This window comes from Chamaea fasciata, unplaced genomic scaffold, assembly GCF_029207755.1.
Source record: "Chamaea fasciata isolate MVZ Bird 193981 ecotype frontalis unplaced genomic scaffold, bChaFas1.0.hap1 SCAF_5, whole genome shotgun sequence".
NCBI classification, from domain to species: Eukaryota; Metazoa; Chordata; class Aves; order Passeriformes; family Sylviidae; genus Chamaea; species Chamaea fasciata.
Genome location: NW_027094090.1, coordinates 41,240,880 through 41,385,058, shown reverse-complemented (window position 1 = coordinate 41,385,058; position 144,179 = coordinate 41,240,880). Strand labels below are relative to the sequence as shown.

The 144,179-nt window shown below is 35.3% G+C and overlaps 2 protein-coding genes across 14 annotated transcripts in view; both read right to left on the bottom strand.

Annotated features, from left to right (window-relative positions):
* The window catches only part of ALX1 (ALX homeobox 1), an 18,003-nt gene extending 3,213 nt beyond the window's left edge, over positions 1 to 14,790 (bottom strand). The window contains exons 1-3 of the mRNA XM_066184595.1: positions 14,535 to 14,790; positions 12,029 to 12,333; positions 8,335 to 8,463 (exon numbers count right to left, since the gene is read on the bottom strand). Of these exons, the coding sequence (XP_066040692.1) occupies positions 8,335 to 8,463; positions 12,029 to 12,333; positions 14,535 to 14,769 (669 nt within the window). The 5' untranslated portion in view covers positions 14,770 to 14,790. The remainder of the gene's footprint in view (positions 1 to 8,334; positions 8,464 to 12,028; positions 12,334 to 14,534) is intronic.
* An 11,760-nt stretch (positions 14,791 to 26,550) lies between these two features.
* LRRIQ1 (leucine rich repeats and IQ motif containing 1) lies at positions 26,551 to 132,798 on the bottom strand. 13 transcript variants are annotated; one of them, XM_066183327.1, is made up of 27 exons: positions 132,615 to 132,798; positions 131,587 to 131,743; positions 129,506 to 129,617; positions 128,470 to 128,540; positions 127,188 to 127,290; positions 126,238 to 126,443; positions 124,292 to 124,366; positions 122,909 to 124,114; positions 122,007 to 122,159; positions 120,679 to 120,829; positions 116,636 to 116,829; positions 115,599 to 115,726; positions 109,447 to 109,520; positions 109,056 to 109,149; positions 106,161 to 106,331; positions 98,285 to 98,761; positions 96,140 to 96,278; positions 93,630 to 93,749; positions 78,323 to 78,412; positions 77,493 to 77,614; positions 76,787 to 76,882; positions 76,356 to 76,441; positions 67,057 to 67,158; positions 46,794 to 46,917; positions 45,206 to 45,266; positions 40,268 to 40,388; positions 26,551 to 28,476 (listed from the first exon to the last, which is right to left on the bottom strand). In XM_066183327.1, the coding sequence occupies exons 2-27, from the start codon at positions 131,707 to 131,709 to the stop codon at positions 28,337 to 28,339; spliced, it is 4,539 nt and encodes a 1,512-aa protein (XP_066039424.1). In that variant the 5' UTR covers positions 131,710 to 131,743; positions 132,615 to 132,798; the 3' UTR covers positions 26,551 to 28,336. The 13 variants fall into 13 exon arrangements, with proteins under 13 accessions (XP_066039424.1, XP_066039423.1, XP_066039427.1 ...); XM_066183326.1 differs by having other exon boundaries at positions 132,624 to 132,798; XM_066183330.1 differs by having other exon boundaries at positions 96,140 to 96,269; positions 132,624 to 132,798.
* Between the last annotated feature and the right edge of the window lie 11,381 nt (positions 132,799 to 144,179).

Here is a 144,179-nt window from a genome sequence, read left to right as displayed (position 1 = left end):
GAAAGAGCCCAATAACCACTGTGGTCTGGAGAAGTCACAAAATCACTCTTTCTTTCCATATTTTGAGTAGTTTAGTTTGGAGTATACTAAGTCTAGTACCGCCAGTTTTACTGATATGTTTATCCTAGACAAATCCCTTTCAATTTAGGATCAGTGAGATTGCACAGGTGTAAATAAGAACAGAATTTAGCTGCAAATCCTAAAATATGCCAATGTCTTTTTTAAGAATACATGAATAAGCTATTAATTTCTAAAAGTTTTAAAGGAATGCCCTAGGTTTCTTCCTTAGAGAAAGGAATGCAAATTATTAAACTTAACGTCAGGAATGCCACTAGGAAAGCTTTGCATCATCTCTAAAGAGGCAGTTAGGCTTTCCAAAACAAGGTTTCAGTCATATCAATTTTCTATTCATTTTAGTTGGCTGAGTGACTTCACATTTTGTATTAAATTTTTGTTTCCTTACAAGGATTTACAACAGAAATATCTTGTAGTGAAATTTAGGTGCAGAAGGTATTCCTGTATTAAAAATAAATACAGTAATGTTTCACAATAAGTCAAAATGATCAGACCTTCTTCTGGTATGTTAGAAGGAAAAGCGACATTATGTACATGAATTTAAAGAAAATATTTTTCTTCTTAAAATCTTGTGTGATCCATGAACTTTATAAAAGGCAATTCAGAGACTCTGAATGAGGCCATACATACAACACATCTCTGGTTTCTGTTAACATCACAAACAACTTGAGCTTTGCTCTTGTGGTTACCGTGAAATTACCAGAGCCCTTCAATATATTTACCTACTGTATGCTTAATACACACATACACATGCACATGCACCCTTCCTGATAGAAAAAGAAATAGGATTTCATAGCTGTGACAAGAACATAACAGGAGAGTTATGGTTGTTAACATGGTTTTGATATCATTTCCTAGGCACCTTCTGTTAGACACCGCAGAGGCAAATGAGCTGAGGTAATTGGACATCCTGCTTGGTGTCATTGCTTTTTTCTGTTAAACTTTCAAGCTCCTTGAGCTTCAGCCTTTCTATGCAACCCCTGGAGAAATCACACAAATATCAAATTTTTCTGAGAGTTTTACTATCACTTCCCTGGCTTTGTTCTCCCATCATCAAACTTTAGACTCATGTTATTTCAGTCACCTGCCTGTTCAGACTAGAGACCGTCTTCAGCAGACATCCCTGTGAGCACACACAGCTTCTATTTGAGTGCACCTGTTTTAGTGCTTCACAGGGGAAACAAAATACTAATCTCTTAAGATCTCTAGATATCAAGAGATGTTATTATTATATTACATAACAAATGCTGTATGTGCTGAATGTTGTTATAATTAATCTAGTAAGTAATTAGAAATGACACATTTACTCTGTGGAAAACAAGAGTGGCACTAAATGAAGAGTTAAGAATTTATGTAATTATGGAAAACATGTGAATGTCAGACTGATTTGTTAAATTTTTGTTACTCCTCCCCTTGCACTGCCAGAAAATATCAAATCTGTGCTAGCACAAGGAGCTACTTTTGGGAGATTAAATGCGATAGCTGTTAAACTGCTCAAAACTACTAGTTCACAACTTGCATGCGTTCATCATTCCTAGTCCATCAGCACAATTAATTTGGTCTGTAACTTTCCCCAGTTTTTTTTTTTCTTGGTGCCTCTTCAGAACATTCAAAAAACAGGTAAAAATTTGCCTGTACTTCCTATGCTTGTAGATTCTCAGAAAAATTTAAACTGAAAAGAGCCTCTGGGATTATTTTTCTAAACCCTTGCTTGCAGCTACTCTTGAATTTAGATAAGGTTACTCAAGGCCCATCCAGCTGTGTTCTGAGTCCCTCCAGCTGGAAGGATTAGTTAATTTCTATGGGCAACTTGTCCCAATACTTCACCACTCTCATTGTATTTTTACATTTATATCTAGACACAATTTTCAGATATAAATAAAATGCTAATTAGGAGAGGTTTAATTATACAGTTTTAAAATATGTGATAGACCTCTTCAGTCCACATTTGGCTTACACATGGTGTACAAAAGAAAAATGTGACCATTAGATTTCACACTTAAACAAGTTTGCTGAGCTTCAAAATAGGGTATGATTTGAAAAGTCATCAAGCTTTCATTCTTGTATGGGATGTTTTGTAAACTGTAAATTCTCCCTGCTGCAAGCTTGAGGCCAGTTGCAATATGGATTAATTATATTTCAACTCTATGATTCAGTTAAAGACAATATTTCATAATTTGAAAAATATTATTAAGAATTTTGTGTATCTTGGAAAATAAAAAAATATGCTGTTTAATTAAGCCCCAGTAAAGTCACTCACACTTAAAGAAATACATGTTTCACAAAAAACCCCCACAGAGCAACAAACTGAATGTTGAGACTATGAAAAGGACCACATACAGTGGTGGTTTATTACCAAGAAAAAATAAAAATGCAGTGCATAAGCTACTTTGTGTGGAACAGACACCACCCAGAAAGATTAGAAGTGTCACTCCTCTCTTGTAGGAAGATCAGCCACAGCAAGACAAGTGAGCACACATGCAGCAAGACACAAACCATACAGGTGATGGCTCAGCCTGAGTTCCATGCTGTCACAGTTAGACAGCATGAGTGTGTGATAAAACTTCTTTGAAGCTAGCTCAGATATGTCTGCCACATCTACTCCTGCTAAATCAGTGTACCAATAGCCTTAATGAACTATTGTGATTAACTGTCATTTATATGTCTACTGCAGTTAAAAGTAATTTTATGTCATATAACATGTGGTGTCTAATACATTCCATATGAGCATTTAATTTGAGCATGTAACTTTGATTATTGCTAACGAGGATTAGCCTTATGTACTAAGGCTAGAGCAAACTATGATGATCCAAGGACTTGGTACTTAAGACATGTATGCTGATACCACTTTGACACTCTTTGACTGCCAACACATCATGTGATGCCATGCTATTCAACATATTAATTTGATTTATCATTCTGGCGGATGGAATGCAAACTTCAGCCTCTTCCTTCTGTTTCTGAGATTTCAACATTTTCCTTTCTTTCTACACCTTCTATATCACAGGTTCCCATACTTTTGAAAAGCTACTGTTGTCTTAGGATTCTCACCTGCACTAGATTGAGTTTTTTCACCTGAAACAAAAAATTAAATTCTATCATATCCAAGTCTTGCCTGCATTTTCAAGAAAATTAAAAAAAAAACAAACATTTTACATGTGATATTAAGAGGGAAAGTAGAGGGGTGTGACAAAATTAATCCTTTTAAAGGAACTTAGAAGAAAAATTACAACAAATGAACATGATTCAAAGAACAAGTAAGAAGGAGGGAAGAGGCAAAGAAATTAATGAGCCTAGGTAGGAGAAAAACGTTGACCTTTTTTATCCTCTTTTCAATGATACAATTTAATGTTCGTTTATATACTGGTGCACTTATTTATAAAAATAACAGCTTTATCAATTTGATTCACACAGGGAAAACTGGAAGTCTGTGTGATTATAGTATAGGTTCTTGTGTGCATATATAAGGAAGGGGTAATATGAAATTTTGTCTCAAGTTTTCTTGTTAGTTCTCATAGGCAATCATTAAATCTGATGAGGTCAAGTACCCTTTGTAACAGGAGCCTTCCAGGGCTAACACTGGGTGGCAGGAGGAGTCAAATAAATACCAATAAGACAAGGGAAGAACAAAGCTAAACAGGCTTTTAATTGTTCCTCTTCAAACATACCATTTATACATCTGTGTAAGATAACTACAGATGACTGCTGCTGAACCAGGTATCAGAATTAAAAAAAAACTGTTTAGAGATCATCTTACCTTATTTATACTTTATGTTTTAGGAATAAAAAATTTAATTGATCAAATTTTTGACAGCTGTAAAGGGAACCCATGTCTGGCATAAAAGTCCCTTTGGTTAAACTTCCTAAACACAAATGTCTAGTACATATCTGGCCACAGTTGCCTAAAATGAAGGATGGATCCTTCTTTTAAATTCTGTTCATCAACACTTCAACAGCGTCTCAGATATCCTGAGACATATTTAACAACACTCCACACTGTATTTAAGTGACCAAATCAAGTATAGCTTGTTTACTAACATTCACTCTAGTGAAACGAAGTAAACTTCCCCATAAAGCAAAACTGCATTCATTTCCCCACTGATGTTAAGATGGGCCATCTTCACGTTCACATCATTGGTAGGATATTGCTAGTTAAGCTAAAACTGTCTAGGATATGTGTTTTCCTGAGTGCACTTAAGATGACTTAGACCACAATGTGTTGCATCTGCAAGAGAACCTTGAAGTTCAAACACTGAAACTAATGAAACTGAAAACTTTTACCAAAATGAATGAAAATCACTGCACATAAAATATTCCTAGAAAAATCTGATTTTCAGCACAATGTTGTTAAAGCCTTGAAAAAAAACATTTGAATAACAGATGATTGCTCTAGAATATTGTACAAACTGCCCTCCTCTGTAATCCAGGTTTCGACAGTATAATTAATGGAAGATATATGCATGCAGGATGTGGCCAGTTTAGGAGACATTCAATTTCTTGGCAGATAGATGAGCAATTAAAAAACAAAGAAAACAAAACAAATTTCAACATCTAAAGTCAATATACTGCAGAAATAATTAAGGTTAGACTGAAAGAGCAAAGCAAATAATTATGGTCTACCAAAGAATCTAAATTGTTATTATTGTGAAGATAAAGATGCGGAATTTAAAAACAAAAATAGACTGGATTATATAGATAGGTGTTGGACAAGACCACCTTCAGAGTTCACTTCCAGTCTCAACCTTTTTCACATTCAGAACCAACCTTCTGTCTGAAATGAGTCGAAAGATTCATTTTCTCACAGGAAAAAAACTCTCAGGTTTATGAAGTCACAAAATGCATAGCAACATTATGTTGTTGATTTGTATTTGATGAAGATAATTGGGGAAGAAGTCTCCACGACACCCTCTGTTGACTGCAAGAAACTGATGCTTCTGCTGGAATGCAGCTAAGATGTGTTTTCTCAACATATCCATGGTTGGACTCAAAACAGAAAATCTGCTGGCTGCAAATCCTCATAATGCACACCAGAAATTCATATTTGTTCCAGCTCTTTTTGCCATAAAGCTGTAAACTTCTCAGCTTGATTTCATCCTTTTTCAACATTCAACCTACCTTTTTTTTCAGCAACAGGTAGTCTGTTTTTCTCTGTGTAATTCTTAAGTAAGATCTAGTGACCTATGTTCCACAATCCACAAGAAAAATTATTTATTTAAAAGTATGGGAAAGCTTGTCTCGTATTTGGCTATTTCATTGTCACAAGAGAAGTGCCTGTGGTACAGTGGTATGGCAATAAAAGTAAAGGAAAAAAGGATATTTGTTTTCTTTCCTTACATTAACTACACTGAAATAAAGGAATTTTGGGGAAATCAATTTAAAACATTAAAATGAAAAAATTTTAAATGCCTTTTCTGCCTGAGATGTGGGATAGATTGATGAATTTATAACGTCAGGTGCTGTATATTTGTTTTCCGTAAGTGGAGCACACAATAATGATAATCTAGTTCAAAAGATCTGAATGCAGTGATGTTAGTACTCACTGTGGTTTTAAAACAGATTTTCATTGTCTCAGGCATCTCACTGGAAATGTTATATATACGATAGAGATGTGGTTTTACTGAAGGAGAGGATTTGAGAATATGACAACTATGAATAATTACTACCAGGTTGGCAAGGATATGATTTTTTATTAAATTTTCTGTTATAATTACCTGGATACCCACATATATATGGAAAAGTAGCCAACTTTTTCTTAGAGGAGTGGGCTACCTCTTTTTTTATCATGTAGCCAAGCTATTTGTGCAAGCACTCAGCTGAAACAGGCAATGTAAAGTGCACTCACACCTTCATTTAGCCTCTCGTTCCTGTTCTTGAGGTACAGAGCACAAGGCAGCATTCTCATGCAGGTGAGCAGACTCAATTACACATTTGTGCCTCTCTGTTTCCCTGCAGTCTGTCAGTCTGTGGTTGTAGGTGAGCACGTCCCATTAGTGTTTGTGAATGAGTACACTTTTGGTATTTCTACACATTTTAGAGGTGCTTGATCTAAGATTATGGGACCAGTATTTGCACTTTAATCTCCTTTTTTTAAGAATCTATTAATTAGTGATGGAAATATTTGTCAGGCTGGAGCTTAGTTGTGTCATCTGTCTAGCCAATATTTTTTGACAAAAATACAAACAGAAATGCAGCAAATCAATCTTTTTAACAATCTGAAAGTACAGAATTGATACTTTATTGGGTTAGAATTTTATAAATCATATTATAATATAGCTTAAAAATGTGGGATTTTTGAAAAACATTAATTTTAGGACAATAATTTTAAGTGCTTACCAATGACTTATATTATTCCATTATCTTATACTAATGAAACTTTGGTCATTTAGGAAAATACGTAGATGGAATCCCACTAAAAATACAAGATAAGCCAGCAGACACAAATTTAGTCTAGAAATCCCAAAGCTTCAGCACTGATCCCTGTATCACGTGTTGTGGTGCTATAGGTAAGTCAGAAAGACCCTCAAAGGAGAGTTGAATGCCTTGAATGGGATCTGTGAGTGAACACATATCTATGTCTTTGTGAATCTACCTGGGCCTACCTAAGATCATGTCCACCCACCTAAACAAAGAGTCATGCAGCAGTTGCTAATGCAATTTGGGTTATTACCCTGCTACATTTTAAAATAAAACCAGACAGACTTACAAGGGCCAGCACAGCTGAAATGGTTGTGTCCATGTTCTGAGCTGCTGGTACACAAGCCAGCTCTGACCCAGGCACCAAACCTAGTAATATGCAACCTCTTTGGAGGTAAAGCACGTTAAACTGAGTGGATGACACATGAGCTGAAGACCCCTGGTTCATAGTTAATCATATTCATAGAATCATAGAATCACTGAGGTTGGGAAAGACCTTCAAGATCATCAGACCCAACATTTGACCAAACATTATCATGTCAACTAAAGCATAGCACTAACTGCCATTTCCAGTCTATTCCTGAACACTTCCAGGGATGGTGAATCCACCACTCCAATGTTTAACCACCATTTCAGTGAAAAAATTCTTCCTGTTGTCTGACCTGAACCTTCCCTGGCTCAGCTTGAGGTTATGCCCTCTTGACCTGTCACTCGTTCCCTGGGAGAAGAGACCAGGGCCCATCTTGCTACAATCTCATTTCATGCAGTTGCAGAGAGTGATAAGGTCTCCCCTGTACCTCCTTTTCTCCTGGCAAAAATGCCCAGCTCCTTCAGCTGCTCCTCATAGTACTTGTGCTCCAGACCCTTAACCAGCTCTGTTGTCCTTCTCTGAATATGCCCCAGCCCCTCAACGTCCTTCTCCTAGTGAGGGGCCCAGAACCGGACACAGGATTTGAGGTGTGGCCTCACCAGTGCCAAGCACAGGGGGACAATCCCTTCCCTGCTCCTGCACCACAGGCCAGGATGTCATTGGCCTTCTTGGCCACCTGGCAAGCACTGGCTCATGTTCAGCTGCTGACTACCAGCGCCCTTCTCTGCTGGGTCAGTTTCCAGCCACTCTTCCCTGACCTTAAGGAACTCTTCATTCAGCCAATTTAGAGCATGACCAAAGCCAGCTCACACTGAATATGAACATATTCTTAAGGTTGGCAGAGATCTCCCACCTAATGACACTGAAGGGCACCAGAGCACCAGTAGTGGAACCGAACCATGCAAGTTTTTTTGCTTTGCATGTGGTTTTTGTTGTTGTTGTTGTTGTTTTGGTTTTGGGGGTTTTTTTGTTTTTAATTAATTGTGTGGTAAAGGCAATGTGAAGCCAGAGACATGAAAAAAATGGCTCCAGAATAAAAATATTCAATGTACTAAAACAAAGTCAGGTAAAGCAGTAAACCAGAGGACTGGAGAACAGACACAGAAGATTATGACCTTGTTACACAGTACACTACACCTTACTATTTATTAACAGGAAACTAAAAAAGAAAAAAAAAAACAAATTAAACCAACTACAACTGAGAGAGCTGTCCTGCCCCTCTGCCACTCTCCTCCAGCAGTATCCATTCAGCTCTGATTTTTCATGGATATATTATGGTTTCATGCTAGTAGGAGACTTGTTCTATTTAATGGTCTGTTGAGGTCCATAAAGAAATGGTGCACGTTTAACACATCAAAAGGAAGCTGTCTAGAGATCAGAGAGTTTACACTTCATCTTAGCAAAGTATACAGAACCAGAGCTGTTAAGACGGCTGCCAAATGTAGAACCAAAGTACTGCTTGGTCTTTACCATACCTGAGGGTAGCTGTCAGTCCTTGGAAGAACAGATATATCATAGGTGGCAGCAAAGTGGCTCTTAGCTTGCTGGATCTGACCATACCGTTCTCTTTTTCTCCATTTTGCTCTTCGATTCTGGAACCAAACCTACAGTACACAGGGATCGAGTCATCAGGGTAAACAAAATTATATGTCGTGCAAAGGGGTTTAGGAAAATAATAGATTTTGGACCGTGGCTTTGAAAATTTCTGTTTATCTACAAAAGAGAAGTTCTCCACCTGAAAATTAATTTTTTACTGTTTCCATCTTGCAAATTGACTTAACTTATTGCTGGCTATTTTAAATGTACATATTGTTTAATTTATTTTATCTCAAAAGAAACCCATCCAAAAAAAACAAACAAAAAAAAGGCCTGAGAAAGATCAGTCAGTAGCAAGTAAAGAAACATTCTCTTAAATTCCCATGCCCACTGACTTGCTATGACTACCCATAATCTGTTTCCTAGAGGTGTCCATAATCTTTATCAAGTGCAGTAATAAAAAGGCAGGAAAAACTGGCACAAGAACAGTAGTCTGCACAGTAGGAAAGGTTGCTATGAGGAAGGCTGAAAGGCCAGGAAGATAATAAAAAGTCACCATGTCACAGACAGTTTTTGAACTATTGGGATTTTTTTTTTTTTCACACTGGTGTCAAGTGATATCTGCTTCTTATAATGGAGGACAAAAAAACTGCACTTTGGACGATGGAATAATTTAGATTTTATGCTTAAATTTCTTTGTACTCCTTGGTCTGTTCTGTAATATTTGAGTGTCAAGTGTTATACCAAAAAACCCTTTTATGCTCATTTCTTTCTGTTGCTTATGACTGTCATTGTCCTATGGTCTTAATAATTCACTTTTGTCTTTCAGACAGTTTAATTTGGACTGGTTAGGAATTATCCTGATGAATAAAGGGGATTGCTAAGAAAAGTAACACTGTATAAGAGTAATATCCAACCAGTCATTATTGTTCTGGTGTAAGCAAGCTCACTGAGACTTTTTTAAGAAGACACACTTTTAACTGAACCATTTATTTTTTTTAAAGGAAACAATGCCCTTGGTTAATCATCCTGCTAAATTGATCATTAATTCATTTTGATATATACATACATGAATGGTGGTTTTTTATAGGTATTTCCTGTATTTTGAGGGATTCCACATTGTGGGATTTTTAAAATAGCACTGTTTTGTTTATAATTCCATTCTTGCACTGATCTTTGGAGAACTCAACTGTCTTTTGATACTGCTTACCAATGAGGACATAATTTTACTTATTTTGATTCCCAAGGACTTGTGGGAGGTGTAGTATGTGCAATCTTTTAAAAGATTCCGCAATTAAAGCAAGGCTCATGCATTTAAGTCCTGAGTATACATTGTTAGGAAACTTGGTGGTAAATTTGTGTTATTTATGATGCCTGAGGTTCAGCAAAAAGAAAAGGGAAGGAAAAAAAATAAATCTCCTGTCTTCACAGGAGGCATCAAGGACACAATAAGGAAATTCAGTCATGAAACTCTTTCCTTGGAAAAAGACCTTGACAATTTTCTTAAAATGGGTACCAACTACTGGACTGACATGCAGCAGGAAAGAGAACAACTTAGATAAATTTGGTTCAGGTTGGCTCTCTCTGCATGTGTGCAGGACAAATATTAAATTGGATGTTGATGAAATGGTGGTGAAGGGAAATGTGGGTAAGATATCCAGCTGATCACTCTGCTACATTAATTCAAACAATTTGCTTGAATTCATAGAAGTAAATGAGAAAAAGCACATCGTTTTTTCCTTTGACAATCCCTCAAAATGTTTCTGTTTACACCACTTTACTAGAAACTTACTCTTGGCAGAGATAAAGTAACCATTTGCCTCCACAAAGCAATGTAGAAATCTGCTGCTTGTTATCCTTGAATTGCCAGATGCTTGCCTTTAATGACGTAAGGCCTTGCAAATTGCTTAATCTTGTGATGGAATACTCTTGCTACTCTGGATAGAAATGATCAACATGTCCTTTCATATTTAGCATATGAGAAATGCAAAGATCAGTTATCCTTTAAGAAAGGTAAGAACATGCTTAAATAAAATGGAAATAGATACTCTGTGAAAGTCTGACATCTACATATGTTTTTCACTTACTGTCTTCTTTTTCATACTCTTACTATGCAAACTCTCTAAATCTTAGGAAAAAAAAAGTGATAAAAAGTGAGATGACACACTTTAGTCCAATTTTGCCCTCCCTGTTCTCACTATTAATTTGTTCTTGAAGTACTTCTCCATATTTCAGAATTAGGATTTGTTAGAAAAGTGTTTTAACATTGTGCTGCCTTCCTTTTTTAAAGTCAAGATTAAATCCCAATGAATGGAAGTCATACTTGGAAAGCTGTACCAAATTAAGGAGAGGGATTGTACAGAGCCTAAAGAGTTAAAAGCCACTGAAACAAATCCCATCACCATTGTTGATATCACATCAACATAACTGAACACACAATTTTGGACTCTGTTTTCTGATGACAACAGCAAATGTGATGCCTGCTTGAGTAGACATGAAAGGAACACTTCTTTATAAAATTAATTAGCTGGCTTTCCTTCTGAAAGTTGTTTCTTATTTAATTTCAGTTTGTATGCATGTGCACTGACGTCTATTTCTCTATATGCATGTGTGAGTATGTGTTTAATTACAAGTTGTGAAGTTGTTATCATATTCAAGTCACTAAATTAAAAAAATTAATCCCAGTCTGTAAGAATCAACAGCACTGTTATTCTCTAAATTGAAATAATGATTATTACCAGAACAGGGAAGATATCTAAAATTAGGATAAACTTGCAAAATGTGGCTCACACCTTTTTCTAACAGAAGACCTCTTAACAAGGGAAAGGCTGCATTTCCTGGATATTTAGCTTCTTTTTTCACCATTGCACATCAAAAGCCATAAATATTATTGAGATTTCTATATAAGCATATACTGAATGAATCACATTTGTACGTAGTTACGATACTCAAAAAATACGCTGTGTGGTCATCAGTATGCTTCGTTCCAAAAACTAGAATAACATTATTCATCAGTTACGAAAGTTTAAAAACCAGAAATTGTACTTCCTAATTTTGGGATTTCTAGGATCATTCACTATAGAAAAGATAAAAGGATTATGTCCTCGTTTTATAGAGGGACAAAACACACAAACACACATATCTGTGTAAATAAAGGTATACAGATATATAGATATTTATAGACATTTATGTATGTGCAGTTTCATTGCACATTCTTTGGATAGAAACAAGGAATTTTTAGACTGCAATTTTCATGCCATAACACACAGAGAATTCTCTGCATCTGAGTTGTGCATTGTCATCAGTCTGAACTGCAAGTCTTTAGTGGGAGATTTACATGTAACAATTTATGTTTTCACTGCCTGGAATTCTACAAGAGATCAAGACAGCTTTACTATTGATGTTGTTTTCTCATCCTCTAAGCAAGTGTTCAGAACTGTAACACAAGCCATTTTAAAAAATAACAAGTTATTTTAGCACTACATGAGCATAACAGCTCATGTCCATAAAGAAATGAGGCAAAACGAGCTGTTTACTTTAGCTTTATGGGCTTTTGTACAATCCCCAAGAGTATAATTTACTCATTCCTGCAATGCACAATTTGTCATAGAAATGCTGAAATCTGGTTCCTACCTGGACTCTGGCCTCAGTGAGCTCTGTTCTCAGAGCTAGCTGTTCTCTTACATAGACATCGGGGTAGTGAGTTTTCTGGAATACTTTCTCCAGTTCCTCCAGCTGCAAACTGGTGAAAGTTGTTCTGTGTCTCCTCTTCTTACTGCTGGAGACATTGCTGTCACACTTATCACCAAGTTCATCCAGGTCCCCCTTCTCCTGCAGCCCTTTCACTGGAGACATCCTGAGGTTGTTGCAATTATCCATGGGCCTGCTCAGCTCTGTGTGAAGAGGCTGTCCTTCCACTTTAGTAATCCCATAGTTCACTGCATACAAGGTGGGTTAACAGCTGGTTAATAAATGACCAAGGGGGAAGGAGAGGTGTTTAGATTCAGGAGTTCATATAAAGCAGTTTCACGAGGAACAAGATTCCACCGTGGCGGTGTTATTTCTATATGAGATCACAGAACAGGAATTTGTTATATCAGCTACAGATAGAATAAAAGTGCTAAATCGCATTGAATTTTAACTGAGAATTGTGTCTGAAAATATCATCTGAAAATTTGTAGAGTAAGGAGACTGCGCAAGAGACTTGGATATTTTCACTCTGCCGCTACTGCCGTTAAAGTAGTTAACAATCCATGAAATCAGCATCAGCTAGAGTTGTATAGATAAGGAATCTTAGCCCAAAACAGATTTTCATAGAAGAGGCACAAAGCTATTGACAAACGTGCCTTTAAACTTGGAAGCAAATGTAAAAACCTCTATTTCTATGAAATACAAATTAACAGTGAAGTAAACTTAATAGCTGTAAACTGACAAATCAAGAAGCAAATGGAATCAAAAATTAAATTCACTTTTAAAATTCAATAAATCCTGTATACCTTTTTTTGAATTTGTGAAGTGGAATTGTTTCCAATGAGGTTTGTTACAGTTACAAAATACAGGGCATTTCTGCAAAATACTAACTTATTAAGAGATTGTATCATATACTTTGTAAAGGGATTGTAAGAACTATTTGTCTTAGGTAAAACTTGAGTGGTAGAGATAAAAAATATTCTGTAGTAGCTTCTTAATAAAAAATTAAAACATGTCCTACTTTTCAATATTTTTTACTTATCGTACATCACTGGAGAAGTAATGAGATAAGTTAAAGAATTCAAAAAAACCTTTTTTTCTTTTCTAAGAAAAAGGTGGAAAAAAAGATTAAAGCTCTATAGAAATTAAAACTTACAAATATGATAAGTAACATAATAAGCTTGCTTTGAGATTTTCTCACATTCTCAGTAATTTCTTTCCTTTCACTTCGAGCTGATTGTAATGAAACAATTTTTAGATACTTACCGTCAACACATACATAGAGAGGAAATGCCCTAAAGCCCTCCAGGAACACAATAAATTAGCTAATTAAGAAAAACTCCAATGTATAAATCAATTTTCTATGGATTTTTCTTTTCTAAATTACACTTGAAGAAATCTATCAATATTTCTTACTCTTTTTTCATACAAATAAAAGAACATTCTAAAAAATACATATACTTCAATGACTATATTAAGTCAAAAAACATATGATATTGTTAGTCCTCTTATTGCAGCTGATCTTAACCGTGGTTTCCAATTTTTCTAGGAATTTGTTTTTGATTTTTTTTTTCTATACCGATTTTCATTATGTTGGAATAATGAGAAAGATTTAAAATGTTTTAAAAAGAAAACATTCCACATTCTCCTTGCCTCTAAGCTAGAAAATTTTAATACTTGATAAAATGTTTTACACTACTCTTTGGATGACCGACGTGGTTTTCGGAAGATTCACCTTTACGCATCATTTGGAACACGGCAGAGAACGCCGCTACCGTCGCTGGACGGTATTTGAAGGAAGCAAAGACCACCAAGCGACCTTCGGTTCCCTCTCTGGATCGGCACCGCAGAGCCGGCCGTGTCCGGGCTCCCTCCGACACCGACATCCGGCGATGCTTTTTCCAGGGAGTTTGCTGGGCGCAAACGCCGAGGCTCGTAGCGGGGCCGGGGGTGGCCGGGAATCGGCCGGAGGGGGACCAGGGGCCGCTCAGGGGGTGCCGGGGGTGGGCAGGGTGTGCCGAGAGGTACCGGGAGGCGGCCGTGTCCTGCAGCACCCTCCGGGACCCGCCGGGCCGTGGTTTCCCCGGGCGGGCTGCCCCGGGGGCGGGCGGGCTGCGCCGGCGTGCCCGGAGCTGCGCTCTCGGCCAGCCGGGAGACCCGGGCCGGGGCCGGTGGGGAAGGCAGGAGCTGACGGGCTGCACTGAAAGGAAAAGACCTCTTCAAAGTAGGCGTTTGCCTTCTCCCGGCATTTTTTTTTTTTTAAAGTAGTGGTAGTAGTGTTATAACAGTAGTATTGTTACTATTATTGTTATTTTGCTACGACCTGACAGCCCCTCGCATGCCCAGATCCGAAGGCTGCACAGCTGCCTTTGGTCTCTCCGGACGGGAGAATCCCTGCCCTCCCCCGTACATCTCCAGGAGGGAGAATAACCCTGGGATGAGGACTCACCGCTGTTGTCCTGGCAGGGTGATGTCCTCTCCAGCCTCACATGATGCTCGGCTCTCTGCAGAGGGTTGAAGGCCTGTTGTACACATTTGCTGCCTGACGTTTTGCTATAAAAGGACTCATTGTCCAAAGTTTCCATAACGTGCTCCAAACTGCCTCCTGCTCCCATATAAAAGTCACTGTTCTTGCTCGGCTGGCTCTTCAGGGCAAACTTCTCGCTCAGAAAATCCATAATCATCTAAGGCTGTTTGAGAGCCTCTTCCCTAGACAGAGGCTGGACTGCGAGGAAGGGAGGGAGAGTGAGTGGATGGGAGGAAAGGCTAGAGAGAGGAAGAGGCGTTCAGTGCTTAGGGAGCTGTTTTGCCTCTGAGCCTTTGATTTTTCTTGTCTTGAAAGGCGAACCCGAAGTTGCTCTTATATCTTGAAGCTCAGCAGGACTTCTTGTGCAACCTCCCATTTCTAATGAATATGAAAATAAGCAAGCAGCCTAACTCCACCCCAGGTCCCCCAAGACCTAATCCCAACACAGGAGGGAGTTCCAGGCCCGTTTTCGACAGACAAATCTGTTTCAGACAGACACAAGCATTCGGGGAGGGTGAGGGGAGAATGGGAGGGAGGGGAGGGAGGACAAATAAAGAGGACATTTCCCCTCTGCAACCTATTCTCATTTCTCCAGGCGTCCTGGAAAGAGTAATCCCTCTCTTCCCTCCCTCTCCCCCCGGCTCCCCGAGAGGCTTAGAGCGGGGTAATTTCAGGGGCACATACCCTCAAGTAAAGGATCTTCTTTAATCGATTTGACTGATACGTCGGTAGCTGCAGTCCTGTTCTCTGAAGCTGTAAAATTAAGAACCGGTGTTCCTTCTTTATTAGCCAGTTCAGAAGTGTTGTCCTAGAGTTAAACAGAGAAAGAAATATTATAGACTGTTGTTTGTGTAGAGGGAATGGAAAACAGAGAAACTTAAAACTAGAATTCTCACATCAAAAACTGGCCTAAAAGAGAATTTGTCTGCTATGAAACAGATCTCAAACAGTCTGCCTCTGTGTGTATTTGGGGTTGGCAATGTGTGTGCCTGCAAAGTGGTTGGTTAAAACGGACCTTTATTTTAAATCTCCTGAAATATTATAATTAGAAAACAAAACTGTTTCTAAAACATTTTTTAAGTCTTAGGTAATAAAAAGAAAAATAAATGAACCATAAACGCATTCCTATGGATATTGGGGAAAGTGGGCGGTTTACACCCGAAGTGTGAGCTTTGAAGTGTTGAATTCCTTGGTCCATGGACACATTGATAAGATTTAAAAAACAGGCGAGAGAGATAGTGGACTATTTCGAAAAGGCACGAATTACAGAAAAGATCTTCTGTGCTTCCTCGTAAAAGGGGTACTCGATGAAGTAAAGCAAACTGGAGATTGCAATCACTTCAGATGAAGATTTCAGCATCATGGGCCCGCGCTTGTCTTTTCTACTGAGGCTATTTTAGAACCCAATTCGGTGGGCCCTTCCCCCACTGGGGCGGGGAGGGGAGAAGAAGCGAGGCTTGAATGAGTGGCTGGAGCACCGGTGCAACGCTGGATTGCCGGGGCTGTGGACAGGTTTAGAGACCTTTCCTGTGAACCCAAGTCAAAGGTGAAGGAAAGGCCAGTTCGGGTCCGGCATATTTCCCGGCAGGCAGCTTCCCTTCCTTCTTCAGCCGGTCTCCAGTTTGATATTCTCCCGGAGAAAGGGGTAGAGGGAGGTGGGGTTTTTTTTCAGGTACCACTGTCGAGTAGCTGTGGCCACCATCCGCCACACGTACAGTCTGCCTTTCCCTGTCATCTGTCAGAGCGGGCCGCCGCCCGTACATCTCCGTCCCAATTCCCAGCATTACCTGCCGCCGTCACCGAGCCGGGGCTGCTGTCACCCGTTGTGACAGAGGGCAGAGGTGGTGCTCGGGGAGTTGGGGTGGCACGGTTGTTTTTGTGGTGTGCGAGCGCCGCTTTGCCAGGGCGGAGAGGTGGAAACGGTTTTCGTAAGACCCCGGGTGAAGAGGAATTGAAGTGCCCGCGATGAGTGGCCAGGTGCGGCGGAGGCCAGCTCGCTGCCTGCCCCGGGAGAGAGGCTGGAGCCTGCCCCAGGGGCAGCTCCAAGGGCAGTTCCCGTCCCGGGATTTCTCATGAAAAACGACACGTTTCCTCCTCGCACCTTCTGGAACAACTGTTGCTCCGGACCCGGGGAAATAGATCCTCTCCCTGCCCCCGCAACTCCGTGTGCTGGCGCTTCGGCAGCGTTTTTATAACTGTCCCTTAAAAGCACTAAACGCCTTGGGGAAGGGGGAAAAAATAGAGGGGGGGGGGGCAGGGAAGGAAGAGAGACAGGGAGAGGGAGAGAGAGAGGGAAAAAATGGAACTCTGGATGTCTTTTAAATGAAAGACACATGCAAAGTTTTTGCAGCCTGAAATCCACTTTTATCCCAATAAATGTCCCTCTTTAAAGACAACTATTAAACTCCAGGAAAGCCGAGGATAAGGAGCATCTCCTATGACCGTAAACCCCCCAGGAGCTGCCAGCAGCACCAGGGCTCTTTCTAGGGTGGCTGGAGGGAGCGCAGTTGCCTCCGCGGCGCTGCGCGCGTCCCGCTAGCGGAGGAGCCGCCCCGGCGGCGGCAGTCCTCGCTCCCCACAGAGCTGCTCCGCACCCCGGCAGCCCCTGCACTCCTTCCCCCTCGGGAGGATCGGGACACCCCGGCGGCGGCGGCTGACCCGCGGAGCCTTGGAAGCGCCGGCCTCGTCTGGGAACCGAGCTGGGGGACGAGCTGCGGCGTCTTCTGTGCTCCTCACCCCCGCTCCTCTGAGAAAACACGGCCCTCCTGCAGCATCTTCCCCCCAGCGGAGACTCCTCTCCCTTATCGCCCCGTCTTTGCGAAGCTCTCTCCGCCGAGATTAGCGCCGACATTTACATATATGAATATATATATTTACAATATCTGAGTATTAAATATAGAGCGCGATACCAACTCTAACCGGGTCTTAAAGTCCGTCCTTCCTCAACAGGAAATGCTAAATAAATAAATAAAAATCAGAGTGATTCCACATCACTGTTAGCTCCAGGGACCAAATTCTACTCTCATTTACCTCTCTGCAACCCAGCGAACTTCAAAGGGAAGGAGAGATGTAACCTAGGGGAGAATTGGCGCCACGTATGGGATTCGTTCTCCTCAAAAGCTTTAAAACAGAAAGCTGACTTCAGCGGGCTAAAACCATTTGAGAGGGATTGGACAGATCCCGGGGGAGATGCCGGCAATGGGAAAAAAATCCTGTACTGAGGTGAGACAGCTTTGAAAAGCATCTTTCTTCAGGGACCTACTCCCTCCTCCAGGCAGCCCCGTTATTAAGAGCTGCATGCAGATGTGCCGCTGTGTTTCCAGAGATGGAGTATCTCCCAAACCTTCTGTGGAAGGGTGTTATGTGTGACGGAGAGACGTTTCGTGACCAGAGGCGGTGTGAAGGAGCTCGCCCCTGCAGCGCATAGGAGCTCCTTGGGGGAAGTCTGTCCACCGGGACGAGCCGGGCGCGCACACCGCGGGACTCTCGGCGGGACTGCCGGGCTCTCCTGCGGGGACGGCAGGCTGCCTTATCCCCGCCGTCCTGGCATTCCTTCCCTTCCTTACATCAGAAGTTACAGACCAAGCGTAGGAACGGGGATCCTGCATAAATTTCAAACGTCTCGCTGCCGAACAGTCAAAGAATTTGTGAAGAGAAGTGTGCGACTGCTGTTGGGACCTCCGTTTCTGGGTCTGCCGCCACTGCTGCTCGTGATGGCAGGTTCCAGCCGAAACAGGGCTGCTGCTTGTTGAAGGCTTCTCCTCTCACCCTTGCGTTTGTTTAAATAAAGTGAGAACGGCAGCAATATGGGCCATGATCTCCCTTTCAAATGTCCAGGAATCCCTATCCTCTCCCGTCCCTCCTCCCCATTTCTAATACCGATTTTTAACTATGGATGGTAGCACAGAAAGATTTTTTTTTTTTTACACCAACACTTCCCTTCCCTCCAGAGGAGTTAAAGCACGAAATTTACTTAAGGATTGAATGGGAGGAAATTCGCGCTACAGTGGCACTCGGCTAAACGAATTTTGGGGGTATTATTCAATTCCTTCCACATAGGCACACTGCAGTGGTCTGGGAAAATGGAAGGTGAAGCTATGAAGATAAGGGCTGGGTGTTTCCGCTTGAGGCTGGCCCTGCAGTGAGGGGCGGCTGAGGAGTGGTTATAGGGGAAGAAGGGAAGCGTATGTGTTTTTTGAATGGGATCAAGCACCCCAATAGCCGCCGGGGGGCGGGGGGGGGCGGGGCAGGGGGGTAGGTGGGGGGAAAGGGAGAGAGGGTGTGTGAAACACGAAGAGAATTGTCTGTCTTGAAAAACAGGTGCTCAAATGGTTCAGTATTTCCACAAGCTTTCTTCTTTCTTTGCTGAGGCTTTATCTAGGAGCTCATTTCATGTCCATGTTCAGACACGGAGTTTTTATTGCACGAGATGGGCGTAGACTCTGGAGAGATCCTCTGAGGAATTAGCCTCTCGGTCTCTGCCACTCGGTCCTGGGAACCGACCTGATATGTGGAAGCAAAAAAAAAAAGATGTAAAAAGACACTCTTCGGCTCGCTCCATATCTCTCTCCCAGTGGAATGTGGCGAATTGCAAGTTACAATCCAAAACCTAGCTTGGCTGAGCAATAATTTTGCAGACATCCTGTTTGTGAGAAGAATCATGTGAAATATTCTCATTGCCAGCAAAAAGAACTGCATTGCCTCCCAAAGAACGCTGAAAGAAGTTGAGTTTTGAGGACTGTTGGATTTCCTCTTTTTTTTTTTTTTTCTTTTTTTGGGGAGGGGGGTCATTATTATTATTTTTTTGAGGGAGGGAGGGTTGGGGTATGTGTAGCATCACTATTTTAATCCCTGAAAATAAAGATTGTGTTTCGGATTTCCGCAGCTAGGCTGCAAAAAGTCCCAGTCCAAGCCCCCTTTAACGAACTTTCTTCCTAACAGGCAGGTTTTGTTCACCTGAGAAAACATAAATCAGTTCTGGTGTACGTGGACAGCTTTAAGATTTTCCGCTCGGAGAGGAAATGTTTAATTGACACTATTTAGAGTGACTTTACCAGAAACCTGGGATCTGTAGATTCAGAGATCAGTGACAGTGTAGGAGCAAATCGACTACACTTCTACTCGGTAACTTAATGTTAATTCTGCGTGGGCAGCGGACGGGTATATTGAGCCCCACTCACCTCGCACAGGGAAAGTGGCGTCAACTCTCATTAGGTTGGGCCCGAGCTTGGAGCCTTTCCCACTTTCCCAGCCAGGCTCGAGGTTCAGACATTTCCAGGTCTAGTCCACAAAACAGCCCGAACGTAACGACAGCAACCATTTCGCGGTTCCTGCAGTTTGGCGCTCTAATAGTAGAACCTCAGCTGTTCAGGAGATACCCTGAATGACACCTGCACAGATAAAATGAAGATACCATGTGCCTCAAAGGCATATTCGGGAGTCAGGCATGAAATATGGCGAACGGGAAAGTCACCCCGTTAGAAAAGAAGGATGGCTGTCAGGGCTGGACAAACCTCGAAAATTTTCTACTTGCAACAGGTAGTGACGCTTCTTAAACTTTTTTTTTTTTTTTTAACACAAAATAGAATGGGATAATATTTAGTGTATTGACTTAATCTCGCCCTCATAGGAAATCTCCGTAGAGATGCTCTATAAAAGCATTAATCTCTTATCTTGATCTAGTTCAAATTATAATGAATCCTACTTACATATGTGTTATAAAAACAAATCCTACACGAATTTAATCTATGCTTCATCGGACTGCTATTGCAGCCCTTTATCAAGTTTAGAAAGGATTTCAAAGTTGGGTCGTGGGACTCAAAGCCCCGTGCAGTGTGGCACCACCAGAAAGGTTTTCTCCTAAAGATGCTTCTCAGGTCCGAGAGATATATTTATTCCCCTCCACTCCCCCTCCGCCGCCGCCGCACTTCGACTAAGAGTAGGATCTGACTTCTGCTCGGGCTGTTAGGTAAGGCAGGCATGGAGTAGCTCTGTCTGCAGCACCGGAGGAGGCGGCTGTCCCCCCCCCCCCCGCCCTTACCGGGGGACAAAGCTTCTGGCGGCTTCGGCCGAGCCGGGCTCCAGCAGCCGGAGAGGCTCTTCAGAAGACAAATCCCCGCCCTCTCCCCCTCCGCCAAGCTTTCCAACAAATTATAGACATATTCGCAAGGCAAAAGATAATCCGTTCTTCATATCACAGATGCCTTAGAAGAAAAATCTAGATGTGAATAAACAGACTATTAGGTTTTTACGGGTGAACATTTGCTTCTTTTCCCGCCCTTACCCCTGGAATTTATTTCCAAGGAGGGGGACATCCCCTAAAGGAGCTGACAGCGAGTTTTTAGTGAACAATTCTGTCTAAATCACCCCTTTCGCTCTCCCACCGCTGGGCTGTCAGGCACTGAGCATTAGCGTATATATGCACGGGAGCAAATTAAAAGCAAAGCCTTCCTTTGCAAGTTACCCAGCCTTCCCTAATGGCAGTTTAATTGGTACTGGGACAATTCCGAAAATATAAGGGCTACATTACCGGAGGGACCCGAGAGGCTCTGAACGTATTGAGAGGCCTGGAGAGTATGTGCGGGGCTGCCTTGTCATCTCAGATGAATTGATTTCTTCTAAGGCATGAAATATGGGTCGACATTGTGGTTTCTAAGCACGAAGGTAAAGGAAGGTGTGAGACAGAAGGGACAGGGTCTAAGAAATAGATCCCTGTTCAAGTTGGAGGTACGAACAAATGGATGCATTGAGCTGCTTTGACAAGGACTGTCGGTTTTCAGGGCTACCTCATTTGAAAGAACCCTTGCTTTTTTTGCATTCCCCCCCCCCCTCCCAATGTGATGTGTGCTAGATGCGATTAAAAATGTGTAATTCAGAGATTGAAAGCCACAGAGCAATTTTATTCTGGTCTTTCAGCACCATCTCTGTACAGCCTCAGCCTTATTTTGTCATTTACTGAGAGCTGCCAGTACCTTTTGAAACGCTAGCCTGCATTAAGGAGCATCTATCCCCGAGCCTTTAGACTCTCTGCCCTTCTTAGCAGAAACGGCTAGATGGATACAAAAAAGAACTTAGTGGTTAACCGATATGCTGCTAATATTTCATCCACGGGCCTCCTTCTCCTCCTCCCCCCACTTTTAAAACTTCGGCTCTTGGAAAAAAACCCCATATTTTAAGCTCTCCACACAAATATTGATATTGGCAAATAAAGCCAGCCCCCAGCCTTTGGTTCGAGACAGTCTTCTTTTTGTATCTACCCTGGGCAATCCAAATTAATCCACTGTATTACAAATTGCCTCAAAATATTTCACTTTTCCTGACAAATCCCATACCCGGCATATGTCACCACAAGAGACATTTTTTCCTAGTCCGTTTGTGTGCTGGCTCTTTCTAGAGTGTATCAGGCCACGATGGGCAGTGAGGAGGTGACATGACCCAGCAGGAAATTCTCTTATTTCTGTTTGCATTTGTGTTGTGGTAAGGCACAAAATGTTTCACGTTATCCAGTAATCAGGTAGAGTAGGACAAGCTTGAATCTTTTCCTCGCCTCCTGTTGGCAGGGCAAGAGGTGCCCACCAGGTGAAAGCAGGTCCCCCACTTCGACCATTTGCCACCACAGCCAGCGCATCTCTCCTGAGCAGGGACAAGTCGCTCCCACACCGCCCTGGCCGAGGCTCTGAGCCTAATCCGGCACACGGTCAGACTGCACATTACATGAAAGGCAAAAAACCTCCCGAGTCATTACTTGAAATTAAATGCGAATGTAAACGGCACAAACGTGAAGGGGCTGTGCAAAATGCATCTTCTTGCTGTTTGTTTCTGGTGGGTTTTTGTTTGTTTGTTTGTTTGCTTGTTTGTTTTGTTTGGTTTGTTTTGTTTGTTTTGTTTGTTTGATGCTTTTTAAAAATTTATTTTCGGTCAAACGTCGCATAGAAATCCATGGGGCTGGACCCGCACTGGAGAATGAAGCTGTCGCTGGTGGAATGGAAGCCAGGATCTGTGCCGGTTTCCCGCACACAGCCCCTCGGTGTCGCCCCGGAGCGGGACGCACGCGTCCGCTCCGAGCTGGCACCGGCCGCAGCCGCACCTCTCACAGAACATGCAAATCAAAAAGTAAACTCCGAGGCTAGAGAAAAAGCCACCAGAATCTGTCACTTCTTGAGACTGCGAGGCCGATATTTTTACTCTCTAAACGCCTAGCCGCGTTTTTCTAATCCCGCAACAATCCTTTTCCCCTGTACAGGACACCATCGTTTAAAGAAAAACTGCTGGAGAACTGCATTCAATCACACGAATAGCAACGTGTTAGACAAACGAGCCAAGCTTATGGCTGACCTGTGTTCTTGCAATGAATAAACTCTCGAACCTCCCCTCCCCGGTAATGGTGACAAAACCCACACCATTTGGACAGGACAGCTCTCATGATCGGAATGTAGCAGGAATACACAGCCCATTTTATTTGTGGACGCTTTTTTTTTTTTTTTTTTTTTTTTTTTTCCAGATCACGGCTCACAAGCACAGAAAACTGTGCCGATTTGAAACAGAGGCATTCACCCTTTATTAGAATTTAACTAGTTATAGCACTCTCTCCTAAAAAGCTGTCTTCCATCTCAGGATATATGTGGAACACCTTGGCTGTGACTCAGCTACTTGGTGGTGCTTATTTGCATTCAGAATTGAAGTAGTGCTTCGCAAAAAAAATTTGCTAACCTCTGTTTCTTGTATAAGCGTAATTTAACAAATGAATAAGTTAGGAATAAAGAAAACTCGACCCTTAGCTATTAAAAAACGTGTTTTTTATCATTTCTTAACTTAGTGAAATTGGCATTTGTTGTTACCCACATAACATGCTCTTACCTGCTTTATTGTTAAAGAGCTATCAATTGCATCTCAGTCAGAAATATTTTTATATCTTCCTAGGTATTTGGCTTATTTAATGCTTAAAAAAAAAAGCGCTTTTTAAGTAGCAATCAATTAATCAACTAAGAAAAGGTTACTAAGTCCAAACAAATCTATTTAACATTCGAATGAAGACCAGGGGAGGAATAAACGCCAGTCCTTGGCAGCTAGTTAGGTACTAACCTGTTGTGTCAGCATCTGTCACCAAAATGACTGGAGGAAGTGCTCATAAAGGACAATCCACTTTTCTACATGACGTGTAAATAACAGTGTAGCTCACAGTGTCAATAATGTCAAGCTCCAGTCTTCATAAAGGTGGTCAGTCTGAGGAAGTTAGACAATGTTTCCACTAAAAATCTCTTTTGAAATCCAGTCCCTGTTCATTTGGCATCATGGAACTTCATGAACATCTCTCCAATAGGTATTTTATTGCTAACAAACACTCAGCACAACTTGGCACCAGAAGGCACCAGAACGTGGCCAAGGACATGTGGTCAGCATTTTTCTGTCCATCATCTACCTCGAAAACCAGGAGGGCATTTCTCCACAAGATCCAACCTTACTTTACTGTATGTATACTGCTACTTGCAGGCCATACCTGTCTCCTTCCCCACTTGGCATATTTTTCAGACTTTGTGAAAGAAAAGAGGTGTCTCATTCCTATTGAACCACACCAACATCCATGACCAGTTGACATCCCAATCTCATATCTATGTAGATATGGATATACGAAAGTATATACAAAATCATGCATGAAAGTGTATATGAATGTATAGATACACATTTCTCACACAGGCTCTAAAAACTGCAGCGACTGACACAGATTGACATTCAAACACAATTATTTCACTACTGCTATAATAGTTAATTCGTTTTTCACTTATGACTATTGAAAGAAATAAATAAAACAATTAAACCCCATGTTGCTGGGGGTTGGTTTGTTTGTTTGGTTTTTTTTGCTCCAGCTCGTACAGCTAAGTACAAACTACTTGGAACTCAGATGTAACATCAGGCAATTCAATCTTTTATAATTTAATTATGAGTTGCATTCCTGCTTCTTTGGGGCCATGTGGTAATAGCTACTTTTCATGTGTGTTTTTCTGACAAAAGAAAGGCATATTAAGATCGCACAGTATCCCAGAATATTAGTCTGGCTTCCATGAATGCTAATAGAAGGAATTGCAGTATGTATCAAGGAAAGACTGTACTTTCATAAACATACATTGCCGTTATCATGAGAATCTAAAATTAAAATGAAAGAGATTAATCCCTTATATTCCTTATTGTGTTTTTAACAATTGTAATGGAAGACCAAGACAAAGTTTTGTAGCCGTGTGTCTGAGGCCAGATTTGGATGCCACCTGTGGCAAGCTTTTTAAAAATGTGAACACTATGTACAGTGGACACACCTTTAATGAATTCATGTTCAAATAATAGGATTATTAATAATTAAAGATAATGATTTTCTAAGTCAAAATGTAACACCAACTCACCCTGCATCAAAGCAATGTCTATGCTATACATTGGCTATTTACACATCTACTAAAACACAAAATGTCTTTGAGCAACTATCTCTTGGGTCAGCCTGGGTACTGTGTCTGAAGAAGGTAAATCTGCCCTTTATCTGCAAGAAACATTTTCTCACAGACTTTTGTCATTCAGGTGTGGTGGTGACCTGACATTAGCACCTCGTTAACATTCAGACTATGCCTTTTGGGGAGCTTTTTTTTTTTTTTTTTTTTTTTTTTTTTTTTTTTTTTTTTTTTTTTTTTTCCTGTAGCTGCAGGTGTTTTTCCTGATGCCCCGGTTGAAACAGCGGGTTTAAAGAACCACCGAGCACACCTCCAGGTAAGTTGCACAGAAAAAGACAGTCCAGGAGAGCTCGTAGAAAGCTCTTCAATTTGCTTTGGCGAGTAACACTCAGAAACGGTTCAACACAAAAAAGGCACCTTGCTGTTTTCTTCTTTGTTTCAGGTGAATGCTTTTTACATTCTTGAGTCTCAAGCTTCACACATACAAGGGAGATTTTTTAAAAAGAGTTCATTCATACGAAGTCCTTCCTCCTTCAGGTTAAAAGGATCTTCAGGGAACAGAAAAAAAGGTCGAGGAGATGATGTTAGCAAGCCTGGAAGAAGTCTGAAGCACTGCAAAGGCAGCAGCACATCCAGGAATGCAGTTTCAGGTTTCTGTGATGTAAATTATGCCGGGTTGTCACTGACTCACAACCACTCCAACATCAGAACAGATTAACAAAGAAACTTACTTTTAAGAATATGTTCTTGTCCTAAATGGGAATTACAGCATCAGGGGTTAGGTATGGAAGGGACAAAGAAAAGTGGAAAAAAAAACCCCAAAACAACGAAATGAAAGAGATAACTAAAATAAAATCCCCAAAAGACCCATAAAACTGCTTGCAGAGTAGGGCTTGAAAAATTAATGTCATAAATATCCACCACGTGTATCATCTGTTACCTCTGGCTTTATGTACCCTAAGATATGACTATGAACACCAAGGCATGTTGGCTGCTTGACCTTATCCCTGAATGCAATAAAAGTCTTCTAGTTTGAACAGAAGTTGTACCCTGCACACTTTTCTGTATTTGGTCAGACATACGGTACTTTGAACACTGTGGTTCTGAGAAAAATGTGTTGGATACAATAAGACCTCATCTTATTACATATTGCAATGCTATATAATCAAAACAGCAACATGTTTTGGCATATTTTATACCTTAATTTATGTTGGGTATATTACTTAACTTATGCAGACTAAGTATGGTATGAACGTAAAAGACTTGTCAGTGAATATTGTCACTCCAATTACTAATTTAGTCAACTGAATATTAAAAAGCTACCATTTATCTTTGCAAAGTAAAAGGCCTTAAAAAATGTTCCCAAACCATTTTATTTAGGCTTAGAGGTATTTCTCATTCAGAAACACCCTGAAAACAAAGAGATTAGGTATGATAATTTTTATACAGCAGATATTTTTTTCGATACAGGTGGAGATACAGATATAGATGATACAGAAATAGAAAGAAGCAAAAAATCTGAAATCTCCCTTATTTACAGCTTTGGTGATGTGCAGTATATTACAGATACTCTAGACAAATAGAAATAACACAGTCTGAAAGAAGTGCTAAGCTATGAACCTCCTGATTTTGTATTTTGATTTCTAGTTAATACCTGTAACTGTGGTACACACTCTGCCAGGTGTAGTGGCAGACATTTTGAAATAACTAAGTTTTTCCTACAAATTATAACCTTGGTGTTAAAAGCAAAATCACAAAAGCTCCAGGATCTGTTGGTGACATGTAAAAGTCATTATACTGCAGATCGTGAAATCAAGCTGACCACTAGCTTTGTACATTTGGAAACTAACTAGATAAGATAAATATCTACTGGCATTTTATGCCCTGTTGACAACCACAGCATTTCTATAGTTAGGTTAAGCAATCTGGCCATAATTTCCCAGAAAGACAAAGAAAGCTTTTCTCAAATAGGGTGCACTGACTTTTCAAAAGCAAAGTGACAATAAGAACAGGACAGTGGTTCAAACAAGCAAAATTATTTACTGGAGGTTTTCCATGAGATCAGCCATCTTTTTATCTGAAAATGAAAGCAGTATTCAAAAAAATGGAGATAAATGCTTTTAACTCATAGTTAGATATGTATGTTAGCATAAAAAACACTTTACAAAATAACATCACATGTTAATTTAAGTACATTTTAAAAACAGCCACAATGCAAGAATTTATGTTCTTTACTGACTGAATTTTCAAGCCCCATTTCCACCTCTTTCTCCATCTACAGGGGGTTGTGTCTTCCAAAAGCAGATAAGGAAATACCAAAGACAGCCTTTTTTTAGATCCAATTAGCAACTTATGCCCTCAAAGTGGAAAGTATTAAAATAATGTTAGACTTTGAAATCAAGGAACATTTTCTGTCCTGTATGCTGATGGACAAAGCATTGACTAGAAGTAATGAGTTAACCCATGAACAGTTGAAACAGTATTTCTTTTTCTCTAGATTTCCTTGAAACACAAAACATTTACACACGAGTCTGCAGGAGCCTGTCTATGTGAATAAAAAAGTTGGATTAACAGTGACATATAGATCCAATTTTACATTATCCCAGAACAAAATGAGAACCATTTTTTTTTTTTTTTTTTTTTTTAATCCTCTAGGAAACAGAAGTATTTGAAAGTATAAAACCATAACAGGTTGTTTTATCACACTATGACAATAATTTATGATGAAAGATCTAGAGGACTACTCATACTCCTAATAAAAGAAAAGAGCATGCTCATCATTTGTGTACTGGTTCAGTAAAATATTCTAAACAGACTTCTCTAAGAATGGCATTGTCGACTGTTATAGCTCACAACACAGTTTGCAAGCATGTATTTTATTTTGTGAGAAAATGAGAATTCAGTATTTCAATATGTGACATACATCACATGAACATGAACCCTTATTACATTTGGACTTCTCATCCAGTTCTTATAAGCAAGCCTAAACTTAGTCACTGTACAACAAACCTTGTAGAGTTACTCAGTTCTACATTCAATACCACATGAACATATAAGCAATTGAAAACACAAACTGTGATAACTTACTGACAGGTATAAAATACTTTGACCAAAAAATCCCACAAAACCCAAACCACTGTAACCATGTATAATAAAATAAGTCAAAAGTAGTTAACTGAAACTGGTTTATTGGCAATAAATGAAAATCCAACAATTGATATTCAGAGGCTTAAAAATAAACAGCTTTTCACATGCTCTCCATGTTTGATTAAATCAACTAGTTATCTCCAATATTCAGCTAACATTTTTAAGCTTTCGTCTTTTTTTGCCTGCTCCCCATCCTCTGCTTAGCTGCACTGCATGGTCTCGAAATGATATCCGTTCTCTATGAGATGGACCCAAACATGATTTTTCTGGAGTAGAAATATTCTTTTCTAAACAACAAAGCAGACATGAAATTAAAAACCAACCAACCAAAACTCTAAATTTCACTGTAGCATATTCTTTTCAAGATAATAATATTTCTTTGTCTAATTTGACAGCACACAATTTTTATAGTTACGTATGACTCACCGTTTAAAAGTAACACAAGTATTTTCACAAGGTAGTACTTTAAAAAAAATAAACTCATTATCCAAAAAGACAGTAAAATTACTAAACAAAATGATCATATTTTTAGAAGTGCCATTATCTGTCCATTTTGAACTTAAGCACTTACAGAGATACTCAATGTGTTTGACACAGAAACTCATCCTTCAAGTGGATGAAGAGCTAGTTCAGAAGATATATCTGATTAACAAGTTTTTGTGGTTATATTAGACCAAAAAAAGAGAGATTTCTTTTGTTCAAAGCTCAGGAATACTTAAACTTAGATACTGGATGGTGCCACAGAAAAATTTAAGAACACATAGGAATATGTGAAACAATCACTTTCATTGTCATGCATATAGATGCTTGAGTAACTTACACAATAGTTTCTAAAAACTTCTTCAGAAGGTTATTTAAATAAAATAACCAGTAGGCGTGACCAAAGATATATTTACTTAACATAAATGAACACTTTACGCCTGATAATATCTTTCTTTAAAATCTGTAAGAAAGAAAACATCTGTGGAAGACAACCCAAAATCTGCAAGAGAATGATATGATGTTCACAATACAGCTTTTCATGTCTGTGAGTAAATATATATATATATATCTATATATATATATAGATAGATATAGATATATATAGATATATATAGATATATATAGATAAAACAAGATAGCTTACCAAAAAATATTTCATGAATGACTTTTTGCCATTTACCAAAGGAAAATATTATTACCTACATAGTTTCAGTATTTTTGATATTTTTAGTACTTCTCAATAGAAAAACTAAATTTCTAACAATACATAGTGACACAAAAGTAGAATGGTACATAGAATGATGTACCAATATATAAAACATAGCTGTAAATTTCAAAGACTAAGAGTTTTTTGTTTTCTCATGGATGCTTTCCTGTTGCCTGCTAGATCTAAATGTCAGGAGGTTTTCCCAGCCTACAGTTCCCCTTATGAATTCTTAAATTATTGCAAATGTATCTTACTAAACAGCACTCGCTTTTGGCAACCAAGAGCTTTCAAGTCTTCTTAACATTATCTCCATTCATCTTCTTATGGCGCTACAGATGTAGTCAATTGTTTTTTTCTTAAAATATCTAATTTACTATAGATGTATCTCCTAAAGATTTAAAATTCTTGTGTTTTGCCTTTACATTATTCCCAGTTTCCTTGCCTTTGGATTATTTTATTTAACACCTCAAATGGTAGCAGAGCTCTATAGTACGGAAAGGCTTTTGTTAAAGAGCAAAGAAAATATTTAATCAAGTGGTAAACTTTCCATTAATTATTTTGCCTGGGAACCGTAACAAATTCACTGAAGACTGAAACCCTCAAATTAGTAAATTAAGTGGTTAATTAGTGAAACTTCAAAATAAATCTAACATGGTAATAACTTTTTAAATTGCATGCCTTTAATTTAAAGAAATATTTTATGAAATTCAAAACATTGTTAAACAAAAATAAGACTGGATTTTTTTTTGTTAAAATAAAAATGAAAAGGAAATAGCTATTGCATATTTAAAGTGGAAAACAAAACTGGGGTTAACATGCTTCTTCTGCACACTCATCTTCCACATGGTATCCACAATATAGGTAAACAAGATATACCATTTTTTTAATGTATTTTGACAAAAAATTCATTTTATTACATTATTTTTAAAACAGAATAAAAACAGCTGCTAGAAAGAGCCTATCAATAATGAATTTGAAAACTAGTTTAGTAGTGATAGAGTCAATATAGGAAGAGAGTCAATCTAATCCTAACTGCCTGATCTGGATTATTTCTGGACTAACAACCTCACCTGTTTATGAACCTGTGTGCACTGTGAAATAGTATTTTCATGACCGATTTAAGTAATCTGTTCATATAGGGTTTTTTCCTCTCCACTTGTAATTATATACAATGCATTGAAAGGAATATATTGTCCTTACACGAGTATGAAATATGCATTATTATTCCATTAACAAATCCCAAAGACTTGCTGTACACAGGTTTAACAAATCAGAGGCTGTCCTAAAGTCTGGCAGTCATGGGTCTCTTTTTTTTATCTAGTCTTGTTAGACTTTGTAGCATCTGCTTTAAACTTTATTATACAATTGTGACCTAGTCAAACAGAACTGAAGCACAGACTAACTCTGTATTCTTTCCTTCCACCCTTTACACAGTTCTCAGCACTATTCAGCCAAAGAAAATAAATCCATTGTAGAGATCGATAGATATTTAGAATGAAATATCTACAGAGGGGTTTGTTGTAAATCATTCCCTTTGTATGTCCCATGTTTCCATCTTTGAAATGGGCAGAATTGTGTTTGCACTTCTGATAAAGCACTTTTGATATCTACTAAATAGTACTAGGAGATGGGTATTAACATCAATGCTGCTGCCCCAGTTAACAGTCTAACTGCAATGATGAAAGACAGAGCTGGCATGGAGAACCAACAGCCTATTCCCTGAAGAAGAATTCTCAAGGACAGATAAATCACATCAGCATAGTAAAGTTTGCTTACTCCTATTCATATTTCAGCTATTTCTCAGATGTTACACTAGTGGCCATTGTAAGTGCTAGTGGCTTAAATATTATTTATGATTGAAAAATTGTGTTCGAAAGCAAAGAAGCCTCATTTATAATGAAGGTATTAGTCAAATATGAGGAAGTGTTTTCCTGCAGTTCTTTCTGCTAGAGTTTAATGCAGGACCAAACAGAAAGATTAATGAAAAAATAAGAATAGAATCATAGATTCATGAAGGTTGGAAAGTACCTCTTGAGATCATGGAGTGCAATCATTAATTCAGCACTGCCAAGTCCACCACTAAACTATGCCTCTAAGCATCACATCCACATGTTTTTTGAACATTTTCAGGGATGGTGATTCCACCACTTCTATGGTCAGCCTATTGTAATGCTTGACAACCTCTTCAGTGAAAAAAAAATTTCCTAATATCCAATCCAAAAATGATAATCCAATAATGAATAGAATGTGTTGCAAATATAGGACTTACCTGATGGATCATACATATGCCCAGAAATTACTATGCTTCCTTTTACTTCAAGTCTTTTGCTATTCCAGTGAAAGTCTATGTATGAGTATTTCACATGTGATCAAGTAAGAGCAGTTTTGCACTTACATGTAAAGTAAGCATCTAGGTAGAATCTTGCATGAAGTTAAATAAAAAAAAACAAAACCCAAAAAAACCCACCAAAAAACCGAACTGCATATAAACCAAAAAAACTCAGTGACTTGTTGTCAATACCTTTGTTTACAGATTTTCAGATTCTGATTTTCAAACAGGCAATTTTTTTTCTTCAGAATATCCAATAAAGACACCTCCATTAGGAAATGGTTAGAATTTTGTCAAGATCAAGGGAATGAGAGAAGACAAGAGTGTGGTAAGGGATGACAATGGCATTTTGAATTTATAGACTGAACCTAGAAATGTTCCTTAAAAACATAATCTTGTTAAAAAAAAAACCCCAAAAACCAGAAAACAAACTCAACTTTCTGAAAATCCCAAAAACATATCAAAATGAATTCTTATTATATTTTAAAAATTATATTTATTGATTTGCTTTTTTTTTTTTTTTTGAGGGACCTTATATATTTCTCTTACAGCATTAATAATGATGTGAACAGTTTTTACGGCATGCTCAGATTTGCAATCTCTCCATTTTCCCCTAAACTGCAATGTGTTCTGCAAATGAATGGTTCACATACTAGGATATGAGTGAATCAAATTACTATCAAATTACTACTATCATAATTTCCTAATTGGTAAAATAAACGTGACATTTACAGTCATATTTTGCCATAAAGAGGCAAATATTTCATTAATATGCATGCATAAACACACAGGTATCCACATGTGCATTTATGATTTAGGAATAATTGTAAGCATAATCACTATACTTTTATTTCATATTATGTTCTTTAAGTGCATTTGTAGTGGGCCTTGCCCAAAGGCAACAACAGAGAGATTTAAGATACTATCTTTAGTATCTTTACTAAATAGAATTAGGCATATATTAAATGTAAATGAACATGTTTACTAAACATAAATTAGAAAATTACATTTGGTTTACGATATACAGTACTGATATTTTTGACAACAGCTATTATTATTATTACCGTTACTTGTACTAAAATTAAATAGAACCTGGCAAGTATATTAAGTATAATTTAATATGGTACATGGTTATTCTAATACCCACTGATGTGGGAACAAATCCTAGCCAAGAAAAGCAATTTAATTGCTCCTATACTAAAGCAGGCTTTGGAAGACAGGCTCTAACACTTATTTACTGTACATTCATTTACTGGTAACAATTTAATGTATGAAGCTCCAGTACAGTCTGAGGGACTTTCAGATGTCTGTATATTTCAAAAAACTTTTTTGAGTACGTGCTGAAAGCTTGTCTTGGGGTAATGTCACATGCTTCTCTTTCTAAGCAGTCACTTTTTGGTTGTTTAATCTGTTTTCTGCTATCGATTTGTTCTGGTCTTTTCTTTGTTAAAGCCTGGGTCTTTTAACAAATGTCAAGGTTTATATATCCACTGTTTTGATAAGTAATGCAATATGTAAAATGCTTTGAATGAAATTCTTGGTGTCCAAGAAGAAAAGCTTTGTTAAAAAGGTTAGGATAGAAATTTTGTGATGTATAGTAGACGTCATAGGACATTTATCGATCCACCTAACGTTGTGTGTCTGGAGATATAATTTAGTCCAAAGTCCTTACCATATTGTATTACTTAAAGGCAAATACAGCATAAGAAGGCATGGAGAAAAAAACCTCAACATTTTAATGAAAGTGACCAGAACGAATCCTTAGCAGCAAAGGATTTACATCAATTTAAGTTCTGAAAAGAAGGTAGGTTCAGCAGGTCTGTGAAAAAGGTAAATGTTACAATACCAGAAAACTTAAATTTCTAAAAATGCTACTTACGGCTGTCTTGAAGTTGGATTTTTCTTTAGATGCATTGTTAGCATAAAAATACTTAATCTGCTGCTTTTACATTACATTTTTTAATTTCTAAATTATTTCTAAATATCATTGAAAAATCTGGGGATCAATTTATATGAAATACTGCACAATATGTGAAGATATATCTCCTTTTTCTATGGATATTTAAAGAAAGGATATACTCATGATTAATTTTTTTTAAAGGAAATAGTGATTTTTTGTTTCTAAATAGTGAATTTGTAAATCTGCATGACTTCATGTTGGTAGGACTAGAGACTAGTTCTAAAATTTTATAGAAACAACGAACTTCAATTTCTTTGTTTATCAAACATTGCTGCTCTTCTAACTAGATCATACTGACAACTACACACTTGAATAATCTGAACTCTAAAATGTGACTCAGTCACATGGAGTTGAAAAAGGGAACCATTTATATGAATATATTTATTAAGTACCATTCCACACAGTTAAAATAAACATAATAACCCTAGTGCTCCAAATACATTCCTGTAAAATACAACTCTTTTATAACTACAAAAAAAGACTTTCAGTAATCCTGTGTATTAAAGCTCAATATTTATTTTGTGTTTCAGCTCCTTATCTATTTCCACAATTCTGACCTTTTAGGATGAAATCGAGTGTCTGCCTGAAATTTTCCAAAACGTTGGTAATTTCTAAGAAAATATGTAAAATATCATATCTACGTTGCCCTTTGCAGAGGAGACCTGAAATCCACCAAATAACAGAGCCTTTCATGATATGTCCAAAATTGGAACAAGTATATACAAATTGAAGTTTTTCCATGATCAGAGAAGGAATTCTTGACCTTTTGGGCTATATTCACTAAAATACCAGTCAGTATGGAAACATGTTTTACCATGAAATTACATGAAGCTAAGCAAGGCTATTCCTAAAGATAATGTTGAAGATCACGCTATGTCAAAGAACTTAAAAGCCTGCTTGTTTCATGCTGTCTTTGGCAGATGGAGAATAGCTACAAGAACCATGAAGAGGGTAAGAATTGAAACTCCTACAAGAAGACCAAGAGAAGAGGCAAAGGGCTGCAACTAAAATCCAAGAGAGAAATGAGACTGACTCAGAATCAGGGTGAGAGAAACTAAAGAGAAAAAATGCCCTGGCACAGCCGGCACAAGAGACTAGAATGACTTGACAAAAAGACTGACACACAGCAGGGGAAGAAGAAAATTGTGAATTGGCAAAGGGGAACTGTGTAAGAATAAAGAAGATGGATTATGGGACACTAGATGGTTCGTAATGCTCAGAATTAACATAATAAAAAGAAGTAAAAATACAGGTAATAATAAGGAAGAACACAAAGAATAAGTCAATTAAGAAACTGGACTGGACTGCCTAAACAGTATACAAAACCAGGCCATATCTGGAGGAGGTCTAAACTAGATGATGAATCTGAGGAGTACTGTCAGGAATAATCTGGATTCAAAAAGAAACAGAGACTGAGAAGAAAGAAGTAATCAGACCAGGATCTGTAGAAACAAACAGAAGACTCAATGGCGTATGAGGGAAGGAAGAGTGGATGGGAGAGGAAGCTTATGCTGCAATAAGTTGGAGGGAAGAAACAAGAACCATTCATAGTAAAAGAAAGGATAATGGAACACAGGCGTGGAAAAACCAGCAATGAAAGAGACAAATTAGAAGGAAAAAAACAAGGAAAGAAAGAGTGCCTTGGGAAAGAAGATCTTATAGATATATTTTTATCATCCAGTGCAACAATCTGAAGTAGCTCAACATAAATTACTGGACCTTTCAGTGCACTGACTTGAGAAATATTTTTGAATGTATTTAGCAAACATTCCACAGCAGAAGAAACATAAAACTGTTATTATTTACTTAAATCATTAGACAGAAATCCTTATTGTTGGTCTAATAGTTCCATGGCTCTAAGTGGATATCTAAGTGAACTAAAGGCCAATATCTTGAAATGGAATTTTTTTTGAAGCTGGTTTCTCTTAAAAAAAACCCCACACTGAAGAACTCCCAAACCCTGGTAGAAGAGCATGAGGCTGCAAAATCAAGCCCTTAAAATTCAGAATATGTCTCTGTGTATCTGTTCTTGAATTAGTTTCATAATTGGAAACACAGATGATGAAATTACATGAGATCATGTATCATTTTTTTTCCCTAGCCTGTTAAATTCAATGAAAGCAAGTTCTACATGCCTTTTAAAATCTGCATTTAGGTATTTTTTTAATATGCAACCTCAAAGTGAATTAAGCAGCATCTTTCTGTAGTCTGTTCAAAAAGATTAGGTATATGTTGTTTGATAGTTAACCAATACATAGAAAAATATGTATGTATGAAAGAAATATGCACAAGAAACCCCTCAGTAAAATATGAGCAAATTCACAGAAAGCTTAAAAATGAGATGCTTATTACACAGAGTTTACATATCCTAAATGAAAGACAGCAGTCCTTGAACTAGAATACATAGACAATAGTGATGCTAAGAAGAAAGAAACAGGAAAGCAGGAATTTTTTTAAGTGAAGCTGTACCATACACTGCTTATAATGGAGTTGAAGGGTTTGTAACAAATCTCATTATAAAAGAAAGGGAGGCAAAAAAAATCATGGTGGGGGTTCTGTCAAAAGCAAAAAGAATTGAGTAAGATTTTAAAAAGAAAGTGAAATAAAATTTACTGTGTTTTTTTCTGAGTTGGAAGACTTTTTGCTGCAAAAAAGGCTTTATTTATTTATTTATTTATTTATTTATTTATGTCTAGCAGAATATAAAGTTTTAATTTACTGAAGAATTAGAACTGATAATTTTTTTTAGTGGAGATAGACATGGGTCCATTTTTTTTAAGGGTAATATTTTAACTTTTAAGGGCCCATTTAAGGGTAATAAAAAGTTCAGGTTCTAATTTTTGTTTCCCTGGAAAGCAGTTTTACTGATATCAGACGCTTCCTGAAAAGTTAAAATTGAAGGAGGAGAAGAATTAAAAATTCTGGGCAGTATTTTAAATAACAGTTAGAGCACAGCTCCCATTGCATTTCACTTACAAATTTTGGTCAGGAAATTGCATTTCCCAAGGAAAATATAAAGAAAATAAAGTTTAAATTTGCAGAGAAAAGAAAACCACAAATTTGTGATGACAGTTAGACAATGTAAATATGTAGGAGACTCTTCTGTATGTCCAACATTGGTTGGCCAGAAACAGATTAGGAGGTTGATCAACAGAAGGTAGTTGGTTGTCATAGCCTACTCGCAAATTGGATATTAGGATATACAAAAAACCCCACACATTCTAGCTAGGTATAAAAAATTCTGAACTTCTAATTCTTGGAAAATATTTCTATGCCCATCTTGCAACTTAATGCTGACTACTGTACTAGTGTTCAGGAAAGTATTAAACAAAAAATACAACCAGAAATTCATACCAATGTTTATGGAGTCAATAAAAATCATAAAGAATGTTCAGACTCCCCTGCACCCCAACCAGCCCCACCCAAAAAAAAACCCCTCAAGAAATAGAAAAGAAAAAATAGTTACTAGAGAGCAAAAAGCTATAACTATGAAGGAATATTTTATTCCTTCTAGAACATAATATAAGTATGTTCTTAGACCATAACATACTGGCCATTATAAGAAGCAAAGTCCTAATTTAGACAGATAACTATTTACTTCTACTGAACAATGGCTAGTCTTTCTTAAGGTTATACACTTTTTTTAAACATTTGGTCAGTTTAATGAACAGTTAGTTTTCCCTTTGAACATGTAACAGGGAAGCAAATCAAATACTTATAAGTAAACAAATGCTTTCCTTAAACTGAGAAATACGATGTTAAAAGCATTCCTTTTATTACTTAATTAATTTAGCTTTGTCAAGGAACAGAATTAAGTTAGTTTTGGATTAATCTATCCCATCCAAATTTTTCAGAAAAAATAGGAAATTTGACTTTTAAAAAAAACCTTAAAATTGTTTAATCCAGAATTCAAAGAACCTGCCTTTGGAAAAAAAATCTATAGAAAGAACATAAAAGTTCAGAAATTCACAAAAATATTTCTTAAAATCTTGACTTAGGCTTTCTAAAATCACCTGTAAATTACAAGAGAATAACTTTGAAGTGTTGTATGTCTTGCCTTAATAAAGACATGATAATTCATACATTTCCCAATATATATAAAATGTATTTTATTTCAGTATCACATTAATTTGAGAGGAGTTTTTTAGTAAATATATTCAAGAATCCATTATTTCCTATTTCTACTTTACTTTTTAGTCTGTAAGATCTAAACAATTGATTGGTACAATTTCTAAATTACAAGTTGTATATAAGGAACATGCATGATACTCCCAAATAATAGCTCTTGATTCCTAACAAAAATTGAATTCTAAGAAACAACCACAACTATGGCTGTTGGAAAGCGACAGTTAATAAAATGTCAGTAAAATTTTATTAATTAAAGCCTGTCAAATCATTGAGGTTGAGATCTCCTGAAAAAATGGCACAAGAACTTGATTTAAGAATTTATTGAAATGACTGCACCTCTAAGGTCACAGTATCTTCATAATAACCTGTAATACAACTGCAGGTTAACTCAAAGGGAATACACCTATTAAATCACTGAAAGAGTTCCTAGGAATCTTCATTTAATATTTCAGAAGGCAAACCCAAGAAAGACTATAGAACAAGAAAGCATTTGATAACAAATACATTCTCAGTAAAAGCAAATTTATAATGTTTTCAGATTAAGGATATCATGGGGCTAATGATTTATTCTGATCATTGAAAAGCAACAGTCTTTGCCAAACAGAAATAATGTAATAAACATGTTTCTATACCGCACATAAAATGTTCAACGGTGACAGTAATGTTTGGTTTCATATGTCATAAGTGATACAATTGAATGTATCATCACTGTTTAATTTCCTAAATCCATGATGATAAAACTTATATAGACATATATGCAGAAATGTACTTCAGAAGACATAAGACCTGGGCTTTTTTTTTCCTTAGTTCCTGGACTAGTAAGAATGAATATGAAGGTATGGTATAGTAGATGTGCATTTTTTGAAAGTATACATATATTAGCAGACATTGTCAACTCTCTCTCTCTCTCTACCCCCACCCTGCACATTTATGACTCTGTCAGTTGGTTGCTCTTTTCTGCTCCTTTCCTACTCTCTCCTTCTTGAAGGTATAATGCCATGAAACTTTTTTCTTTTCCAAAATCCACACAGGGAAGTTCGACATGTCAAAAGAGTTCATATTAATTTATTTTTGAATGGAGTTACAATATATGTTACAGTCTAAACAAGTTATACACTAATATGAATGCCGAGTATATAATTTAACTCAATTATTCAAGATATAGACACATTCTATTTTGCATATCTGAATATAATGATAATTTTGTCATTGACATCAGTAGTCTGGAGTTATTTCATCTAAATTCAGGATCTTATCAGTTAGAAATCTCATCTAATTTAAATGGTGTGGCTTCATCAGTAGCCAATGGAGAAAAACCAAGAGAACTAAGGACACAATTCGTTCTTTTCTAAGACGGCAGGCACAAAGACAGAATTATGTTCTTTCTCCATTGGTACAATTAGCTTAGACTATGATGATAAATTTTATGTAATCTGATTTTATGAATGTAAATCAAATGAATAAGCACAAGCATGTTGAGTCATTATTATTTTTTGCTTGTGGTGAAGTAATGTAAATAAATCTTTTTTCTAAAGCCTTCATAAAGTATGTCAGAAAAACAGAGATTTCAAGTATTTTTACATGTTTTTCTTGAATTTTAATTTTTTTTATTGAAAGTGGAAATTCAGCATATATGAAAACATAATCAAAAAGTAAATCCAGCAATTTATATATATAAATTATGTTAAATACCTGATTCCTATTTTGACAACATTTCAAGAAATTTCACTACTTAAAAAGTTTTTGGAATTTTGATAATTTTGCCAAAGTTATTTAATACATCTTCTATTTTCTGTAACGTGCTTTTGGGGGGCATATGTTTTTATTTATTTGAAAAAAAAATGTACCCAAATAGAAAAATATAGTATGTCATATCAGAATTATATTAATATTTCTTCAGTTTTATTACATAAAATAAGATGTGAAACTTTAAATTTTATAATTTTATGACATTCAAGATTCTTTTTCTATATATAGATTCTTTTGTTACCTTCTATGGTATTAGAGTGATAAAAATATAAGGCTTTAAAAGGATCCTCTACTACTGAGCTATAATAAGTTCAGTGGGATCATAAACTACAGCATAAGTAGTGATTAACATGACAGAAATCTGTGCCTTGATTTATGATACGCGTTCAAGTGCTCAGGTAACAAAACATGCATTTTTCAAAGCTCTTTTGGAAAAAAAAAAAAGGAATATTTAAAAAATCTTTTTCATAGTTTAGGGAAAAGAAAATTTTATCAAGACTCAGACATGAAAAGACCTACAATACATCACAGGGAACTTCCCATTAAAATCACAAGAGGAAACTCTATTGATATAAAGTTTTTTAAACAGAACTGTAGTAAATGTATGAAAAGGCTTTAGATAAAAAAGAAGCAGAAAGAGAAGCAGCATGTGTTATTAAAGACTCCAAGCATGCTCAGTTCTACCTAGCATTTTAAATGATATTTAGAAGAACCATAACTTACTTGAGGATGTTGCTGAGTGTCTGTGTGGCAGCAGATTTTTTTCTCTGTTCTCAGTCAAAGCATTTCCATCAGCCATGGAAACAAGGTCTAAATCCATGTCTTCTCTGCTTACAGGGCTTTCCTGGAAGCAGTGGGAGAGAATGTACACAATCATGAAACAAAATATAACATTTTCTGAATGTAGCTCACATTACTCCAAATAAACAAACAGGGTCTGTCAAACAACCTTCTTCAAAATGATACCACAATCCTTTTTTGTTGCCTAGGCTGAACAAATGCACTATGTCAAAGCATTTTTGTAAATAAGAGCCGATCTTAAAATTGTGGTTTGTGATCTGAGTCAATGCAACAACAAAAGAAAACATTTTAGTACAGTAATTTTGAAGAAAATCAATCTTGCAGAGGGCTGATGAAACCTTAAACAGCTTAAGATCATTTACTGACCAGTCTATAATTTAAGTTATAGTTGAATGTCAGAGATGTCATATTGGATTATTTCCTGCAATATTTATGCTTTATCCAGGACACATATCACTTCAATCAGCCATGGGCCCAGTGAGTAATTTAATCTTTTAGGTTTTTGCTAATTAACCATAACCATCAGACAGCATTTTAATTATACTTTAGGCAAGAGTATTATATTAATTATAAACTTCTAACATCCAGTGGTGGTATGTTTTGGCATGAGGCATGTTACCTGCACACAAGTATGACAAAAGAAAAACGAAAATCATATTTCATTTTAGCAGTGCTGTTTTGGGAACATGTAGGGCAAAGTTTAAAAACCGACCTGGAAGATACCACCCACTGTAAATTGAAAATTGTTATTTTTGCAGAAACAGCTTCACATTTACTGAAGAATGTAATGAAAAGCTATTCAGCACCAAAAGCAGCCTCTAACAATAACTAGATACTGAGGACCAGTAACAATGATGGAGAAAAATCGACACTGCTGATGAAGAGTCTACAAAATCCCCAGTGTAGAGTCAGTCAGCTGGAAGCACTGAACATAAGGATACACTTTCCCAGTCTCTGGACCGTCAGAAGTGAAGTCCAGAAAAGCAGATTAAGTCTTTCCTCTCTCTGGGTTTAAGAGCTAGGTGTCTTTCAGAAATGAGGTGTCTAACTGGGTATTTATTTTTCAACATAAAAACAAACAAACTACAGAAAAGGAAAGATTCTGCCAGTGCTAATGTCTCAAAATTTTTGACTAACATTGTAGTAGCAAGACTGCTCAACCAGGTATCAAGAGACTGGGTCTCTCAACTCCTTCCTCAGGGGGCTAAAGCCCACAGCTCCCTTTTTTCTCAGGAAAATGCTGTTACTATGAAGTTGTAGGCCATTCTGGAGGAGACGATTTCCAGACTTCCTGTTCAAACTACCTCATGGTACCAAAAGCAGCACTGCACCAATGCAGACAGGCTTTGTAGTCCAGTCTAACTCAGAGAACTCAGATGAAATGGAGACCTGTTTCATTTCCTTGTCTCTACTCAGTCACTGTTTAATGTAAAATTCATTAAAAAGTCCATGCATTTTCAAACCAAAAGCTCCAAAGATACAGAGATTTTACACTCTTCCTTAGTGATTGCATACCCTTTGTGTCCGCACAGAAAGTTTATCCCGTTTTCTGAGCCTTACCTTTTATATGTTCAAAGATGAGGAATTTAAAGTTTTGCTTTGCACAGCTAGTATTTATTATTGCTGTTAACATCAATATTTTATTTTCTCTTCCAAAGCAGTGCCAAGAAACTTTGAAAAAAAATGCTTTACCCTGCCAATTATTTCTAATTTTTTGGCCTTAATATTTACAGTTGCTTTAAGCTTGTCAGAGCTTCCCATGTTCAAAATCTTTAAACTGAAAGCTTTTAGTCTTTCATCAGTAGAAATAATGCAATGATTGTGATGCTCAAAGACATTCAAACTAATGGAAGTGATTGTTCTTATTTCTATCTAACCTGTTTCAACACACAACAAAAGTTTTTTAATGTCTCAACTCCCAAAGACGCAGGAGGCCACAGTATTTTATACAGATAGCTTTTCCATGGTATTATTATCCAATCCTTACCATCATAGAAACTAAGGCCTCATCATCTTGGAGACAACAATATTCAGGGTTATATGACAGATTTTAACAGGGCTGTCTTGATCTCTGATGTAAAATATTTATTACTTTATTTCAAATAAAGATAAGTGTTTTCACCCAATTACAGTCAGCATAATATTCAAAGTTGTCTTGGAGCAAACTGGAGCAAACTTAATTTTGGCTTTTTAAAGAAGCTAACTGAAAGTCCTCTGAAGCTAATTAAAACCTTCCCTTTTTTGTTTATGACTTAGAACCAAAATTTGGAAGAAATTTAAGATACTGGCACAGTTTTTCACAGACTGTAGTATTGGACTTCTATCTGTGGTGATCACCATAGCTAACTCTTCAGACTTTCTGCCATTTCTTTTATCACCACAAAGCTTTCTTATTAATTAATTGAAAATTAATATCAATCAGGAAGAATCTTTGCCTTGAACACAGCTTTGCATCTGTATATTTGTCTATTTCTAGGTAAAATTACCATGATGTTCTGTAACCTTCAGAGAAAAAAGGTGCTTTCAAATTCAAGTTACATCTAAATGATTAGAGATACTGATCAGCAGTGAAGGGGTTAACCCTGTAGGTAACCTAAACTTCATACAAAAAGAAACAGGAAATCTATCCTACCTGCTATCCACAACATCATATTAATTTAAAATAGTTTAAACAGTAAGTCAGTATGCTTTCCTAAGCACTTCCACGGTATTACTAATGGGAAAAAATCATCAAAGGGACCAGGATTAACATAGTAAGGCTTTAGATTAACTGCAGGTTACTACAAAACAATAATCCCCAGTGAGAAGACTTTATTGTTTATATGCAACCACTGAAATGCAATTTTGTATCCATGAAAATAAAAAGGCTTAAATTACTGGAATGTGCACAAATATCATTTAGAAAACTACATGAAACTTTTAGAATGCAGGCTTATGGAATACATAAAAAGAAGGGATTGCCTAGCACATCAGAAAACTTCACGATTTAGCATATGGCATAGGAATAAACTACTGGAAATGCCCAGGAATGCTTCCCTCTTCTAATGCTTGCTCTCTCTATTTGCTTTTAACATACATTTTCCACTTTCTTTCAGTTTACAAGAATATTTTGATAATGATTGCAGCTGTTAACTTGATTTTTATCATGATTTCATAGCTTTTAAGTAAGCTACAGTGCCAAAGCAGTAGGAGCATGTTCACATTTCAACCTTTAAGAGAGAACTCATAAATTTTAAAACCAAAATTCTCCAGCCATCTCTGTGTACAAACCACATCATTATTTCACTGCCTGTATAGTACTGCTTTCTGTATTAGAGATACATTTTATTCCATTTTCTATTTTTTGAACCCTCTATTGCATTTTTCTCTGTATTTCATTCATGTGGAACAGCTATGTTATTATGTGGCACAGGCTGTGACAATTCCATAGCTTTGCCAGTTATGTGGGCACACCACATAATACTATTGTGGGATTGCAGCAGTACTTTGTGGACAAAACTGCTTAGTGTAAATAACATACAATCTACCTATGCGCACATATACTTACCAATAATTACATAATATGTAACTTAGATAACACTATTAAATTATGATTTGCTCAAATTACTGTTTTAGACTCCACCTAACAAATAACTATTGGTGCTGCTGCAATCAAACCCTACAATGGTCATTGGGTTCATGATTTCAGCCCTTTACATTTTAGAAGAACCTAAGAATTGGACACACTTGTCAGTGAAAAGTATTGTCAGACAAAATCTGTCTTAAAGTAAACAGTAATAGTAACACGTAATGCTTAAAAGCATTTTTTTCAAAGGTGAATTTTATGAGAATTTATGGAATCATTTCCAACACATGCAAATTGAGTAGGTTGTGAAGCTAAAGAAGGAAGAGGCTAGAAAGGGGCAAGGTTACTCAGAGAACAAAATAAGGCATCTAATACATCATCTAACTAGGAAATACTTTTTATGCAATATTTTACATCATGTATATGAGTTTAAAGTACTAATTCTGCCTAGCTTCTAAATTTTTGCCTCATTTTTTTAAACTGTACAAAATTTTATCAATAAGAAAATTGCTAACATGGCATTAAAATGTGAAGTATATATAGAAATGGAGTGAGTATACACTGGCCTGTAGGCATCACAACTGCTTGCTGTTGAAGGAACTTCTAGATATCTCTGACACAGTCTTTCAATTTTGTAAATCATCAAATTGTTAAATTGCTCACATTTCCCCTCCTGCCAACTTAAATGACTACCTGTTTCAAAAAATCCAATTTATTTTTAAATGCTTCAAAAAGAGTGAATCATGAAAAGAGTAGAGGGCATTTTAAGATCTAAAAAAAATATAAAAAAGAAATTGTAGGAATAAGTCTGAGTTCATGCAATGTTTTCAATAATGTCACCACTTTAATATACAATTCCAACTTACTGTATTTCAACAAATGAAATTGAAGGCACATTAGAATGATTTAGGTATGTTATATAAAGAATTTGAGCATATTTAAAGTTGTTCAATTGACATGAATATACATTTTCAGTAAATAATGTAGTTGGTACTGAACCATATTTAATTTTTTTCAACTTTTTTTGAAGATGCAGATTTAGAAGCTTTAAAAAACACACAATAGCACTTGATGTCTTAAAAACAAACTCAGTGTCAGACCATCAAGCTAGAACCCAAGCTATCGGGTCTTGTGCTAAAATATTTTCTTCCAATCTCTATCAGGGGATGACTTGATTGTCAAACAGAGACAACACTACAGAATTATATTAATCAAAAAATTCTCCTGTTTTTACACCAGGTACAGATTGGAAACACCAGAATTCTGCAAAATCCCACAATGAAACAAGTTCTTACCACAAGCTGTACTTGTCTATTGTCGCATATCGCAGGATCTAACTCGGGCAAAAAATGACAGCTGGGAAAAATGTAGAATAGAGATTTCAGTAACTCCCACTGTACTGGGCTCACTAAAATACCTGCACAGAATCTTTTCAGGAAACAATCCTGCTAAATTATTTAAAATAATTCCATGATTACGATGTATCAGAGAAATTAATATTAACTGAAAAAGTGAAGTATCAGAGCATTCATTATTATTTTTTGTACTTAATTTGAAAAATAATTACCATTGTTTATTCAAATGATAGAATATTAAGTTAAACTATTCTAACCAGCATGACTTTTTGTATGTGTTGACATAAATTGTAGAAAAGCCAGTTTTCATATTACTTTTTGTGGAAATAAAATTATTTTCAGTTGAATAAACATATCACTTGTTCTAAATTGTCTACCAATGAAATTTGAATGAAGTGCAGTTAGACTTTTGACACATCAAAAAATGATGTCACGATCCTTGAAAAAGTCAGTACAAATACTAGAGCATAGCATACACCTGCAGAGGTAGCACAATAATATTTAAGAAAATCCTTTTATAAATTCCTGTGTCTTCTTACTTTCAAACATCATTACATGCTATATTCCAGGATTTTCATTCAAATAAAGTCATGAAAGTTATCTTAAACAAATACTTTGAGTATTTCTCTATTATGGATCATGACTGAAAGATAAATATTTCTGCAAAGCCAAATAAATATTTTCTAAAGAACATGTTGTTATACAGTTTCTACAGTCATTGATACAAGCAGGATATGTGGCAGCTCATTTAATTATAAATAGATTTTTAATAAAAATAATGATAAAATTATTATACTAAACCTATTGCTTGCCTACTGACACTTTGTTTGGTTTTCTTAGAGATGCTTGGCACTGTGTTTATTAATGACTTCATTAAGATACTAATGCCTTATATTGAATTAATGAGCAAAACATACTTACTATGTCTTCATGTTAGTTTAAGCAATATGAACCCTTCCCTTAATTGTACTGACATTTTACCTGTTTAATAACCAAAACTGAACATAGAAGGAACATGTTTACAACATTTTAGTACAATGTAGTGTAAAGATGTAAATGCTGGCTTTATGTTTTGAAGACAAAATATAAATACACACCATTTAATTTAAAAAAGGGGTTTTTTTTAGTTCCTTAATCAAACCTAACAATATAGCTAATGTTACAGTTGATTTAATTACATAAAACCATAATATATATCAATTACCTTATAAAATATATGATGAATAAGCACTTTTTTCTACATTGTTTACAGTCTAAAACCCACTGCATTGCTAAAGTAAAACCAAGCAGTTATTTATGATAAGATTCTGAACATTTTATAATTTCAATTTCAATGTGGAAGAAGCATCTATACAATGACTACTAAGCCAGTTCTAAAGGGTGTTATATTTGGGACTCGGAAATACGATGTACTGTCTGCTAGCTGCAAAGCCATGTTTGTTTTAGAACCATTAACTTAGGTTTCACTTTACAAGACAAATTTAAATTTTTTTTTTTCAAAAATCTAATTTAAAGGCGATGACCTCACCACTTTGTATCTCTGGAACTGGCTGCTTCATAATCCAAAAGCTCTGCACGAAGCCATTGATATGTGAAGTCTTTTCTCGGTAATTTCTCATCTAAAGTAGTATCCAGATGAGAATTTTTTTTACCTGGGGAGGAAGAAAGATACTCCTGTCTTTCATCATTATTTTAAAATACATTTTCTTTAAGATTTCCTAGATAAATTTGGAACCTATTGCTTCTTCGAAAAGGAAAAAGGCAATTACTTCATTTTCATGCAGAGTCCAACTATTTAAAATTTCTTCAGATATATTTAAGAAATACTTTTATATTAGTTTTAATTTTATGGTTTGTTTTCTCTTCTGAGATGAAATACTAGCCTTCCGAATAAATTTATTTTATTGGGAAATAAATCTATCCTTTCTTATGAAATTCATATAGAAGTATATATCAAACAGAAATTGCTTGTCACAGCTGCCATGAATGTTGCTTATTGTGCTATCTCCATAATTAAAAATGTGCAATCATTTACACTTACAATTCCATTTAGCAATCTATAAGGTTAAAAAACCAAATCACAGTTATATGCAAGAGTCGACACATGGCAATCTTATTACTCTTCTCTGACTTTTACTGATATGATCTGTTAAAACATTTAAGACATTTTACGGGCAATTTCTAATTTGGATTCCAAAGCAATTGCATCTGTGATATTATTTTTCAGAAATTACTACCTACTTTTGGATTGCAAAAGACATCTAAAGATAGAGAATAAAACAGTGACATTTTTGGGGAAAAAAAAAATACAATTCTGGAGATCCTTCAGTTTTTGGACCATTCTGCTGAATAACAGACATGGTTAGAAGCATCAGGAAGATGAGGCCAGACTTGGAAAAGTGTGAAGAGGAGCCGTCACTGTTGCACGGCAACATTCATGGGTTAGAATAACTTTTTATTTTCTACCCTCATACATCAACTTTATAGGTTATATCTTTTTAGCACCTTCAACTCAGGGCTTTTACGAGACATTTGAAACTTTTTTCTTTTGGGTTTTTTTGGTACAAATGTTTTTGTTTTTCTCTTAGATGTCATTTCAGATAACACTAAGTTATCATCCCTGTTGCTAATTATTTCCTTTTTTTTTTCTTTCAAAGTTTCTGCTTTCCTCACTGATAGGTGAATATGGCAGCTACTATAAGGTGTTTAGTAAACTGCAGGAACACTTGAACCAGCAAAGACCACTTAACATCAAGTCCATTTGCTCACTATGGATGATTTAACTTTCAGCAACTGCAAAGAGATGGCAGGGGGTGGGGATGGAGATATCAGAAGTGCCATAGTTTTCATTTGTGTTTTGACATTATAAACTGAAGTTATGCGCTATTCACCGTTCAAGGAGCTTGGTACCTTACCTGTAGTATTTTTTTAACTTAAAATCTACTTTGCATAACTGTAAAACATAGCTCCTCACTGGCCTTTTACCTAGTTTTATCGTGAGTTCACTGCTTTCAAATTTTAGCTCTAAATTAAAGTATCAAAGCTACTTATTTCATAGCCTGAAATACAAATGTTTTTTATTTGTCTTAGTATAGGGAATCTCAATTCAAACCAAATCCCTTCCTTAGGCTGAATGTGTTCAAGGCAAGGTCCTGGTCCAGAATATAAAGTCATACGTGTCTTGCTAGTCATTCACGGACTAGAACTTAGGCAGAAAAATTTATCCTTAGTTGATGTAAAGAACTCTCATTTAGTTCCTTAGGAAAAGAGAAAATTAAAATCTTGGATGAACAATCACTGTGTCTAGCAAATGAGGGTGCAAGGGCTGACTAAAAAAGTCAAGCAGTGAATTACTTAATCAGTGCCAAATATTAAAAGATTGATAATTACGCTCTTCATCAGTTTCCTTTATTAAAGTGGGAACTATACTTTTTTTCCCTAAATTTATATGTCCTTTCTGGTTCAGGAGTACAGTTATCTAACCTTTACATCTTGAAAATTTATGGGTTCCAAGTCCACAACTACACTGGTATCCTTACGGCTCTTCATTCGAAGACAGATGCTGATTTTTAACAGGAGTAAGACACTTGCGAGTGACCTCCTAAGAGCACGTTATCTGGAGATTAAGACTTCTGCATATGTTCTCCAATGAGGAATAATCTCCCAAGAAAACAGCTTTTTCTTATCTGTATTTACAGAAAAGTTGGCTCAGTGTTACTATCTTTCTAAGGACAAATATGTCTTGCAATTAAAATGATTTGTATTATTTATGCATTCACTAGAGTGTTTTTATCTTTTTCTCTATTAAAAGGGAAATCAGTATAGGGGATAAACCAGTATTAGAAGTTCATGTCTGAGTCTGTCTGTCAGCAATGGTTGAAAGACAATAAACATACAATAAGCTGTAATAAAGCTTACAAAAAATATGAATACCTTTAACTTGGCAATTTATTTTCCAAAATTATTCTTAATAATTTTCCTTAGCTGCAGTTTCAATTTTTGATTTAGTTATGTTTGAAACACAACTGGTTTCATTTAATAAACTTTTATTTTATTTGTATTTTTTCATGTTGATTATTGAAACATGACCGAAATAAAAATATCACCAAGATAAAAGTGCAAACAATAGGGTTTTCTTCCTTAAAAATATATATGCTATTAGACAGAATATTCTTGTTCATGTTAGTGGTAATAGTGGCTTTCTTTCTCAAATGGGCAGATGATCTTCAATAATTTGTTTATAAAGTTGCAGAAAACTGTATTCTGTTTTCGTATTTGTAACATACTCATCGCCTTGCTCTTTAAAAGTTATATCTAGCTTTTTAATTCTTACAACAAAAACCCCATGTTATGAATTAAAACACTGCATTATCACTTTTCTATTCCACTTATGATCATCATGCATTCAAGAATCTGGTGTACCAGTATCATTAACATGAATTTGCTTAGTGGCTTTCTTAAATTAGGGCAATGTGTTTTTTTAAAAACCTGGACCTGATTTTGTAGAAGTATTAACACTCATAGAAGTTCCAAAGAGCTGTAAAGCTTTCTGCATCTTTGAAATGGATCAGACCCATAATCTTTAATTGTTAAATGTGGACAACTCTAAGACTATCAAAGAAAATAGAAATACATCAAAGAAGACATCAAAACCCAAATTAATTTCAGAGGTATTTAAAGTATCATACCCTCATTAGATTATTGCTCTAAGACTTCAATCTTTTTGACCTTTTTTTTTTTTTTTACGTGACACATATGTTAATAATTTAAGATTGGAATTGTCTTACACTTGGCATTAATATAGTAATGATCTTTACGTGTTGCCAAATAATCATCCACACAGATACTGTGCACTTAAGCCAGACACAAGGCAGCAGTCAGGGCCACCTACTGGCAATTTCCTACAAAATTTGAGCATCTAAATAGGGAGAACTTAGAAAAACCCTGGCATCTGAAAAATCTTTGGAACTGCATATTATAGGAAGGTAACAAATTCTTTTCTGGGTCACCAAATCCACTTGCAAACCTGTAAGAACCTGAACTTTGGTATCCAGAAAAATGCCATCCTTTATCAGTCAAATCTGTTTGCTGAGTGTGCTCTGAGACAGTACAACTCACATTCAGTTTAAAAAATGGGTGCTATAATGTAGTTTAAATTAGACTATCTCTGCATAATCCCTTAAGTGAGCTAAAGGAGAAGTGCAAAGAATCTGTAAACTACTTCAGGTGAAGTGCCCTAATTTCTACATGAAGTCAGTTTTCTTTCTTTCCCTCAAGATATATAGATCTTACGCCCACAGCTGTAGCTGTCACTGCTAAAAGAGGACTGAAACACAGCCAGGGGAATAGCTTGGCATGTGGAGGCTGGAGATTCAAATCTCATCAGGATAAGGGGTACTTGAAACCCATGTTCCCCAGTGTTGGGACCAGTCTTAACAATCCAGCATACAAAAGGAAGGAGGATGGTTTCACAGTGTCTGCATTCAGGGTGAACTCAAGTTCTGTGCCGGAAAACACTAATCCTGGTTGTCCTAAATGACCGTTATTCCACTCTTCATCAATTCATATGCAAGAGGATGCTAAAGAACCTGATTCAACACAGTATTTTTTTTTTCCAAATCTATTTGTTCATGATGTGAAGATAAAAGGCCTACCTTTAATATGTCATGCTACTTAATAAATATATAGAGAAGCTTGCACTGTATTGAGCTTTCAAATCTTGTGTTTAGAAGGTGATTTAAATTACTTCAAACCTTGCATCATAGGGAGTACAATACAAATAAAAGACTAAGAAACCTAAGACCTACAATGCAAAAGAAAGGCTTGGAAATTCTTTAGCATTCTAAGTTTTCCCCCCTTAATAAAAAAATCTGTGACCAGACTTAATTTTCTCAATATGTATTCTGGAATTGCTGTTCTTAATACAGGAATTAAGTAGCTGAACTTGGGTATAAATTTACTGTCTATACAATTAATATATAACACTTTTCTTCTCTGTCAGTATTGTGGCATAAATTACTGGCAAGAAAGATATGAGGGCATATGTAAGTATGTGTATAAATCCACAAAATCTAAAAGAACATATTCTTATTGAAAATAAAAAGTATGTACCCTGTGAGGCTTTATAATTTCTACTGTCTTCTATACAGTTATATAATGTTTTTATTACACATTTATAAATTACTTTGACATCCCAAATCTAAAATCCAACTTTTTAGTCTCATTTTTTCCATGTTACAACAACAACAAAGCCTTATTTCTGACACAGAGTGTATAACAGAAAGAATGACATGACTTGTTTTTGCTACAAAGGCAAAAAGTGAAGTGTATGGAAACAGGCGGGAGAATAACAATAATTTAAAAATTACAAACCCCACTGCCCTTCAACCCCCAAACCCACCCATGTACTAGAATGTATGAGAAATTAGAGGAATCTCTTTTTTTCCACAGAGAACTTAAAACATTTGTCAGGAGTGTATTTGACAGGAGTCACTAAATACTGTCATACATTACATAGCAATCACAACAATTGTTTTGGAAAAAGAATGGTATTTAGAGTGGTCTTTAGCATGCTTACAGGTATTCTGTGAATACATTATAGTAGAAATAAATATGTGACTTCCAGCCAGTTGGCAGCATCACATAGCAGAAATTGGTACAGAACTGTTGCTGAAGCTTATAGCATCCCCAGATTATGTTTATAACTCAGGTCTGGAATTTTCAGATAATGGGGTATACATATTTCTACCTTAAAAACATTTTCTTTTAACATATTAGTTAATTTTAGAAGTGACTTCTGACAATATTGACTTCCATCTCTAGGACTAGAATGAATGAAATGAATATATTTATAGTAGTGTCCGAGTGAGTTCACAGCTGAATAAAAGATGAAAAAGAATTTCATCACAAGAATACTACCTTAGGTTATGACCTACATAATTTATGATGCTTAAAAATGCTTTATCAAATACTTTATCAATTATCAATCAATAAGGAGTTTTGAACATGGGAGTGCTGATCAATGTACTAGAGAATGTCTTTTAAAAATTATAAAAGTAGCTACGGAAAGGAAAAAAAGTTTAAAAGAGGGTTTTTTCCTGAAACTTGAGCCCTTTTTCTCTTTTTACCAGGTATTTTGTATTTTTTTTAACTATGAATAAAGTCTACTACATTGTTATTTGATCTGCAAATCTTCTTTTCTTCTCTAATGTCTTCACCAACTAGTTAATTCTATTTCAGCAGTTATATTTCAGACTGTGCTTTCTGTGTTCACTCTTTGATGTCTTATTATTAGATTATGCAAAAGCTGAATCCTTTCACTGAGATTCCTAAACCACTGAAAAAGTACAAATTTCAGCTTTTGAATTCAAGAAAAACAAGATTTCATACTTGTACCTTCCCATTATTTTCTATTTTGCTACTTGTTCCTGCCCCTGCAGAATACACCACTACTATTTATCTGTCCCCAGCTCACTGTTTAAACTCAACGTTTTCTTTTTCCCACATTGAGGCAAATCTAAGTCTTATTTCATCCTCAATGGTGTACTTTTAAAACACATAATTTAAAGGTATATCTCTCTATTCATATTCCAGTAGTATCAAAGAACTTCTTCCAGTATGTCCAGGTTACTTAACTTCTTCTTTTGCAACCCTCTGATGATACAAATACATTGAAAACTACCACTCTACATTAAAATGTTCACGTCTTCTACTCTTGTAACATAGCACATTTCCACTTGAATTGTTTCATAAGGTTCATTTTCCTAGCACTGACATCAAGCCATCATTAAGCACTGTTCCATCCAATTTGACCAACTGTTGCAACTTTTATGGGTTCACTTATAGGTACACTTCCTGTACTCCTCCATTTACATTAAATACAATTTCTTATTTATCTTCTATAATTTTCTTCATAACAAGCAGCATATTGAGATATTTCCTAAGACATATGACACTTTTGTGCACTGATGTATAAACCTTAAAAACTATTTCACCTGGTATGTACATGAAGCTGCCTCAACTTTTCAACAATTGAAATGATGCAACTGTCCATTTAAATTTTCTTTTAGCTAGTTTATGGATATGTAATTGCTTTATGTTTGAAAAAATAAGTTGGTTCTTAAGAAAAAACCCAAAAAACATCCCTGCCAAAACCACAAATGAAGAAGCTACAGAGGTGATACTCTATCCACATGGAGGGAAAGAGAAGAGCTCCTGATGTAAACTATTTCCACCTGCAATCAGCATGCTTCAGGATCCACTCAGGTGTTTACAAATTCAAAAAGAACATAAAAGACTTTACAGTGCTATACCATACTTTCACATTGTTCTTTTGTGTACTCTCCAGTGAACACAGTGTTCTGTAGTCTATACAGCACTCGCTTCGGCCACTCTGTACAGGAAAATCTCATCAAAAGCACTGCTGAGAAGTGGATCCGGAGTACAGCCAAGAGTTACCAAGAGTTTTTCAGATAGTCAAGGTTCTTGAAGAACCAAAGAAATCAAGAAGAGCCAAAAAATATTTTGAAATAGTATGTTCAACATTTCAATGCTTAGTTATCCATTAGTAAATGTAAGGTGTAAATAAGATGGAGGTAGATTGAGCCTATTTTGTTTATCCTTAATGCCTACACTCTCACATAGTTTCTTGTCTCTAATTTCAAATCTGCCTAGTACACACTCTCTCTCTAGTTTTTCTCATAAACTTTGGGAATTAATGAACCCCCTAATGATGGATGTTCTCTACTGAATAGAGGATTTTTTACTGTTGAGGAGAAAAATAAGAGATGCATAACATAACCACCCCTTTTTTAACAGAATACTTTGATAGATTTTATTTCTCTCCATTCCCACTTCTTAAAATTAAATGACAGAAGCAATCAAGAACTTCAACACAAGTGTTTAGTTCCTCATGATGAAAAGGCATTTCCAAGCAAGAAGAGATATCACTTTATATGTAGTCCAAACCAGACAAATATCTTTCTCTAAATTCAATAAACCAAGTAAAATTATTTAAGACATAAGATCATCCAACTGAATTCTCAAAATAACAAGCACAAAGGAACATTTTATAAGAGTGCATGAGGTCTAATTACTATGTTGCTCACTATAAAGGGGGCAAAATCTACACAATGCAATCACTTTTATTGAGTGTGACAACCATTAAGGTAGGTTTTGTTTGTAGTGAAGAACCTAAAAGTACAAGAAAGGGACTGAAAAATTCAAATCCAACAAAATTTTTGTTCAAAATAAAAATTGGAGGCCTCTATATGACAAGAAGATACATATACAAAGTATTAAAAGAATCAAAAAAAATCATTACTTGGGAGCAGAATAAATGTATTCAGTAAAGCTGACTTACATCACATTGACACACACTATCTATGAATAATTAAAACATTTGATTTTGTGTAACAGCTTCAGCTATTTCATTTTAAAAAAGTCTTTATTATGTTTACTCTTCAGAATACACATTTTTTCTAGAAAGTTATCTGAATAATAGAAGAACTTGTTTTATGAACTCATTCTTATCAACACATACGATGTGCCCACATACCATGCATGATTGGCACTTAATGCAGAGTAACATTGAAAGTGAAATAATAAAATTATCATACTAATGTCATTATGTAGTTTCATTATGAATGACTCTGGACTGATAATCCATTTTATCTATATCATTTACTTAATATATATATATGTGATAGATCCAAATATTATATATTTTTCAATTTAAAAGGTATTTTTTTGTTTGAGCAGAACTATTTCTGGTTTAATTTCTGATGTTGACTTGAAATAGCTATTGGTATTTGATGAACATACTGTGACAACAATTCACAGCTCTGTCAGCACAGTAATGTGTAACAGCAGAATTATTCTCCATTGACAAATACACACACAAAGCCTACACTGAGTGCAAAGCTGCTGTTTAACTTCATAGCAAAACCAAGAGGTAACACTGAAGATCAGGCCTATCATAATGCCAAATATTGTATAAACAAGACTTGATTTAATGTTCATTGAATTAAATGGGAAAAAAAGTTTCAGTCTTTTCTTTTTCTTAAGACTCTATATCTAAAATTAGTTAATCTCCAATTGTGTGAAATTCTTATATATTTATATACAGCTTAAAAGCAACCATAAACACTAAATTTATGGGTGTCTATAAATAAATACAGACATAAAAGTACTAATTCTTTTTATTGAGTTATATTTAATTGGTTGATACATCATGGAAGACAATAAACAATATGAAATTCCAGTGTCTTGTAGAGCTATTAAAAAACCCAGCCTTCCATTTGTAAAGAAGGTCAGGCCAAAAAAAGCAAAAGAAAACCACAATTTTCCTACAAGTTGCCCCAGATTAATTCTCAATACATATGTCTCAAAGAGCTTAGTATTCATATAGATCTCTTCATTAATTAAACTGTGATTTTCAGCTGGTAAACACATGAAAACAAACAAGAATCGAAACACTGTATATAATTATAGAGAAACCAACACATATTCAAGTGTATCCCCAGGTACGGAACTGACTAAATTATATTGACTTTGGGTCACTAATAGTTACAATGGCACAGGTTTTCTCTATCCATGCAGAGAAGGTTTGAATGATTTACCTACTCAATGAAGAAATCAGTTGAAAAAGGAATAAATTAGCCCTGACTAATTTATTGACTCCTCCTGTTCTTTCACAGAATTTTGTTTAGAACTTTATTCAAATTCTTTTTTAGTGGGAAGATGAACACAACCCCCCCAGTTTTATTTTGTGTATCTAATTTAACTGTCGCTTATCTTGAATTTAAACAGTTTATGCTTATTGTAGGTGTATTTAAATTAGTTTCCTTTTACAAAACTTTTCATTTAAACTTGTGACCAAACTCTCCTACTCACTAACTTTACATGTGTATTTCTATATACATACATATAAAACTTGTTTGAAAAGGAGGGAACAACCTAAATACCATGATATTTCCAAATAGTTGCCTCAGATGCATTCTGTTTATATTTGCAATAGCTTTCAAGACAGCCATATCTAATTAATTTAAAAGTGTAATTTGTTTTACCAGTTGTCTAACAACAGGTTTAAACAGTTGTTCACTTGTAACTTTGCTTGTTTGCAGCTGATGATCTAATCTCCTACCAATAGAACAGGAATTTACAGAGCATTAAGATCTGATCCAGAGAGGAGTGAACTCCCATAAATTTTAATTAGGTAGGCAACCTCTCACTTAAGATTAAGGAAATTCAGTAGCTAATCATACACTATTTAGTCCAGAAGAAGAAAACAGATGATTATATTATGACTTTTAAAACCTTAGAGACTGAATTGAGTTATTAAAATTGCATAATCTTACATGAGAATTTTTCAACCAAAAAAACAAGCATAAAACAAAACAAAACAAACCCCTGGCCAAACTGAGATTTTACTTGATTTTACTTCACTGTGAACAGTCACTGTCATGAAGAAGAAGGAATAGAATTTCATTGCCAAGTTTGAGTGTAACAAGAAAATACCAACTTTCTGCCATATATACAACTTGTTTTATAGGAAAGATCCTAATATAGTTTTCATACAAAATAAAAAATTTTAATAAAATTAATCTGATTGAAAAGGGTAACAGAATTCTTTAAAGCATTTGAAGAAATAAACAAGTATTAAATGGTAATATTTACAGAAAAATTTTAATGCAACTATAAAAGTATGCCCAAAGAATTATTTTGTTCAGCAAGATTTTTCTGCTCTTCTGAAATGATACATTTTTAGAAGCACCAAGTTACTGGTACTGATACAGAGGTTAGAAAAATGGGTACAATATCTGCAATGAGAATACAGAAAATGCACGTAAGGAAATACAGAAACTTGTCTGTAACTTGTACCACAGTTCTTGAAACTTTCTTTTAATCTTTAAACTTCTCCACATTCTGGTTCAGTGACTGCATCAAGGAGTACTAAAATTGGAGAAATATCTGAATAGCATCATCACCCTCAAGGCATCCAGGTCTCAGAATAGACTCTTCTTCAGCATTCTGGCTAGAAGAGGAGGAAAACAAGAGAAAAGAATGCAATGATGTAGCAAAATTTTCACTAAACCCAAGATAATTTATTTTCAATGGTATTTAAAATGTCTTAATTCTACTCACCCTCTCCTGGATTCCAAACAGATTCCAAACAGATGGGTCCTGGGTCACTACACCTTACAGTGCTCTCTTGTTGTGTGACTGTACTAATTATACAATGAGAAAAAGGGATTTTCCCCAAATATTTCTAAAATTAACAAATATACTGTATGGGAAGTCATAAAAATAAACAACACTCTAATAGGGGAAATAAAATTTGGAAGCAAGAAAACAGTATGATGCATGGATAACATACATGCTTAGTAATTTAGTGAAAGCATAGTAACTATCTGTGCAAAGGTATAAAACCCAAAAATCCCAAGCAGCCATAAATGTGAAAGAAACAACTTCCAAAATTTATTCCAAGAAAGATTTTATAAACATTTGCATTTGCAAGAAATTAAAGATGTTTGAAAGAGAATTTCAAATACAGTGCACACAACTCACATAGTACGATGACAGCCTATGCAGTGTTTTAGCATATGTAGACCAGACTACAAGTAGAGTCTGACAAAACCTAAGAAGGCAGACCTGGCTAAGAGTCAGGAGTCACGCTTATTAAATTGAACTCTCAGGGGTATCATGCAATCAGAGGTCACAATCGAGGCAACAGAAGCAATGTCACGATATCAGAGAAAGGGCCAATTCAGACCTGCTCCCCGACAGGCAGTGAGGTCACGGCTTGCGGCAAATAACTGTATTAAAAGGGAATATTCTCTGCACACTTTTAGAACTGTCATCTGAACAAACAAAGCCAGGTCATTGGTAGGTTAAATCAGAACTTTCTGGTTTACTGGCACATAGCTTCTTTTCTTTTTACATTCACTGCTAATTTCTCAATTACAAAATATACATCAGGTACTTAAACAAATACTCAGTAAATTTAACTTAAAAATACACAGTAGAGTTTTAATTCCTCTTTTTTAAAAGTCACATTCTATCTTTCACAAGAGATATCACTGGTCTTCATGTGAAAACTGCTGAGCTTGCTTCTTATCGAAAACAAAAGTATGTATATGTTTTAGAGAAATGCCTTTCCACAGTCAGGGTCTTAGTAAGCCTGATACTCCTTGTGTACACAGAAAACATTAAAAAAATACAGCTAGTCATAAGGTAATTGCTTAATGATGATCGTGAAAGTGAAGTTCTTTTATCTGGGTACTTGGATTTCTTTATCTCATTGTGTGGACTAGGTTATCTACAGCGTTCTATAAATGTGCTAATTTATGAAGCTACAACCATGTAGGATTGGGAACTTGAAAATAAACCGGCAAAGAAAGAATAATTCTAGAATGTCACGTAAACAAAATTGTATTCAAAGATACTATCTTGAAATGCAGCCCTTCTCACCAACATGAGAAAAAATATTTAACTCCAAAATTCAGTAATTCTACCCTTTTTATACTCACAAGCCAGATAAAACATCTGAGTGGATACATCAAACTAGCACAAACCTACAAAATTCCAGAAATTGCTAGTATGTTTTGATAATAATTGAACTGCAAAGTTATGAAGAACGAAAATTTACATTACAGAAATAACACACCATAAAAGTTACATGGGTATCACTGCATGATTGTACATTTTCATTAAAATACTTGAGTTACTTGGAATTCCTTGTAAAATTATAGGTCCACCATACATTCAATTCTGGATTACACGAAATCTATAAAAGCTATAGAACTTTGCTGTAAGAGTTAGTATTGAACAGCATAAAATTTTAGATTCCTCTATTTCAATTTAAGAGTGTAGTTTTGATATTTTGCTTGAAAAATGTAACTGAACAATAACAGTATTATTTATAAAAACAGAAAGATAATTCAATGTGTGTGTAACAATAAACTTGTGAAAACAGCCTGTTTGGAATACTGTAGATCTCTGACCTCATTGATAACACTAATTCTCCATAACACCACAGTTCCCATTACAGAATTGGAAAAAAAAAAAGAAATTTATTTAAAGCAAACTTTAATAAATTACATTTTCAAATAATTAAAAGCTCTGGTGTGAAGGCCTCCCTTTTATTTCATGTGTGAAAGTGCTTAGAATAATGCAATTATTAAAATCTATAGCTACAGGAAACATTCCTTTAATGGTGATTGAAAATGTGCCGTGGAATCCAATTGAAGCAAGATTTGTACCTATAAGATATTTCTAAGACTACATTACATTCCTTATTCATATCATCATACCAAACAGAAATTCTTTTGCTAGAGGAACATTTGTGCAATGCAACATTCGTGATGTTTTTACAAACAAAGTCTGTGGCCTACGTTTAAAAACCATTTGCATAGTAATATGATTTAATGCTTGGAATGCTCATTTTGGAAAGAACTTTGAATATATCTTAATATGCTCTTTTAATGACATCTTCATTAGCAATTATTTTTGAAGTGTAAAAAAAAAGTATTGGTTACTGTTCAGCAAAGGCAAAGCAAATAAACAAACCACCCCAATATTGACCACATCCCCAGGCATCCAAACAAGACAGCAACAAAATCAATAATTACTTTTTACAGGACATGCTAAATACAAGTTTTGCAACACTTTATTTTAAAGGAAATTAACCAAACCTATTCTCCCTTACCCCCTCCAACCAAATCCATTTTGATTTAACTTGTTGCTAAAATTATCTGTCTTTTGCACTCTACGACCTGGGTCATGACCTTACTTAGGGACAGGAAATAGTTATCAGGTCACTGAATGGTCAAATGAAAAAGGATTTGAAATGCTTCGGTACTCAGGGATCTATTCATCTAAAATGATTGCCTTATGCAGTATTAAAAGCTGTGGATCTGAATGTGGAATCAACTTTGCTACATTTACACTGGTTGAGATGCAGATATCACACTAGAAAGATTTCGGACATAAAATAACAAGAAAAAGAGAAAAAAGAAAGGCAAAATTGAAGGAGATACAAATAAAATTATCTGAACTATTATATCATCTTATTCAAGAAAAAAGTAGTTCTTAACCTCTGATGACATTTTTTGTGAAATCTCTCTCCTACCGAAGTCATCACTGGGTAGTTATTAGTAAAAGAACAGTAAGAGGTTGGGGTTTTTCCGTGTGTGTGCAGTTCCTTTTAGGCTGATAAAAACTCGTAAATTAGTATGCTATGAAAGCACAGATAACCAACACTACATTGTATAAAATCCTAGTTTTGGAAGTTTATTTGAACAAACAAATACACACTCTAGCTTAGAGACCACATTCATATCTAAGCACTAATAAAATCCTTATGCCACCACAAATTACAATGGTCAGGAAAATAGCAGAGTCAGAAACAAAGAGAAAGTACACAGGCAGGTGAAATATGTGGTCAGAAAGTTTGAATATACGAATACAGGAACCCTGAAGACTAGAATCAGAATAAGAATTCATAATACTAGTTGGTATGTATCTATGGCAAGTACCTCCTGCTCAGGAACTTCAGGCAAATAGAATTTCCTTTTTTTTTTTGATAATAGACTGTGAAAAGCAAGAATATTAATAAATATTTCATATGTCTAGATCATTTATAAATACTCAGACACTGAAGTGCACTGCATAAATCCACATAAATTATGTTTTACATGTTTATTTTTAAACATAATTTCAGGATTGCTTTGTTCCATGAACACTGAAAAAATCCTATACTACCATTGACAGACAGGAGGCTAGAAAATTAGGCGCAGATTTTATTTTTCAGTTTTATTTTATAATAAGAAACTGGACCAGTAGAACTATGTAACCAAAGCTTGAGTGCGTGCACTGTAAGGCCCCTGCAGTCCTTTACAAGTTTTCAGCGCACCGCTGTTGTGAACTGGGTTTGCACTCTGCCAGCAGAGCAGCTCTGACCCATGGAGAGCACTCCTTCAGATCAACACTGCCTCAGGCTTTACTGCTTTCTCCAAGAAGTCTTACATTTCAGGCATCAAGTTGAATTTCTTCTGGAGATGATTAACCCAAACCCATGACAGATTTTTTCCAAGATATCCAACTCCTTATGTTTATTTTATCCTGGCTCTTTTTGGATGTACTGGACACAAGTAACCTACTCATTTTACATGTTGAAGGGCTGGTGGAGAGCCATTAATTCCTTAAAATGAGAAAATATTTCAATGCAAGAGTTCTGTTGTGTGAGCTCAAACTAAATAATAGGAAACAAAGCCATAGAATTATGATTTTTAAAGATAGACCCCTTTCTGCACTGCAAGCTTCTGTAACACATTTTCATTACATTTCAGGACAGAGCTTACATTCTCTGAAAATGCATTATTTTGTCATTTTTGTCAGTGCTGTATGGATTAGAAACTGCTTCCCTAATGTGGCATACAGATTTAAAACCTGGGAGATATGTAATAGTTACGCTTTACTGAAAACATGGCACTGAACATGTAGAATTGCAGCAAGGCCAAATTTCAAAGTTGGTTATTAATCCTTTTGAGACAACAGATCAATGAAAGATGACTTACTTTAGAAACGGATGTTTACAAACACTATGATTCCCGGGAGTTGATGCCATTAATATTTCTCCATTAAAAATAGCTAATTTCTAAAAGATGAAAACAACTAACACAAATTATCTCTCATAGTTCAATGTCTCTTTTAAGTGCTCCTAAATAACAAATGAAAAAATATTTAAAGCCCATATAAAGATTAATATTAGCATTCCAGCCTCAGTACCTTCTCTTAACTGTCATGTAGATGTGATTTGTCAAATATCAGTGATTTGAATCAATACAAATTCTATTAAATATCACACTTCTTTTAAAAAAGAAATCATACTTTATAATACAGAAAATCTAAGAAACTATGTTGATCAAGTGCAACAATATTTTAACGAACTCACAAAATTAACTAATAGCTAACCTTAAATTCCAACTTTCCAAAGTCTCACATTTGCACTTTCAATTATCACTAGTAATTATAATCTGTAAGAATGCTTTGCAAAAAATTTCACTTGAGACTATAACGAGTTTCATAATTAGGAACTGTTAGAAAGCTGGAAAACAGATAACTAAGTGGATTCTTTGATAGTTATCTTTCAATCATATGACATAATCACAAGCTCACTTCTTATTCTTGAAAAATAAATATTATTTCTACTGACAATTTCAGTAGAAATAAATAAATATTGGCATAATTTAAAGTCACCTGAGAAAGTATAATCTATTCATTATCAAATTTTTATTGGTGAAATCGGTCTTAACACTATACCCATTATATTTTCCTTGGTCACCATGAGCATAAAATGACAGGAAATACACTACTGCCAATTAGAACAACAGGTTCCCAAACTACAGCAAACATGTCTTGTCAACACAGCCCAGTGCGTTTTTAATATAGTTAAACTTCCAGGCATAAATCATTGCTTACATTTTTAGGTGTAGTCACATTGAACTCTTTTCACTATGAAGTATATGGTATAGATGTGTCAGTGATGGATATGGATATGACTAAAAATAAATATACTATATATGCCAATAAATCACCTAACCTACAAAATTAAATAGGGCACAGTCTGTGAAATTCTGTGAAATAAAGTGAATCATATCTAAATAATACTTGGATAGTTTGAACGGATTTTCAGCTGATCTACTGCATTCTTCCAACTTGCTCTACAGATTGGAATTCAGCCTCCCATTCCACTCTAGAAAAATTGTTTGGATAACCCACCAAAACCATTGAGGAAACTGGATTAAAGAGGACCCAAAAAGACACACACTGTTTTCAAAGCTTGTAGCAAAAAAAATTGCCTTAGGGCTCATGCTTTAGTTTTCAGCTGCTGTACTGGGACTAAGTATTCACACTGTTGGCTAGAAAAGTATCCTTCCTCTATGTAAATGAAATTACAGATCCTGTAATTAGGGACCCACAGAGGGCAGAGATGCTCTGCTACACATACAGCCAGGACTAATTGGAACTTCCCAAGAGGAGTCAAGGATAGATTTTTCCTACAGTTGCTGATGTACTTCACCCAAAACAGTCAAGACTATTTTACATTAAATTAACAGCTGAAATAGCCTCCAGAAAAAAAGAGGACAAGGAGTCATAAAGCTTTCTGAAAAGTATGCTTTGATGCAAAATAGGAAATTATGACAATTATCTGTGTGCCTTATAAAATTTCTAAAATTTTGAGATCTTCGAAATGTCACCATCTGCAAACCACAGAATATCTTCAAGAATATTCACTTAACCAGAACATTCATTAAAGAAGACATATTTTGTTTGTCAGCTACCTGACACTAAATGAAACTCAACAACCATGATGGAAGCATAACCTTATCTCACCAAAGAAAGCAGTGCAACATACACAGTTCCAGGAAACATCCAGGAAATCATCAGGAGTACATCAAGTCAGGCTTTCGTCTATCTTCTGGTTTTTGATCAGGGTATAATTTGTTATGAGAAACAGTAAATACATATTTATACTTGCATATTCTATGGCTTACTTTGCAACCTACTCAAGTTAATGTCCCAATAAAGATTCAAATATAGTTTTATCACACAATGACTACATGTATTAAATTAATTTTAAAGAAACACTGAAACGGCATCTGACAGAAAGTGTTAGGATTACAAAATGCATATTGATACTAGTAATTACACCAGAGAGTAATTGTTCATAACTTACTTCCCTTTCAAAGTATACAAATAAAACGTCGTAAGTGCTACATTGATTGAATTATGATACCTACTTATACTCATGGAATATGCTTATATATTTATGTGAGTATGGACACATGTACTGTATGTAAATGTATTGACGCATACAGATACATATGCAGTAATGCATTGTATTACATTCCCATGGTATGTGCCTTCATATGCTGCCTGTATTTTTAAAAGGTAAGCTGTTCTCTGTGAGAACAGTATTTCCTCATGCTGTTGGCACAATGTGTATATTATAAAGGGGTTTATTTCTGACTAACTTCTGTATGCTGCTGTGATTCAAATGTGAAATAATAGTCCCTGGTGGGGATTTGTCTAACATCAGTGAGTAAAGCATGATGACTCATCCAAAATTTAATAAAAAATTATTAATAAATTTTGAATATTTATGAATAAAAACTCAAGTTCTGAAAATGTATTTTCCTATAACATGTATGTCAACTTAGATATGTGTTCATTATCCTATGGGATTAAAGTTATGCACAAGTTTTCAAAATTTTTAATCAGCATATTGCATATCAGCTTACGAAAACTTCTGTAGCAGGAAAATAAGACGGAAATTATGACAGAAAAAATAATCTCAGGAAAACAAAAGCATCAGATATTAACCTCATTTCTTTTCACTGTTTTTTTTATATCCCTTATGCTTTTATTTGTTTTTGTCTTCTTTGTACCCTTCGACACAAAACCACAATGAAGACAAAAGACATTCATCATACATTTTAACTAGATTTCTTCTTAAATATTCATAACCATGATGTGTTCCAGTTTGAAAATCTAAAACTGTTCTAATTGTTTCACTTCCTAGGGCATTCCCTTTCAAAAGTAGTGATTCTGTTATTTAACAGATAACATGTGTGTACTTGCTGTTTTGTTGTTGATGTTGACTTCTCCCCTCCATTTCCCAATTTAAAGAAATAAAGAAGGAATATATATAAAGAATGTGCTTTTTTTTTTTTTTCAAATTTTCTACCCAAGGACTCACTATGAGTCTGTGAAAGTAAAAGGACATGAATGGAGGGAGTTTATTTCCGCCACGCAAAGGACATGTCTGGGTTTTATCGACTTAAAATACAATGACCACAAGATTTATGGATCCAGAGTGAAAACATTCCACCTTCTTGTTACAGAAAAAACTCCAATGACTGAATAGACCCAAAGGGATCAATTGCAGGCAAAAGAGGAAGAAACATTTAAAAGGTAAGAGGGGAAATGGGAAACAAGAGAAGACATCTTTGATAATACAACTCTGTGAAGTTAATATGCAGGTGTATTACTAATTCTAAACTTAGAAATGCCTAGCTCTGTCTGATGATACCTCACATACATAGAAATAAATGCTCTGTGGTGCACTCTCTTTCTAATTCACAACCTAGAATTTTCTGGACATAATGTCTGAAGTAACAATGCCTCTGGCAGAAAGAGAAATTTATAATCTGGTCAAGCAGAAAAGTATTGCTTGTCTTCTTGAAGGCTCAGCAGACTGCATGTGAGCAGGTACAAGTGCTGAGAAAAAGTTTCTGTTTATTAGGCTGGTAGAGGAGTAAAATGGTCCTTGCAATGAAAGATAATTAAGAAAGCCACCACTAGGCTTGCCTTTTGATATCCAACCTACCTTCTCTCCATAAATTCCAAAAGTAAATTTCATAATATTTAGAATGTGTACATCAGCTTTTCAAATCAAAGCGAAATGTTTTCAGGCAGAGGCAAATAAACTGGTGGCAGGAAAGCTAGGCTAAACCTACATCGACTTTAGGGCACTGAACTTGTAATCAGGCTTATCCATGACATGGTTTTGAGCATTCCTACTGTTGTTTGTATTCTTGGACATTCACTCTTTCACAGGCAGCCTGCATGTCCTGTTTCCTAAACATATGACGAATTCTGACCTATATAAGCATATGCCACAGAAACACATATGAGATACTGGAAATGCTCAATCAGGTGCAGTATGCACAGACTTTCTATAGTCAAGGTAAACTCATGCTTGGATCCAAGGCAAATAATTGTGAAAAAATATTTCTTCTTCAGAATTCACCAAGAATTGTTTCCAAACAAATTTGAGCATGGATTCATGAATGTGAGGCAAATTTAGGCTTCCATACAGCTAAGTTAATTAATGACTGAATTGCAATTCATGTACACTCAGATTTATTTCACACCTGTTTCAGACATGTACTAATTTTTATCCTCGTACAGTAAATGTTAATACAGTAAAATTTGTAATTTTACTTTGTGAAACTGGGAATCGATCAGATAGCATACGACTATGTCTTTGAAAAGATAAGACAGAGGTGAAAATGTTCTGAGTACACTACTGAGTTGCAAAAAGAATAAAAACAATATAAAAACACTATCTCTGGAGTTGATTATCTTCTTACAACAAGGGCATTTTTAATAAACTTGGCCTTATTTTAATTGTACGGAAACCAAGGAGTGTTTTAACATGAATTTGAACAGTAAAAGAGCTACATCAGTATTTAAATATTTGTGAAATATTTATGAAAAAGATTTTCATACTTTTATGCTGAATGTCCTTTCCTTGCCTTCTTGTCAAATGGTGGATTTCTGGGGAAAATTTATGAAAGTGCTTTCCAAAACACATGTTAAGGATTTTTAGGAGTTAATGTCTAGCTTTGGAAAAGGTGGCAATTAAATGAAGAATTTGAAATAATATTTAATTAATAAAGTTTTATTCTAGTACATTGTATTTTATATCTCTTTGACATGCTTTGACATTTTTCCTGATGAAGATTTAATAATAAAACAGTAAATGAATAAGTTAGGCTCAATCTCCCTGTGAATTAAACTCTTGGAGCACCTCCTGCTCTCCACAATGAATTGAAATTGAAATGTTTCACTGCTGTAACTTGAGATACCCAAGAACAGATAAGGTCCTTAAACTTCTGCCTTTTTCTATTTGTGCATATTGTTTTATATTTCGAGTAGGTCTGTTTAAAAGACATTGCAAGATATATATGCTTATATGCATAAAATGAAATACTTGTTCATACCTTCAAAGTATCCAGCATTTATAGGCTGTGTCTTCCCTGGTGGTTTCACAGAGAGATGTTTATTTTCATTGTTTTTGAACAACGCCAGGCGCACAGCTGGGTCTAGATGACGAGAACAAGTTAAAATCAAAGGTCAGACCTGGCTCATTCATTCCTTCAAGCTGTTTTTCACCTTTTAGTCACTTAATAAATGAAAATACCTTTAAAAGTAGGTTTTATATTCACAAAGGATTACACTTTCTAAAATAAAGCCATATAAATACACATGCAACTGAGAATCAAAGTCATTGTTTTGCAATTTTAACACTGTTGATCTTTCAGCTCACTCATCTATGAATTAAAAATAAACTCTGAAGCATGTATTTGAAGAAAATATTCTTTAAAAATCTGGATTTTAAGCTTGAAATTAAAGCAGAAATATTACCAGGATATATATCAAGCAGTGTTTCCAAAAGCTTTGGGTCAGAATTATTCAGTAGTCTAAATCAAGACATTTACACCTAAAGAATGTTAACAGGAGGCAGCTTATTTTTTGAGGCTACACTTGTAGATAATTAGCTAGTCATCCTCCATCTTCCATCCTAATTGAAATTAAAAAGTGCTCCAGATGTCTGTATGTTGAAGTATGAAATCTTGATTAGTTTCTTAACTGTTACTTTTAAAAGTTTGCAAAGAAGTAAAGATGAGCATATAATTGGACATAAATCTATATAAGACATGTTCCTAGACTGGCAAAAAAAAAAAAAAAGAAGTTTAATTAACAAAGGTTAAAGTGATGCAAAAGCCATACAAGTCATACAAGTCAGGAGGGGGGATCTTCACATGTTATTTACAATGTGAAGGAAGAATTTTTTGCTTGGCACAGGAGGAAAGTAGGAGTTTAAGGGAAATGGTGGGTTAGAAGGAATGTGAAAATTCTGGGCACAATGCAGAATAAACCAGTGATAATACTGAGGAAAAAAAAAAAAAGTAGGGACTGAAAAGAATGTAGAAAAAAAAAAAGCAGATACACAATGATGAGCAAAGTATAGAGAGGTATGCCATGGAGCAAGGCAACACAATGCCAAAGAAAATATAAAAGAAATACATTTGACATGGTTAAAAGAACACAGTAGCCCAAATAGATATATCCAGGCTCAGGAATATATTAGAAGCAATGAGGCAGAAGAAGCTTGTCTACAAAGATGACAAAAAACTGTCTGAAAATGGTAGAAATTAGTAATGAGGAGAAAAAAAGCAATGGAGCTTACCAACAAATAGAAATGGCAAGGGAAGTGTCTAAGTTTTTTCAAAGAATGTGCATGTAGCAAATATGAATATGTGAGACACTGCCAGAAGAGACAGAGCAGGAAAACAGGTTATGGAAAGACTCAAAGAGCATTCAGACAGAATACATTGAAATGACTAGTTATGTCTGGTGCTTCATTTTAAGTTTGTCACATGATCTCATTAGTGTTTATTGAGAGAGTTTCCATGATTATACTGCAGCAAAGTAAACAGTTCTTTCGTTTGTCAGTTTTCTTATTTCGGAATGACCAGAATGTCCTGTTAACATGGTTAACATAATTTCTTATGAATTTCAACAACAATTCATAAAGTTGGTTTTGACCAGCCCTCTACAGCTGTAGTAGACACTTCAATTACAAACTAATGGTACATAAAGGGATCCTAAGAGCTCAGCTTTTCCCAGAGAATGGGAAGATCAGTTACAAGACTGGAGAAGATCTTTAATGGGGTGTGGCATTCCAAGAGATAATGTATTGGCAAGACATGTCAAGATGCTACAGTGTTCTTGGTCAGCCCGAACTGCAGCAGCATGTGGCTGACAGAACGTTCTTAATGGTGCTAACCTCTCACAAAGCAGCAAACTTGACTAATGAAGGGATTGTAGCAAGTGGGGAGGGAGTAATTTAGGCCATGCCTTCTACACAAGGCAGAATCAGTGATACATTATGATTTGTTATCTCAAATTGGCTAAGAGCCTCTCTCATGTGGTTGTAGGATGATTATTGCTTTCAGATTAACCCAGAGGATGCCATATTTAAAGTAATTTTAACTCATTTTTACTAGCTAAATTCAATTAAACTATCCAAGAAGCAAAATAAATAATGATTAGATCCATCAATTTCACAGGTAGATCATTAGAATGATTTTGATAATGGGATAATTTTGTTCACAAACTGTATTGCCATGTTTGTAGATTATTTCGCTCTGTAAAAATGGATAAAGTAGCCTTCCAACTAAAAAAATTTTGAATCAGACTAGTGCTCATCAGGGTAGCGAATGTCTGGGACAGCGAGACAGTAAGACTTGTGATTAAAATACCTTGAAATTGTATTACATAATATTTTAAATGTTCTCCTTGAAATTTTAGATAATAGAATCTCTAAAAATATTTTAAGTATGAATTACTATTGTCTGTTGTATAGTTCTAAGATACTTGGCCATACAAGTCCTGCACACGGATAAAAATGTACAAATAAATTTTTTATAATTGCAATTTTTCCGACATCAAGCATACAGTGTTAACAAGAAGACTTCTAACTTCTTGATGCTAGTTACAAAAAACAGTGTCTTTCTTCAAAAGAAGACCAAAGAAAAAGTGACAAAATCAAATAAAACCTCTTAAGACAAAATACAATTGAAAATTTCCAAAGTAATTTTGATTAATTTAAAATAATTCCTGAAATAATATGTATTTTCCTATGAGGGCCTATTAATATTGTTCCAAAATGTTTTAAAAAATCATTTTTCCTTAATCCAACCTCCCACCCAATTCTATGAAAACACCAAGTTCAAAGTTAAACTATACTAAAGATTTTTGGTGAAATTACTCAGTTATTAGTCCCAAGTCAGATTTCTCAAACATTTACTTGTGTACAAAGATAGCAGAAGCAAAGTCTTCCATGAACTGGGAAGAAAGGCAAATAATGGAAATTGTTCTTCCAAGAGATTTCCATCAGAATCTTTGTATCTTTGAATCTTGCAAAATAAGTTAAAGAATCTACATGGATTTAACAAAGTGCCAGACTACTTGAATTTGTACCTGGATCACCTCAACCATTGCCTACAGCTCTTCTGTTATTAAAAATGAGTCCTTTCCTTAGTCTAGTCCCAAATGTAAGCAATATTACATAGATTACTTCATAATACTAGTGCTTTTTAGTCTCTGAGTGAACTGGGAAAATGAACTGCATGTATGCTTTGATGACATGCAATCGAATGTTTTAGATTTCACACAAAGAACTGTGAAAGAGTCCAATAGTACAAAATCATAGAAATATCTTCCTGGATTCTGGCATACTCATTTAAATGTGACTTATCAGATGATGATCTGTGCTCTCAATCTAGAAACTAGGGAGGTAATTTAATGTACATTCCTTGACTGCCTCCAAATATAGAAGTTAAGTTGGACAAACACAAGATATATTATGGAAACAATATGGAAGGAGTAGTTACTGCATGATCTGGCACCACATTCCTAAACTTCTCGTTAATACATGAAACTGAAAATTAAAATGTTTGCCATTCATTTTTGTTGTGCAATACCTGTAATTAAGAAAACATAAACATAACATGACAACTTTAAAGAGATGATAAGACAAAGTTGTATGTAGCAACAGATGCTTATCTATAATGTAAATTCATTTGGAAGAAAGGCCAGATTTTGTTCCATAATGGCATAGCAATTAAAACTCCAACTAATCCATGGCTGGAGTTTCCAGAAGATACTTCTACATAGAATTGACAATTACAACAGAAGTAGCTTTTTTTCTGTTACTAAGTAAATATAGATCAATGGTCATTCATGTAATGTGTAATAAGGAATAATAAGATACCCCAAATTTTCATTCTGACTGTTGTATCTATTTTGGGGTTGTGCATTTGAGGAAGGTGCGTTGAGTTTTTTACTGGTTTTTATTTCATTTTTAAACTATTATTGCATTGCTGTCTAAAATTCTAAACTCAAACCAAAAATATTTGTTGACCTCTATGAAATATCTTTATCATTGTCTTCTGATTCTAGTGATCAAGGTCCACTTCAGCTGCTTTTTACGTTTTTTAAATTTTTTTTCCTATTTAGGTGGCATCAAGTATTACCATAGAATCATAGATCCATTATGTTTGGAAAAGATCTCCAAGATCGTTAAGTACAATGTTTGACCAAACACCACCATGTCAACTAAAGCAAAGCATTGAGTATCTTTTCCCGTCATTCCTTGAACACTTCCAAGGATGGTGACTCCATCATCTCCCTAGGCAGCTGGTTCCAATGCTTAACTACACTTTCAGCAAAATAAAATTCTACCTGATGTCCAACCTGAACCTCCCCTGGCACTCCTTCAGGCCATTTCCTCCTGTTCTGATGCTTGGTTGTCTGGGAGAAGAGATCAAGCCTCACCTGGCTACATCTTCCTTTCAGGCAGTTGTGTAGAGCTACAAGGTCTCCCCTAAGGTTCCTCTCCTCCAGGCTAAACAACCCCAGCTCCCTCAGCCACACCGTGAAGGACTTGTTCTACAGACCCTTCCCCAGCCTTGTTGCCCTTCCCTGGGCATTCTCCAGTCCCTCAATGTCTTTCTTGCAGTAAAGGGCCCAGCACAGGACACAGCACTCATGGTGTTACCTCACCAGCGCCAAGTACAAGGGGACAATCCCTGCCCTACTCCTGCTGGCCACACTATTCCTGATCCAGGCCAGGATGCCATTGGCCTTCTTGGCCACCTGGGCACACTCTGGCTCATGTTCAGCTGCTGTCAACCAGCATCCCCAGCTCCTTTTCCCTTGGGATGCTCTCCAGCCACTGTTTCCTAAACCTGCAGCGCTGCCTGGAGTTGTCATCCAAGTGCAGGACCCAGCACACCACCTTGTAGAATCTCACGCAATTGGCCTTGGCCCATCAATCCAGCCTGTCCAGAGCCCTCTACAGAGCCTTTCTGCCCTCCAGCAGGTCAACTTAGTGTCATCTGCAAATTTACTGAGGGTCCCTTTAATTCCAGCCCTCCTACCCCCGCCCCCGATCGTGGATTAAGAGATCAAACAGGTCCAGCCCCAATACTGAGCTCTGGGGAATCCCACTAGCGACCAAGTGACAACTGCATGAGTACCATTCACTACTGCTCTCTGGGCCTGGCCATCCAGCCAGTTTTCAATCCACCAAAGAGTGAACTTGTCAAAGCCAGCTTCTCCCGGAGAAAGCTGTGGGAGGAAGTATCAAATATTTTACTGAAGTCCAGGTAGACAACATCCACAGCCTTTCCCTCATCCAGCAGGTGAGTCACTTGGTCATAAAATGAGATCAGGCTGGTCAAAGCAGGACTTGCTTTTTCTAAACCCATGCTGGCTGGGCCTGATCCACCAACAAGAGAACTTTTTCTGGAGATTAAAAGGTGAAATAAGAAGTAATACACCAGTGTAGAAGAGACAAACTTTCATCCATCTTAAAAGAAAGAAGGTAACTGACAGGCTAATAAAATCCACAAGATGAGAGAAATTCCAATTTAAGCAAGAAATTTGGTACTCTTGTGCCAAGACACCTTTAGGAAGCTAAGACTGTTATGCATCACAGCCACTTAAGCACAGTGAGGCTCAATAATGTCTGCTGTATTTAGATTGTGAATTAGAATTTCCATAGAATAGTATGCACCTAGGTTAACAGCAATATTTCTGACATTATGCCAGTTTTACTTGGCTGCAAATTTTCTGGCTTCTTTCCCACACTTTTTGTATTATCTTACTATATAGTAAAAATAGTTGAAGCAGACACAGCATACATTTTGTGTCATTAAAGTGCAGGCCACAACTTTCTTTAACTATACGAAAAAGCAAACATAACATAGTGGATTAGGGCATACAGGCCTTAAGGCCATTAGTTGGTGGGACTGGTTTGCTGCAATATGAGCCTTACCTGAATCACTCCCGATTATAAGGCTATGCTACTTTAAGCTCTCTCTCTCTCTTGCAATAAAAACCACATGATTCAGTGCATTTGCTAGTATTTTTCATATATTTTTCTTTACTAAAAAGATATGTGACCAGGCATATGAGGTAAGATAGTTCTCAGTTACTTCTACATATCTAGAGTTTAACTTAGTACTTCAGCAAGTCACTCTAGTTTTTGTGTCTAGGCAATGGAGAACTGTAAGTGCTTTTACAGTGAGACTCAAGTAGCTTGTTTTTGAATTACATTTCAAGAGGAGATTTCTTTCCATAAAACAATTCAAATGACTAACTCAGATGTGGGCTTCCATAATTATGAAATGGATACCATCACTGTTGCACTAGTAGAAGACAAATGTTTTATATGGAAAATAAAAAGGAATAATTTTCCACACCTGAATATATTAAGGATCAAAGCTGTTCAGGGCTGTCCAGTCCAGGTTCCAACCCAGGCAGACATCTTGACAATATTAAAGAGCAACTAACCGCATAACTCTCTGAATGAAAGCTGGTTTAACACTTTGCATTTGCGAATCTCAGGTCTAAGGCAAAGGACTTTGACAGCATATGGAACCGGAAAGCATACTCTGACAGCTAGTTTGTTCCAAGAAGATCCATCAATAGCTTATCATTACCTGCAAATAATGAGATCCTTACAAAGAATGATCAATAGTACACAAAAAATGTTTGGGATTATACTGCAATCTCAACATAAAAGCTATAGGTTTAATGTGAAGAGTTTATAATTTATTTGTATCTAGAATCTTTAGAACTGTTATTGCTTTGCATTTTCTCAAAGCTTTAAGTTTTGCTTCCAAGTCAGACGTGTAAGTAGATATAACATTGAAAATTGCTTCTTTATACCTTTTAATTCCCACTTATAGGTGGCTGCTGGTTACTTATTTTCTGGTGGGTATGAATGTTTATCACAAACAAAATTATTTTCTTGTAGTTAGCATACTTCAACTACTTTAAAGTAGAAAGCTAAAAAGGAAACTGTTGTAATTATAACACTGAAGACCTGAAAATCCAAAAGAAAGAACAGAAATAGTATTGCTAAAATTTTCCAAATGCAACATCACTAAGTACAAGACAAATGAACCTCATTTCAGTGGAGATGAAGGCAATAGGATAGTAACTTCTATGAGAACATTAAAAGACAATATTGACATCTACTTATTCAAATGAATTCAATCTGCTTTTGAATATTAGAAAGAATGAAATCCTGTAATTCCTGCTTCAGTAGGGTTAAACTCCAAGCAATTGCCTAAGAGTGTGAGCTGTCTCTCCCTAGTTACACTGAAATTGCTAAAAGTAACCTAGCATGAGACCTACCACACAGAGATCTGGGAAACATACTGGCAGCCTAATGTGTCTGGTCACAGTTTCCTGATCTGGAGCTGGGTAGCCTCAGGATAAGGTGTATCCACTCCAATTTAAATGCTGGAAAGCCCCTCTGTTCTAATAGACCCTCAAAAAGACCATGATTTACTCTCACCACTTTCAGAGCATGTACCTGATGGAAAAGATAATTATATATGTGGAGATTCTTTTCACATGGAGACTACTTGATCAGTATAATTTTTTAGTATAAGATCAGAGTTTTAAGATCAACTAAATATAAAAATACTTGTTTTGATTGCTAATTTCCATTATAAATTTTCATTAATAATTTCCTTACTGACCAAGGAAGGAATGACTGCAAGTGTGCTGTATGAGAAACAATAGACAGCTTGGTAACCTTTTTACTGAATAGGGATGGAGTGAAATGTTTTCAGTCACATTTTTTTGGTATTGGAAACCATGCTTTCTATGAATCTGAAAAAAAAACCCCGGAATTTTAATGACTGAGGGAGAAACCCATACAGGTAAATTCTATACACAGGTTATTTTTGTGCTTGATATAATAGTCAGAAAGAAAAAAAAAATCTATATGAGGTAGTGTCAAGAGGAGAATATTTGAAACTATAAAAACATTGGGCAAAAGGTTTTTTTCATTTTTTTTTAAACTAGCAATGTACTTTGAGAATATTCCAAGCATTACATTAAAAAGCTCAACACCCATACATCATATTGAATAATCTGAACAAAGTGAACACAAACATTCCCAAGAAATCCATTAGAACTACAACAAAAATAGGATAGCAAATTTGATATGCTCAATCAGACATGTAGGACTGGACTAATTACTACCATAAGACAGCATATGGAGAAAAGGAGATATAACCTAATAAGTTTTATTAATTGAAAAATTATACAGAGGCCAAAAAATGGAATATTTATAAAAAAACCTCAGCTGCACACCAGATACATATTACTTTTTTTAAAAAAATAAGGTAACATGGTAGAGCACCCTGGAAAGCTATGAAGAGTTCAATACAGTAACTTTAACTTCTTATCCATATACTCTCATTTCCACAAAGCATGGTTTGCTGATTACACGTCTTTTTGTTACCTACCCCTTTTATTATTGTTTTAACTATACCTCATTTTTATCATATTCATTCTTAGTCATAGGCATGGTATTTAAAGCAGAAAAAATAAACAGAAAAAAACTTTGCCTAAATATATCTGTAGGCTGATTTTTTCCCCTCGAAGAGCAAAACATCTTTCAATATTTTGAACACTTAACACAGAAGAGTTTTGCAAAGTTATGCAGAAGAGTGTAGCTTGTGATACAAAAAGTAAGTAAATAAGAGTGCATTTTCTAAAGACTATTTAGTGTCAGGTCCTATTGTCAACGAGGGTCTTAAGTGTTTAAATGTTTCTTGTACTATCAGTATTTGACTAATATGTTTATTACTATATGCCACCAACATATTTATTAGCATACCATATTAACAATTAGTGATTCTAAGAAAGGTTCATCAACATTATAAGTATTTCAGAAGAACCAGAAAACAACTGGATGAGAAGCTGGATAAGTTTTATCTATTTCCACAGTAAATATATAATTTAAAAAATTTAATCATTTACTTTCATATATATCAAACTGTTGTCTCCATAAATAGTTGATGCAAATTAGTCAAAATTTTTAACCCAAGATTTTCCCAAGAAGAAAATACAAGAAGCACAACATGCAGAAATACAAATTCAACATCTAGAAAAAGAGATACATGAACAAGAAGAAATAAAATTTCTATTTACCATAGCAGTCAAATATTCAACTTCAAAATCCGGTAGAATGGTTTTTAAAATCTAAATACGTTGATTTAAACTGAGTTGTTTTTTACTGAATCACACTCCATCTTTATTCAAATTAATGTTTAATGTTGTACAAGCAAAGTTTTTAAAAGAGAAACACAGTTTTAAGAATGGAAAAATTATTTCAATATAATCATTATTTTAACTGCTGACTTACCTAAACTTTTATTATTGTATTTTTTAGGTTTCATTCTTTGGGCCCTCTTCAGCATTAGCTGTGCAGTAGAAATATCCTTAAAACCCCTAAGGGAAGAAAATAACTTACTAAATATTTCACATGTATTATGTTACACCAGCTGCCTATTATTGTATAATACACTTTTCGAAAAGAATACTGGTGTGAGTACTGATCCATAGTATGAAACTCTCTGGGTTACAGAGATAGCTGCAATTTTTATCTTAACATTATATTATTGAAATTTATTAAGATAGTTTCCCAGACACTTACAAAAATAATTACAATAATTTTTACTTTGGTAGAAAACAGAGATTCTTCAAAAGTGGAACTTAAAAAAAGTAAGCAACAACAGATAACTATATTTTACCTATTCTTGGAAGTCACTGTGTAAATAAAAGAGCTTAGCATACCATTCTTCTGATATTTTCTCTTCTTTTTCAGACAAAAACAAAAATTCATTTTTTTCTTTCCAGTTAGAAAGCTGTGACATTGTTTCCCTCCCTGACCTGGAAACAAAGTATAAGAGCAGTACTGAAAGGTAAGTAAATAAGAAAGGGTCTGGGGTTACACTATTTCACAGCCTTTGTTATTCTGCAACTTATTTGTGCCTTTGAAAGGCACTTTTGAAGCTTGGAAATGATACCAAAAAAAAAAATCTATTTTAATACTCCATGAAGGTTTTATCTTGGAGAGTAATAAAAGTCTGCCATCAATTTGAAATGTTTACATTTCAATTACTTGAAGCATATTTCAGTCCTTTCACAGAATGCAGCTGTTTAAGAAATCCCTTTTAATCTTTATCTAGTCTTAAAGATCTCTACTTCAACATCTATTTCACAACATATATGAAAAAATAGAAGTCTTATAATTTGTAATCAAACCTAAGTAAATAAAACTACACATATATATTCTTATATTCCTAATTATGATGGTAAATGAAAAATAACAACTGAATTTAATATATTTGGTTATAGAAAGTAAATACATTTTAACTCCAATAATATCACATTAACCAAAAGTAGCAAAGGATCAGAAAACAGCCTCTTCCTCTCCTTTTTATTTTTTGTCAAATCCAAATGAACTAAATACAGTTTAAACCAATATAATTTAACTTACCTGCTATGAAAATTGATTTTTTCTGCTGAGTATGAATGTGGTCTGTTAGCACACTGCCAAACTTCTTGTGGTACTGATGGTAAACTATTTGATTGTCCACTGGAATCTGAAGGCCTAGAAAACTTCTCAGAGGAAGAAAAGGAATGCAGCTGATTGTCCCCATAAGTTTGAGTTTAAAATGTGCAGGAAAACCTGTACCAGGGTTTTCAGAGTTTATCACCATAAATGAAAGGATTCTTAATGGTGATATGCCCTTTATAGACCTTACTTTCAACTAACTGAACAGGAAAGAAAGGTGACTTTAGTTACACTTAACATCCTCAAATATAATAAATTATATATTTATAAAACTTCTTTCTCTTAATTGTAGGAAACATTAGTAATACTATGCTTCTAATAAGAATACAAACCCCTACAAAAACAAAAACTTCAAAGTTTATCAAATATCTAGCAGACATTACAGTTCAATGACTTTTAGCTTTTCTGAAAACATTCAGCTGTTGTCATATAATGCAGATCTTCGTATTTTTAAAGTAGTTTGTCAACTAGCAATTTTTAATCCATTGCCAAACGTGCAGATGAAGTACATCATCTTTTTTTCTGCTACTGTGAAGTAAAGTGTTGAAATAAATCCAAAATAAAGAAAAAAAATAAGTAAATGAAAGAAAATCTAAAAGAAAAATTGCATCTGGAGATGAGGAGGAAGTCTGAGACTTCTAAAAGTAATTGTGTTTTTAAGTCACTAAATTGTCGTATTAATCACCCCAGAATAGCATATCCTTAAGGAATGAATAAAGCCTGAAGACTAAGTTGTTTCTGTGACATGTTACCTTTGGCCAGTGCAGCTGGTTTGAGAGCAGGCGTGTTTTTGAAGGGAAACGGGTGGAATCTAGAGTCAGCCATTCCTTCTCTAATGCAGCCTGCATGAATGAGCAAAGTCAAATAGTGCACTGATAAAATCAGTTTAGTTATGATAACTCTTGCAAAGTCTCTTTCAAATTGTCTTACATACTTAGTACATCTTTTCAAGCTGTATATCAGAACTGCCACCTGCAGAGCAATCACACTTAAAGCACCTTAGGAGATGCTGTGCTGTACTGTTTTATTTTAAACAAATCAGATCAACAGTATTTGTGGGTTGAGGAGGTCCTTTTTGGGTTTTGGTTTTGCATAAGATGCAACCCCTCTTTCTCAAATTCCTGTTATTTTATTCCAACATTGTTAGTAAATATAAGATATTATAAAAGACTGCCAAACTGGAAAACTGGTGATATGCCCATTATAGACCTTACTTTCAACTAACTGAGTAGAACAAAAAGGTGACTTTAGTTACACTTAACATCCCCAAATATAATAAATTGTACATTTATAGGACTCCTTTCTCTTAATGGTAGGAAACAAAACCTGTGATACTTAAAGGAATAAGGAACATGAAGAGCTTTGTGTGCTGTTTTTGACTGAGTATTTTATGTCCAGATGTAGGTACCTGATTCCATCAAACTTGTTTTTGTTGAACTGAATTGGTAAGTAAGTTTTATTGAAAGTTGGGGTTAAAAAAGTAAATTCTATATAATGCAATATGCTTCAATTATGCAGTTTTATTTCTGATGCAATGGATTAAATGGGAAACTAAAATAATGGTTTTAGATTGGTGAACAAGATCTTCCAAGGTCTTCGAAATTCAGAGACATACAAGAATCATATTCTAGGTATTTTGCAAAGTTAGTTCAGGTACTGGTCAAACAGTTTGGTGGCTCTAAGATCACTCTTTTTGCTTCTATTCTGACCAAGCTTTGAAAAATAACATTTGATTTTATTTTCATGTCTTAAAAGGGATGAATTCATTCATCTGATTGATTCCCTGCTTCTGGATTTCCCTGTTATTTGATTACGGTATGTTTTGGGTTTCATTCCTTTATTTAATAAATATGGAAAAATTCTATGCCCTCAGTATTAACAGATAACCACTCTTCCCCATCTCAACATTTCAATTCATGACAAATATATAACATCATCCATTTTATCATACCTCCTCTCTTGGGTAGTTGTATATGTTAGGAAATTTATGTAAATAAACCGCAGAGGCATGCAACAAATAAAAGGTATCACATTCTTTAACTTTTACAGTTATCTGCAACCCACTAATTTATCTCTCCTCAGTGACATATTTACTCTTATGCTGATAACCACTGAGTGGTTGATTCACACAATTTTCATTAAAAAAAAATCCCATTCCAGAAAGCAGATTGTAGTAAATCAAATTCCAAAGGTGATCAATTAAATATGTGACACTGGTACAATTTGAGCATAGAAGTCTGACAAGTTCATACCTCAGTAGAGACAAAGCTGCAACAATTGAAGTTTTACAATTTCCTGGGTGCTATGGGCAGAATATTCAAAAAGAAAAGCTATGAAAAAAATACATCTAAATGAAAACTTCCAGTGAAAATAGATATTATTCCTCCTTGTGCTTTTTAAATTTACTTCTCAGTTGCACTATGCCAATCATACTTCTAATTTTTCAGATGAGAATTTTTCACTTTTTTTTCATGACTGGGAATACAATCCAGTCAACAATGCAGGTATATACAGGTATATAAAAATAGAAAATTTTGGAAATTTTTATTCCTCCTCAATTTGAAAAAAAACCAATACAAGTGGGAGAGAGGTAGATTTCCACTTCTTGTATAATTTAAATGTCAATCAACTTAATCGATGTATAAATGATGTGTCGATTATTTACCTAAGTATTTAAATGTCTTACAGTAGCAGTGAATGTTATCCAAGCTCTAATATCAGATGTCAGACCAAGCCTCCATGCTGCCTAGTTGAACTTGAACACTCTGATAAAATAGTTTGTAAAAAAAAAAAAAACAAACAAACAAAAAGCCAAAATCGAAACCAAATGACCCCCCCAAGCAAACAAACAAAAGAACAAACCAAAACAAAAGTGCCCATGAGAAATAACACTCCAAAGGTGTAGCAAATTTTTTGGAACAAGAAACACTTAGCAGTACACTGATTGAATCCTTTCGCTTTATAGTTGTACCATAACCCAATTAAAGTTCTTTATTCTTAATATTTATGTCGAAACTTTTCTCACTAATATTTTCCTAGTTGAGTGTTTGCCACTTATTAACTTAGTACTGCTAGTGGTTTTATTTCTTTTGTAGCCTATAAAATGTATGTCAGTGCCCTAAGTGTTAAAAAGAAATATCACTAAAAATATAGAAGTATGAATCAAAGGTATAAATATGCACAAGAAGAAAAAAAAATGACAACTGATCTACCATTAAATCTTTTACCCCTATGAATGTACAGCGTATCATAAAAAAATACCACACTGATGTTTGCTTTGTCCACAAAAATAAAAACATAATTGATTTTCAAACACTCCCTTCCACTATGTTTTCCCTGGACATTTTCACAGCACTAAGCTCAAGAAACCTCTGTCCACACCTTCCCTGTAAACAGGCCTAATGAAAAGTTTATGACAGATTCACCAACACCTAAGGCTTAAAACTAGACCTGTTTGTACTGATATTGATCACTAAGATTAAAAAACAACAATCTGAGATGAAGTACAAAGCAAATAAAATGACAGGTTTTGACTATATGGTCTACACAAACAGCTATAGGTATGCTATATTTGTATTTATTCCTAAAGCCAAATTAAGTAAATTCCTAAATACTGAGGTATACAACGTGGCTTTACACATAAGTGTAAATCACATACAGTTGATTTAACACATATTAGTTCATCTGAAGATATCTTTTATGCTTTTGTAGTCTGCATACTTTATTTCCAGTGTTTGTTTCAAAAAGTCTGTATTACTTTAAGTTTCAAGTTTCACAAACACACAAAACACATATAGACCTTCCTTTTTTTTGTTGGACCTATTTTTTTGTTAACCCATTTGAAACAATTTTTAAAATTTTTAACCATAATACAATTATTCATTATACCACTCTTCAGGAAGAAGGAGGTGGGAATCTACTTGATGTTCAGGTTTCCTTTCTGAATTTTAATAATGAAACTTCATACTATTAGCTATTTCTATTTATCCATTAGGATCGAGAACTTTTTATCCTGATTTACAACCCCTTTTTTTTTTATCTTTTGAGACACTACTACTACAGGGTTCCTCCTTTGATTTTGCAGCTCATTTACAAACTCTGGAGGCTTAGGGATTTTTTTTCTCCCATGGCATATCATATATAGTCTATAGCCTTCATTTTGTTCCTCCTTCATTTTTCAAGTATTGACTCAATTGCTTCCTTTGCAAAATATAATGACTATTTATATCAAGCATTGAGCTTTTGTAGACTCAGAAACAGAATTCAATCCTACAATGAGCAAAGTGAGTGAGAATGGTTCTGCTAACTTTAATTGGATCTGAATGAGCTGCTGAAAAGTCGAGTTTTAGTGCAAACATTATTTACACAATCTAATCCTAAGCATTTTTTATATGCTCTGGATTACATTCTGGAGCTAAATATTCTTTTATAATATATGATGACTACATGTAATTAGGGCTGTCCTGAGCCATATTTACACCATGAACAAAAAATAGTTCTCAGGACAGTGTCAAACTTACACGCAGCTTTGAAGCGCTTCTAAAAGTAACTGTCCAAACTGTGAATAATGCCATCACATATTGCCTTTCATCTCTCGGAGATCAAGGAGGATCACATGAGCATAATAGAAACCAAACCTATTCCTGAAACTGTACTATGGTTTGAAGCAGAGGATGCAAAAAGGCATTAACAATACAGGCCAAAAAGAAAGGCCAGCATTTGACATCTAACAACTCTGTTCTGGTCACACCAAATAACCATCTACATCAGTACTCTGCTTCCAAAAGAGTACAGTAGCAGTTGCTTATGGAAAGAATGAAAAAAGCCAGACATGACAAGGACAATCCTTCCTTTAGTGCATTCTTTTAGACCTTGGAAACTGATGGTTTAAGGACTTTCTGCTAAAATTTAGGGAAATATTCCTCACTGTAAAACAGTAATCTAATTTCTAATGACAAATGTAACTATCCAGTCAGCACGTTTGCCATGTCACCTCTATGTCAATCTAGAAAAAATGCAAATCTCATATAGGACTCATAGGATGTAACTGCTGAAGTGGTGTAGATTAACTTCAAAAAGGCATCATGTTGTACACCATGGGAGCTGAAGCTACCCCAGCTTTCCAAGTGCGGTGGACCTCAATCACCACCTAAGAAAACAGTGAAACTCTCTTTGAAAATTGGGGGAAACTAACTCTTTATATCTCTTTCCTTTCTTCTTTCATCTCCTCATCGACTCATTCAGTGTTTTCAGGACAGCAATAGTTTAGTCAGAAAAAAAAAATTATTGACATTTATGTAGTGAATTTATTTATATGGTATTTTAAGATAAAAACAAGTAAATTCCCAACAATACAGACAAGCAGAAAAAAGCTAATGTTCAAAACACACCATGAACTAAGAGTAATGACTGGTTCCTGATCATTACAACCTAACAGTTAGAATGGCAAGGGAAAAAGAAAAGGATCTTCTATTAGAAACAGTACTTCCACATCAGAATTTCATAGAAATAGTGTGTGGAATCCTCTGCTTTGAAAAAAGATTCACCCATCAGCCAGTTCATCTGCCTGGTTTTATCCAACACGTTTTACCTGTACTCCTGCTCCCCTCTGTGAGATAGGCCATTAGCATCATCCTTAGGAGGAATGACCCTTTTTCAACCAGATGTTACAAAGTTTCAGCCCTCTCCACCTTCAAATTTGTTTTCAAAAAGAATACTATGTAATTAGAGTAAACAAATAAATGAAACAGAATGTATCTTTCCATTAGTCTTGATAGAATACAAATTTGAATGAAGTTCTTCTGACTGGTGATGTTCTTAATTTCTAGTTTTTAGTGAGTACATTTGAATAGGGCAGTTAAAAGTCTTGTTCCCCAAAAGAAAATAAAAATGTAAAAGCAAAGACAAATGAATGGCAGAACCTTCAACATCATTCTGGGACTAAACACACTTACAAAAATTCTTTTGGGGCAACACACTCCACATGAAGAACTACTTTTCCTGATATTAAACATCCTGTTGGTTAAATATTTGCTTAGACTGGGAGGGGTGTGCTGAGGCAGAACGATCTTATGGAGAAGGTTAACCCTCTGGATACTTACAGCCAGACCACTGAACTGTCTTTCATCTGGCAGAAAGCTGTAACTTTCTCTCTTGGTTCCTGGCAAACATATTTCGCTCTGTAGGATATTTCACTTAAATATCATGCTAATCCAGGACAACATATTTCATTTCTTTTTAAACTAAAATTATTTCTGCCAAGGCCTGAGTACTTGCTGGGAATTTCTTCTCTTAAATCCTAGATAAGTTTTAACGAATTTCTTTAGAAAACATGATTTTTTTAGCTCTTATAGATGAAACAGAAGAACCAGATCACTTTTCTATGCTCTTTTGTATATTGTTGATAGACTGTGATTGAAAACTTCCTTTGAAATTAAAGATCTGAATATATTTGTGCATTTAGCATTTTCTTTCATCCAGTCCTTTGAGGAATCAGATTACTCTATGGACCAGTTTTTCTGTGAAACTCAAGTTCATGTGTAAAGCTTAATTCAATGTTAGAAAGTTGAACATCAGTTTAGATCCTGACTTTATAAATAACTTCCAAAGCTAAGAAAATGTCAGATATGATCATCCTCAACTGAATCTTCTGTTAGCTGCAATATTATTCCACTCATAGTACTGCAAAAATTCAGTCTAAACTCTGCTGTTTTAAATCTATATGAAAATGCATTTAACAATATTATAAAAAAAATGTGTAAAATCTTTTTAATTAGACAGCTTAGAGGATACACATTTTACAGAAAATATATATCTGAACTTCCAGCAGTAGGAAAAACAGTCCTTTTCTCTGAGTTTGTCTTCCAGTATTTTTCACATATTTTATGTGCTGAAGATAAATAGGTTAGCACCCTAATAAAGGTTATTTTGACCTTTGGCAATGTTTCTTTTTCAACCCTGTCTTTATATAAGACAATATATTTACATTAAAAAGAAATCTGGGTACAGCTGCACTCTCATGACTGCTAAAATCAAACAGTTTCAAGCCAAAAAAAGTAGTGAGTATCACATGAATTCCAGAGAAACACTGCAAAGATTAATTGACCTCAAGAGATTTTATAGACTTACAAAAACTGGTTAATTAATAGAATACATTCTTGCAGGTAAATGAGAGGACAAGGAGAGTTGTCCATTTCTAGAGAAGGATATATTCATGATTACTGGAAAAATCACATTCTGTTAAGAAAAAAATTAAAGAAAATATTATTGCAGAATGTCTTCTCGAAATGTAATTTTCCCTAACTTTTTAATAAGCTTGGAAAACTAGCTGTTCTCTAAAATTTTAATGCATATATATATATGCATATATTTACATTTAATTCATGTTCCATCGTGTTTGCTCACCACAAATGCAAATAAAATGAGAAGAATTTATTGTGGAGAAGTAAATGAACGATGAAAAATTTAAGGACCACAGAAGTTGTCTTTCAAATAAAAGGTTGAATGTCTTCATACTTAATTAACTCTCCAAAAGCCTGAATCTTATTGTAGTTCATGACAGTCATTCACAACCTATGTGACCTAAACTTTTCTAAAAATGCATTTTTTTCTTATGCTTGACAGTGTTCAAAGGAAGCTCTCTGTCCTTTCTTTGAATACAGGAATAAAAAATACAGATGGGTAAATGATAACCTCAGCTTCAGTGGTTAGACATGATTCAAGTAAGCATAAAAAATGCATGCTCGAAAAATCTTTTGAGATATAAACCCCCACCCATCTCAACAAACATCAAACTCCTGGAATCTCCAAGCCACCCCACAAAATGGGTCTAAGACCCCAGATTCAGTTTTTCCCCATTAAAATGACAAGAGTATTCAGGACTTCCCCTCTCTGACTCTGGCACATGACATAAATTTTTGCTGCTATGCCTCTATAAACATTTTCCCAAGTTCTTCTACTTCCATGAAAACAAGGAAACAAAACTTTCAAGGGGGAAGGAGTTAAAAACTTTAAAAAACCAGAACAGCCAAGGAACCCCTCAATCCTACACCTTAAATATTGTGCATTCAAGGAATTTTGAAGGAACATTACCCAAAATGTTCTATGCAGCTTAGATAATGAATACTAAAACAAAATAGAAAAGAAAGCTGTGCTTCAGCGTGCAGTTTTATCTAAAGAAGGGAAATCATGCAGAAGCACAGGGTAACAAAAAATAGACTAGTCATAAGTTTATAGTCATTTAACCTTTAACATGTTTCAAAGTTCAGGTCACATGAAAGATTAGGTTCAATTTCAAGATAACTTTTCCTTTTTTCTTAAAGGTCCTTATTTCAGAAGCAAGAACAAAAAAAAAAAAAAAAAAGGATTTGGAAGCTAAAGAGCAAAGAAAGGCTACGTTATAAACATAGATTTTCTTGAATTTATGTTAACAAACTTCTAATTGCACTACAAAATTCTTAATTCTAAAGAGGTACATCTAAATCGTATCTCAGCTTCACTTATACTGTCCTCCTTATATACCTCTAGCACTGTCTGTTCTATTTGAAATAAATTATCCACAAATGAATCTGCAAGTTTAAATTCATACTTGTATTCTCAACAGCTTAAATCTTTTGGGATGTGTAATTTTACTCTTTGGAAAGAAGATCATTTTAGGGATGTTTTCCCGGTTTATGAAATGATCAATAGCTACTTCTATATTCATATTTTAAAAAAAAAAAAAGTTTTAAAGTATTTTTCAAGCCAAAAAATACTAGAGTGAGTAGTAAGACAGTATCTAGCATTTAGGATTCCTTAGCCCACTCAATTCTAGGGCAAACTAGACATAGTTTTTAGATATATTAAGACTGTATTATAGTATAAGAGGTGTTTGGGTTTTTTACCATTCTTTGTTTACACTGTTAGAAACTAAAGCATTGCATGCAAAGTCCATTACGGCTGCACATCCTTTTCTGTGGGATTGCTTCCTAGAAAGTCAGACCCTGGCCAACAGTATTGCCCATATATTGGACTTTGCACCTGCTCTTACTGAACATTATGAGGCTCTGGTCAGCCCATCTATCTAGCCTATGCAGGCTGCTCTAAAGAACACCCTGATCCTCCAGCATGCCAACTACTGCCCTCAATACAGTGTCATCTGCACACTTGAGATTGCATTCTGTTCCACCATACAGGTAGCTAAATAATTTTTTTGCTATTCTGGTCCCCCTACCATCCATGATTACTGCTCCATTAATTACTGTCCACCAGTAATTACAACTGTGCAATTTTGCACCACAAAATGCAACTATTTGAGCCTGGTAGTGCATTCAATTTGCTAGTGATCTTATTGTCTACTTTTCCAGCCTGTATCTCAATTGGGAATAAGACTCTGGGAGACAGCTAACAGCCTTGCTAAAATAAAGGCATGTAATATGCACTGCATTCCCCTTATTCATAGTGCTAGTCACCTTGTGACAGAAAACAATGAAGGTGATGAGTCCTTGGTAAACCCATGCTAGATTCTCACAATCACCTGCTTTCACAGGTTTAGAAATGGCTTCTGAATGTATATACTCCAAGCATTCCCAGAAAGAGAGATAATGTTGTTGGCTTCTAGTTTCCTGTATCTTCTTCAGTTTTCTGAAGATGGGTGCAATGGCTGTCCTTTTCCAGTCGCAACACCCCTAGTTGCTGTGATCTTTCAAAGATTATACATAGTAACCTCAAAATTATATCAGGCAGCTTGTTAACCCCCTTGGATACATCCTATCTGTTTCCTTGGACTTGCATCTGGTCAGGAGAGTTAAGCTGTGCTACAATTGGATAACTTCTGCTTTCTTCTAAAACCAAAGCATTTCAAGCTCCAGGCAATGAGACATGCAGAGATTTAAGTGTAGAGGATCACAAAAGCGGACATCTCACGCTCCTCTTTGGTTCCTCCATAAGAAGTGCAATTTAACTCAGTAACTATTTTTACTGAATCAATGGCTTCTTCTCATAGAGCACAGACAAATCAAATAGGTTAGCTTCTGAAATTTGTAAATAGGCACTACTGAAAAATCTTTTTTAATGGAAATCAATGTATATGAAAATGCTAAATATTAGACATTTAATTAGATACTTTAAACATAATATATATATACCAAAACATCAGTTTCAACATTACAGAAAAATTAAGGAACTTAGGGAAGATATATTCAATGACTAGAGATCATTAGCTCAGCTTTCAAGAGATTCCAGATATGCTCATTTAGAAGATGCACTCATTAAGAAGAACTTACTGTATTATTGCTTCCATTTATAATGATGCTTTTGGCTTAGAACAATTTTCCTTTGACGTTATAGTAGTGAGTAGAAGCTTCAAAGAACTAAAACTTTCTTTTTCATTTACACACATTTCTCCATTGCTTGCCTTGCTTATTCAATTTTGATGCTTGACTTTGTCTTTAAAGATATAAGGCTAGAAATTACAATTAATAATATCACTATCCTTTGGTATGTAATAAAAGCGAAATGAAATTTAGAAAAATACTACACCATTTGCTACATATAGGTTCCAAATTATATCTGTAGTGCCATGCATCACTAGTAGGCTTTCCTTTGGGAAGTATTTGTTTGAATCTGACTATGTAGCTAAGAACTGGATAGAGACAAGTGATGAAGATAGGTTTTGTTTAAAAATGAACAGCATTTTAGATGGTAGGAAGAACTGAGACCTTGTGGTGGAAGGCCAGAAAGCAACCAGAGCATATCCTGCATGAGCTGTGAGGCTGGAATGCTAGTGACAGCCTTTAGTAGCTGTGGCTGTGTTTATTTTTGCAGGTACTGACTGTAACAACCTACTTCTAAACCCAGAATAACTGAGACAAATAGAAAATGAGATAAGCAGCACTGCTGAAAAAGGTAGAGGTTTTATGCATCTGCAGATGCCACAGACTATGAACAGCACACAATCCCCTATCACAGCAGCTGAAGCAACAGGAACATATCCAGAGATTATTGATAAACACTCATGGAAAAAAGATTGATATCCAATGCACTGCTTAGGAGAGTCTTTTCCTCCTTTTTAAGAGGAGAGCATGGATCTCATGAAATTTTCAACAGACACTATTATGCTTTTCTACAACACTAACTTTATGTGAAATTTGATGAAAAAAGGATTATATTCTTTGCAGCATACAATACAGAAAAGCTGGATGCTGATCTGACATTTATAAGCAATTACAGGAGCTAGTCTTACATAGGAGTGTCAAGATACAAGAAATGTTATGGGGACCTTCTAATCCATGGGCTACACTTATTTCCTGGCACTAGCCAGAAAACAGCAATCACTGTCACAAGCTCACAATCATAAGCTCTCAGTCTCAGACAAACCACATTATGAAGGATTATCAGAAAAGAAAACAAAACACATCATACGGGTCTAGTTTGGACATGCGATAAGAAAATTAAAGATGGGAGACATGATGGAATTCTTTTTCTAATTATTGTCTACTGATTAAGAGCACACATGAGCTAGTTCTTATTCTTCCCACCTCTCAAGACAGAAAAAATGAGAAGAAAGAAAAATAAAACTGCTACGTACCTGCTGTGGAAGGCAAGCAAAACATTAGGAATTGCTACGTGTCTGAATGTGGATATGCAGAAAAAAAAGAGGCGGAAACAATCTGTCTGATTGACATCCTGAACAAATATCCTGAACAATAATTTCAAAAGCTGTCAAAAAGACTGGAATTTAAAAAATCTACATAATCAAGGTCAGAAAAAGAACAACACTGTCTCAGGGCAACAGTGTTATCTCCTTTGATGAACAAAGCAGTGATGGATTTCTTTTTAATTTGGTTGCAACTTATAAAGTGACTTTCTTTTTTTGAAAAAGTATGACTAAAGTGATTTAAATTAAATTAAAAATGAAGTCTAAAACAGAGTACTTACTTTGTCTCCCATGTAATCATCAATAGTGATATTTCTCTTGATAAGAAGATGTGTCCATATGTTTATTCAGTGTAGGAAAACAGTAATGTATTCATTGGCCCTTTCTCAGAGTAAAGAATTGTCTAAAAACTCTAATTTATTCAGCTTTCTGATACCTTGGCAAATTCAGACATTCTGCATTTGGCTCACATCATATTTACATCAAGAAAACAACAATACTGATATTTAGATGGTACAGAAGTAAGAGCTGCGCCAAGCAAATGTGCTGTCAGATTTCATCCACCAGAGAGGTAAAGTGAGCTCTGCCTTGTAGATCATGTGCTACATGGATGGACTGTTGATGAAAGGTTGCCTTAAGATCAGCCTTCTGGAGCATGTAGGCTGGAATTCTCCAAAGTCCACATGAAAGACGTGAAGATATCACTAAATACCAGGCTCATACTTTGTGAAACATCTGTTGGCCAGATCTGTCATGTCATCTGGGATAGCCTGACATCGCACAATCAAACAGACACAAAACACTACTTCCATCAATTGCCTCTGAATGGCTTTGACAGTGTATGGGAGCTGATACGAATACAAGAAGGTATCAGCAATGGTTCAGGTGAAATGACTAGTATTCAAGCTATTGCTAGAAAGACAAAGCCCATTCCTCTAGTTCATTTTTCATGCAGTATGGTGATTAACCCAAATATACTATTGTTCAATGGGTGTAAATAAAGGTCTTTGTCAAAGGTTAGGGTTTCCCCCATGTTGTTTCACAGTCTCACCTTCCATGGAACATCGGGTACATTGAGTTTATATGAAGATATTAAACTTCTCTTTTTTTTTTTTCTTTTTTTTTTTTTTTTTTTTTTTTTTTTTTTGTGAAGACTGATGCCTAATGACTTATTGCACTGTTATTTACAAATGGTTTAGATAGGTGCTTGCACAGTAGTTATTTTGTAGAAGGTTAGATACCAGTGAATAAAATCATAATGACTGAAACCTACACAACAGTATAAGAAAAACCTAAACCACTACAATACGAAATAGTGAACTATTCAAAAAGCTTTTAGACAAGATTTAAGACATTTGTATCAGTTTCCAATAAGGAAAGCTTTTTTTGCCCTTCTCTCTCATTTCACTCACTCTATACACTGAAATCTGCTGTACAAAATGGTATCCAAATATTTTTCTCTTCCTTCAAACCCTAGCATATGGGATCTTTTAGCCCAAGAATACATACTCCTCCCTATACACTTGTTTGAGACACAACAGATAGCCACTGATACCATGTGTCATTATTTGGCTCTGCTTCAGCACTTTGCTATAAAACATTGAGACCAGAAAGGAAGGAATAGGAAGTATAGACTGTTCCAAGTTTCTGTTGCTTGTTTCTCCAGAAGTAGGAAGTTCACATGATTTGGTATCACCCAACTGCAGAAATAAAACAGCCACACACACATGGAAACAGACAATCTAGTACTAAGTAGCTAGTCTGGGCTAGATGGAGCAGTGTGCATGCCCAGTATAGTTATGCCACACATTTATCAAAATCAACTCTTCAGCACAGACAACATATACACTTCGAAAGACAAAAAAACAAAATACAGAAAAAAAAAAGGAAGGAAAAACATGACAAATATTGCAGGGTATCATTCTAGTTACAGTCATCAATGTTGAACATTGAAATATTCACTCACTGAAAAAAATATAAATATCCTTCATAGACATATACATTGTAAATTTATCATAAACGCTGCTCTGTAGAAAACAGATGTTGTCATATTTTTTATCACAAGAAACTAAAGGCTTGGGTAACTTATTCAACATTAGTCCACAGTTCAGCCTTTGAGCCTGTGGTGCAAACTAAAATGTTAAACATCAGCTTGTTCTTCACCTGTCATCACCTGAACCTAAACACTTCCTGAGAATTTCTCCCTAAATCCATGTTTTATTTTATTCCTAATAAACTCAGTAATAATTTGGGGGAAAAAAAAAAAAAAAACAAACCCCAAAACAAAACAAACTAAAAAAAAACCCCCCAAAACCCCCCAAACCCCCCCTCCCCCCCCAAAAAAAAGAAATAAAGAAATAAAGAAATAAATGTGTGGCAACACCAAAGGGTGATACAGCACAAATATTTCTGAAATCAGCTGGGTTTCTTTCTCTTGCCTTCTCCATCCTTTCCTTTTCTCCAGGACCTCAGGAACACCTGCCTGAATGCAATTGTCTTGTTGACAGAAAAATGGAACAAAATTGCCTGTGTAGTTTTCAGTTAAGCAATTGAAAAACCTTGAAACCAAACATGACAGTGTTATTTGGGCCAGACAGAGAGAAACAAGAATGGCTCAACTGAATTACTGTGTGTAAAACTCTGGCCTACTAGCTGATTAGTTCAAAACAGGATATTTTCCTTTACTGTATGAACAGATATTTCCTTCCTGTGTGAAAGAATAAAACCTTCAATGTTCTGCTTTTTATTATTTTAGAAAGAAGCCAGGGATCAGAGAACATCAACTAATTAAACTTTTTTGTATATGTATTTCAAATTAAAATGAAAAAAATCCTAAAATTTAAGCCAGATCTCTATGTTTACACACACACATTTCCCATCTACCAGATAATTCTTGGAACTTCTATCTCAAACTTTTTGCATGCTCTTAAATAAAGCAGTAATTCTGAAAGTGTACATTAAAATAGTTGCTAAACAGGAGAAGAAAAAAATAAAATTACCCTAAGTCATCATCAACTCAATGGTAATAATTTCATAGAAAGCCAAGCTATTTTCTTTGTGGCAGAGTTGGCAAAAGAAGCCTGGTATCAGGTGACCAAAGACTGATCAACTGTAAAATGCACTGCATCAACCAACAGCATACTTGATTTCATAACTCCATGATCCATACAAACATCTAATTATAAATGGGACCTTGTCCGGCCAGTAGCAGAGCTATTACATCAATCTCCTTTGCAACATTACAGTGGAATATTGATAAATGGCTCTTGCAAAGACACAGCAGCTGAATAAGCACATTCAGAGACAAGGGTTCATGAAAAAAACCTTAGTTATATCCTCTTAGGTCTCAAAAGGCCATGCTGCTGTTAGTTTTCTTTGCTTTACCTCAAAATACACACACAGACACAAAAAAAAAAAAAAAATCCAATGAATGCCAACAATTAGAGAAAGCAGTTCTCCAGACAAGTACATACGTGATTCATCAACAGCTGCCTTAGTATTTTATATGCATACTGGGTCTAGAACTTCCGATATAGATTGTCTTTTGAGGCTATAAAGAAAAAAATTCTTTAAAGATTCTTGTTTACTGAATGACAATAGTGATCCCATAGACAGTTGTTGTTTTTTTTTTAACCCAAGTACTAAGTGTAGCTAAATTTGGTTTTGAATGTAATGTTATTCCTCAAATTCCTCTGGATCCCACTTTTATTTCTCTAGAATGGAAGCTTCTCATCCAATTTGAATCCTTTTGAAACTGAAAGAACATTTCTAACTCTATATAACTTGTAAAAATAACTAGTAATAATTTGTGGTTATTGGGCATAACAGAGCTGCTTAGTGTGGGGTTTGGGCTTTTTTTTCTGATTTAAGCAAAATTCTCTTCATAATTTGCTACTATATTTAAACATCTGATCTTTCTAGCACACTACACATAAGACAACAAGCCTGCTTCACCTTTTGCTTTGAGGATACGTTCTTTTTACTGGAATATAGCTGACATTCAGTGTTACAGTATTTTCTAAATTGATCTCTCTCTAACAAGAAAATAAACAAAATACACATTAAAATATTACTGAAATTATATTTTGTTACTAAAATGCTAAAAAGATAAACATTTTGGAACAAAAGGAACTGTTTCCTTATTCTCATTTGCTTGCCCTTTAGCTGTAAAAATATATGGCATTCTACAGTGTGTGTGACATTAACAGCACAGTAAGTACCAGAGCATCTCAAAGAGCAGGAAGCAGTCAATCCAAGACAAATACATTTAAATCAGCTATAAATAAGAAATGCTTTTTTTTTTTCCTGGACATCCAATGTGTTAATTCTAGCCTTGGTAGTGCTTTCCATTATTTTTAGTTCCAACACCTACATGATTGCTCAAAGAAAAATAGTGAAGACTTTATGCTAATTACTTTACTTACTTCAGAAAATGTGAAAGCATCCACATTTATTTCTTCATATTCATCTTCCACTTCATCACTTTTAACATCTGCAAGAGCACTGGCCAGTTTCTTTCGCAAAAGAAAACCCTTCCAAAATGCCTAAACAAAAAATTTAAAGCATGTTATACATAGCCATAGATCAAACCCAAATCCAGATTCTCTATGTTATCCCACTAGGAAGATAAAACATCTAGGGCCTTTGTTTAATAGCTCAATGATCTGTTTTTTGAACTTTATGTGACATTTAAAACTACAAGACAAATTAAATGCCAGCATATGTCTAAAGCTTAGAGTACTCAGGAGGCTCTCCACAAGTAAGCAGAAAGGAATCCTGCAACTCCCTCAACTATAAACCTGGGTCAACTAATTAATTATTTGACAATTCCTTCAGGGACTATTATAAACTGAAAGGAAAGGCTACATTAGAAAAAAAATAAGTGCCAACTTTCAAATTACTGAGAATAAAAATACAGATGTACTGAATGTCTTATGGTTTACAAGTAGCAATTCTTGGAGACATCTTGTGTAATTGACCTAGGTCAGTTACTCTTTCTTAACTGTCTAAGATCTTTATTTAAATAAAAATATTAACACTAAGCATAATCATCTCTAAGAAAAAGGAGCACATTAGGAATTAAAGTGCTAGAAAACTAGGAAAGGTGTTAGAAACACAGAATCATGTCCAGCAAAAACAATTCAGAGATCAAAATGAGATAGATAGAATTAAGAAAACAGCATACAAGACAGTAACTTCCCCCCAAATCAGTATTTAACATCATTAGAATTCAAGATGCCCCAAGTGTTTCAAACATCATGCAAAATATTCTTAGTTATAAAAGAAGTGGTGATGCACACCTTTAATGGCACTGCAATGAAGGCACTAAAACAGGAAGAGTAAATCTCATTTTCTGGCTTAACATTTAGATTATTAATTTTTAGAAAAAGTTTGTCCAAGTACATAAATTATTGAAAATGTTACTATTTTACACACATATTTTCTGATTATTATAAAATGATTAAATGTTAGCTGCTTTCTTATCATTTCATTGTTGTTATTTTTCTACAGACCTTCATAAGCATCCAGATAAAATATCCTGATATTACTGAGTGATCAAATGACAAATATATTGCATTCAACAAAGACAATTAGTTTTTACAGATTCAAAGGAGAAAAGGAATCCCGATGATATATGCAGAAGGCTAAAATGTGAGGCAGCTGCTAAAAAAGATCTATGAAAGCATGGGGTCAATGCTCAGTCATGATCAAAAAGAAAAATTACATGTAGTAGTTATTAAGAAACAAAATAAAAATTTCTTACTGTAGAAATTAATTTATATCTGCCTATGGAATTCAGTTCTTGTTTCTTCATTAAAAAAGATTGTAACAGATTGTGGCAAAGGTTCAGTGAAGAACAAAAAGATAAAGAATATTACAGAGAAATGTGAAAAGAGACTAAACAGACTAAAATTTTATTTAGAAGAAGTGGGTGTAAGGATGGATGTATGAGAGATCTAAATATCTGTAATATGCACAGAAGATAAATAATAAATTACTTTTATTTTCATACTCACTTTGGGAATTACCATGTTTGAAATAAATGAACGGAAGTATATATTAATCACTATAGAGATTTGTTAAATGCACCACTTTAATATATAGTAGAGGTCAAATAAATAAGTTCAAAAATGGATTAATTAGTTTATGGAAATCAATTATTAATATTCTAGCTACATTATACTCCAATAACAAACTTTTGCTTCTAAATCTTTGTCACTTTTGAAATTTGTGTATTAGACTTACTCTATGGAATGTTTCCAAGTTAATTTGAAATATGAAATTGACAGAGGTGACTTGCTTCAAAATGTAGAAAATAACCATGAACCTTGTCAACTTGGCAGGCAAATACTGGTTACCAAACCGAATAAAGTCAAGGTATGGACTTCAACTCTTGCCCGTAGTAATCCATTCTGTTTAACTGTTATTACCTCAGTATCTGCCATAGGACAGCCCTGGGCCATAGTCTGCTCCCAAGGACAATACAGATAAAGCAATCCTGGGCTTTGGAGTTGGGAAGAGAGAGAAGGAAATGAATAGGTAGGACAGAAGAAACAGGAAGATTATTTAGTCACGTAGATATCAGACACAACACATCAGTTACACAGCATCCATCAGTTTCATAGTATGGACAGGCCCCAGTAAGAACATGGGCACAGGTATCTCTTAGGCATAATATTAGAATTAAATCAAGTAAAAATAATTCAGGGAAAATACTTGGTGAAAACATTTTTATGTTTCTATAAAGCTTTTTGTAAAGAAGTATCTGTTTTAGAAACACCAAGCTTATGTTGACTAAATAAAACAAAAATGTTTAATTATGAAACTTAATAAGATAATAAGCAAAAAATACATAGAAGATGATGATTACATAAAACCAGAAAGATATTTTTTGTTATTAAACTTAAAAAATAAGAAAATACCATAAACCAACCTGGATTACTGTGGCAGCTTCATGTTTCTGTCTCAAAGCTTCTGCAAACTGACAATTCTCTGCTTTACTGCAGTCATTTTTCCTCTGAGCATGGTACTGCCGCCAAAAGGACTGAATCAAGGATGCTGCCCTATGTAGTCTCATGGAGAAATAAATATATTTATGACTCACATAGCCTCACCAATACAACTAGATTATAATATCTGCCAAACTTCAATCACAAAACATAGCACTGTGCTTTGAGACAAAAGAAAAGTTGCGCCTCTAAACAAGAAATTACAATCCAGATGTGACATATACGTTCAGAAACACTGGAGGATATTCACATCACATAACTTCTGAATCCAATTATCTAAGGACTAATCTCCACTGGACTCTATTCTGTCAATAATCATAGTAGAGGAAGAGTCGTCAAAGGAAGGACTAACAGCAGAAGTGGTGTATCATTGACTGAATAAACTATTGGAGGGGTCTACTTATTTCTACTGACCATTAAAAAAAAAAAAAAAAACAAACCAAAAAACAACAACAAAAAAACCCAACAAAGAAACCAAAAGAAACCCAAAAAATCCAAACAAACCCCAAAACCACAAACAAACAAACGCCAAAACAAACACCAAGCACTAAAGAGGGAAAAATACTGAAAACTGCATGAGACAGGTACTTTCAGCAGAGCAGACAGGAAAAACACAGAAAGTGCAATTCTTTTCTTTTGCTCTTTTTACCTTTTAAGTCCTCTGACCACTGGTATACGTGTACATTTTTTAATTTGCTCATTTTTTAACGAGTACTAAGTACAGACTATTTAGGTCTGGTCAGTGATTCAGATTTCTAAATAAATGTTCAACTAATTTTTACTGATGGAGAAAAAGTATATTGTCAGCTCTGCATTGACTTTACTATCTTTACTATCTTGGAATCCTTTTCTCCACAAAATACTCATTTTCATTGGATAGTGTATGAAAGAAAAGTCATCTAAATTTCCAATCTCTACATAATTCCTTTCCTTGTGTAGTGAAACTATTTAAATAGAGGACTACTAGTCTGCATAAAAAAAATAAATCACACTTCAGAGGTCAAAACAAATATAAAAAATGGTTTGCATTCTGCTTGTAAGTGAACTCTGAAAACACATTAAGAGAACTAATTCCAAATTTTAATGAAAAACTAAATTAACTATTTTATTTTTTTTCAAGTGTTTATCTCATGTAGCAGACTAATGTATTCTTGCTTTCAGCTTGCTGAGAGGTGATCATGAATTGGATGGTCTTCCTTAATCATAAATTTTATGACAATTTAATAGTGCCTTAAGTACCTACTAAGCAGTTTCCTATTTACTATAAGCCTAAACAGCTCAAAGAAGCACACCTGCCATACTTGCTTTTCATACTGTTCTCAAGACAACTGTTTTTGAAACTGAATTCTTATTAAATTTTAACTCAATTCTTGAGGATTTACTGCAAAAAAATTCAGCTTCTGTTTTCCCTGTCAGAACCATAAAAATCAGCAGCAAACACATTCCAAAGAGGTAATAAACCAGTTTGTTTCATGCAGGACAAAATCTGGGGACACATAAGTTGAACTGGCCTCTCACCCCTGCCTCTACTTTTAAGCAGGTTAAGGTATGTTGGAGGAGTACCAAAAGCAGGACAGGCCATTAGCTCTTCAGTCATCACAACAGCAGAAGTCTGGCCTAAATCAAGGGATTAGGATGGTAGACTTAAGCAATTTTTCCTCTTGTCTTCTAAATGGTACTGACTGTAAAGTTTACACAGATGAATCTTGACTGTCTAATGAATAACTTTGGCAAAAAACCTTACACTAGTTTCTAGTTAATCTCCCCCAAAGTTTCTGCAAAATATTTGGCATTTGCATCCCTAACCCTCTATGTGTCACTGAATTGGTGTCTTAACATTATCTGAAGTACATAAATATCTATACCCTAATATACCAAGTAGGAGAATATCATGAAGGATTCTTAATTGTTGATATGGAAGCCTAGTGTGCAACACTTGAATATACCTCTTTATTGTCTAATAAGCTTAAAAATATCTTACAAGTTCTGCACCTGCTTTAAGCAAAAGACCCTCCCTCCTATTGCCTATCTGTATAATCAATTTGAAAGCAACCTGACATCCATCTTACCTCTCTGTATCATTCCCAAAGTGCTGAAGATTTCTTCCCATATCACTTGCTGCTATCACTGACTGTTGCAATGTGAGCTGGCCTGACATGTTACTGTTGCCTTTGCTCTCCCCACTGAAATTACTACAAGATTCAGTGCTCTTCTGCTCTTCTCTCTGATCTCCTCTACTTTCCTTCTGGTGCACAGGTATGGAGGAGTTAATGAATGTGGCCTGAATATCACCAGTAGTAATCCATCTTTTGGAAGTATTTAACAAGACCTGTTTATTTTCTGTCACACCCATGATAAAGAGGTTATTTTCCTGTAGGCAGCCAGTAGATGTTTGCTTTAAATGATTTTGAAGTGTCTCTGGTCCATCTCTGTCAGTAACATTTAGTTCACCATACTCATGTACATATCGATGTTTAATACTAAGTTTCATCAACTCATTAAAGTACCAGCATTGTCCCAGTGCAGAATCAATAGAAGAGGCAATTCTGAAAAAAAAAAAAAAAAAAAAGAAATTTACATCTGTTAGAATGCTTTAAAATAAATTCATTCTGTTATTTTATAAAATAGATTGTATTTTCAAGTATTCTTATATGTTTCCATATTTCTACAACAAATAGAAATTACTCTGATTGGAAATCCAGTGTCAGCAATTATAAATCTTAACAGCTTTTGTCTTTTTCTGGACATATTTAAAATACAATCACATATATTCCTTATTTTACTCTGAGTTTTTCTAAAAGAGAAAGTTTTCAGTTTTTTCTTTAATAGCCATTACAGCATGCATTTCACTATTAACTTTCTGTGTGGTTAGTAGCATGGGAAGCCCAAATTTTTAGAGGGTTTGAGGCAATTTTGCCTCAATAATCCAATCTTACCTGGCAACTATGAAAGCTCACATAAAAATATCAGTAATTTTAAAATCTAGAAAAGAACTAAAGCAACAAAACCCAAACTTAGATTCAAACCAACAAACTACAATGTCTAAAGAAAATTCAAGAACACATAAACTTTCAAGTACAGATCCTTTTGTCACTAAAAGGGAAAGTGCTAAACTAAAAAAACAGTAAACTATGAAGTCTGGCTCTCATTAGTTCTTTGCGTTACGCCATCTAAATGATGAGGATAAGTAAGAGTAAATATGAACTAATTGTTACAGATTCAGATGGTTGTCTGTACTTTGGATGGTGTTTGTCCATTTTATTAGGTAGCAGGTACTTCGAGAATCATGAAAACATTTTCCTTTAATAGTACAGATTGCTGCAGAGACTGCATCTGATGCTAATTTCAGAGGAGTACAAAGCCAATTCTAGGTCAGCAATCCAAGAGAAAAAGTAGAAATATGATCAATTTTCTTGTTGGTATGGAAAAATTAGGCCCTAAAATTATAGTTAGAATAACGGAAATTTCCTTTCTGTTCATCATTCTGGAAAGGTGAAATTTTAATAAGGTTCTATTGGGAACTCTTTATCATTATAATTGTATCCTCAGTGAAGTTCAACTAAGAATATTTTAGATTTTTGAGAATGTAATCAATCCAACCCTATAAGAGTAAGGAGGATTCCAACTCTTCCCCTGCTAGTGCAACTTCAGTGCTATTGGACAAGATCTGAATGTGTAAACTGATTCACACAACTTAGCACCTAACTCACTGTGCAATAGCTGTACATTTGATTGTCCACTACAAAATAATACTCATACTCCTGTTAATTCCACACATACAAGTCCTAAAAATATTAAAACCAATCTATACATTTGTTTAAGGATCAAACATACTACATAGTAAGAATAACAATTTCTTTAACAGAAAATACTTAAAGCATTAGTTAAATATATTGAATTAGTTCAATTATTTAAAAAATATAAGTCTGGTACAAGATCATTATATAAAATCTACATAAAATAATATGGCAAGAAGACCAAAAAAAAAGGAAAAAATCCATTCCCACCTGTTTTTTTCCTTTTCTTTGTTTTATTTTGTTGGCTTATTTGTTTATGAAAATTAAAACATTGTAGAAAACCCAGAATTTTTTATATATTGAGCAAAAAATATTTCCGATGAAATATTTCCTATGAAAACCATGCCCTTGTTCATAGTCAAAAAGAACAGAAGGAAAAACAAACCACCATAACAGTGAATCCTCTCCTTTGACAGGGGCAGGGGTATCTCAAACAGTTCAGCTGTTCCATCCTTCCAGTGGCTATGAATATGTCAAGCAGAAATGGGAGGGGAGACTAAGGAAGTGAAAATTCAGGCAGGGAATAATTTTGTAGTCACCAGGGATCATGTGTTAGGTTTGTTTTGTTGTGGGGTTTTTTTGTTGTTGTTTTTGGGGGTTTTTTGTTTGTTTGTTTGTTTGTTTTTTAATAGAGGCTGCTTTTTGGGCAGTTTTCCCAAGCAGTGGCTGCAAAATACCATCTTGTCACTGTGGGAAGGCACCCTCTCCCCTACCTCCACTGGCAATCCACAATTATACTTTGATATTCCAGGATTTTTAGGCTGCCCTCTGTATCAGTAGCTTTTTGGTTTAGGCAGTCATAGTAGTTAAAGTTTAAAGAAACTACAAAGGAAGCTGAAGTGATAGCTCAGAGACTTATGTGCAATGAAGTGGCATGGTGTGTTTGAGATTCTCCTGTGAAGGTAGAGCTCCAGTGCACAGACACCAAAGGCACAATGGGGCCTGAGCAGTAACTTGGTGCCCCCCTTCACTGAACAGGGATATCAGGCAGCCCACCAATACACCGCAACTTTCTCAGTGTCTCAATAGCACTGCACTCTTGACAGCAGAGATGTGTTCCTGAAGACTGCTTATTCAAACCACATAAAGAAAGCTGCTGTAATGGACAATACGCAGGACTGGTTTACTTCTTTAATGGAAAAAAAAACCCAAAAAACATACAGGGAAAGAGAGAAGACAAAGTAAGAAATACAACAATATGAAGACATTTGATACCACACTATTGCCTTTTCAATTAATGCAAATTCATTGTTTGCCTTTTGGGCATTTTCCAGTGTCATTGGTCACACTTAACCTGGAATTGCTTCTTGGTTAAGATCTGACCAGGGTTTTAAGCATGTATCAGCAACAAGACAAAACAAGAAATGGAATTATGATGGAGAAGGTACGACTGACACTGAAGAAGGCTTCAAGCATCAGCACCTTGCTATCTAGAAGTCTCATACCTTTTCTATGTAGCTGCCCATGGGCAGCTCCAGCTCTTTTTCTCCTTCTCTCTTCCTTCTACAGTTCTATCTAGCTCCTTCCTGTCCCTGTCATAGCCACCAAACCCTGTCTGTCCCTCATACAACATCTTACCCTTTCTATCCCTTGCACAACCTCCTGTTTGTTTGTCCGTCCGTCCATCTGTCCGTCCGTCCGTCCGTCCCTCCCTCCCTCCCTCCTCACAGCACAGCCAGCAGACTCCAACTGACTCTCTACCCGCTAACTCACTCTTTTATCACACCCATAGCTGTGAGGGCAAGCCTGTTCCAACTCTGTTGGCAATTGACACAGCTGCAATATATTTGGGGCAAGATTGCCTTCAGCACTATCTCTGTCTTCCCATAGAGTTATCCTATGGAAGCACCAGGATCCACAGTGTCTGGCTGCTTAACATACAATGAAATATAGATAAATATGGTGGCCTTGCAATAGCAACATTTTTATGGCTTTCAGCTTTGACCAGCAAATTCCTTCATGTTCAGTTGCTGCCTAGCTACCCACGGCTTTATTTTGATAATAACAAGTGAAAGTGATTTAAGCCATATGCAAATTTTAGCAGAACCACAAAGCATAACCACTGCTTTTGCAGTGGGAGAAAAGAATAAGACAGAAGAGCAAGGGATGAGTCTTGCAGTACTGTACAAATGTGCTAGACTAGTGGCTCTGAGACTGAAGACCAAGATCTTGTTTCCACAAAAAAAAAAAAAAAAATACTAAGAGCAAAAAATCTACCTGCAGCTTTTTTTCTTTTTTCATTTTTTCTTACCAGATACCTCTTGTCTTGTGCTAGCATTTTCCAGGGACTTTGAGGAAGCATTAGAATCAGATTTTAATCTACTCAGAAATTTAAGTCAGGCATTTATTAAGGACTGTTACAACTTCAGTCCCCACATCAATTCACAAAGAGTAACCATCACTGTCCTGGTTAATTTAGACCAAAACCTGCTCAATTCACATGCAATGCTTGGCAATGGAGGAGTAGAGGAGGAGAGGAATAAACCCCACTGGCCGCACCTAGAAAGAATAAGGACCCATACACAGGCTGACTTAACAGACATAGTAAAGAACAAATTATTCATGCTTAAAAGCCTTCCAGTAGAGTTAAAATCAGCAAAAACGTTGCTACTTAAGAAATTCGAAGTGACAGCAGAGGCTTGCTTGTAGAGCTAACACATTTTCTATAGAATTTTCTACTGCAATCGCACCTGCAATGCCTGCCTGGTTATTTAAAGAACATAATTTTGTCAGAATGAGACAGTAAATCTGGATAAGTCAGCAGAACAAATCACTCAGAGGCAAAAGGGACAGACTTGGAAAAAACAAGTCAGTTTTGATCAGGAATGGCAGTTTTCTCCTGGACTTGCAGTTAAATCATAGTTAATACTCTACTCCTTCATATGCTAGTGTGTGTGCTAGTTAAAACCTTGCTTGATATCGTGTTTTCCCCTACTGTGACTTTCATAAGTATAATACATAGAATATTCAAATAGTATACCTAAATTTATGTGAGCTTTTGTTTGCAATAGTGTGGAGTAAAATCTAATGACTTCAGGGAAACTTCAATAAGCATCATTACTGATGTTCAACTGCAGTTTTCCAAAGTCCTTTACAAACACGAAACAGGTTACTGTTGACACAGTCTCTCCTTGCAACACCATTTAAGAAATTCTTGTATATACTGTATATTCTGTAATATTCATATAGTATTTATAAAGTTCAAGTTCCACTAGCCGGACAATTGCACATCTGATGGCTGAAAAGAAATTGCTACAGCACAGCTATCAAATATTTTTTACATGATTACCTATTACACATCATCTAAAGGTTATGTGAGAGAAAACATTTAGTATAATAGATAAATTCAATTTTAAAGTCACTTTTATTTTAAAGCATGGCAACAACAGAGAAGTTTAGGGAAGAAACAGCACAGAGAATTTAACTGGGCAGCAGTGGTGTATGAAATAGATTAGGGAAGCAAGCAGTGATTACTTTTGGCAGCTTACATACTTGAGGTTGCACCTACAGGGGCTCATAACTTAGGAAGATGTGAAACAGATAGAAGTTTGCTCTATTGGCCTGTTGTTTAACAATGTCACATTAATTCAGTCAAAGTATTGCAATATGTACATACAATAGCTATGCTGCTAAGGCTTATATACAAACAAGTTGTTTAGAGTTCCTTTTATGAACTGCAGTTTGCAATGGTTTTGAAGTCATCCATAAATTTTACTTCAGTCAAAATAAAAGACGGATAGCTTTAAACACACAAGAAATTAATTTTAAGACCAAATTTGATACAAGATGCTTTAATCATGTCATTGTTACCAATTTAAAAGATCACTAATGTATTCTCAAAAGCTTAGAAAATCAACAACCCTCCTTCCTCTGCACTACCCACCCTTCCTCCACCCAAACAATACATTCAGGAAAGAAGAGATGTTTACATAATTACCTCTTTCCACTACTGCTCTTCTCAAACATCTGCAGGCTCTTTCAAGTGTTTCTCTTTCAAAATTTACATAGAATCACAGAAAAATTCTCAACTGAAGGAACCTCAGGAGGTCTCTGGTTCAACCTTCTGCTTCAAAGCTAGGTTAGGTCTCAAAACAGACCAGGCTGCTTAGGTTTTCATCCAGTCAGGTATTGGAAATCTCCAAGAACAAGACTGTACAACCACTCTGGGCAGCATATTGCAATTCATCACTGTCCTGCGCTGAAAAAGTTTTTCCTTATGTTCAGTTATACTATCTCTGGTTGGAATGAATTACTTCCCATTACAGTTGCCCATATAATGCTGTGGTTTAAATTTGTGACCAAAACTGCATTGCTAAAACACTAATGTTTTGCTGAACAGTGCTTGGACAGAGTCAAAGCCTTCTCTCTTCAACTCAGCAAGTAGTCTGGGAATGGGCAGAAGGCCTCCTTTCTTTACATCCCTCCTAGATAAAGAACTTTGCACTTGTCCTTGTTGAATTTACAAGATTCCTGGTGACCTGTCCTCCCATCTTGCCTGTGTCTGATTCTGTAGCCCTCCCCTCAGCAGCTGCCTTTGAATATTTGTGGTCTGCAAGTGCACTAAGTGTGCACTCCATCTCCTGCTCCCAGTCTTTGATTAAAGACATTAGTAGTACAAGTCAGCTTCCAAAAAGTAGTGTGAGCTACATACTATTCATAATTAATGGATGGTCTGAGCCTGATGACCCAACACATTTCTTATTTATCTCCATTCATGTAGAATAAAGAAAAAAAAAATTTAGGAATATCATCTTTCCCTCTCATTTTTTACTATCCTGCGGAAATGTATATAAAAGTAAGATGCTTAGCTTCTACTACAGTTTGCTCACAAGTCATATCCTAATTATAAACTGGGCTTTTTTCTGCAAAAGGATAATGATGAAATGTCTAAATATCACACATGGAAAAAAAATCCTCAATCATAGAAAAGGAGAGCTTTATTTTCTTTTATGAAAAAGAGAGGAGAGAAAACCATTTCAGGATGGTAAACAAATTAGGAAATATCAGCTTCCCACCTGCAAACCAGAAGCCAAAAATCACAGAAGTGCAGAAGACATATCTTGGTGGTTTAATGGAGAAACATATGACTTTTAGGAGCCACTTATACATTACATCTATCATAGAAAAATGCACTATATCAATTTCTCCCAACTAATTTAAATCTAATTCTTAATACAAACCTCTTTTCAAGTTAATCTGATTCTGAGCTATGAAGATTTTATTGCAGCTTAGTAAAAGCAGCAATAATACAACAATGTAATAAACTGTTAGCTAGTAACAAGATAACATGGATATACAGGCTCGCATGCAAACACAAAAGAGCTAGATTCTGAAAAAAATATGTGTACTTTTCCTGAACCAACAAAGTATGCAAGGCAAAGTCCAAATGAAAACAATGTAAAACAGCACGTGCTTCACCTGCTCCGGGATAATGTTCAGTACCTGGCAGAATCAAGAAAGCTACTTTTCCAAAAATTAAAATGTAAGTTGCATATTCAAAGGACCATAAGGATTTTCTGAACCTGCTGGGAAATGAAAACAACTATGAAAGGAAAAATCATGTAATATTACCAAGTACAGAAATGAGAAGTTTGAGATATTTAGGTATTACAAAACAAATAAAACATAGCATATGTGTATGACAAAATTAAAGACCTGCAAACAGATCCACCTAATTCACTATCTTAAGAGAAAATAGGTCAAATCCTTTGCAATTATTTAGAATGTGAATAACTTACACACGGAAAACAAATGCAGAAATAAAAATAGAGCATCTTGTACCAACAGCCAAATTAGATTTGATTAAGTTAAAGTTTGAAATCATGTCAATATGCTTATACAACTTTCAGGATTTAAGCTACAATTGCTGCATAGCACTGTTGTGTGTATGAATTCATTTAACTATTACTAACTATAGGTTTTGAATCACCTGTTTTCTCAAACTTAAAGTAACAAAATTCAAGGCCCTCCTAACTTAACATGTCTAAAATAGACTTCGCATTGAGGGCAATGATTCTAATCTCTTTCTTACCCTAATACATTTCCAGGCAAAAAATCCAAAGTAAAATTCATATGTCAACAAGAACTTCTGTAACAATACATAAAAAAAAAATTTCTGAATTCAATATATATCCACATAAATACGTACTCCAATTCAGCAGCCTTTTTTTTCAGGTGAATAATTTCTTCAATTTGAACTCGACAAAGTTCCAGAAAAGTTCCTAATTCTGATGCTTTTCCAGTTGTGGGTAAAGTATGATGGGTTAAGATTTCACCATCAAGCAACTGTAAACTAGGAAGGACTTCCAACATGGAAGACCTTAGGAAAAAAAAATCATAATTAGTTTTTTGAAAACATCCTTATGCTAAAACACCCATTTTATCGATACAATCATATAACAATACAAACATGAAAACAGTTCTAAATGTTTGCATATATTTGTCCTTATTTCATATGTTAACATTTTAACTAAGAATTTATACTTAAACTGAAGAATAATACAAAGAACAAAAGACAGAACATAGCAAGACTTCTTAATACTTAATTGGTATAAAGAACACTGCTGAAACACTGACACCAAGAAAGTCAGTGACAACGGTCTCAAATCACTAGAGCTAGAACTTTACCTACACAGACCTCAATGGGAGAATATGACACACTTGTGCATTGGCACCTGTAATTCATTTGATTAGTTGGCAACACAGCAAACTAAGTCATAGGACTACAATATAGTGCTGATTTTGTTGACACATCAAAACATTTAAATTTTAAAACAGCACAAAATACTAAACCTTGCCAATTCTACTCACTTTATCATTTGCGTATACCACAGGTACTGACTGACATGCTATTTGGTATGCCTGACAGGAAAAAAAAGAATCTACTTTTGAAATACTGAATTTGGGTCAGTGAAAGAAATGAGAGCAAAGATGAAATTTCCTTGCTATAAAAAGGACAGCTGTGGCCACTGATGTAAGAAAAATTATGTACGAGAAACTTACCTTACCAAATAAAAAAAAAAAAAATTAAAAATATATCATCAGTGCAGCCTCGTTTATGTTAATTAGAGATGTAAGATGGTACTGCAATCTTGTTTCACATATTTCTTGTACCAGACCAAATTTATTAAAAGTCTGAAGACTGCAAAATTACATCAACTCTCAATATTTTCATTAACTCAGTTTTAAGTAACATGAACTCTTGAAAGAATACTAATTGTAGGCTGTAAATCCCCCTATTATTGAAAAAGATAGTATTGTTTTCAAAATTTTGGAACTCCCTGACTACTCCCTGTGAAGGTAAAGGACTACTACTGAGCTCAGACAACATACACTAAGTTTAAAATCAGAGAAAGTTTCTATGAATATGTTATAATATTCCAAATAACAGAATAGAACACCAGTTTCTGCAAACAAAAAACTTTCCTTCTCTATTGCCCATTAGTGAAGGCTATGACCATCTGAAGTACTTGTGGAATAAAATTATGTGTTTAGATAAACAGCTCCTGAACATAGAGAGAAATTACCAAAGCTGATGTTGAATAGCGATACACCAAAACACTGACATATCAAAGTTGATCAATGATGGAAGTTTTGTCTCTTAGAGCTGTGGGATCTCAACACTCATTTTTCCAGCTGGGTTCCTCCTGGTGAAGGGCTGCGTCAATATTTCATTTAGTGAAAACTTCCTGGTGAATATTCTGTCACTTAAGAGGCTCTATTAATCATTACAGCATTGAAACATATTCCCCTAGGAGTACTCAGACTGATCCCAGGGTTTAATTTTTAAAAAGAGATTTCTTGCTACTACACTATTGTTGGTGTTATCGATGGCTGGACATGAAAGTACAAAACTGACCGGGAAATTTTACAACTAATTCCTTTGTTGGTATCAAGGGGTTATGTAAAGTTCACAGGAACATATTGTCTGAAGTTACAGTCAATGCTGTATTCAGCAAATTCACATTTCATAGTATCCCATACTTTAAATCCTTTAGACAAATTAATCTCTTGCCTTAATCATAAAAGTTCTATTAGTTTAAGCAATCTAAAGTGTCAATTCTCATAGTTAAATTTCAATTCAGAAAGCTTTTCCTTCAAGGTTACAAGTGAAATAACTCTTAGTTTTGTAAAATAGTAGAAATTCAAACAATGGAAATGGAAACTTAAAACACTGTCACAGTCACAGAATTTTATGAATTAAATTACCTGCAGGAACCATGGGGCACAAATAAGTTTGCACATTAAAAAAAATCAAACAAAGCAATCAAGAATGTACTTGCACAGCTATCTTTTAAACTACTCAAACACTTCTAACTTAAAGGTTGAAATAGTTGAGTTTTTTCTTTTGATAAGTAATCCTAAATTTGTACAAAAATCTTCAAATGGAAGATATAAATGGAGGGGGGTTTTGGTTTTTTAGGTTTTAGTGTGGACAGCAAGACTAGGGCAGTGATCATACTCCTGTACTTGGCACTAGTGAGGCCATACTTCAAGACCTATGTCTAATATGCAAAAAATTATACAAAAAACCTATTCATTTGCAATTTTACTCCTACGGTTTACAAATCCATATAACTACTCATTTCAGGAATCATGGTAACTGCCTATCATTTCTTATGCCAAGTCTATTTTCTACCCTACTCATTTTTTATTTCGAGCTACATCATAATCTCTAGGATTAGCTCTGATTTTTCAGATCATTATTCCAGTATTATACACCACTGAAGGGCAAATGACAGCATTACTCTTACATCTCTTATGTAATTATAAGAGCTATTCATTTTTGATGTAGAGACAAGCAATTTGAAAAAGCATAAAAAAGGCTAATTTTCAATGGCTAAGGAAAAATTAAACATTCACCCTGACTTTTTCTTCTGAGAGACACTAACCCTTCACTGGCTATGTACAATGTGAACCTGTCACAGCAGTGAGACTCTTCAGACTACATGTGGGAATGTTTCTACTATTTAAAACAGACACATACAACAATATGTTGTCTGATTTTGATTTTTGATTTAGCACTTTAAAGTATTTTCCTTACCTCCAATTCTTTTCTTGGAGAAGAGGATTCCCACTCAATGACAACTCCTTTAGTTTATGGCAGCCACTAAACCATGTATGGACATCTTTAAGATCTGTAGTACAGCAGAAAGAAACCTAAATATGTCCGAATGCAGAACCATCTTATCTCCCATAAATTCCTACATTAAAGTAAAATGTACCAATATTATGCAGTCCTAAAAGCAAGACTGCTATCTATACAATATAGTTTTAATTATTATCTATAACATTCATGTTTGGAAAATACTTGTGTATTTTCCATATAAATGTCTCTCATAAATACATGGGAAGAGTCCCATTCAAATCAGTCTATAATGTAACTCAGAAATTCTTATTTGAATGGGGTTTTTATTTTTTTTAACACAACTCACCTGACAAGCAGTTGTTTTTGATATCTAGCTTTTCCAAAAATACAAATGAATTTAAAGGCACAAGGTCAGTTAATCTAAGAACAAAAGAGAGAAGATTTTTAAAAAAAATAAATTTAAACAGCAGTTCATAGACAGAAAGGCACCAGAATCTTTTGCAGGTACAAAAAATTTACTAATTTATATAAGAAAATTCCCATTTATCTATCCAAGATGCTAGGACTAATTACTGGAATTTTAACTTGAAAGTATTTTTCAGTTTTCTCAGCACCTCAGTTTTTAATATTTTCTCATTAATGGGTTTTTATCTGATAAATATTTCATTCTGTTCCCTGCATTTAGTGCTGAAGATCTGAAGTCTTATAAAATTTACACAAGACACCTGGCTTTTCTTTGGGCACCATAACTAGAATGGTACTAACAGAAGGTACTGATTCTGGTGGGAAAAAAAAATTGTTTGGCTCCTTTCTTCTTTCCTCATTTCTCAACCTCTTATCAAGTTGTTTCTCTTCTCCAATCAGCACATTACTTCCTAGATCCTAAAACTAGCATAACGGTTGTCATGGATGTATTTTTCAACAGGTCAGGCTGCACTATCCTGTAATATATTTTTAGTGCTTCCTCTATCTTACGACTTCTGTCAGATTGCGTCAAATAGATTCTGATTACTGAGACAGTTATGGAATTGGGTATGGAATTACTCTTCTTGCATTATCAGAGCTTTTCTTGAGCAATAATGCAGCAAAGCAGTCCTAAAGACAGGACAAAATTCTTTTTTGCAGTATTGAAGAGTAAATTTAAAGAAACTGAGTTGACATTCATCTATACAAAGGGATTGGGACTATAAAATGTGTGTTATTGGTACTACTTAAGGATTAAGGCTCAGTGTTATTTCTCTGCTTACAAACTTTCATTGAAGCAAGAATGAATGTTGAATGGCTTGTTCAGCTGCCAGACTATTGCCATATATTAACTTTCAGATTAAAGTTTATCTTGGTTTATGTTAAATATGAAAGAGACAGGAAAAGATAAAAATCAAGATGCAAAGAATCCAAATTATCAACTAAAACTAGAATGTTTAAGCACATGGTACACGATTATACCTTTTTTTAAAGAAATACGTGTTTAGGTAACATGTTCCATCCCTGTAAGGGCAAGGCCCTAGCACAAACAAGAGAATGGTAACAGAAATAGTACTGTATGTGGTCAGTTTGTGACTGCTAATTTTCACAGAGAGCAGTATTACCTGAGGGTGTAGTACCTTTGACAGGTATAAACCAGAATTTCTTTTGTCTGAAAAATGACTACCAAAAAATGATATGTACTCAAAATTATTGAGAGACAAAAATGCATATTTGTTGCTGAAATGTATGATTATGTTGTATTTCCAGCATAGGCTTTACAACTGAAAGGAAGAGCTGAATTTTACTCTGGTGCACTAATTATGGACTAAATGTTGGTTGTAGATTATTTAACCTTATTGAAAACACAACCAAATTCAAAAGAGAAAAAAGATAATTCCACATTCAGTTGAGTAGTATTTCTATACAACAACCTAACATTTTCAGAGTAAATTAAGAGAAACGGATATAAAGACAACTGGGTATGTGCCACTATACTTCCATTTCTTTCTCAAACTACATTGTAAAGTTGTCCTGGTTCTAATCCTAATTAATTCTATTTCCTTTGCGCTATGAAAGCTTTCCATGGAATCAAACAACTATGAACAAGCAATACTCTATAAAGCATTAAGCCTTACATGGAGATCTGTATATAGTACCACAAATGTCATAGTTTTAGTTTTTCATTATCTATCAATAGTACAAAAATATATTTAATATTCACAGCAAGTATCATCATAGATATTACTGGCTAATAGTATGGCTGCAAAAACTGAAAATTCATGACTGTAGATTCATATATTCAGAAAACAAACTAAGGGACAAAAGATAATGCAGAGGTTTTATTTATTATGAGTTCTCTGGATCTTTATCAGCATATGCTGTGATGAATTAGAAATTGTCTACAGGACTGTCCTTGCCTGCCGTTGGCATTATGAAAGTTAAAACATTTCTCCGTCATTCTATAGCTTTCCCTTTACCGACATTCTTTGTTAATTTTTTTTCCTAAGAAAATTCAAACCAGAAAGACAAAGGACATTACTGAAAACTTAATACTACTTGACCTTGCCACATTAGCCCTGGGCATAATAGAGATATAAATTACAAAGAAGACACAAAAGTAAAAGATATTCACAAAAAAGCAAGCTATAGCTTCCTTTTTCTGCTCCCATTTAAGGTGCTAGCAGAACACATCAGAGATAGAGTTTATGTAGTTTATGTGGCTATATCAGAAAACAGGATTTAAGAATAGTTGCGAGTATGCATCAGAGAAAAGAAAGATTGTGTTTCTGAACATAAATAGCAGTTGCTGCTCAAGATGATCTAAATCCTGCTGTGCAACTGCTTTTCCCCAGAAAAATTAGTGCTGATGTTAAGAAGCGGTTTGCAGGAAGCAGGGCAAAATAACTAAAATAAATTAATCATAATCTAGATCTTTACGTAAAGACCAGATTTATTTTTCATTCCTTAAATTTGACAGTTTAGTTTGCAATAATCACCATATTTATGAACAGTAAATACACAGAATAGAGGAAATCTATCAGGTAGCCACTTTGCTTCTTTGAATACTCTAGTAGGCAGTACTTCAATTACATTACCCATGATGCCACATACTTAAACTTATCACCAGCAAAGAATTACTGAAAATTATTTTAAAAAATCTAGATTGGTAAGGATAGGATGGAGAAAACCATTATATATTGGTATAGCTTTTTTCATTAATGGCTTATTTCAACATCCAATGACATTTAGATTTGTCATGATAATTCTAGAAAAGTGGTCAAATTCTCAAAACATCATGGCTTGCAAGAAGCTCAACTCTAATATCTGAGAAAATGAGTTAAAAACATAGATACCATATATATTTAAGTTGAGAGAACAATGCATGCTAATAAAGAACCAACTTTTTATCATTTCTATTACAAGCCTTTTAGGAATAATACGCACCTTGATGCAAAAACATGGGAGCAACCTGTTAACAACAAATTTGATTCAGGCCAAACAATTTTCCCAAAATAAAAAGGAACTTTTGAAGAAGATTGCATATTTTTTACATATTAAATTTTATCTATCTCACTTAGGTAATCCTACTGAAAAGCAAGAGATATAAAAAAAAATAATTTTGTCTTATTAATACCATATTGAAACAAATGTTATGAGGGATTTTTGCCTATTTTGAAGTTGAAAAAAATGACTACCTGAACAGCACATTTAGCAACTCGCTGTAAAACTTTTAGATGAAAAAGACATTACCTAGCAAGTTACATAATTTAATGGGATTACATGTAAATATAAATGCCACATGAACTCTTAAAACATATTAAATTTTTTTTTAATTTTACACAAGGACAAGGTTGTTTTCTCCTACACCTAAATCTTTATCCACAACAGAAGAAAAAAGAATATGTCCCTTTTCTAAACTATCTTAATAGTAGTGTCCTCAGCTGTTATAAAATAGAGCACGGATCTTCATAGCCCCAGTTCTGCAGAAAACAAGTCAAGAGGATATTCATCATTGTCTTTGGTTAATTGTGTCTTGAACAAAAACATGCTTTGTATGTAAAAGCCACAAGAAAACACTTAATAAAAGCAGCAGTGGTGAAATAGCTGTCTTATTTCTATCTCAAGGAGTTAATCACTACCTGTTTTACTTCCTTGTTACGCTGTAGGTTCAAAACTATTTAAAACAAATAATTTTTGGAGTTTTACCTTTGACAGTTTCTGGTTTATGATGCAGACAAAGCATCTCAGGAATAAAAATGTCCTGTAAATTAGTGTAAGAATTTACTTTTCACAGCACTTCACTTTCAGAAAGAATATAGATTCATAGCATTATCATTATATTTGCTTCCTGCAGTCAGTAAAGAGGAAATGGCACTCAGTGCGCACTCAGAAAAAATTCAAAAAATTGCACTGGCTGTAGGATAAAAGTAAAGAAACAGCTTTTCTTTCAACAGCTTACTCCATTACATTCATTGTTCCTATAGAACATCGAGTTACTTATGCTATAGCACACACATATGGAGCTGCTTATAAGTGTACATAAAGTGAGTGTAACAGAGCAGGCTACTGAAATGCCAGGAATTTTGAGGCTTTTAACATGAATTTAAGACTATCTTGTCCTGTTTGTCACAAAGATTTGCCATAAGCTATAGATACATCATGGAAAGAAGGGGAATGGCTTGGGGGCAAGGTATGCTTATTTTCAGCATGTCCAGTCTGTTGATGCAAAAAAAAGTCCTTTCTCACATCCCAGCCAAAGGAACTCAGCAGACCAAACACTGCATCTCGGCTTGGCTACTGGAAAACCAGAGCAAGAACTACAAGGGACATAGTAACTGTAAGATGATGGGATAGTCAAGTGAATTAAGGTACATCTGCATGGCCAGTCCAGCACAACTTAAATCCAGAGGCTGCACTCAAGCTGCCCCTGAGACTGTGCTCACAAGAACCTAGCAGGTATATGAGATCTTCAAGGAGTTTTGCAAACACCTTATTACACACAGGATAGCTACACTGAAGGAAGAAGAGGAAACTACAAGAATATAGAGCCACAATATTGCGTGTTCCACAAAAAAGCTAAACAGGACAGGGGAAAGAATAGCTAAGAATAAGAATTAAATCAAGCAGTATGACTCAAAATCTAATGCTTAACATATAATGATCGTGCTTAATCACAGGCAGGAAGCACTTTCTCAAACTCCAGAATTCATAAAGGAACAAAAAATCCCAAACCCTAGAAGCCTGAGAAGGAACTTGAAGATTAGATTTTGTAGATATTTTATTTGCATACAAGTGTCTCCGTGAACAGTACTTCACTAGAGATGTTATGAAAACAATCTGAAAAATTATATAAAAATATAGGTTGTATATACTTAAACAACATCCAATTTCCATGAAGGACATTGCTTATAATAACAGGACTCAGTCTTACACATCCTTTTTCCCACAGGCTCCCAGACACAATTGGCTCTGCTGACCTAAATGTCACATCGGGTGGGATTCTTCTGTTCATTTGTAGACACCAACACATGAGGTGGTCATTTTGATTTTTTGACTAGTCAATGAAGATGAAAGGGCACTTTTAGGCTATGATTAGTCTCAAAGCAAGCAGCTAAAAAGGGCAGATGAATCACCCTTTAAAAACATCTATTCACTAACAGGAGAGTGAAGTAATTAGTCGAGAGTGTATTTCTATATATGGTATGCAGTATCCTGTTTGTTAAACTGAGATCAGTCTTATTCAGAACAAAATGATCACAGTATAGAAAAATATTGGATATTAATTTAAAATTAATTTTCCTAATAACATATTACAAATTCTACTAAATGTTTTAAATCTTCTTTAGCGGAACTTAAATTTAAAAAAAAAGGGGTGGCAAAAATAAAGTTTTTTAATCTAGGATATCTGCTCATTCTACCTCTAAAGATGTATAGATTATCTTAGAAAAAAAACAGAAAAATAATTACAGAGTACTTGAGTGCATGATCCAGTTTTATGCTGTTTGTCTCGATCCTTCTTTATTTTATACCTTTTAAACAGAACCATAAGAGTGAAAAATTAAAGCAAATATACTTGTTTTGGAGGATATTAACATATGTATGTAAAATAAAAAACTTTTTTTTTGTCCTTTCTAACTCTAGTACTTGCCCTTAACCTAGCCTTCAAAGTCTGTTTTGAATAAACTAGCTGTGAAATATGAAGTTTGACAGACATACTCTAGAAACAATTAAAGAAAGAAAGAAACCCACCATGGTTTTAATAATGCCACAATGCTCAAGAATCATTTTCACATAACATCTAAAAGAAAAAAATTAATTTCCATAGTTAATGCTGTTTCAAATTTTCTTAGATAGAGGTAGCCAACGTAATTACATGACAACAACATATTTTTATTTTTAAAGAATATCCCAAAAAGAAAGTGAAATTTCAACAATACTGAGAATCATAGTTTTCAGATAAGTGAATTACATCATTATGTTAGTAAATTCCTTTGGATCAGCTCTGTAAGTGGAAGAATGTTTCTTACTTACCTATTTTGAGACAGCAAAAGAATCTGCAATAGAGGCAGCCAATACAAAGAAAGCATTCTCATAGAAGAAATGCTATTGTCATCCAAATATAGTTCTCTTAAGAGAACATGATTTTCCAGTCTTGGAAGCTAAATAGAAAGGAGATGGTTATTTAAGATTAATATAAATTAGAGAAACAACAATGGAATGCTTACCATATGCTTTTCATAAATCATTACTAAATACAAGCAAAACTCACATTTTGGATATGTATATCATTTCCTTATTATGTATGTATCAGTTGTCACACATAATCTCTATATATCAGGTGGAAAATACTATTTAATTTCTTCAATCACACCTAAATAATCCATATAAAAAATTAAAGAAAAAAATTTCAAGGGCCCAAGAGTCACAGCCTTGCTATTTTATTAATGCAGTTATTTGCTGCTTATTGACAATGCTTTTCATCTCTTGAGTTCATAGGAGAATAACTGTTAGTAAATATGACTAAGCATACATTTAGCAAACAACTTTCCTACGTGAAATGCTGCAGCACAAATTTCAAGTTTTGGAGAATCAACACACATTAAATAAAGCATGATTATCATCAGGTTGATAATAATGATATTATCATTACATACAAGCAATGGTACAAAGCAATTACTTATATGTAATGATAATTATATCATTATTACCAGTCTGATATAATTATCTTACTATTATAACAGGACCTAAAAGTTATAATAATCATTTGTTACATTTTGAACAAAATCAGAATCATATAATACAAAATGAAAACTAGATGCTATAAATGAAGGAGGAACCGTAATCACTGAGATTACACAATTTTTCAAGGACTTGGAGTAAGAAAACAATTAACTGATAGCCATTCCTATCTTTGAAAAATCACCATCTGATACAATAAAAAAACCCAATACTTTACCCAAGAGCATGAAACATCCCACACCAATCAAAGAGCACATGCCCAGAATGCTGAAAAATACGACAGTTAGCAAAGATGTAAGCACAACAGCCACTAAAATCAAAGCTTTTACCTCCTGGAGATTATTGCCTTGCAACTTCAGAACTTGAAGTAGGCCACAATTCTCAATGCCTTCAACTTGTGTGAGATGATTGAAAGAGCAGTCTAGATGAATGAGAGTAGGTGCCTCACAAAGACCTTTTGTGCTGATTAACTGATTATGGTCCACAATTAATTGTTGAAGATTTTTAAGTGACTCCAGACCACCTGAAAATTCGAGATTTAAGACATGATGAAATAAAAATCTCTTGTCATTCAAGTACTAAGAAAACTCTGAATTTTCTGTACATTCTCTGACCTAACAATGAATATTACTTCTGTATAGGGTTTAAAAAGAATTACTGTGTTTTGACCCTAACACATATACAGTGCATATGGTTCACAAATTTCTAATCCTGTTAATCATGCAATAATAACAGTTCATGGTACTTCTGTTGGAAGAGAACATTCTTATAGTGACAAACTGTATTTATTATGCTTTAACCACTTTACAACTGCTCTGAATTCCGTGAAATGCTAACAGCCCTCTTAAAATCATCCATCCATCAGAATGAAAACACTACATTTAAAAGCTAATTTTTTTTCTTTTAAATGTATCAGAAGGTTAGAAAAAACTGTATTAAAACTTAGGCCAGTACCACCGCTATTATTTAAATAAGTCTTGTTAAGGAATAATGACAAAATATTTATAATGAAGAAATTTATAAAGAAAATTCAGCGTCTTTAAGAACAAAGCCATATTACTACAGCCATTCCACTCTCAACAAATTTACTCCTGTCATCTACATTAAAGAGCATGCAATCTCTACATACAAAAGAAATGCAAAGGAATTCCCATCAGCATCTGTTTCTTTCACAGACTGTAACCCAAATCATCCTTACAACAGAAAAATCACATTGTCTTCCCATAGTCTTACACATGCAATGGCACTGATCCATCTAACTTGCTACAGGACCAAGCAGCTTTTCTGTATCTCTGTAGTAGAAAATTCCTTTGAAGGGATACCCTTTATGAAACATATCTAAAATAAGGAATTTCTGATTTTACTTCTGTTTCATGTACTCTTAGACAATTTAGTTAATTTATAATTATTTGAGGGAACACTTTGTCTCATCTCTACCTCACCCAAAACTTCACAAGTTCCTCAAAGGAAGCTGGATGAGCTTTACAATAGTGAATCTCTTTGTGACTGTCCTCTGAAAACAAACTAGGTTATGAAACCAAAGATCCATTTGCACCACAGAGTCTTGAGAATACAGAAGAGGACTTAAAAATGAAAACTAATGAAAAGGACAAAAATGAAGCAAAAAATGCAATACCAAAACAGCAGGAAATTTTTAAAAAATCCCAATATAGGTGTTCCAATTATTTTAATTTAACAATGGAAAGCACTTTATGAACAAAATGCAATTGTTTGACAATAAAGTGATATCATCTTAAATATAACACACGTTCTAGAATGTAACTTCAAAACTGTATATTTTGCTTTAGCAAATATATACAAATATTTAAGTATTCTGAAAAATTTCAAACATGCATATGACATACTATCCTGACTGAAAGATCCTGGTCTGTATTTCTTTTGTGCTTGGATAAAAATAAAAAAGGAACCAGCACCATCTAGTGGTGTCAGAAACACTTTCTTGTTTTCGTGTGCTCCCAGGACTTCCTCATAAGAGTACCTCTTAAATCTCCACTTTACAGTTACCAGCTTAGCAGTACTGGAAAACTAAAAAGCACTTTATGAGCCTGGAGTGGAACCGAGAAGAGAGACTGCACACAAGAAAATGCAAGGAGGTAAAACAGAATCTGGTAATTTCCATCTGCATGCTCCACAAAACACCTTTTCTTACTCTTCCTCACCTGAATGTCATTCAGAACATTCTCGAATTATCAAATGCAATCCAACAGAAAATACACAAGAGAGAATAATTTAATACAAACAGATGGTATTTTACTGGTTCTTCTGCCCACATGCAAAATTAAATAGAAACATGAAAGTCTTCTGCACATTCCCAGAAGATACTGTGTATTTTTTACATATGATGCAGCAACCAAAAGTTATAGCAGTCATAGGAAATGCATTTTCTTGACAAATACATGGTTTTAGCAAAATTCAAGGAGAAACTTTATGTAAGTTCTCAGCAATTTGCAAAGTGCAGCTGAAGTCTGCTAGCTAGGGACTCTCTTAGCTATTGATGCAGTTCTGAAGTCACTTCTATGTATGACTAAACTAACAACAGAGTGAAAGCTGACAACAAACATAAAAATGAAAAAAAAAAACCAAAATAAAACCCTCAAACAACAAAAAAAAAAAAACTAAAAAGGTGTCTGAGGAAAATAAATCCTCTCTGTGATGTCTTAAAAAGAGTATATTGAAGGCAACATTTATGACCATCCACGGTTATGCATTGCTATTCTTCAATTTTACCCAGCATTCTATGGCAATATAGACACCCTACACAAGTGCATTTGAAGACTTGAGTCAAAATGCTAGTTTTTGTGCATGAAAATTTTTAAACCAAGCATTTATCCTCAAAATATAAACATATCCACTCAACTTCAGTGTGTTACCACCACAATTACTTAATTTGTGATCATGAATTCTTAAGGCAAAAAGCATAACTGAGACTATTTATCTTACTGCTATTTTTAAGGGTGTTTTTGTAACTCTATTTTTTCCCCTACTGATGCTATATTTCAATGACAGGAGAAAAGAATAAAAAGCGAAATCATAGTATGCCATAAATTTCTGGCAATAAGTCATGAAAACTTTAATATTACAAATGTAAATAAGCTTTACTATACTTAATGGAGCTTCCAAAACTGCTCAGGGACATCCTGCAAGATTTACAGATGGAAGTGATACGATAACTTTTTAAAACCCACAAATCCATTTTTATGCATTCTCTGCAACTACTCAGTATATTATGAAATAAATCCTGTATTATGCATCTGTTTTAACCTAAAATCCTCAATGCAATTCCAAAGAGGAAAAAAAAACCCCATTTGAAGATGATTTTTGTGAACATTTATTTACCCACTTAAATTCATTAGAGACTCAGTAATTGTAACAATGCACTGCACAAAAGAGAAAGAACCAGAGGATTATACTCCACTTGGCCTGTATGAAGTTACCACACTCCACACGGATGCCACATTCTAAAAATGTTATTCACTAAAACGATGTCATTCTTACAGTAATCTTGCAGACATTTTTATCAAATGAGATCATCTGAATAAGAATCTTATCAAGCACTATTTACCACAACAATACAGTGAAACTTTTTAACTATTTTATTTTACTGTTCCTCATTAGAGTACTGATATGCTTTTACAGTAAACATTGATTTCCTATCACTTTTATTCTCACATATTAAAAATTTTCTTTGTGAGTACTAACTTTTACACATATTGTAAAAATATGCAAAGCAAAAAAATTGATATCTTCATCAAGGTCTCTACATCTACAGTTTTTTTTAAGCTTTCCCATCTTCTGTTTGCTACACCCTTGCCGATTATCAGAGAACTGCATTACCCATGTTCATAGTGTTATTTAACAGTCTTATTTTACAGTGGAACTACTTCTTACTTACAAGTCTTATGAGCATGTGTTTTGTCTATGAGCTTAATAATTTTTTTAATTATTTTCCTATTGTCCAACAGACTCAAGACAGAAAACATGATTTTGATATAACTACTTAATGTGTCAGTCAGGAACACACTGGAATTCCTGCAGCTGCATGGCTAGGCTTTGCTTTCATTTTGCCGGTAGATAAGCTAAACTCAGGCTACTCACACATTCCAGCTGACTTAGTGCAGATAATATTAGTGGCCCTTTCACAAAGATTTTAATTCTCTTCGGCTGACAATAGTTACATGACCTGATAGATGGAATACATGGCAGTAGCTAAGCCATGCTTTAAGACGCAGGCTTTTTTCCCCAAGTCTGTTGCCTTGGGCTTAGCAGCTGACTGGCTCTAAATCCAGGAGGTGTATAATTCTAAATATAAACTGCATATATATTGTTCTACAAATTGGAATAATTTTCTTACCAATTCGAGTGATTCTGTTGTAGGAAAGTTCAAGATTTTGTAGATTTTTGCATCCATCTAAGCCACAAACTGATGAAAGACGGTTCTTATTCAGAATGAGAATAAAGAGATTTTCCAGATTTGCACAGTCAATTACTTGAATGTTGTTCTCCTGCAATAAAAGAAAATGAGAATATTAAATAGCATTTGAAGTGAATAGCAGAACTAAGTAAAAATACAGCAGATTGCCTCCATTGTTTATTTTTATCCTAAATTCTTAGCTAGGAGTAAGGGCATCTCTATTTTTCCATTAGGAAAAAAAGAACTATGAGTCTTAGAAATGACCTTTTGTGTCCTGCTGAAATAGAACAAGAATATATCTTGAACTTCATTCTGGCTCTGAAAATGCCCAAAGCTGAAACAAAAAAGTTTAAACAAGTTAAAAACAGAGCAGTTTCTTCCATATACATTTTCCTACCTCCCTAAACCCTGGGAGACTGTTTCTATGCAATAAAAAACTGCATAGAAACATCATATTTACTAGATGCTAATGAAGACAGCTGTAATTTTGCTGAAATTCTATTTACTAATAGCAAAAGTCTGCATTTAGAGGTGCTTTGGTCACAAACATTAACACTGTTCTAAGTTTATAATCTTCCTTCAAGAGACCCTGCTTTTTAAACATCCCCTTTCCCCAGGCCATTTGACTAATGCTTCCCCAGATTTCTCTTTCACTATTTGCTATGCTTGGTCTTTTCATCTGGAAAATGGTGTTGTTAAAACACATTAAATTAAAAATGTGAACAAAGCTGCTTCATGTAAATTGCCAAGATCTGGAACAAAGATGCATTACAGAGAAGTTTTCTTTAGTCATTTAACAGGAAAATGCAAGACACTGCGCAGTCGCAAATACCTGAACATTAGGACTAGTAAAACTCACTATAAGTACTATTCCTTGAACACATATGTTACTAATTTTAATTAACATTCAAGGTGTGTGTTGCAAAGGACTCTCCCTTCTACCTATTCTTGCTCAAGCTGAGCACCTACCATGGTGAACAGCATCTGCCCATCCTTCAGAGACTGAGGTAACAAAGATGCATACTAATGCTAATCTCTGACTGATATTTTCTTAGCATAGGTCAAATCATTTGCAGCATGTTGTTTTGGGTTATTTACACTGTATATCTTCTGGTATAACTTTGTTCACATTTGGTAGTATTTTGTTACTAGTTATGCTCTTAAGGCAAAAAGTTATATATTCAGTTAGACACAGCTACACAATCAATTAGGGAGTAAAACTGGCGGTTCTCCCTATGTTATAACAAAGAATCAAATATGCTTGGTACCTCCACATTGATATACTTCAGATGTTTGCAGCTACTTAGTCCTTCCAGTGCAACCAGTCCACAGCGCCTCAGAGTCAAAACTTGAAGATTTGAACACTCAGATAAGGTTGAGAGGCTACAAGCTGGCAAATCTTCGAGTGTTAGCGTTGTGACCTACATGCATTTGTTGATAAATAAAACTAACATTTTGGATATTGAACATGCATTGCACAACATCATACTATGATAATTTTCTTTAAGACGAAAAAGAGAATAAAACTATAATCTACTAATGCTTTATAAAATGCGAGCAACTTATGGTAATCTTTTCATATAGAAAAGAATGACAGTGATAGGTTAGATCTGTTCAATGGGAGAAACTAGCATAAAAACAATAGTCACAGTATCGTAAATAATGTGTGTAGAACAGACAAATAATTCAGACTAGAAGTGTGTACAGCCTGGTAGGCCATCTCAGAATGGATTTCAAGATGACAGCACAGAGCAAGCATACAATGATAAGTTAATAAGTGGTAAGAAGAATAAGTCCTGGCAACCAGGAAATGTCCTTTATGGCAAAACACTATCTATAAGATGATCAGTAATATCTTCTTTCTAGAAGATACTCTGAAGGGCCTAGTTGAGCAGGAGCTTGTTAATTTAGCAGAAACTAAGAACTCTTGCCATTCGAAGGGTTAATACTATCAATCATCTGAAGACTAATACCACACCAGTATGCTCCACAACACTCATGAGAATTCAAAAGACATTGTCATTGCCCTTATTCTGCACCTGGGCACCTCTCACAATGTCTATTTCCTGCTCAACAATAAAGAGCATTCTGCCACCATACCAAAAGAGAAAATAATAAAAGAAGTGATAGTATGTCTTCCCATTTCATTCTCAAACTTTAATACAGTTACCTGTTGCAAGGTCCTCCAAGAGCCACTATGAATTATCTTTTCTGTACTTAGTGGAGGAATCTTCTTAACTGAACTTTTCCTTAGCTGTTTTCTTATAGTTGTTTGCTTTCTCTGGTTTTCTTCATATATTTTAGACCAAGATTTGCATATGTTCATCCAGTTTATTCTCTTCTTTTCAATATCATCAGGAAAAATTACTTTGCTAGAAGAATCTGCTACATCTTGACTACTGTCGCAGGTGTCTCTGACTTCTTCAGTAGCATTTTCCATCAGAAATACAGTTTTCTTCATAGTTTCATACTGAGAAAATCTATCTTTAATTTCTCTGTTATTAGCATTTGGCTGGACATTTGGTGGGCTGCTGCATATGTAGTTTGCCTTATTTTCTACCATGCCATTAGCTCCAAAGTTAAGAGATTCATCCTTTGAAATACAACCATTTGAAGCTTGATCAAGAAAACTTGTTTGTGAGTAATTTTCTTCTACTTGTGTTACTGAATTAATGTATAAGTTCTCATTATTCACTTGAGAAGGGTGTTTCTTCTCAGAGCCTAGCATGCTTGATGTCAAATTTCTTTCTGCTGGAATCATCCGATTATTTGTTTCATCCATAATTTCAGCATGTTTTTCTTTTGATTCCTCTACTTGTTTGTTTAGTTCCTCATTCTCTTCTCTTATTACTTTCATATTTTCTGTCTTATTATCCTTTTTTATGTTTTCTATGTTATTTTCTACATTTTCACTCATCACAGCTTCTGCTCTTTTTTGTTCTAATTTTCTTTGTTCTTCTCTTCTTCTTTGCAGTTGTTTTTCTCTTTCCAATCTCAGGCTTTCTTTCTTTTTCTCATATTCCTCACGCCTCTTCACCTGTTTCAAATATTCTTTTCTTGCAAGTTCTTCTTGTCTCTTTCTTTCCTCTTCTCTCTTTAACCTGTTTTCTTCCATTCGCCTGTTCAGGTTTTCCTCTCTTTCTTTCATTTCCCTCTCTATTTCCTCTAGTATTTTCTGCTTCTTTCTCATTTCATATTTCCATTGTTTCAAAATGGGAGCATATTTTTTACGGACTAAAAATGCTCTAAATCTAGCTTGGATTTTCACAGCTGCTATATTCTGTTGTTCAGCCAGTTGTTGTCTTTCTTTTGCTTTCTGTTCTTCCATGGCCTTTTTTTCCTCTTTCATTTGCAACTCTAGCTTCATGATTGATTCCTAGGCCAAAACAATTAGGATAGACTTCAACCACTTTTAAAATGGGACAGGTATTGACACATATTTATCATTAATAAACACAATCCAGTATATTAACCGTTCCACGATAACATTTATTCTCAAATAAATAACAGTAACCTCACAGTCTTTTGACAAAAGCTTATTGTACAACCTTACCTCATGTTGCCTTATTTTGTCTCTCCAAGCTTCCTCTTCTTTCTGTAACTCATCTTCTATTGCAGCCTGGCGTTTCTGCAGAACAAATTAACTTGAATATTGCACAAAACCCAGAACCACACAAAACACCCTCTCTCCTATCTCACCCATCTTCTTGACTTTCCAACAATCCAATTTTGAGAATGCCTGAATTTAAATGAGAAACTGAGCAGGGTGTGGATCAAAATTAACAACAGAACGCTTGCTTAAGTAATGTCAATTTGGTCATGTACTGAAAAGATGCACACCTCCAGAAAGTCAGCATCTTGGTACTGACCCAAACAGCTGCCACCCTCCTCTCCAAGGTCTCTACTACTATTGAAGATGAAAAAAAGTTATGAAACCATTCAAAGTACAGGCAGAAAACAGAAATGAATCTGAATAATAGCATGAACAATCTCCCTTTGATTGCACTGGTATGTACTGATAATATTAAAATCATTCAAATGGGAATTTTGTTCAGTAAAAGTAAAGAAATTCTTTCTGACTGAAATTGCTTGTCAATGGAAAATGAAAGTTCAAGTCTACTTTCTCACTATTTGTAAATAAATAGCATTTCCCTCCTTGCCCAGAAAAACCCCAATCAGAAAAAAGTTTCAATCAGACTGTAAATCAGCAGACAGAAAGTCAGTTACATAAGTAACTGAAAAACAGGTTGATCCAGAACCACATAACTCCTAGTGGAACCAGGATATATCAACCAAATCAAAGATGGAGGGTATGAAGGAAGCAGCATAAGCAACTACTTTCAATTTGGAGCATAAAGCCTTCCAGGTGTCTAAGCACCGTTTTCATGGGCACCCAGACACATGCTGTTCAGACAACAGGAGACTAGGCATCTAGATCCTTCTGCAGTGGGGAAAGTTAGATTCTATTTTTCACCTCCAAAAAAAGCGTTCCTGCAACAGCAGTATTGAAGTGCCTAAATATGGCCATGCCCCTCTTTCTCTAGAGAAAGCCATCTTACATCCAAAAATGATTTGTGACAGCAAAGAGCCAAGGTCTATCAGTTTTTCTGACCTTTTCAAGAGAGCTACAGTGGACACTGAACTGGCTTTCAGAGATCAAAGGTCTTTTCATTTATTAAGCCCTTCCTCACTATGGGTGACAAATTACCTTGCTGGTGCAAAGGTGCCCAACTCTTTGGAAAGCCACAAATTAGTTAACTGAAAATGTAGTGTTAATGCACCTTTCAAAACACACTTATTTAGGCTAAATAATAAAACTCTGTGGCCTCACAAGTATAATATCTGAGAGTAACATTTCTTCATGTTCTTAGGCTCTTTTTACTTTATGATGCTCCACCCACTATGGCAAAACACGACTAGATAGTCTGAGAGTGCAACCCCATTCAACGTGTTGAGTCACCATTCATTGTGGCAGAACTCAGTAGATGAAGCCTGAGTAAGTTTCCCAGATAAAGACAGGGAAAGCAAGTATTGTAACTTTTACCTAGAGGAAGAACAGCACCAGCATTTCAGAACTGAATAATTTTGGTTCTGATTACTTCCATTAAGATTTAAACACTAAAATGTGAAAATGGGGTGGAGGCCAAAACTAGCTAAGTATTTTCTGTTAGGGCACAGTGACCATTTTTCATTTGTGATAGATTTCAGCACAACTCTCATTTCTGGTACTTTGTCTGTTTTCATAATACAAAAACTTTGTAAAGGCAATGCTTAAGGAATAATTTAAAATTTAGCACAGTAAATTCATTCACTATTGATTAAAAAAGTAAACACAAAAACCAATGGACTATACTTAAATATGTTTTACAACTCACTAGCAACACAAGTAGACAGGGTTTAGGACAGTCATACAGTTCGAGATAGCAGTCTCTTTTTCACATTAGAGCTTGAATTCAGATAGTCTAAACCGGAATAGATTAACTAAATATCATTCATTACCTTATGAAGAAGATCTAACTTTATTCTTTCAGCTTCAAATTGCTCCAGATGCTGCACCCTCCTTGCATGTTCCTCTTCATTCTGTTTTTTCCATGATTCTCTCTCAGTTTTCCACTTTTTCATCTTCTCATCTTCAAGCTCAAGTGTTGGTCTACACTTTTCCTCTCCTTCACAATGGGCAAGACTTATCCTCATTTCAAGACTAGCTATTAATCAACCAAGAAAACCTTTTATTTAATTTCCTAATAAGCACTGGGGAACATTAAGCAGTCTTAAGGTATTTGACAAGAGAAAGATCCTGTGATGATATAGCCAGCAATATATATCCCAAGGAAATCAGAACTACAGCACAAGTCCTTTCCACCAGAAAGTCCTTTCCATCCTTTCCATTCTGCACACTTACTGACTCAGCAACTAGTATGCTTATTATAAAAATGTACAATGCAGGATTGCAGAGGATGTCTTCGGTGGCTATTAGTGGGGCCTTTAGCACTGATATGCTCCAGCCCAACTCATCCAAAGGCCATGGCAAAGGAACATTCCCAGCCAATGTGACACCAAAAAAACCCAATCAACTAACAAAAAAACCCAAAAAACCCAAAAAACAAACAAAACCCCCCCCCCCAAAAAAAAAAAAACAAACCCACCAAAAAAACCCAACCAACTGTGGCCCAAGCACCCAAGGAGAACAAAGCAGAACCTGCTTAGTGCCTCTGAGCAGCTTTAATTTTTGAGTGGTATTTTTTGATACTAATTTCTATGATGATTTTGGGATCTTGAAATGAGATAAAAGAAAATGTTTCATCTAATTCATCAATTATCAAGCCCTGTTATACACTGCAATGTGTAATTCTTTAAAAAGAATGTTATGATACTTGTGACAACAGAAAAGCTGGAAATAGTGATATGTTAAAGATCAGATCAACCAAATTAATAATGTACTTGCTTACCTGTAAGAAAGTGGTCATCAGTGACCTCTTCATCACTGATGGACTGACCATAATCAGGTGTTGTAGCAAGCTGCAAGTCTCCATTTTCAACTTCAAGAAGTATCTAACATAGTTTAAAATTGTTATTAAAAAACAAGAAACAAAATTTAAAAGCAGGACATTATGAAAATCTTCCAGAACAAGGATAAGTTTTTTATTAAATGACAAGTACAACAATGTGAAACTTGCTACTGACTGGAATCCTTACAAATTGACTAATGCAAACATATCAGTCAAATACTGTTTTCTAGAGTAATAAATATTGTAGTATTTATAAAAATGCATAGTATTTCTGTGTGTTTTTAAATATATTTAATATTTTGACTTGGAAAAATGAATGTCTTGCATTTGAGATTTATTTTACTTTCTGTGAAACCAAGCACTATATGCATGAATTCTGTTATTCTGGTGAAGAACTAGTTACAGAGCAAACTTTTAAGACTATTTCAAAATAATACTATGGGCACAAGGATTGCTATATTTATTTCATTGTTCTTTACTGGCAAGTAATCTATTGCTGCTCATTTATCATCTGTTCATCACATGCTTCAGGCCTATATTAATATTTGTAATGCAGCTGAAGTCACATGAAGTAATTGTGCTGGTTTAAACAATGGTCTTCTGAGAACAAAAAATCATATTTGCAAGAGTCCTCACTAATAAAAGCCAGGCAGAAAATTAAACGCGATCAAATTAAATAAAGTTTTATACTTTTCAAAGAAAACTTCAGTGATTTATTCAGTCAAATCCTATGAAAATAGAGAACCACTCATGTTCATAACTCTTGATTTGTCTTTGAAAGGTACAGAGATTACGATGTTTAAATTTTCTATAAAATAATTGAATATATTAGGCGCAAGATTAATAGTAGTACATCTTCCTGATCATCATAAAAAAATAAAATTAGTGAAGCTTAAAAGTGCTATCATAATATTAAGATAATATTCTGCAAATAATTAGCAATAAAGGATTATTCAGTTTTGTTTAATTTTGTTGATTTTTGTGCTCAGTATCATGGATAATTTACTTCAAATTTGAAAGCCTATAGACATGGTCTATTACAGTTGATATCCAAATTCTAAAAATTGTATATAGAAACTCATCTTAATACCTTATGGATAGTCTGACAGAAAAAAAACTGAACACATTTATAAGTCTCTTTAGGAGGCTACCAAAGCAAGTTTATATTTAGATTATTTAATAGAATTTTGTTCACTATAAATACTGTATAAATAAAAAATACCTTTTCATTAAATTGTTTTGAATCTTGATTTGACTCAGAAGGATGGCAAGAAGCTACTTCATAAATGTCACCTAAAGAAAATAAATAAAAGATTTAGTACACAGAGAGAAAACCCCTTTCCAGTGCTCAGTTTTGGTCTACCCTGTTTATCTACTCAATTTATTTAAACTAAAATAAAGGGGTGTTTTTCCTTTCCTTCTCCCCCAGTTTTACTTAAAAATGTATGGGAATCATTTATCTACATTAAAAGCAGAAAATGTGTGTAACAGAAACAGACACAATGACATTGTAAGAATACAGTGACAGCAAATATGAAAGAGAACTCCCCATCATGAAACATAGCAGAACATTCTGTGCAGAAAAATTCAGTAGCACTTCTATCAGACAGGTCAAAAACTGACAACGAACTACAAAAAACAATGAAAAAGAGTAAGATTGTATTACAAAAAAAGAATAAATAAGGATATTCCTCAGACATCAAAATTTGTAGTCAATATTGAACTTCTGGTCACCAAGCCTATTGCACTAATGGAACAGACAGTCCCAGCTCTCTGGCATACAAACTGTGAGCTTGGCTTCAGTCACACAGCTGACAGCAATTTTTTTTTTTTTTGGCCAATTAATGGTCATTTTATCTAATGCAAGCTTGAGCATCTCTCAAAACAGACTTTAAACATAACATGTGGGAGTCAGTTGTATCTTAACTCTGCATTTCAGGTCCTACTAACTTCATTTTACATTTTCATGAAGAGTCTGTCCTGGGCCCTGTCTCAGTGAATAAGCTTGCAACTTGCCTTGTTTTGCATTAGATGAGTTTTTAGAACAAAAGTTTAATTTCTGCTTGTGTGTTAATTCACAAAGTTAGCATTGCATGGCTTTATTCCTAGAGATTTTCCTCAGGCATTCAGAAGCTGGTGGAATAGGTTTCACTGCTTGTTCAAACTTAAAAGTTTGCATTAATTTACTGATGTTTGTTAGTCTAACTTCCACTGGCAATACGAGATGTACAAACATTTTAACTGTGATTAATGCTTACTTATAATTTGCTCATCTTCTAAGTCCTGCAGTATAAGCTTTTCAGCATCTTGATTGCTGCTCTTGATAAAGTTTAAATAGGAGAGAACTGATTCTGGTAAGTCACCTGAAATCTAGAAAAACACAACCATTGACATATGTTCTACATTTTTGTCTCACAGGGTTGAAAAGAGGTAAATACTTGACCTCTTGTAAGAGCAGAAAGATTTGTTTCGGTTTCACCTATAAAGCATTGATGGAGATTCAGCAGCAATTTCCACCAAAATTTTTCCAAATTCCTACACTCTTCTCATTGTCTTACCACTCACTGAACAATTATTAATTCTAATTTTAATAACATTCTAATCAAATTTTAGTAATGTATCTTGCACTATCTCCAGAAACACATTTCAATAAATTGTGTTTGTAACCGTGTTGGACCAAGAAATTAAAGAAAAAGGATACTACAAAAATTAGTAAATACATGAGGCACAAGATCTTTTTCTTTAAAATGTTTAGACTCCTTATAAAATAAATCAATTTTAAATTTACTAATGTTTGAAATACGCATGTAGAACCAATGCTTCAGTTCTCTTTATTACATATAAATTTTCTATTCAAAATTAGAAACTGTCTTTATTGTCAAGATTTTGGGAAAATGGTCTGTGTCTTGGGTTTTTGTAACCAAAAAAAAAGAAAAAAAATGTTTATTCTATTCCATCTACTGAAACTCCATTGAGGAGGTTTCTTCTTTATCTGTTGTAACTCCAGAAGAGAGGGGGTAACTGCATTCTCTAATAACAAGGCAGCTGTTAAAGACCAGGTGGAGCATCGTTTCTTATCTCTGCCCAGTGGGACATTGTTTCTTATCTCTGTTCACCCACCCGTTCCCTCCGTGGGAATATCTTTTGTTGATGGGCCATTAAAGCTCACCAATGACATGACACATTACATAATCCCATTTTGAGATGCTCTACCCAGGGAGGAGGAGCCAAACCATTTCCATCCAGATAAAAGGAGCCACAAGTGTCACCAATCATCCAGTTTTCCACTGGATTCCTGAAGGAAGACCGGACCCATCTCACTATTACTGGACCCTTTTTCTACAGGACCATCTCTACTCCAACAGAACCACATCTGCCACTCCAGGAGGGCTTACTTTGGACAGCTTCCAACACCCTGACCAACAGGACATCAGGTTGTATTCCTGACTCTATCAGGGTTTTCTAGGATTTCTTGTTTGTTTGTTTGCTTGCTTATTCTTCTGTACTACAACATCTGTATTTTTGTATCCCTAGTAAAGAACTGCTATACCTATTCCCAAATTCTTTGCCTGACAGCCTTTTAATTGCAAATTTATATTAATTTGGAGAGGGGGGGAGGGGCTTACATTCCAAGGGAGACTCCAATCTTCCCTGGCAGATACCTGTCTATCTAAACCAAGACAGTCTGCCTTCTCTCAGATGTGCAAATTGTGGTAAACATAGCTGACATTCCGTATGTAAGTGCATACACACTTATCACTGATGCCTTTGTCTGTATCAGACGAAACATGATTTATGATCAATATTATGTACCCTAATATCTACAAACCAATCTTTGCTACAAAACTAAAAGATTAAAATGGCAGAAAAGGACCCAGATAACTGATTTTATTTCAGAGGAATGCAGCTTCCCAAAATAAGAAGTCATCCAAGGAAGAGTACTTGAAGAACGTGTTTATATGAAATTAATATCTGAAAATTTTATAAGGAATCTCCTAAACCATTCTCTTGCAAGATTAAAATACAGATTTCAGTGAAGAAACATCAGTTTAATATTAATCCAGATTTAATCTACCTCATCAAATCTTCCAGCTTCAGATTATTGTAAAACAAAATCTCCAGGTCTGATCCTCTCAAGGAGAATGCTGATGTTCATCTCTCTTATTGTCTTGTCACATCTGGAGTTTTCATGAAGCTATACTACCAAGACTACTTTTCAGAAGAAATCCTCGGGTTAGGTGTGTTGGGAAAACGTTCACTCATCAAACAGGCTTTCCAATGCCAACGCTACTTTTGTACTACACACTACAGAAGCAGTTTTAGCTCACTGAATACTTACTGTGTCACTGTCACTCAAGAGTTCCGCTGATACCTCTGTGTCAGGATCATCTGTTCCAAACGAAGAAACACTGATTCTGCCTAATTCAATTTCTACTTCTTTTTCAATTCCTCCTTCTGACATCCTACTTCCCACAGCGTCTTATCTGTTTTGAAAGCTACACAAAATAAAATAATACTTTTCAACATAGCATGAATAAAAATAAAGAGAGTCCTCATTTAGCCTAAGTTCATTCAGATGTATTTATTGAACAGTTGGCTTAAAACATGAAAACCTCATTCCATACCACCAAGCAAAAAATAAGAAAAACATTACCTAGTGAGAAGAGAATCCCCTTCAGGATATCCCTTATAATTTTGCAAACGTTATTTAATTTCAATATTTAAAACTTCCACCTGCCCTCTACTCCCTCACAAGGATTTTTTTTCCAGCCCTAATACCTACAAAGGGGAAAAACAACAACAGCTACAAACAACAACAACAACAACAACAACAACAAAAACCCAACCAGAAAAAAAAAGCCAAAACCCCAAACAAAACCCAAAAAAACCCTTTGAACAATAAATAAGTATTAGCTATTACAAAATAAGGCTAAGAATATAGAAAGCACTCAATGAAGTTTTAATGATAAAGAGAAAGCAGTGGGAAGTGATGTAACCCAGAGAAGTAAAACACTTGTGGCTGGATGCAGTCAGGAGGAAGCTGGGTACCTTGTCAACGCCCCCACCCTTCCCCTTCTTTCGCAACCCGTTGCCCCCAGCAATTAGGGGAATGGGAGGCAGCGAGCAGCTCCTCGCCGGCTCCTACAGCGGGAGAGCGGGCATAGGAGCGCATTTCTGCAGGGACGGCGAGAAGCAGATCCCGGCTGAGAGGAAACTACACTTCCCGAAAGACATCACGCCCGGAGGCAGCACCGTCCACCGACGCTTCCGGCCAGGCCCATGGCGCCGCCCCTTTGCATGCTGGGAGCTGTAGTCCAGTGCTCAGAGCACCCGCACTCCTCCGGTCCCCCTGTCTCCTTCACGTACCCAACTCACCGGTCGTTCAGTCAAGCTCCTCACGGCGCCTCCGCCTTTCTGGCCACCTCTGGAGACCAGCAGCCCCTCCGCCCTGAAATTCTGCGTCCGCCAACCACGGACGGTCGGGGGGTCCAGAGGGAGGACGAGAGCCCCGTACCGCGCTACTACCGCGGAGCGTCACCACGGCAACGGGAAACGGAGGCTCGGACGGGCAGCGAGAGGAGGCAAACTTGAGCAAGAGCTGCTGTTTCGCGTTCTCGAAGCATTAGGCGGCGCCCCCCAGCCTGAGACGGAGCACTTCGTACCACCTACTTTCGTGGTTTTGTTTGTTTTTTAATACTGGGGTTTGGGATTTGATTGTTTGTTTGTTTTGTGGGGTTTTTTTGTTAGGTTGGTTTTTGTTTTGTTTTTGTTTTTGGGTTTTTTGTTTGTTTGGGTTTTTTGTTTGGTTTGGTTTTTGTTTGTTTGGGTTTGTTGTTGTTTTTTAAGGGTATTTTTTATTTTGGGTTTGGATTCTTTATTTCGTTTTGGTTTGTGTTTGGGGTTTTTTTGAAATCATAGACTGGAATTTAGTGTTCACAATAAATTGCAAGGGGAAAATAACCAGAAAAGAAACCCCATAAATAAAAGCACACCAAAACCACAGTAAAGGTGGATTAAAACACTGTGGGTTTGCTTCCATTCTTGTCTGCCCATAGAACTCCAGAGTAATGAAAAATGAGAACACACTGGACATCCCTTCTGTCTTCCCGTGCTGGGGCTTGGCCATGGCTCAGAAGGGCTGGCTGGTGCTGAGGGCTGTGCTGGGACATTGGACTCTGGCATGGCCAGCCTGGCACAGCCTCGCAGATGCAGGGGAACCAGTGGCTCAGCATGGCCCTGCCAGTGCTGCAGGTAGGGAGCAAATAAGAGGACTTAAAAAGAAAAATTGTCAGAGAAAGGTAAATGCAAATACAAATTCATAGAGGTGTAGAACTGTTTGGTTTGGAAGGAACCTTCAACATCATCTCTTTCCCAACAACCAGCCATGGGCAGGGACAACTTCCACTAGACCAGGTTTCTTAGTGTCCCATCCAGCCTGGCCCTGAACACAGGGACTGGGCACCCACAGCTTCTTTGGGCAACCTGTTTTCAAGCCTCACCACCCTTTGAGGTGTAAAGGATTTCCTTGTAGCATCTAATATATATCTCCCCTCCTCCAGTCTAAAACCTGTCCCCCTTGTCCTGTCACTGTCTGTCTGTGTAAAAGTCCCTCACTGGTTATTAAAAGCTGGAGAAAATGTCCAGTTGGAGAATGAGAGACTAAAAAGAATTCAGTCTAAGAAAAACTATGAAGATCAGGCAAGGTGCAGATAACAGCATTTTTATGTGTTTATACAGAGCACATCTAACCCTGAGTCTGATGAGGAATACCAACAAGCAAAAATGTGTATAACAAAAATTAGGAGCTAAAAGATAAATTTAGGTTTTACATAGAAAATGTGCATTTTGGGAGCCATGGGAAGAATCTGCCAAAAATGGTAGGGGTTTTCCCATCTATTGTCCTGTAGTGGTTTGAAAGTAAAACAAATGAGAGGCTCAAAGTCAGAGATACAATTTAATAGGAAGAAAGGAAAGAAAGTAAAATAAAATACATGCAGTAATACAAAAGACCACTGACAGAGTCAGAATACAACCTGAGCAGAGTGATGGAAGCAGTCCAGATGAGGTGATCTTCCTGAAGCAGTGATCCCATAGAAGGGTCTGGCAGCTCTGGTCCTCTGGGAATCCAATGGGTTAGGGCTCCCTGTAGTGTCCCAAACCCCAGATTATATCCAGGTGAGAATGCTTGGTTCCTCCCCCTGGGCGGAGCATCTCACAATGGGATGACGAGTCATGCAAGGGGTCCTTGATGGCCCATTAAACAGAGATAGCTCCTGGAGGGAGTTATCTGTGAGTCATGGGCAAGGCATTTGATGGGCCATTTACAGAAGATAATGGCCCAGAGGGAGGGGGTCTGGGAAAACACTGCCCCACCTGGATTCAACAGTTCATGAAGATGGTGATGGAATACTTTGTGCACATCCTATACTACAACCCAGGAGATGTCCTTAGAATAAGCTGAATATCTTTCTGAAAGTTCTAGGAGTGTTAAGCAAAAAAATACTTGCTCCAAGGGCAACTGCTTATAGTTTTCTCACCAGTGTTATGGATAAGCAGGATATCTAAATATTAAAAAAATGGAAACTTATCCATTTGAAATCCACTCTTTTATATAATCATATCACTGGTGAACTCTATTTGATCAACTCTTTATTCACCAATTGAAAGTGCATTTAATGCTTCTTTTGTCGTGGAATTATGCTGTTCGTGTACTGAATAAAGACCATGTCCTGTGCTTAGCAGAAAAAGTTGCCAATGAAAGTGACGTTTCATAGAGATCATAGAAAGATTTAATTTCATTTCACAAAATGAAGAATTTTCAAATCATTACCTGCTCAACCCTAAGGCTAGATTTAACACTAACCTTTACCGTAGCCCTAACCCAAAACATAAGCCTAAACTTGACCCTAACAGTAAAACCCCCATCCATATGTGTGGCTGAGTTGAGAAAGAAGTAGGAGCAGCAATATTGAGGCCCTACTGGACCACCTTGCCATTCATCTTACAGCCATATTGTTCCTGGAGCTGTAGGCTCTTTTACTCACACAACCCTAACCCTAAATATTGTCTTAACCTTCAGACTAACCCTAAAGTCCCTATCCGCATGGGTGCTCAGTTTTACAAAGAAGTAGGAGCAGCAATGTTGGGGCTGTGCTGGGTTCACCTTGACATGCCATTTCCAGCCCTTGTGTTCCTGGAGCTGTAGGCTCTTTGACTCACTCAACACTAACCCTAACCCTAACTCTGATCCTAATGACATCTTGGGAATGTGCAGAGGTCCTCATCGCCATAGGTTACACACATTGAAAGATGTGGATTTATCAGTTGTGTCATGCTGACCTGATGCCCTTGGAATGCCGTTTGGATTGCCAGGGTCCCTGAAGCTGTAGGTTCTGCAGCTCTCTGAAGCCTCAGACAAACCCTAAGTGTAGCTTGTTGCTGCTGAGATCCCCATCACCACTGGTGGCACAGATTCAAAAATCGTAGAGTGAAAAATATTGAAGCTGTGCTGTAAGGAAAATTCTTCATTTCACAAATTTGGAAATGAAGGGAAAACAATTGGATGGCGTGGAATTACAGGAAGTGCATCAAAATGAGCCAAAACGTCCTGAAACCTGTTGCCTGTATCCAGAGAGTTAGGGCCGATCAACATAAGAAAACTTCTTTGTTCTAAGGATGTGGTTATGTTGGAAGAAATATATCATTGTTTGACCATTCTCCTTAAGGTAGGATGGAAATTTTCAGTGCTGGTAAAGACTTTCTTGTGTAGAAACAATGCAATATAAAATGTAGGTTAATTTATAAGGATGATATTTTTAACTTTTAGGCAAATACTTTAAGATGAACTAAATTATTAAAATTTCTCAGAATAAATCTTTGAAACTGCACAGGTAATACAAGAAAATTTTTGCAAATCCCAGTTTTCAGGTTGAATATATAACTGTTCAGGGTTTTGGTTTTTTTAAAAAATATGCATCACACCATTGTTTTGATACATTCTATTTTTGAAAACCAAGAAAAAGTTTAATTACTCTTAAAAGCAGTGAAACTTCTCCAGGGAAATTAAAAAAACTGTTATCTCATACGGGGTATAATTTTACGGGGTGCATTATAGACCCCATTATTGACCCCACTCCACTGCAGAGCTAATTTGACAAGCTTCCTATAGCTTTCTTCACACTGAAATCCAGCAGAAGAAGTTTTATAATCAGGCACTGAGGATCTTGACAGGGCAGGTTAAGCTTGTGTTTGCTGAATATTTACTTCTAAAAAATCAAATTTGATACACATGTAATGTGTTTTCTATAAGTTGTTAATGCAACATAATTTTTGACTGCAGAAGTTTCACATTTGTCATCTCTTTGTTTCAGCTGGTATTCTTATTATTTAGTAAGTGCTCTGAAGAATAGAAGAACAAGTGTATGACAGGCTATGTAAATCTTGCCATACAAATCTTCCAAGTGTCTTTAGCAGCTTAAAATAAAAATACCAAAACCAAAGCAAAACAAAAATACATGTGTACGGTGTAACAAAGGCAATGGAGACTTTGCACCATCTTGATGCTTCTACTGCTGCTATTTTTTTTTCTTCAATGTATCAGGTGACTGTTAAAATTCATAAAATATTATCTGGAGAAAGGAGGTTCCACTGTAATTTATAAGAGTATTTATATTTGTTTCATAATGAACTGAATATATGATTATACTTTCAGCTGTGATTCAAAACTGAAAACAAAAGAATGAAAACAAGAGATAAGAAACTAAATAAAGAAGTGCTATTTAAATATCTTCAGTTGAATTTGCTTGGAAATAAGTCTGTTTTCTTTCTCTTATTTAGCAGTTTTGAATTTTTCTTTGTTAGATGCTCTTAATTAGAAAAAAAAATCCTTCTCTTCATTCCCCCGCCCCCTCCTTCCCATCAAGGTCTGAGTCTCATGCTTTTGACATTTAGTTTGTGGCTTTTATTTGACATAAAAAATTCCTTCAGTGTTGTTTGTTTGTTTGTTTTTGGAGTTTTTTTGTTGTTTTGGTTTGGTTTGGTTTTTTTCTGAGTATAAATAGAATTTTTTCTTTTGTTTTAAATGATTGTAGAATAAGAATGCCCCATCCTTGAAAATGTTCAAATGCAGGCTGGATGTGGCTTTGAGCAAACTGATCTAGTGGCAGGTGATCATGCCCATGGCAGGAGTTTTGGAAGTAGAGGGTCTCTGATGTCCCTGCCAACCCAAACCATTTTATGTTTTTACGGTTCTATGTAATAGACAGAAGAAGTAATAGATTTTATTTTTCACAAGGTGGCAGTATTGGATTGAACTGCATGGTTGTAAGGGTTTTTTTTTCTCTTGAGTATGTTTTCCATCATTACTTGGCATGATTATCAAAATAATAGAAAAACATATTACTATATCTACAATTTAGATATTGCTTTAATTTATGCAGTTGATTTATTTCTTTCTCTTGGTGTACAGCTTATAGATGAATCACTGAAAAATAAATCAGCTCTATTAATCTTTTCTTTATATCATTTCCAAGACTGCATTTGACCTGCATTTGATGAGATGATAGATCCTTTAGGCGAGGGTTTGAGTGGAATAATAAGAGTATGGGCTTCTCCAAGTGGATATTCCTTTTTCCAATAGTGTCTATCAATTTTTTTTTTCCCTCAGGAAAGTAAGTTTTGGGTAACATGTCAGGAGATGTGCTCTTAAAGAGCAGACTGCCTTTGTCTATGTTAATGTCATGGGTTTTGTAAAGAGCATATTATTCTATTCCATCTGGGTGGAGCAGAATTGCTTATCTTTGCCCAAATGGGTCAGTGTCGCTTATCAGATGGTGGAGTGCTACTTATCTCTCTTCATTGTTTCACTACTTCCATGGGAATGTCTTCTGCTAATGGACCATTAAGAGCTCATCAATGACATTACACATTACACTGCGCTATTGTAAGCTGCTCCACACAGGGAGGAGGAGCCAAACCATCTTAACCTAGATAAAAAGGAGCCACAGTCCCACTAGGTATCCAGTTTTTCCCGCGGATCCCTGGAGGAAGACCGGACCCATCTCACCATTACTGGACCCTTTTTCTTCAACGGGACCATCTCTACTCCAACAGAATCACATCTGCCAATCCAGGAGGGCTTACTTTGGACTGCTTCCAACACCCTGACCAACAGGGTGTCAGGTTGTATTTCTGACTCTGTCAGGGTTTTCTAGGATTTCTTGTTTATTTGTCTGCTTATTCTTCTGTACTACAGCATCTGTATTTTTATATCCCTAGTAAAGAACTGCTATACCTATTTCCAAAATCTTTGCCTGACAGCCTTTTAATTGCAAATTTATGATAATTTGGAAAAGGGGGGGAGGGGCTTACATTTTAAGGGAGACTCCAACCCTCCCTGGCAGATACCTGTCTACCTAAACCAAGACGGTTAAGAAGTGTCAGTGCCAACTGGAACCATCCATTTGGATGGTTCCTTTCATGTCATAGGAACCATCCCACGCAGTAGTTCTGGGAGAAAATATTTGGGCTGGAAGAAATGAAAACCACTGCTACTTTCCATATCTATGCACAAATGGTTGGAATGCAAAGGAGAAAGTGGCCAGTCACAAAGAGGGAGAACAGCACCAAATCTTTAATTTATTGAGAAATATACATCTATCTCCCTGTAGGATCTGCACGTGTTAATAATTCTTTGCAAACAGAAAAAAAATTCTGTAAACTTAAACCGTAATTGTTCACTTATTTAGTTGTGAATGTTTCTCATTGTTCAATTGAGAATGTTCTGTTTACATCTCATACATTATCACCATTGTCTAAATCTATGAAAATATTTTTTTTTCTTTCTGTGAATATGGGTAATAATAATAATACCCTTTTATCATTCTGTTATTTTCATTCTTTCAGTAATGGCATTACAAAGATATAGTTGTTTTTCTGGAATAAGTTGTGTAAGTGGAAGTCTTCTAAAAATAAAAGGAAAATAAGTAACAGTACAAATACACTGTGTTACAGTTTCTTCAGTTGGGAACTAGCCAGTGACATATCTTTCTTGTATAATGCATTGGATTTGTTATCAATTTTACATCAGCCATGGGAATCTTTGGAGTGTTGTGGAAATCTAATATCGGCTAGCTACAGTAAGTGGAAATCAGCCTCCAATTTTTTTGTAAAATGAAAAAGAATTTGTGTGCATGAAAAATGTGATCCTGTCTTGGTGTGATTTCCACATACAAATACGTTGATAGAAAGACATATTTAGATAAAGTCCTGGCTCAAATGAAATCTCAGTGCAAGTGAAGATCTTTCCATACCACTGCATGAAAGTTTTCAATGACAAAATACTTGCAGTTTTATGTAGAAAAGATTTTAACCACTGTATTTATTAGCATAGATGTTTTTAAATACTTAGTATGTGTTGAAGAAATAAAGAAAAGCCTGGTCCAGAATATTGCAATTTGAAGGCACAGATAGGTACAGTATGGCTGCAATATTGAAATATCAAAATATGATTAAAAAGCTGTTACCTATGTAGACTAAACCGCAGACTCTGTATTTATATACAATTCCTGCTTTTTAAGGGAATAAGACTTTTAGTTCTGAAAAACTGAATTGTAACTATACATTCTTATTGTCATTTTGATACCTTTTTCGTTCCATCTTTTGTTTCTTGTCACTCTTTTTGAGAGATCTGTTCTAGACTGTGTGAAAGCTGAAGCAGAGAACTGTGTTACTGATTCATTTGTTAAGCACTACAAATATAAATTTGCACAGCAAAGAGTGAAGCCCAGGTGCTATAACCAGGAAACTTCTTCCTTCTTCCTCCCTGCTACTGCCTAGGCATGTAGTGTGTGCCTCACAATTTTTTAGGTGGTGGAAGAAATCATGTGTCTCATTTTCAGCTTCCATGGAATCATCTACTATCACAGTATCTAGACACTGTGGGTGAAAATTTGTTTTCACTGGAAATAAGCAAAATCAACTATCTTTTTATTTTGTGCCTTATCACTCAAAGGAGTTTTTAAATAGGCATGGGACTTAGGTACCATTGTCTTTCAAACAGGAAGTAAGGAAATAAGCATTTTCTTCAGTGAAGCACAGCTGCTTAAAACCAGCTTTTTTCCTTCACTACAAAGAAAGTTATGGCTGTGTCTTTAAGCCTAACACAGTGAGTTGTGCTTTGAAGTCTGTTTCTTAGACTATGATGTCACTTTCTGCAGGTTCCCAGGAAAATAAATTCTTATTTTTCTTGAAATTACTCTAAATAATTGTCATGAAGGATCATACATGAGGTTCTGGAATTTTTTATTGCACTGCTCACTTATTCAAAATAATTGAATACATAGCTTGGTTTTTCACATTTTTTCAGTATATGAGTTTTCAAATCCTGGTGTTTGTAATTCAAATGGCAATTTTGGTGCTGATAATTATGAAAAAAGAAGAGGTATATGAATAAATTGTGTGGAACTGCTGATAACTTCAAAATTGTTTCATGTAATAATTAAAAAATATCTAATAGTCAGTTCTCACTGTAGACTTCATTACCATTTGATTGAAGTTGACTATGTTACATGTTGACCAGGGATAATAGAATGTGAAAAACTTGATTTGAGGAATTCAGCATGGTTCAATAGAGTAAATGGGAGTGCATGGAAATACATTTCTAATTTCTTCCCTGGAAAAACCATACCCTACCCTTCCTATTCAGGAATGTGAATCAGTAGTGGAAGGGACAGCTTTATTCCTTGTTGAGGGATTACCCAGGAAGTCCCTCTTCCCTGGGTATCTGCAGGTGTGGGAGGAAGCATTAGATGCTGAGCTGTGTCTGTTAGTAGACGATAGCAGTTGTCCCCTGTGCAATTGATAGTAGTACTTATTAGTATACCAATGAATTACTAACTTTATTGTTTGAACCTGTATTTTAGGTTCAAGCAGAGATCTAATCTAAGGAACATGTATCTTCAATTTGAGCAACAGCAAGCCACAATGAATACCAACATAGCTGTTGTCTCTAGCAACTGTTCTACTTTGAAACTTTATTCAGTCATTTATTTTTCTACATATAGCAACTGCAATAGCTTGAGTAGTTCTCACAGTGTTATGTGGAAGGTGATCTGTACTAAATCAATATAAGTCTGACCACTTTTCTGTTCCATAATTTCAAAAGGTAAGGTTTAAGAGAGCCTTCGATGACAGTGTTCTCGTAAGGGTCGTATGGTTCTCCAAAGCCTGCCACTATTCAGGCAGAGTATAGCACAAATAAATTACTTTTTGTCCTTCAAAGTGCATCTGTGTAATCAAATTTCTTCTTCAAATGTTAATTTATAATGACGGAATCATGTGTGTTTTATATGATGGTTTTACATTTTGAAAGATTTAAACTGTCAGGAATAATGCATTCTGGAGTCAAACATTTGTGCTAGAGAAATTGATTGAAAAATTGAAGTTAAATTCATTTTATATCAACTATAATTACACTTGATCTCGACCTTAATTAAGTGTTGCTGAAGTATGATGATGGTTACATCATCATTCACTGTGAAAGCCTTTGAGTTTAGTTTTTACAATGGATATAGCAAAGGAAACAAATTGGAGAAGTTTAATTTTCTTATTGCCTTGTAATAAAACCTTTTAGTGGCCTAGGATATTCTCCCCTGCATACATTCCCTGCTACAGTCTCTCTAATCAGACTCTTTTTGATGAGCTTGCCCACTTCAATTACTGTTGAAGGTGTATTTTACCAGTCTCAGCAAAGATACATAATCTAGGGCCAATGTGAGCTGTTCATTCCCCTAGCCTACAGCAAAACATGTCCTGGCCAGATTCTGTGGTACTCACAAAAGTTTGTATCACATTAGGTCCAGAATCAATTTTTGGTTTGTGCTTATTATTATATGGTGCTCTGCTTATTAGAAGTATGAGAAGTAGGATTTAGTATTTCAGGAGAGATCAGGTGGAACTAAAACGTTTCCTATCTCTCCTGACTCCAGCTGGGCAAATCACCTTGTGCCTGCCTGTGCTGCGTATGTGATTTGGGTTCTTTCATTTATCCTTCCCTTTGGCTAACAGCTTTCCTATTAGTGCAATGGCTGTGATGTGTCTTGGATCATATTTGGCAAATTGATTAGAATGCTGCTACTTGCAAGTAATACTTGAAGAAGCCTGAATATCAATAAAAGATCAAGGATTGTACTATCCATCCACACTCTTACCAATATGCATATATCAAATGCTATAAATATTTATTAAAAGGTTCACAATCAATAGAACAATAGAATTGATGATTTAACTTCTGAATACAGAAATGAGAGTCTGACTGAGCAGGAATCTGTGTGGAACATTCTGAATGCTATGCAGCAAAATGTAGGAAAAAACTCACAAAATATGACCTCTGAAAATATTGCATTGGCCAAAAATGTGTATACCAATCAGAACTTATTTTTTAAATAATCTAATTCAGCAAGGAATTAATTTTCCAAGATCTGCTGCTATTATATGATGTGGGTTGGCAGATTCCTTTCTGTTATGCCGGTCACTATTGATGAGATTAAGCTCTTGAAAAACTTCTCATTTCATGTAGGAACAGAGGATTCCAGTTAGTGAAAACTGAAAAAATTCCTGCAGCTGAAAAAATTAATGGGACCCCTGGTATTTTTTACAGTGCTAGATACCATAAAACATTTGATCTGCTTAAATCTTGAGGCTGATGTGAACCAAGGAGCGATGTTATGAGGTCAAAGTAGAGCTTCTTCTGTGAGAATATTTGAACAGGTTTTGCACTGAGACTCAGAAATAGTATAAAATGGGCTTGAAAATTACTACTTTTAATACACAAACTTAGTTATTACTGAATATATTTCCTGTGGCCTGGCAGCAGGTAATTTGTTTACTTCTTTAGAAAAGTTCTTTAAAATATTTGGATGGTATCAATTATTTTGGAAATTGTTAGAAATGTTTTTGACCAGTTATCTGCTATCCACCTTTGAAATTTATTCTGCACGTGAGCTTTTAATTACAAACACTACAGATTAACAGCTTAATATGGGTTGATATGCTTCTATAGATCAGCCGTGAGTCCCTTAATATGACTTCTTCCAGAGATGAGTTAAATAATTTTTAATGAGTGTTGAAGATAATTGATAATTCCAGATAACTCACAAGGCATGTATGTCTAGTCTCAAGATTACAAATGCATTTGCAATGTATTTTTAAAATCTGTTCTTTGAAAATCCGTTCACTGCATTCATGATTTCTCAAATGAATAATGGTGACCCCATTATGCCAATGGTGCAGCTAGACTATGTGCTGGTATACTTGACTGCAGTTTTATTGGACTGTTATAGGAGCTCACAGACTCACCACCTACCCAACTACTGGAATCATTGGCATCTGCCATGAGAAAAACAAAAAACCAAAGTCATTAATAGTATTTTATACATTCTTGGTGATATTTAATGTACTGCTTGAAACTGGTGACTATTTTAACTAAACCTATGGGGTTTTTGAAATGGAATATTTATACAGGGAAAGGACAGCTTTTGCCAAGTTATCTCATTTTCAAAATTTAGAAGCAGTAGATCTTCAACTGCCCCTTCAAAACATGAAAATGACATGTTGTTGTTTACAATCTCCAAGCTAAAATATGGAATATTATTATCTCACAAATCAACTAAAAAATTTCTGAAGATTCATCCTGATTCAGAATGAGAATCTCCTGGAATTTTCTACGTGAAAAGAATTCCATTCTCAGTGCAGTTTGATAGTTTAGTTTGCTTTTGTTTTACTGATATTGAAGTAGGTTATTGGGAAGAGCTAGCTGATAATTATTTGAGCATGGCATAGTGTTTGCTTTGTCCTCCAAGTTTGAGCTCAGTGTTGAAGGGAGATCAATTTCTACTAAAATGAGTTGGAACAGGGAGACTGCTAAAGATCTCA

Excerpts from the sequence above, each read along its gene's own strand:
- LRRIQ1 (XM_066183327.1), bottom strand. The coding sequence starts at position 131,709 with ATGTCAGAAGGAGGAATTGAAAAAGAAGTAGAAATTGAATTAGGCAGA. Across the intron at positions 109,521-115,598 it reads CTTTTGCTGTCTCAAAATAG|ATTAACTGACCTTGTGCCTT; the intron begins GTAAGTAAGAAA and ends TTTTGTTCTTAG. Across the intron at positions 109,150-109,446 it reads CAAAAACAACTGCTTGTCAG|ATCTTAAAGATGTCCATACA; the intron begins GTGAGTTGTGTT and ends GCTGTACTACAG.